The 106,971-nt window shown below is 37.6% G+C and overlaps 1 protein-coding gene across 1 annotated transcript; it reads right to left on the bottom strand.

Annotated features, from left to right (window-relative positions):
• Nucleotides 1-14,503: 14,503 nt before the first annotated feature.
• On the bottom strand, nt 14,504-76,590 carry C7 (complement C7). Its single transcript, XM_047556595.1, has 18 exons — nt 76,380-76,590; nt 71,198-71,253; nt 69,449-69,524; nt 66,768-66,909; nt 64,801-64,948; nt 63,564-63,702; nt 50,024-50,194; nt 48,533-48,776; nt 46,007-46,117; nt 42,850-43,016; nt 39,683-39,911; nt 37,620-37,791; nt 35,299-35,386; nt 32,341-32,473; nt 29,506-29,697; nt 19,256-19,346; nt 16,981-17,165; nt 14,504-15,589 (listed from the first exon to the last, which is right to left on the bottom strand). The coding sequence occupies exons 1-18, from the start codon at nt 76,383-76,385 to the stop codon at nt 15,408-15,410; spliced, it is 2,532 nt and encodes an 843-aa protein (XP_047412551.1). The 5' UTR covers nt 76,386-76,590; the 3' UTR covers nt 14,504-15,407.
• Nucleotides 76,591-106,971: the final 30,381 nt, after the last annotated feature.

Below are 106,971 nucleotides of genomic sequence, written 5' to 3'. Positions count from 1 at the left end.
GTGATTCTGGAGGAATAGAACTTTAAGAATGAGTGCTGTGAGCTTTTTCTGAGTTTTCTGGAATTGACTCTAATCCGGTTACACTAAAGGAGAGCAAAGGAGAGTGCTCGAAGTTCATGACCTGAACTGGTAATAAAGATTCACAAAATATCTGCATTGGGTATTCCCAATAGACACCTTGAAGGAGCCAGGAGTTATGTGACTGGTTTTATGATACTTCTTTTTTAGACCTTTATTTTATTTATTTATTTTTATGTAACACTGAGGATGGAACCCATTGCCTCTCACATGCTAGGCAAGCGCTGTACCACTGAGTTACCACCCCAAACTGGCTTATGATACTTTTGAACATTTTTAGAAAGCTGACAAATGGAGTGAGATTGATTACTTGTGGCTTGACAAAATGATTTAAAAATAGAGTCAGGGATTAGATTGAGAAAGAATAGGACCCTGTGTTAAGATTGTGACATGGGGTGAGACCCTGATGAAGTTGGGGACATTGAGCACCTAAATTCTGATGAAACTTTTGCTAATAGAAGAGGTATCCTGTATCCCCATAGAACAAGCACCCCCACCCCTGGCGGCATTGACCTATACGCCGATACTGAGGGGGTTCCTTCTGCAACCAGTGAGGAATCTGCTGGCCTTCCCTGAGGCAGTGGTCATGCTGACTCCCCCAGGACCTACCCCCATCCCCCTCTTTGCTCCTAGACCTGACTAGACTCAAATCTTGACTCAGTCCTAAAGGTGAAGTTCAAGTTATGACCCACGAAGAGGTGTGTTATACTCCAAAGGAACTACTTGAGTGTTCTAATTACAGAGAATAAAATCTGGAGACCTATGTAAGAATAGATGCTGTGTGCTTGGAATTGGGATAATATTGAAACATAAAGTTGAATCAGGCCAAATTTGTCGATATGAACTCACTAAGCAGGATTCTGCATTTGATAGTGCATCTTAGGGAGTTAGAAAGAGCTCTACTAGTTTTGTTGGTTGTTTGGTTAAAACATAGACTAAAAAGTTAGTCCACAGTGTGTGAGCTGTAAATATCAAACTACCTTGGTCTCATGTATAGGAAGGGATCCAAAACCTTAGCAAGATTGGAATGTTAGAGTGGATTTATCATCTAAAATCTATTTACTCAATCTGTGCGGGTCCTGAAAACACATCTTTCACCAATATTGAAAGAAATAAATTTGCAAGGAGAGATCCCAGTACCCTTGATGAGTTTCATAATCACTTTTCTATATATTACAGAAATGAGAATTGTAATTGTCATGAGTATTTCCTCTTTATTTGGTTGTGAATATGTGTCTGTGTGTGTAGCAAATATCTTTTTTTCTTCTTATGAAATGTAAGATGTATTGACTTTATTTCATCATATTAAAGTATTGTTGATTTTATATTATATGAAGGAGAGGGACAAAGGATTTTTACCTCCTCTTCCAAAGAAGAGGTTAGTGTATTTACAGTTGTACACAGCATATTTCTATCATGTTAGGTTGAATAATGACCTTGTCATTGTCATTAAGAGATTAAGTATGCTTTATGGAGATACATGTGGGTGCCAAGTTGATAAGAAATGACAACGAACTTGACATCTATGGAACATTCCAACACACAACACAATGCAAATTGTCTTCAAAAGTAAATGGTCCCAGAAAAAAAAAAAAGTAAATGGAACTGGGGCTGGGGGTATAGATCAGTAGGCAAGTAGAGTGCCTGCCTTACAAGCACAAGGTCCTGGGTTCAATCCCCAGCACTACAAAAAAAAAAAAAAAAAGAAAAGAAAAGAAAAGTAAATGGAACATTCACCACATGTAATGGTTCATTTGAATTGTCAACTCGATTGGCTTAAGAGATGCCAATGATTAAGAGGCTTCTGGGTGTATAATGAGGGCATGTCTAGGAATGATTGGAATGTGGGATAGAAACTGAAGTGCAGCCCCTCCCTAAACATGGGAAGAACTACCCAATGCGATGGATAAAAGCTGGAAGACCTAGGAAGTAGATGCAGCTGCAAACTCTTCTCTGAGGATATGGAACTCTCACTTCTTCAGTCTTCCACTGGACTCTGCCAGTGATTCTCCAGGTAGTTTCCAGAAGCCTTGGTCTTGGACTAGGGCAGCACTGTTGATCTTTCTTGTTTTGGGGCTTCTGCCTCTTGAACTGCACAGCTGCTGGTTCTTCCAGCTCTCCAACTGCAGACGGCCACTGTGGACTATCCAGCTTCTGGTCGTGTGAGCCAATCTAATAAATCCCCTTTTTAAAATCATACTTCCTCTAGAAATCATTCTGTTCCTCTAGAAAACCCTGACTAATACATCAAGTTTGGTCAAATTCTGGGCCATAAGATAAATATCAATAAACTTGAAAGGATTAAAATCCTATAATGTATTTTGTCTAACCAAAGTTGGAATTGAAATAGAAATCAATAATAGAAAAAATATCTAGAACTCTCCAAAATATTAGGTAAATTGAATGTTATTTAATAAAACAGTTCAGTGTTTCACTAAAGCTCCTTAACCTCATGATCAAACTTTAAGAATCTCATTTCCAGGTGGGAATATCCCTGCCTACACACACACACACACACACACACACACACACACACACACACCACACACTCAGAGTCATGGAATAATAGAACTCTAAAAATTTGTTTCCATCTATTTGATATCAGTTGGAAAAATCATTTTATGTGCTGAATCTTTTTGAAAATAGCTACAGAAATTAGATGCTGCATGTTTTTATTTCAGAAACCTGCTCTTATCCTGAATGTTGGCTTCTACCAAATAGTACTACAGGTCCTATGTCAATGAGAAGTGCCATTACCATCTATAATACATAAGAATAGTGGTTAAAAGCATAAGCTACTAAACCAAAGCCTTGGATTTGAGTACTGGTTCCTCCATTTGATATCCTTGTGAACTTGGACAAATTTCTTATCCTCTCTATGCCTCAGTCTCTTCATTTATAAAATGATACTAATTACATTACTTACTCAGAGCATCACTGTGCTATTTAAATGAGTTAATATATGTAAAATACAACAGTTACTAGCATGTGATTAGCATCATATAATTTTTAGCTTTAAATATTAATATCGCTCATTTCTAACATTCTGGTCTTTGTGTTCCACATCCCTGACTGAATTCCAGTGTTCCTTCTCAGAAGAGATGGTACTTCTAGCCTTAATTGCTTGGAATCTTATTAGGTTATTGAGGCACTGCCATTATAAAGTAAGAGAAAAATGTCTCTCCAGGATCTTCACAGACAATATACCATGCATCATAAAGTTACTTTGGTTTATTTGCCTTATTGTCTATGCTGTCAAAGGACAAGCTAGTGAGGTAAGACTCACAAACAACAGGTCTGACTAATAAATCACCACAGTTCATGATTTTTACTATGAACTGAATATTTATGTCCTCCCAAATTCATAAGCTGAAGCACTAATCACCAATGTGATAGTATTTAGAGACAGAGGATTAAGTTAAGATGAGGTTATGAATGTGGGACCCTCATGGCAGGATTAGTGTCCTTATAAGAAGGGGGAAAAAACAGAGATTCCTCTCTTTCCAGCATGTGAGGACACAGAAGGTAGCCTTCTGCAAACCAGGAAGCAGACTTTCGACACACACCAAATCTTCCAGCAGCTGGATCTTGGATTTTCCAGTCTTCGAAACTTAGAGTATTTGCAGTTCAAGTTGCCCAGTCTGTGGTATTTATTGTAGCCACCTGAATGGACTAAGATAGTCTCCTTTCTCCCACCAAAATGGGAAACAGCATTCATTGCAGGATCATAATTCCCATCTACATTCAAAGGAACTGATAACTATGGATACCTCAGCATTTGAAGCAGGAGCATGAATCTTCGGATAAACTGGCATCCTAAGATCAACTTCCCTAGGACTTGGGCTTATTTGTCAATGTTGTTTAGATCTCAGAAAGCTTCTCCCTTAAGCCTTTTGCCTACCAGTTCTTCTCTACCAGTTCTCAATAGTGAGCTTCCTCACCCTCAATCAACCCCTACAGAAGCAAAAGAGGAAATTCCCTACCTATATTCAAAAGAAGGAAGGGAGAGTATTTGGAGGGACTTGTTTCCCATAGCAGAAAAAGAAAATCTCAAGCTAGCAGTTCAGAATATGAGCCCTATAGGTAGCAAGAGACCACCCCACACAAGCCCTTATGCAAGACATAACAGAAAAAATCCACAGGCTTACTGGACAGCAAAGGGGTTAGCTCTGTGGTGAAACAAGATGAATGCTACCTGGGAGACCAAAGAGCAATTTCCAGACTAGACCTTTTGCTATCTAGCCATATAACTAGGGGAAAGTGGCTACAAAATGGACATTTTTTTGAGCACACAGAGGCAGTGCACTGAGAACTGGGGACACAGAAAGATAACATAGTATCTCTGCCATTACCATGTTAGAGATTTGGGGACTAGACCTCCTCAAATGTGCATTTCTCTGTCACATTAATGTATTTGTATTCTGTGTTCATGCTAAGGAGGAATCGTTAAGTATCTTAGGAGACTTAAGATCATTTGGAAGGTTTGTTATCATCATCCAAAGCTCTTGACCCTCTAGGGCTACAAGAGTTCGCTAGTGGGTCTGTCTGCAGGGTTATATCATGCCTACCTTCAGGAGCTGCTCTTGATGCTATCTTTGCAGAGATGAGTTTCTGCACATGGAACACAATGGTGTTCACTTACTAAATATTATCATAATGCAGGCTTGGGTTGTGTGTAATTTAATGATACACTAACCCTGAGCCTTTCATGTGAATTACTTTCTTTTGAGGATGTCAGGCAAAACTGCCCTTTGATGGGAAAATTCCATTCACTCTTGCTGAAAATTCCTTTGACCTTTCTGTGTTCCCGGCTCACTTGTCTGCTGATTATCATGCAATGGGCCTTCAGGTCAGCATTGCATATGCTTAATTTTTCCAGGCCATGTTCCTCTTTCTTGGGCATCACTGATTTGGCATGTATCTAAGGCCCCTCCCATGGAATTCAGTACAAGTCTCCTCTCCTAGGGACGCATGGAAGTAACAGATAACAGAGCTAAGCAGTTCTGTTTATCCTTTCACAGGAAATTATCCTCAGACTGTGAATCAAAAAGAACATTTTAATGTTCTTTCTTCTCCTGCCCACCTTCTCACCTCCAGCCCACCCCTTCTGAAACAACGAACAGTCTTTCCATATGGTCTTATTAACCCTTGGCTGAAAAAGCAAATTTTTCTAGGAGACTGATGCTTTGAGTATAAATTTGGAGGTCTGCCTTCAGAGCCTGACAGGAATAAATAAAAAGACAAATTGTAGGGCTTTGGTTTTCACAGCAGGGACTCCTATCATGCCATCAGTTTTCTTGTCCTCAAATGTGCGAACTGCCTGAAAGACCAAGGTAATTGAAAAGCAGACATAAACCTCTCTGGTTTCTCTGATATTGACGGAAATTGCCTCCTACTGAGGTTGCTTTGTGGCTTAATGCTCTGAAAAAGAAACGGGCCTTTCTGTTTCAAACGCAAGCATTGCACACACTTTAACCAGTCCATCAGGGAAGAAAAATCTCAGTGGATTAGTAGGTAGCAGGACCGTGTGATTGCTCAGTTCTTCCAATCCATGCTAAGCATGGCTCAAATTCTCACTCTACTGTCATGTTTATCTAACAAGAATAAATAAAACAAAATTTTAAAAAATAAAATAAAATGAGATTTTAAAAAGATCTAATTATAAAAAAGAATGGCCCAAATTCTCATTCCTCTCTCTCTCCTCTCCACTCTCCTCTACTTTCTTCTTTTTTCTCTCTCTTCTCTCCACTTTCCTCTCTCCTCTACTCTCCTCCTTTTTCTCCTTTCTTTGTCCTCCCCCTCCTAGCTAAAAGAAAGAAGGAGAAGTAGTAGGTACAACTGAACATCCACTTCATCTTGTAACAAAGAATGCAGCATCTTAGTTCATTTTCAAGTTTATGGTGACTACACTAATTATACTGGTCTCACAAATAATACAAATACCTATGGTGGTGCTCTAGTGTGACAGCCTCCCATTGGTCCATGTGCCCCAGGCTTGGTTCTCAGGGTGGCACTATGGATAAGAGCTGTGAACCTTTAGGCAGTGAGGCCAAGTTGGAGGCCCTTAGGTCATTGGGGCATCCCCTCAAAGTAGAATGCAGGACCCTGGCCTATTCCTCTTTTCTCTTTGTTTCTTGGCTCTTAAAGCAAGTGGTTTTGCTCTTTCACACACTCTTACCACGATGTGCCACTCTCATGGAAGTCCCAATTCCATGGACTCACTCGATTTTAGGTTGAAACCTCCAGAATTATGAGCCAAAATAAAACTTTCCTCTTTATAAGTTGATTGCCTCAGGTATATCATTATAGTAATGGGAACTGACTAATACAGTAGCTTAGTATAAAGGTGAATATGTGAGCATAAGAAATGTTGGTTGAAATAGAAAGAAAATATAGAACAAATGATAATTCATGGGGTCCAAATATATTATTAATACACATTTTAGCCAAAAGGAATAGTGATTAATGATTTATGTGTGGACACATAATAAGCTGTTTCAGTAACTACTTGGGCAAAGCAGCTACCCAGCAACTCTAAGCATGTACTCAACCACTGGATGGGCTCACAAGTCTCATGTGAAGCTGAGATTAGCCACGATCTGCCCAGTCAAGAGAGAAGCCCTCAATCGAATTAACCCATTACCTGGGTAGTAACTAGATAACTCAAGAGTTCCAGGGTCATTTTTAAGATATTCCTGCTTGCCACTCTGTACCCCATTTGAATATCAAGAGCCCTCCCTCTGTTTCAAGGTAATTACAAGTACCTGCACTGATAGCAACGGGGAGGGAAGTTAGCCGGAGAGCAGTTCGGATGGGTTCATGAAACCTCAGGGCTTTGATAAGCAGCACTTCTGTTGCTAATCAGTTGTTAGGAAATATGTGAGATATCTCAGGAAGGCACTTTCCAGTGCCACCAGGAGTCTATCTGTCCAGGTAACTTGCAGTGCCCACATAAATGGTGATAAAGGCATCTGTAGGATGTGCCTTGGCTCCCATGAAGAACCCTAAAACTAGTGATGGTGAAGGCACCAATACCCTCCTCTCCCTCTGTTCTTCCCTAGCTCAAAACTGCTTTCAGCCTTCTCAACTACTTCCCGTCCTCGCTCAAGTGACCTCACCTGGTCTAAGGCAGAGGAGTTTCTCACACACCTTCTGTTCTCTTTGCAATGAACTTTGATGGCATAAATAATCACCCAGGATTTCCTCGTTTCCTTCTCTTTAGGTGTTCAAGAACTTACGAAACTTCAAAACATTTTTATTAAGTCAGTGTTGAAAATAAGTTCTCCTTTCAGATCTGCAGCAATTATCCTAATTCTCGGATGGCAGACTAGAGGGTGACTGCATCTCCCATTGCTCCAGAACCCAGGATTCAAGAAGGGGAGGCATTGAGAGACTCGGACTAACATAGAGCTGCAGGGTGAGTCTCTCCCACCGGGTGAAGCTCGGCCCAGGTGGCAGGCCCGGGCAGGGGCGGCTTCTCGGAGCATGATAGGGCAGCTGGAGTCTTCCCCAGGCAGCCCTGCTCCCTCCGGCGGCAGGCTCATTCCACAGACAGTTTCTTGGAGCAGGCCGTCCAGTGAGAGCCTTTCTGCACAGAGCCAGCTCCAAGCTCCGGACCCAGCGGCAGGCCCCGGCACACAGGCGGCTTCTGGGACCAGGGCAGGGCAGCCAGAGACTTCTCCAAGCAGCCCTGCTCCCTCCAGCGGCAGGCGCGATCTACAGCCAGCTCCATGGAGCAGACCCGCCCAGCAACAGCTTTTCCACACAGAGCAGGCCCCCAGCTGTGGAACCAATAGCAGGCCAGGGGCAGCTTTCTTCGGAAGCACTGCATTATCAAGTTCCTCCAAGACTTCAGGCTACTGAAGGCTGGGAGGTGATATACTGGAAATCTACAGGGACACTATAAGCCAATAGAGGAAATCTGCAATATCTCAGAGTCCCACTGACATCTGACCAATATGAGAAAACAAGGGAAGAAAATGTCCCAAACAAACCTAGAAACTATATCAATAAAACCCAATGACAGCACAGCAGAAGAAATGTAGGAAAGGGAGTTCAGAATGTACACAATTAAAACAATCAGGGAAGCAAAGAGGAGATGAAAGAGCAAATGCAGGCCTTGAAGGAGGAGATGAAAGAGCAAATGCAGGCATTAAATGATCCCACCAATCAACAGTTAAAAAAGCTAATACAGGAAGCAAAAGATCATTTCAATAAAGAGTTAGAGATACTGAAAAAAAAAAAAAAAAACAAATCCTTGAAATGAAGGAAACAATAAACCAAGTTAAAAACTCCAGAAAAAGCATAACCAATAGGATAGAACACCTGGAAGATAGAACCTCAGACATTGAAGACAAAATATTTAATCTTGAAAACAAAGCTAACCAAACAGAGAAGATGGTAGGAAATCATGAACAGAATCTACAAGAATTATGAGATATCATGAAAAGGCCAAAATTAAGAATTATTGGGATTGAGAAAGGTTTAGAGAAACAAACCAAAGGAATGAGCAATCATTCAATGAAATAATATCAGAAAATTTCTCAAATCTAAAAAATGAAATGGAAAACCAAGTACAAGAGGCTTATAGGATTACAAATATACAAAATTACAACAGACCCACACCAAGGCACATTATTATGAAAATACCTAACATACAAAATAAAGACAGAATTTTAAAGGCTGCAAGAGAAAAGAATCAAATTACATTCAAAGGGAAACCAATAAGAATATCAGAAGATTTTTCAGTCCAGACACTAAAAGCTAAAAGGACCTGGAACAACATTTACCAAGCCCTGAAAGAAAACGGATGCCAACCAAGAATCTAACACCCAGCAAAACTTACTTTCAGATTTGATGATGAAATAAAATCCTTCCATGATAAACAAAAGCTAAAAGAATTTACAAAAAGAAACCAGCATTACACAACATTCTCAACAAAATATTCCATGAGGAAGAGATGAAAAACAACGATGCAAATCAGCAACGGGAGGAACTAGCCTAAAGGAATAGCCAAATAAAAGAGAAACCAAATCATGTCAAAAAACAAAAATGAGTCAAATGACTGGGAATACAAATCATATCTCAATAATAACCCTGAATGTTAATCACCTGAACTCATCAATCAAAAGACATAGACTGGCAGATTGGATTAAAAAGAAAAATCCAACAATATGCTGCCTGCAAGAGACTCATCTCATAGAAAGAGATACCCATAGACTAAAGGTGAAAGGATGGGAAAAAACATACCATGCACATGGACACAGCAAAAAAGCTGGAGTATCCATCCTCATTTCAGGTAATGTGGACTTCAAGCCAAAACTAGTCAGAAGGGATAAAGAAGGACATTACATACTGCTTAAGGGAAGCATAAATCAGCAAGACATAACAATCATAAATATCTATGCCCCGAACATTGGCTCATCCATGTACATCAAACAAATTCTTCTCAATTCCAGAAATCAAATAGACCACAACACAATAATACTAGGCGATTTTAACACACCTGTCTCACCACTGGATAGATCTTCCAAACAAAAACTGAATAAAGAAAACATAGATCTCAATAACACAATCAATAATTTAGACTTAATGGACATATAAAGAATATACCATCCAACAAAGAACGAATACACTTTCTTCTCAGCAGCACATGGATCCTTCTCTAAAATAGACCATATTTTATGCCACAAAGCTACTGTTAGCAAATACAAGAAGATAGAGATACTACCTTGTACTCTATCAGATCATAATGGATTGAAATTAGAAATAAATGACAGAAAAAAAAAAAACAGAGAGTACTCCAACACCTGGAGATTAAATAATATGCTATTATATGATGAATGGATAACAGAAGACATCAGGAAGGAAATAAAAAAGTTCTTGGAAGTAAACGAGAACAAAGATACATCATATCAAAATCTCTGAGACACTATGAAAGCAGTACTTAGAGGAAGATTTATTTCATGGGGCGCATTCAACAAAAGGAGTAGAAATCAACAAATAAACGACTTAACACTACAGCTCAAAGCCCTAGAAAAAGAAGAGCAGACCAACACCAAAAGTAGTAGAAGACAGGAAATAGTTAAAATCAGAGCTGAAATCAATGAAATTGAAACAAAAGAAACAATCAGAAAAATTAACAAAGTAAATTGTTGGTTCTTTGAAAAAATAAACAAACTTGATAAACCCTTAGCCACACTAACAAAGAGAAAGAGGGAGAAAACTCAAATTACTAAAATTCGGAATGAACAAGGGAATATCACAACAGACACAAGTGAAATACAAAACATAATTAGAAGCTATTTTGAAAATCTATATTCCAACAAAACAGAAAACCTCGAAGACATCAACAAGTTTCTAGAGACATATGAATTACTTAAACTGAAGGAGGAGGACATACACAATTTAAATAAATCAATTTCAAGCAATGAAATAGAAGAGGTCATCAAAAGTCTACCAACAAAGAAAAGTCCATGACCAGATGGGTTCTCAGCCGAGTTCTACAAAACCTTTAAAGAAGAGCTCATTCCAATACTCCTCAAAGTATTCCATGAAATAGAAGAGGAGGGAACCCTCCCAAACTCATTCTATGAAGCCAATATCACCCTGATACCTAAACCAGACAGAGACACATCGAGGAAAGAAAATTTCAGACCAATATCCTTAATGAACACAGACACAAAAATTCTCAACAAAATCTTAGCAAATTGCATACAAAAATATATTAAAAAGATAGTGCACCACGATTCTTGGGTTTTATCCCAGGGATGCAAGGTTGGTTCAACATCCAGAAATCAATAAATGTCATTCACCAGATCAACAGACTTAAAGTTAAGAATCACATGATTATTTTGATAGATGCAGAAAAAGCATTTGATAAAATATAGCATACCTTCATGCTCAAAACACTACAAAAAATTGGGATAGTGGGAACATTCCTTATTATTTTAAAGGTCATCTATGCTAAGCCGATGGCCAATATCATTCTAAATGGTGAAAAACTGAAAACATTCCCCCGAAAAACTAGAACAAGGCAGGGATGCCCTCTTTCACCACTTCTATTCAGTATCATCCTTGAAACTCTAGCCAGAGCAATTAGACAACCAAAGAAATTAAAGGGATATGAATACGAAAAGAAGAACTCAAACTATCCCTGTTCGCTGATGACATGATTATATATTTAGAGGAACCTGGGAACTCCCCCAGAAAACTTTTAGAACTCATAAGTGAATTCAGTAAAGTAGCAGGCTACAAGATCAATGCTCATAAATTCAATGCATTTTTATACATAAGTGATGAATCTTCAGAAAGAGAAATTAGGAAAACTACCTCATTCACAATAGTCTCGAAAAAAATAAAATATTGGGAATCAATCTCACAAAAGAGGTGAAAGAACTCTACAATGAGAACTACAGAACACTAAAGAAAGAAATAAATGAAAACCTTAGAAGATGGAAAGATCTCCCATGTTCTTGGATAGGCAGAATTAATATTGTCAAAATGGCCATACTACCTAAAGTGCTATACAGATTCAATGCAATTCCAATTAGAATCCCAATGATGTACCTTACAGAAATAGAGCAAGCAATTATGAAATTCATCCGGAAGAATAAGAAACCCAGAATAGCTAAAGCAATCCTTAGCAGAAAGAGCGAAGCAGGGGGTATCGCAATACCAGATCTTCAACTCTACTACAAAGCAATAGTAACAAAAACGGCATGGTATTGGTACCAAAATAGACAGGTAGATCAATGGTACAGAATAGAGGACATGGACAAAAACCCAAATAAATACAATTTTCTCATACTAGACAAAGGTGCCAAAAATATGCAATGGAGAAAAGATAGCCTCTTCAAAAAATGGTGCTGGGAAAACTGGAAAACCATATGCAACAGAATGAAATTCAACCCCTATCTCTCACCCTGCACAAAACTCAACTCAAAATGGATCAAGGACCTCAGAATCAGACCAGAGACCCTGCATCTTATAGAAGAAAAAGTAGGTCGAAATCTTCAACATGTTGGCTTAGGATCAGACTTCCTTAACAGGACTCCCATAGCACAAGAAATAAAAGCAAGAATCAACAACTGGGATAGATTCAAACTAAAAAGCTTTCTCTCAACAAAGGAAACTATCAGTAATGTGAAGAGAGAGCCTACAGAGTGGAGAAAATCTTTGCCACTCATACTTCAGATAGAGCACTAATCTCCAGAATATATAAAGAACTCAAAAAACTCTGCACCAAGAATGCAAATGATCCAATCGACAAATGGGCTAAGGAAATGAGCAGACACTTCACAGAAGAAGATCTACAAGCAATCAACAGATATATGAAAAAATGTTCACCATCTCTAGTAATAAGAGAAATGCAAATCAAAACTACCCTAAGATTCCATCTCACCCCATTAGAATGGCGATTATCAAGAACACAAGCAACAATAGTTGTTGGCAAGAATGTGGGGAAAAAGGTACACTCATACATTGCTAGTGGGGTTGCAAATTAGTGCAACCACTCTGGAAAGCATTATGGAGATTCCTCAGAAAGCTTGGAATGGAACCACCATTTGACCCAGCTATCCCACTCCTTGGTCTATACCCAAAGGACTTAAAATCAGCATACTACAGAGATACAGCCACATCAATGTTCACAGCTGCTCAATTCACCATAGCCAGATTGTGGAACCAACCTAGATGTCCTTCAATTGATGAATGGATAAAGAAACTGTGGCATATATATACAATGGAATATTACTCCACCATAAAGAATGATAAAATTATGACATTTGCAGGCAAATGGATGAAATTGGAGAATATCATGCTGAGTGAGATAAGCCAATCTCAAAAAACCAAAGGACAAATGATCTCTCTGATAAGCGGATGATGACATATAATGGGGGGTGGAGGGGTTAGCATTAGGGTTAGGGTTAGGTTTAGGGTTAGGGTTAAGAGGGGGGCAAGAATGGAGGAAGGAAGGACTGTGTAGAGGGATAAGAGGTTTGGGAGTTGTTGAGGGTGAAGGAAAAAATAACAGAATGAATCAAACAACATTATCCTATGTAAATTTATGATTACACAAATGGTATGCCTTTACTCCATGTACAAACAGAGAAATAGCATGTATCCCATTTGTTTACAATAAAAGAAAATAAAAAAAAAATGAAAAAAATTTAAAAAATTAAAAAATCCTAATTCTCTTTAGGAAATCATGACTGAACCTGCTCGATTTGAGGAAAGGTCAGCAGGTGTAATACAAGAATGTTCAGAAGAGAAAGAGGCACAAGATTTACTATTTCAAAATAATATCTCTTTACAACTACATTTACTGATTTCCTCCTTCTCTGGTGTTTTTTCAATACTTTAGTTCTCCTTCAGAAATTCTGCTGAAGCTTCTTTCTCAAATCTCAAATCTCAAATCTTACAATTGTTAAATCTGCTACCAGTTGAGTATCCTTTATTCAAACTGCTAGGGCCCAGAATAATTTCCAATTTCAATTTTTTGTCTTTGGGGATTTTAGAATATTTGCATATTATAGTGAGATATTTTGGGGATAAGGTTCGGTTCTAAATACAAAATTTATTTATGATTCACATACAACTTATGCACATAACCTGAAATTTTTGTGTACCCGCATTGTGACTATGACCTAGCACTTGAGATCAGATGTGAAATTTTCCACTTGTAGCATCATTTCAGAAAATTTCAGATTTGGGAGCATTTCAGATTTTGGATTTTCAGATTAGGGATGCTCAATTGGGAATTACTTTATTTCTACCCCAATCTCTGATAGTATTTGATCAATGCGGACCATATCTTCCATATTAATTAGGAATTGGAGGTGGTGACACATAATCAGTAGAAATCTAACTCTATCCTGGCCTAAGTTGAGAGGAGAAATTATTGGAAGGATACTGCAATAGCACCTCCCAAATGAATTCCTTGTGCAGTCCTTGATGGTGGAGTTTACATCCAGACCTGACACTTTCAAATCTATCCCCTACTCAGGATAGAAATTTACCTCCATAGTAATCTATAACAAATGCAGTACACCTGTCTAAATATTATTGATTTCAATCAATTGAAACTTATCTCCTTATAATGACCACCTATTACATCTGCATCTTCCCTCAAGAGATGCGTTGATCTAAAAAGTTACGTCTGGATCAGACATAAAACTTCAACCGAGAACAAAAAAAATATTGCCATTCCTCATGGAAATAGTCTCTAAAATCAAACAATAGACACATCAAAAAATTCTTCTTTAATGAGTTTCTTATTCATTATAATCTTCACTAAAGTTTTTTGAAATGTATTTATTGGCATTAGAAAAACATGGAGATAGTATTTGTATATAAAAGCATATTTTAAATTCTACTTCTTCCCACTCATTTCAACTCCCACAGCTTCTTTTTTGTTTTGATTTTAAAAAATGAATAAGTAATAAATAGAAGGTCAATGCTTCAAATTGTAGACCTTTGGTAAAATCTAGGAGTGTATCTACATTAGCAAAGACTATTCTCATTTACGCATCACTCAATAGCTCAGACATGAACTGATACTTCCTTCAAAAACAGGGTGGGAATGGATTGCAGGTCTTGGTTTTCACACATACTAAAGAAAAGTCCCCAGGAAAAGACTGAATCATATTTGTTCTCAGACAATAAGGCAGAAGGCGCCCTGTGACCACAGCATGATGAATTCTGCTCTGACATTTAAATGGTTCAATCTCCTGACAAGAATAAGGATCCCCACATGTGGTGGTTGACTCAACAGGGTGAAGCGTGACATTACAACTCAGGATGGAAATAATTGTATCTGTCTTTTTTCATTCAAGGTCCTTTATGTATTTGATTTCATTGAGGAAAGCCAACCTCTCTAATCAGGAAATTGTGTTCTGTTTTCCTAATCAATTCATAGAATGTGTTCTGACCCACTGACTGGGTCAGTCATACTTAATAGAATCATAGGGATGGATGGAACATGCAAGTGTCTCTCGTCTAACCCTCTAATTTTACAGACAAAAAAAGTACAGAGAATTTTTCCAAGAACCTACAGCTAGCTCCTACACTGACTCATGAATATTCTTCATTCTGTCATTTTAAAAAGAAATAGGGATAGGGGTCAGTATCTGGACTCAGGTCTGGGACACAAAGCGTTTGTTTACACAGGTGGCTGAGAGTTGTAGTGAAAAATGTACACTGGAAAGAAAGGAGAAAGAAAGAATATGTCCCCATGCTGGAAAAGTTGTCTAAGTGCCCAGGTGTGCAGATGTTTTCACTCGGCACTGAGCAAGCTGGATTCCACGCAAGCCGACGATGTCTCCAGGAGACTACTGGGTTTCTGCAGCACAGGGCTTCATGCTGGTGACAGAGATACTCTGCCCTGTGCATCTCAGGATGCCTGCCTCACACTCAGACATCGTCTGCTTCTTGCTGCTCACTTCCACACAAACACTAAACCCTTCCTCCTGGCATTCCGATGCTTCTCGGCAGACACATTTGCTGCTGCTGGCTGGAAAGATAAAAGAGAGAAGCTTAATGGCAGGCACACTGTGGAGGTGGGAGAGTCAAAGCACATTCCTCCAAAGCAGAGGTGATTAGAGAGCTCCTGCCTTGAGGAGTACAATAAATTATCCCCTGGAAGAGCAGCAGGATCAGGAAATTGAGGCATTTTGCTCCACTCCGAATAAATGGGTTTTGAAGATGATGCCAGACTTTTTATTGGTTGGACCCACATGAGGCAGCTCTATCCAAGTCGAGAGCTCTCTAGCTCTCTCCTCACACATGTCGCCATCCATGTGACCCAGTGGACAAGTGCAATCCTTCATCCCCCAAGACCAAATGGAAAGACCTCAGCAAAGAGCAGAGAGTAGAGGCTCAGAGACAAGAGAAAAGAATTAAATGACCTGGCACACAAAAGGCTATATATCCTATAAAATACAGAAAGAGAGAGAGAGAGTTGAGTTAGGAGGAAAGGAGTTGATGTGGCAAAGGGGTATGATGGAATACCCTAGTCACGTGTCTCCAGAAGGAGAGTAGCAAGGTCAGCCAGGGGATGGTGGTGAGAGTCAAACCCAAAGTGACCTCGTCATGGCTACAGTTACGTAAGTCATCGTTTGTGATGCAAACTGTAAGGGAGTGAGGGGAGAGGTGTCCAGTGGGTGCAGTCCAGGACTAGGAGGGAGCAAAAAGCCGGCAGAGACTTTATGCAGCATACAGTTCAGCTGTCAAATTTACAGCTCTTAGTGGTTCAGGATCCATTGGAAGTGCTACATGGACATAACCTCAGCAAATATTGCATCATAATGCAAGAAAGTAATTTCTTTTTCTATTCTCTTCAAATCCTTCTGATTACTTCTAGAAGAAAGTACCAACTTGGTGCCAGTATGTTTCTAACACCCCTCTAACACTTTAGCTAGACTCCCTTATCACAAAAGAGAGAACATTGTCAATATCAGAGCAGAATGTAGCCAGAATCTACAACTTCATTTTGGTCAACTATTTGTATTTTTATAGTTACCAAATACTTAAGGTAAGTGATACTTCCTCTTAAAGATGTAATTGATAAAATATCCAATTTTAAAAAGCAATTTTAATGTGAGCCCTTTTAAAAATAAAGACATGATATGAATAATACAAGGACAGAGAAAAAGTCAAAAAGTGGAATGGGAATCACCAAAGTTGGGAGAAAGAACTGGAATGGATTCTTGTCCTCCTAAGTAGCTGATCCACACCCCTCTCCAGAGAGAGAAGTCAGGTGGAAGTTCAAGGTCAAACCAGTCTGAATCCTTGACATCCTCTGGTATCTACTTTGATCAACTGCTAAACTAGAAACCACGTTGTTTAAAAGCATGGTACTATTACTTTAGCCTTCTTATGTTACAAATACAAAATGCTCCTTACCATCACATTTTCCCCACAATGGACACGCACCACAAGCTTTCTCAGCTGAGGCGGGCAGCGTACAACTGTCCCTACCAGTAAGAGTGTAATTTCTACCCTGACAGTGAAGAACATGCAGCTTGCAAACTGTCAGAGGCAGTACCCTTTGGCTTCTCTCATCTCGAGCACATACGTCCAAGGAAGATCTGAAAAGAATTTTTTTGATTACATTATTTACAAGATTTTTTTCTTAAAAACTGAGGAAAAGAAGTAAAAAGTAAAACTTTGAGCTCATTGCCCCACAGATGATCATGTACAGCGAAAGATGGAACATCAACTCAAATCCTTTTCATTCCTAGGGCCCAACCCCCTCAGAGCTTCAAAATGAATGTGTGTTTTCTCTACGTGTTCAGTTTTTCCAAGCGTAGATACCATGGGTTGATTTGTTTTCATCTAGGACAGATCAGATACAGCAAATTAGATGAGAAGGTGAGCTATACCAGCAACTTACAATGAATTGATAACCAAGGAGACAGAAAATCAGCAAAGATCACTCAGAGAGATCATAGCCAAATGAAACCATTGACTGCAAGAGACATTAGCTCCTCCCAGCCCAGGAACCCTTGAGAGTTCATGTTCATAATACAGCATGATCCAATAACTAACAACCCTGAATCATCAAGGAAAGGTAAAACTGTATTTTTTGCTATTTTCTAAAGTGTTCATGTTTACGAAGTGCTTTAGAAATATTTCATAAAGTGTGCTACCTTTTTTCTTAAGCATTGGTGCTAAAATGGTAAGATACAGCTATTTAGAAAAGTCACCAATGAAAACAACTACATTCTAAGTGCCGGCAGTTAAGAAAAACATTATTTTGTGAAAACTTAGATAACAAAGCATTTTTCATATATCATATGGGGTTAGAAATACTCTACATTCACATATTTTATTTAGTTCTGATATTTTCATTTTTTGATCCAAAGTTCAATTTATTTGGAGTTGCTTATATAACAAGACATTTTTCTGTTTTGTATATATCTTTTTCTCTGTTTATTTAAACTTTAAATAGAACTACTCAGAACATCTAAAAGGGCAAAGACCTTGTTATCAGTATCTGATACTGTGAAATGATACAAAAACTCATATCGAGTCTATAAATGGCTGGGTGCTGATTAACTAAAGGAATTGGTAAAGTTGGAAAGAGAAGGAAAGTGACTCATTGTAAACAGTGACTAACAGCAACAGCAAGAGTCAGAATGTATCCGGGCTGACCACCATTTCCATTTTTACATTTGTTTATATTCTTCTGCACACCAGAGGTTACTACATACAAGCACTATATGAATCACCCACTGTAGGTTCAGGAAGTTCTATATGGTTGCTGATGATCATAGTAATTGAAAGCCAAGTAATTAGTTGGTAAATTAGTGTTTCAATTGTCAACCTTAAAGATGGCCCATGAGCTCAGGGGCTAGATATCTCGTTTCCTCCTAGACCCTCCACTCCTCCCCATCTGCTAAGAGGCTGGCATGTAATGGTTACATCAGGGACTTGTTTGTCCTGTAGCTTCAAGTGGGTTTAATCAATGGACAGTCCTGGTAGAGGCAGGGAAGAAAGTGCAGTTGGGGTATTTATTCCTCTGGCTCACTCCTGTAAGATCTCTGAGATCCCTAAAAAGAGAGTCAGCTTTTACCAATCCAGGAGCACTGCCCTGTGGCTTGTAGTTTCCTTTACTCTGCCCACAACTTTGTAAATCAACCTGCTAATAAACCTCTTCTTGTCCTAATCTAATTGTGCTTCCGTATCCTACTGGGACCATGACACAGGCATCCACTAGCAGACGCCTTCCTACAATGGCAAGATTTCAAGCTGGCAGCATTCTTATAATGCAAATCTAGAGACGAAGCTTCAAGAATCAGAAAAGTAGCTGCTCTTTCTCCACCAGTACTCCTTTAAGAGTTCATATCCCTAGGGAATTTTAGCCTAATCCTCTAAAGCTCTAAATCCTCAGGTGACCGTTTCATCTTTTGCTCCATTCTATGTATAAAGCAAGCCGTGCTCAAGAAGTCCTGCAGCCTTTCTCAACTAGACAGATTAGAACACTGCTTAACACCACAGCTGTCAGTCGGGTGACCCTGGTGAGGACCAGGCAGCAGACAACCAGATTAAAATGCAAACAAAGACCCTTAACCCTTGGTAAGCTGCACCTTCAATCCAACAGACACTAGCATCTAAGAAATCACCCTATTTATCTTGGATGAAATAAAACAGAAATGTGAGCAGGGACAGAGCTTACCCACATTCATAGGGCATTTTACAAACACATCTTGAATTCTGCAGTTTCTCCCAGCGCTGACATTTAGGCATCACCTGTGTTAAAGGGGTGTCTGAAAGAAAAACATAAGGGAGATGCAATTATCAAGGGAGAAAAACTTCTTGACAGTAAGCAAGGTTATTTTAATTGTTGTCGTTGAACAAGAGTCTGTACTATTCTCAACTGCAAAGGGGTTCTACAGTATACATTAATAATAAAACTGTAGAGCCTTTTATAAGGAGAATGCTTTACAAATAATTGCATTGGTGATAATCACTACCATTTTTTTTTTTTTTTTGGTATTTTATCCCTTAGTTCTGTCTGTATACACCATATAGATATATATTAAATCAACCATCTGTTATATATGTATGCAAAATTGATGGACTAATGTTTTGCTTCTGTTTCCAGTATTCATTCATTCATTCTCTCATTCACTCATTCACTTATTCATTTATTCTGCATGCATTTGTTTCACGGAAAGTTTTCCAGGTGGAAGGAAGACAGGAGACAAGACAGCCAGACATGTACTGGGTAACAGTGAGGAGTCTGGGTGACTGGAGCACAACACTGGAGCACAGTGGGTAGCAGTGGAGAGGATGATAAATACAGGTTGCAAAGCACCTCACATGCTAGTTTTTTTTTTTTTTTCATTCCTAATTTTTTTTACTTTATTTTTTATTTTTTTTATTGTACACAAATGGGATAAATATTGTTTCTCTGTTTGTACATAGACTCAAGGCATACCATTTGTGTAATCATAAATTTACATATAGTAATGTTGTTTGATTCATTCTGTTATTTTTTTTCTTTCCCACCACCCCTCCCACCACTCTCTTCCCTCTATACAGTCCTTCCTTCCTCCATTCTTGCCTCCCTCTTAACCCTAACCCTAAACCTAACCCTAACCCTAATGCTAACCCCTCCCACCCCCCATTATGTGTCATCATCCGCTTATCAGCGAGATCATTCGTCCTTTAGTTTTTTGAGATTGGTTTATCTCACTCAGCATGGTATTCTCCAATTTCATCCATTTGCCTGCAAATGCCATAATTTTATCATTCTTTATGGTGGAGTAATATTCCATTGTATATATATGCCACAGTTTTTTTATCCATTCATCAATTGAAGGACATCTAGGTTGGTTCCACAATCTGGCTAAGGTGATTTGAGCAGCTATGAACATTGATGTGGCTGTATCTCTGTAGTATGCTGATTTTAAGTCCTTTGGGTATAGACCAAGGAGTGGGATAGCTGGGTCAAATGGTGGTTCCATTCCAAGCTTTCTGAGGAATCTCCATACGCTTTCCAGAGTGCACTAATTTGCAACCCCACCAGAAATGTATGGGTGTACCTTTTTCCCCACATCCTCGCCAACACCTATCGTTGCTTGTGTTCTTGATAATCGCCATTCTAATTGGGGGGAGATGAAATCTTCGGGTAGTTTTGATTTGCATTTCTCTTATTACTAGAGATGTTGAACATTTTTTCATATATCTGTTGATTGCTTGTACATCATCTTCTGTGAAGTGTCTGTTCATTTCCTTAGACCATTTGTTGAACGGGTTATTTGTATTCTTGGTGTAGAGTTTTTTGAGTTCTTTATATATTCTGGAAATTAGCGCTCTATCTCAAGTATGAGTGGCAAGATTTTCTCCCACTCTGTAGGCTCTCTCTTCACATTACTGATAGTTTCCTTTGCTGAGAGAAAGCGTTTTAGTTTGAATCTATCCCAGTTGTTGATTCTTGCTTTTATTTCTTGTGCTATGGGAGTCCTGTTGACGAAGTCTGATCCTAAGCCAACAAGTTGAAGGTTTGGACCTACTTTTTCTTCTATAAGATGAAGGGTCTCTGGTCTGATTCTGAGGTCCTTGATCCATTTTGAGTTGAGTTTGTGCAGGGTGAGAGATAGGGGTTTAATTTCATTCTGTTGCATATGGTTTTCCAGTTTTCCCAGCACCATTTGTTGAAGAGGCTATCTTTTCTCCATTGCATATTTTTGGCCCCTTTGTCTAGTATGAGAAAATTGTTTTTATTTGGGTTTGTGTCCATGTCTTCTATTCTGTACCGTTGATCTACCTTTCTATTTTGGAACCAATACCATGCCATTTTTCTTACTGCTGCTTTGTAATAGAGTTGAAGATCTGGTATTGCGATACCCCCTGCTTCGCTCTTTCTACTGAGGATTGCTTTAGCTATTCTGGTTTTTTTATTCTTCCAGATGAATTTCATAATTGCTTGCTCTATTTATGTAAAGTACATCATTGGGATTCTAATTGGAATTGCATTGAATCTGTATAGCACTTTAGGTAGTATGGCCATTTTGACAATATTAATTCTGCCTATCCAAGAACATGGGAGATCTTTCCATCTTCTAAGGTTTTCTTTAATTACTTTTATTAGTGTTCTGTAGTTCTCATTGTAGAGGTCTTTCACCTCGTTTGTGAGATTGATTCCCAAGTATTTATTTTTTTTGATGCTATTGTGAATGGGGTAGTTTTCCTAATTTCTCTTTCTGAAGATTCATCACTTATGTATAAAAATGCACTGGAATTATAAGCATTGATCTTGTAACCTGCTACTTTATTGAATTCACTTATGAGTTCTAAAAGTTTTCTGGTGGAATTTCCACGTTCCTCTAAATATATAATCATGTCATCAGCAAACAGGGATAGTTTGAGTTCTTCTTTTCCTATTCGTATCCCTTTAATATCTTTGGTTGTCTAATTGCTCTAGCTAGAGTCTCAAGGACGATGTTGAATAGAAGTGGTGAAAGAGGGCATCCCTGCCTTGTTCTAGTTTTTAGGGGGAAAGCTTTCAGTTTTTCACCATTTAGAAAGATATTGGCCATGGGCTTAGTGTAGATGGCCTTTACAATGTTAAAGAATGTACCCACTACCCCAATTTTTTCTAGTGTTTTGAGCATGAAGGGATGCTGTATTTTATCGAATGCTTTTTCTGCATCTATCAAAATAATCATGTGATTCTTAACTTTAAGTCTGTTGATATGGTGAATGACATTTATTGATTTCTGGATGTTGAACCAACCTTGCATCCCTGGGATAAAACCCACTTGATCATGGTGCACTATCTTTTTAATATATTTTTGTATGCAATTAGCTAAGATTTTGTTGAGAATTTTTGCGCCTGTGTTCATTAAGGATATTGGTCTGAAATTTTCTTTCCTCGATGTGTCTCTGTCTGGTTTAGGTATCAGGGTGATATTGGCTTTATAGAACGAGTTTGGGAGGGTTCCCTCCTCTTCTATTTCATGGAATACTTTGAGGAGTATTGGAATGAGCTCTTCTTTAAAGGTTCTGTAGAACTGGGCTGAGAACCCATCTGGTCCCGGACTTTTTTTGTTGGTAGGTTTTTGATGACCTCTTCTATTTCATTGCTTGAAATTGATTCATTTAAGTTGTGTATATCCTCATCGTTCAGTTTAGGTAATTCATATGACTCTAGAAACTTGTTGATTTCTTTGAGGTTTTCTGTTTTCTTGGAGTATAGATTTTCAAAATAGCTTCTAATTATGTTTTGTATTTACTCGTGTCTGTTGTGATATTTCCTTGTTCATTCCGAATTTTAGTAATTTGAGTTTTCTCCCTCTTTCTCTTTGTTAGTGTGGCTAAGGGTTTATCAAGTTTGTTTATTTTTTCAAAGAACCAACAATTTACTTTGTTAATTTTTCTGATTGTTTCTTTTGTTTCAATTTTGTTTATTTCGGCTCTGATTTTAACTATTTCCTGTCTTCTGCTACTTTTGGTGTTGGTCTGCTCTTCTTTTTCTAGGGCTTTAAGCTGTAGTGTTAAGTCGTTTATTTGTTGATTTTTACTTCTTTTGTTGAATGCGCCCCATGAAATAAATCTTTCTCTAAGTACTGCTTTCATAGTGTCTCAGAGATTTTGATATGATGTGTCTTTGTTCTCGTTTACTTCTAAGAATTTTTTTATTTCCGTCCTGATGTCTTCTGTTATCCATTCATCATATAATAGTGTATTATTTAATCTCCAGGTATTGGAGAAATTTCTGTTTTTTATTCTGTCATTATTTCTAATTTCAATCCATTATGATCTGATAGAATACAAGGTAGTATCTCTATCTTCTTGTATTTGCTAACAGTAGCTTTGTGGCATAAAATATGGTCTATTTAAGAGAAGGATCCATGTGCTGCTGAGAAGAAAGTGTTTTCGTTCTTTGTTGGATGGTATATTCTATATATGTCGGTTAAGTCTAAATTGTTGATTGTGTTGTTGAGATCCATGGTTTCTTTATTCAGTTTTTGTTTGGAAGATCTATCCACTGGTGATAGAGGTGTGTTAAAATTGCCTAGTGTTTTGTGTTGTGGTCTATTTGATTTCTGGAATTGAGAAGGATTTGTTTGACGTACATGGATGAGCCACTGTTTGGGGCATAGATATTTATGATTGTTATGTCTTGCTGATTTATGCTTCCCTTAAGCAGTATGTAATGTCCTTCTTTATCCCTTCTGACTAGTTTTGGCTTGAAGTCCACATTACCTGAAATGAGGATGGATACTCCAGCTTTTTTGCTGTGTCCATGTGCATGGTATGTTTTTTCCCATCCTTTCACCTTTAGTCTATGGATTTCTCTTTCTATGAGATGAGTCTCTTGCAGGCAGCATATTTTGGATTTTTCTTTTTAATCCAATCTGCCAGTCTGTGTCTTTTGATTGATGAGTTCAGGCCATTAACATTCAGGGTTATTATTGTGATATGATTTGTATTCCCAGTCATTTGACTCATATTTGTTTTTTGACATGATTTGGTTTCTCCTTTATTTGGCTATTCCTTTAGACTAGTTCCTCCCATTACTGATTTGCATCATTGTTTTTCATCTCTTCCTCATGGAATATTTTGCTGAGAATGTTCTGTAATGTCAGCTTTCTTTTTGTAAATTCTTTTAACTTTTGTTTATCATGGAAGGATCTTATTTCGTCGTCAAATCTGAAAGTAAGTTTTGCTGGGTATAAGATTCTTGGTTGGCATCCGTTTTCTTTCAGGGCTTGGTAAATGTTGTTCCAAGACCTTCTAGCTTTTAGGGTCTCGGTTGAAAATCTGCTGATATTCTTATTGGTTTCCCCCTGAATGTAATTTGATTCTTTTCTCTCGCGGCCTTTAAAATTCTGTCTCTATTTTGTATGTTAGGTATTTTCATAATAATGTGCCTTGGTGTGGGTCTATTGTAATTTTGTATATTTGGAGTCCTATAAGCCTCTTGTACCTGGTTTTCCATATCATTCTTCAGATTTGGGAAATTTTCTGATATTATTTCATTGAAATAATCGTTCATTCCTTTGGTTTGTTTCTCTAAGCCTTCCTCAATCCCAATAATTCTTAAATTTGGCCTTTTCAGGATATCCCATAATTCTTGTAGATTCTGTTCATGATTTCTTACCATCTTCTCTGTTTGGTCAACTTTGTTTTCAAGATTAAATATTTTGTCTTTAATGTCTGAGGTTCTGTCTTCCAGGTGTTCTATCCTATTTGTTATGCTTTCTATGGAGTTTTTAACTTGGTTTATTGTTTCCTTCATTTCAAGGATTTCTGTTTGTTTTTTTTTTTTTTTTCAGTATCTCTCTTTATTGAAATGTTCTCTTGCTTCCTGTATTTGCTCTTATAACTGTTGATTGGTGGGATCATTTAATGCCTGCATTTGCTCTTTCATCTCCTCCTTCAAGGCCTGCATTTGCTCTTTCATCTCCTCGTTTGCTTCCCTGATTGCTTTAATTATGTACATTTTGAACTCCCTTTTCTACATTTCTTCTGCTGTGCTGTTATTGGGTTTTATTGATATAGTATCTAGGTTTGTTTGGGACATTTTTTTCCCTTGTTTTCTCATATTGGTCAGATATCAGTGGGACTCTGAAATATTACATATTTCCTCTATTGGCTTATAGTGTCCCTGTAGATTTCCAGTATATCACCTCCCAGCCTTCAGTAGCCTGAAGTCTTGGAGGAACTTGATAATGCAGTGCTTCCGAAGAAAGCTGCCCCTAGCCCACTACTGGTTCCAGGGCTTGGAGCTGGCTCTGTGCAGAAAGGCTCTCACTGGGCTGTTTGCTCCGAGAAGCTGGCCGTGAAAGGAGCCTGCCGCTGAAGGGAGCAGGGCTGTTTGGAGAAGTCTCTGGCTGCCCTGCCCTGGTCCCAGAGGCTGCGTGTGGGCTGGAACTCACCGCTGGCTCCAGGACTTGGAGCTGACTCTGTGCAGAAAGGCTCTCACTGGGCGGCCTGCTCCGAGAAGCTGGCCATGAAAGGAGCCTGCCGCCGGAGTGAGTAGGGCTCCCTGGGGAAGACTCTAGCTGCCCTGCCCTGCTCTGAGAAGCTTCCCCTAACCGGGCCTGCCGCCCGTGCCGAGCTTCACCCGGTGGGGGAGACTCACCCCGTGACTCTATTTTAGTCCAGTCTCTCAGTGCCTCCCCTTCTTGAATTCTGGGTTCTGGAGCAACAGGAGATGCAGTCAACCTCTAGTCTGCCATCTTGGATCACCCCCCACTACCATTTCTTGAGCATTTATACTTTTTCATGCACTTTTTATATATTGTGATATTTAGTCCTACCTAACAAAAACCCTTTTAGCTGATAGAAGACTAAGGATCAGAAAAGTTAAGAAATTAGTGTTATTTTACACAGTTACCAAATCAACCAATTCAGGGGTTAAGTATACATTTGTCTTGATCCAAGACTAATAAAGCGGCTGCCTTTGAAGTAGTTGGTGTTTACAGTTAGTTGGATTGTATTTTCCCCAGTGAGCCTATAAAGAGGCAGAAAGCTGCATCATGATGTATCCATGGCAAATTCCCTGGTATCCAAAAGAGACCCACAATAACCTCTCACATATAAACATCCAGGGAGTATCTGCTCAACAGTGAGTAAATGTTTGGAGGTGCTTACATTAATAAGATTCTCTCCATAATTTTGTATCTTCTAGAAACTGATAGTCAACTATCATTCTGATTTTGACAGAAAAATACCTTGGTCCGGTTTACAAGAGCCTAAGTTGACTGCCATCACCTTGGCTATAGCCAATGGCAATGTGAATAATCCAAAACAACCTGATTTTCCCACTTACTACCAGTTTCATTGCAATGGAAGTCACTAGTATGTACTTTTGATCATAAAACTAGATACTCATTTTATATATCTTAAAGGAAGTTTATCAGAAAAATCATGCCTTTATGAATACAAAAACTATGGAATATTTCCTTTTGAAAATTTAAGAGATTTAGACATGACAATACAATCTTGTGTGAATAATTCATAAATTTGGAAAAATTGCAGTAATAGGAAGCAACCCCCCATGGCCAGAAATCTCAATTATAAGTACTCATTCTTTAAACACATCAATTCTAAATGGTATTATCCTAAATACAATATAGTATCCTGCATTGGATCCTAGAACATAAAAAGGACATTAGGGGAAAATTGGTTATTTCTAAGTAATGTGTGTAGTTTATCAAATGGTACTGTACAAATATTAACTTTTAGTCAGCTGTTATGTCAAGTTATAAAGAAGGGAAGATAAGCAAAGGGTATGTAGAAATTGCCCTTGCAACTTTTTTTGAAATCTGAAATTATACCCCCCAAAAAATGTTTTTAAAAATGATATTTTCTAGATCTATGTCTCTCAAGCAGGGAAGTTTCTGGCCCAAAGGCACATTGACAATGTCTAGAGACACTTCCCATTGTCACACTGAGGAGGAGACGCTACTTGCATCTGGGGGATAGAGACAGGGATGCAGGACACAGGATAGGCTCCCAAAACAGAGAATCACCAGACCCCAAAGCACAATAGGACTGAGGCTGAAAAATCTCACCAGACATGTACCAGAACTAAAGTTCATGATAAAGCCATAGGAATTAACTCTGCATTTTGACCAGAAATTTATTTTATAATAAATTTTGAAATTTAAGTATCACATGTTTGCTAAAAGATTTTATGATTTCTTTGTGAAAAAAATATCACTGATAGAATCACCTAGACCAAAGGTTTTTTGCATTTAAGAAGAACCTAACTTTTTCTTCATAGCTTGGCTAACGAAATAAATACTCTTAAAGCCTACCTGGAACATGTGCCTTTGCTCACATCGAGTTGCCCTCAGTGAGGGATGGGGAAATGGGGAGTTATTATTTCATGCTCACAGAGTTTCAGCTGAGGAAGATGTAAAGATACTGGAGGTGGACAGTGGTGATGATTACTGAACAGAAGAAGTGTATTTAATGCCTCTGGTCTACACCTTTAAAAAATGCTTTAAATAGTTAAGACTTACGCATGTTTTACCACAATAAAAAGACTATTAAAACAGCTGATATTTTGTTTATTTATTTTTAGTTGATATTTTAAAATACCAACTTTGGAGGATGACAAACATGGGATTTTTTTGTTTGTTTGTTATAGGCTTATTTTAAGGGTAGTTATTATTGCTATCCACATTTTCAGAAAAACACACAGGCCTGAAAAACATCCTTAATTAAAACCAACTTTAATAGAACTTTCTCCTGATGGGAAAAAATTCATACTAAATGGTGCTATGAAATGTCTGAAGCATACACTTCAGAAAGGCAACTATATAATCTCCTTTGAAACAAAAGTGCAACCTCATCAACTGTATATTGTTCTCTTTCATTTTAGAATCATGGTTACAGGTGCATTGCTTTACATATCCCAAATGAACTCATATTTATGCTTCAGCATATGTAGAAAACAAAGCAACTGTCCTCTGATGTGAGACTCTGACAGCTAATGAGCATGTCAGACTGGCTTGGAGGGCACTGCATTGGACCTGCTCTGCTCCCATCCTCCTGTCTGCCGTCTGTCTGTCACCACAGCCCATTTCTACCGCCCACCTCCTCGTGGAGCAAAGTGCTCCCTGCAGCCTGTGCTCTTTTTAGTTGCAAACATCCAATTCATCCTACAGTATCACTATGGCATCTAATACTCTTCCTCACTAAAAAACACAAATTGCAAAAAATAAGGGGAAAAAAAGAGAGGGTGGAAATCCTTGCAAATAGAAGAGATCAGTGGAGTAGAAAGAGAACTAAGGGAGAGGGAGGAGGGACAGGAAAAGGGAGGAAAAGGGACAGGAATGAATGTGACCAAACTTGCCTACGTACACATACGAATATGCCACAGTGAATCTCACTGTTCCCTATACCCACAAAGCACTAATTTTAAAATGCTATAAATAAATAGAAAAAAGACTAGAAGGGAAAAGGAAACAGGGAAGGGAGGAGGGAAAGGACAGGGAAGTACTAAGAACTGAATAGGAGAGATATTCCATGCTTGTAGAATTATGTCAAAATGAACCCCAATATTTTGTAGAATGAAAGTGAACTATTAGAAAATAAAAACCAAAAAAATGGACCCCTCCAAAAAAGACAAATTTCAGCATTGAATTAAAAATCATACACTCAAGAAATGATGTCTCATAAAATAGCATGCAAATGAGTTGTCCCTCTTTCCTGTTTTGAACTGTTAAAAATATTTCTTTTTATTAAAATGTAAACAAAGGAGAGGAAATTATTTTAAAATAAATCCATTTCATCTTAAATATCTCTGAAAAAATAGTTTGCTTCTAAATCCTTTTCTACCTTAGGTTCTCAAAAGAACATTTTAATTTGGCTAGTGTTCAAAAATACTGGATTTTTTAAATTTCCACTAGTAAGAACAACTTTGCAAATCACAAAATTTTTTCTTCAATAATGTTTGCCTTACAGAGTTAAACGTAAATGTATAACCAATTAGAACAAATAAAAAATAATTAAAAATAAATAAATAAATTTTCAATTTTGATAATATCAAGATGCTCTCTGAGTGCCCAGAAATAAAATGTACAGAATTTTATGTTAGTATTTTAAATCTGTACTTAATAAAAGTACAGGACAAAAATCAGAAGGAAACCAAATATTAGCATTTTAAAAATATTTCATTTTCTTCACACCCTAACAGATATAAAGTTAAACCTTCATATGGAGGATTTAAGTTAAATGCTTAGGATCTCCTGGACTATCCTTGCCTGTCCCTGCATTTCCCAAGTCTGTGTGTACCATCTGAATAACCACTACACAGTCTGCAAACTGACCCCCTTCTCCTAGTGGGCAGGAGAAAGGGAACAATTCACTGGGATGGAGGTACAGAGCCATGAAGGTCACCACAAAGACCCCCACTCGCCTGAGAGCAGGAGTCCTTGAGTAGACACAGAAACCACATACCTTTTTGTACACACTGGACATTCTTCATCTCAGGACTCCACTTAAGGCTGGAACCACAGAGAAATGATGAAGGACCTTCTAAGGACATGCCACCTGAACAGGAGAGGGTCACCTTCTCACCAACTGAGTAGAACGGTTTGTGAGGTTGACTCTGTATGCCATTCGCCAGTTCCGGTAGGACACAGGCAATCCCTAAAGATAAAAGAGAGCAGCTTACAGGGGTCATTGCTTTCCTAAGCTACCATTTTAAAAATGATCTTAAATGGTGCTACTGTTCTGCTTTTTCATATAAGAGGACAAAGAGGAAGAAGTGAGCTGTTACTGTGCTCTGAAAGATTTGCCCCATGGTGCCTGCCATGTAACTGACCAGTGAATGACAGAAAACCAAAACATCTATCATCTCTCCACCTTGCCCTCAAAGCAATGTAATAACTTGAAATGAATTAGTCTACAAATACAGTCTTCAAGCACAGCCTGCTGCAAAAACTAGTCTTTTTATAGCTGGCACCTACCTCTCTTGTGTGGTGATGTTCCACTAGAATCTTTCCCAAAAGTCATATTCTTTTGAATATCATCAGTTCCAATTAGACATACTACTATCTGAAATTTTTAAAGCACCACCTTTAACCCTATGACCATAAAAGAATTCAGTGCTCTTTGGTTTCCCATCTGTTTTCTCTTACTCAATTACATGCACTGGCTCAAATCTTCTACTTTTAAAAAGAGCAAAGAATAATGAGAAATATGCATAGTTACAGAAAGCAGATCAGAAATAATGATTTTTTAAAAATTTTGCAATCTCCCTAAGGGATTTTAGACAATATTCTATAAAATAGTGCTCTGCTTCTGCACCGTTTTCATCAGAAAACCCATTCATTTATTCAAAACTGGCATTTACTGAGTACCTGAATTTTGTCAAATATGTTGAATATTTATGAAAGACAGGAAGGTGTAAGTCATATATTGGATTTTCAAGAAGTTAATAATCTCACATTAGATTTATCTCTGGCATGATAGATTTGCTGGTTTCACAATCCTTCTTCTATCAAGACAAATAGGAAGGCTATATAAAATTAAAAGAATAAATACTTCTGAGAGAATCAGAGAGCTATCAAAGCAATGCAAGTTTGAAAGTTTAAGATTCCAGAGAAAAGAGAAGTCTAAGATGGTGATTACAGCATTTGGTAATAGTTTTCTCCTTGAGGAGTTTGTAACTTGAGGGAGAGGTGTACACACACACACACACACACTAAGAGGCAGCTAAGTTGAGGAGAAGGCTGTAGCTCAGAGGATGAAAAGCTGGTAGAGTTTTAAGCAGTGTCACTGTGCTAGGGAACCAAAATTTGGTATACTCTCCCATCAAAAAGGAGAGGTCCAGCAAGGCAAAGTGTCACATACCCAGCAGTTCAGGAAGTTGAAACAGGAGGATTAAGAGTTCAAAGCCAGCCTCAGCAAAAGTGAGGCACTAAGCAACTCAGTGAGACCCTGTCTCTAAATAAAATACAAAATAGGGCTGGGAATGTGACTCAGTGGTCGAGTGCCCCTGAGTTCAATCTGCAGTACATCCCTCCCCCCAAAAAAAGGAGAGGTCCAGGTAAAAAATTCATACTTTAGATTGATATCTCTTAATGACTCTACCCTTGGATAAAGGTAAGCCAGACATACACTAGACTCACTGGTTCACCAGCCAGAAACAAAATTAATCTTTTCTAAAGGAAGATAACATCCTTCAGATCCTCAAATTATTTCTCTAATTTCTTGTGTGTAAAGTCTGATATTTAATCAAAGCTAACATAACATTTGAAACAACAAAACTTGACCAAACTCCAACAACAATAACAACAAAAAGACAATAGAAACAAACCCACAGGAAGTCTAGATAATAAAATTAGCAGATAGGAGTCTTTAAGCAAGTGAAACTAATATGTTGAAAAAAGTAAATGGCAAAATAGAGAACTTCAGCAAAGAACTAAAAAGTTTAAAAACTAGACAAATATTAAATCAGAATTGAAAAATGAAAATAATCCAACAGTATTTAAAAGTGAATCATACACAATTATACAGAGAATTCATAAGTTGAAAAATAAGTCAATAGAAAATATTTATAATAAAGCAGAGAAAAAGATGAAAAACAAAAAAAAGAATAGATACAATTCCTCAGACTCTGGTAGGAATGTACACGGGTATAAGTGCTTGAAAGACTGATAGCATCGACTAAATCTCAGTACACTTTTACCCTGTGTATTCTTATCCATTGACTCCGAAATGCCACTAATAGGTACACTTCTAAGTAGAAAATGTGCATGTGTGCACTAGGGTTTTCTTCATATAGAATACCACTAACATTTAGGAAAATATGACCCTACAGCTCTGTCTGTCTATCTGCTGAAGAAACACCTCCCCTTTGGCTCCAACCAAGATGGGAGCCCAGGGGCAGACGTTGGGGGGGGGGTGGGTATACAATATGCAAATGCTCTTATTCACATGCCTGTATCTAAACCAAATAGGATCCAAAGCGTGTAAAGAAATAGATTGACAGCAATTGAACGCTAAAGCTTGTGCTGATGATCTTAGCCTGAAAGCTCCCAAATACTAATTTACACCAGAAATTTCAAAATTGTAATAAAATTGACCTCACTGAACAGGAACATTTCCAGCTGGAGAAGACTGAGGGCTTAGTCAAGTTACTTACGAAAATTGAACAGAATCATATCAGCCTTTCAGGAAAAAGAGGTCAAGACATGGGGCGTATGTTGAGTAATTATTTATCTTGATTCATTTTCTCCCACATTATTCTCTCATCTTGAGTTATGTACTACAATCCAGGTCACTCACTCTGACAATACATTTCCCCAACAAGCCACTGTAAATTTTCTCCACATCTGGCAACAGGGTCTCCAATAAGTGAATATCCTTCATTGCAAGTGTAGACTATGTTTTTCCCAACAGGAAACACGGTACCTTCACCCTAAACAAAAATAAAAGATTGAGAGAGGTAGAATTTTTCTATTTTGCATTAACAAAATGTTTCTGTTGTTTATTTGTCCTATAAATAACAGCCCCTTTTAATCATCAGAACCTACATTCAAATAATTGATTTAGAAAATTGTCCATAAAGCATTTCCCCCAGAATCAACTAAAATAGGACCACCATTAATTGAAATAAAACCATAAAGGTCAATGTTCTATAATGTATTGATTGCTCCCAAAATACCAAGTGCTGATCTAAGCATTTCACTAAAATCACTTGAGAGGACACTGTTCCAGTAACTTCTTTCCCTTACGTGCTTAGGAAAAGATAGTTTGTCACTGAATTTGGGAAGTGTCTTTGTCCATCAGCTCTTCTTGTTAAGATATTACAGGTTATTTCTTGACCATCCTACCTAATAAATGCCAGCCTAAGTCTATTTTCTTTTTATTGTTGCAAGTGATTCTGATATAAAGCCAAGTTTTAACAATGTTGACTTAGACTTTCTCATATGTAAGTCCTGATTATAAGGCAAAAGAAGGCCTGGGGGCTAGACTCTCAGGCTCTACCCTATGAAATCAAAAAAGGTAGGGGAGTGGGGCAAGCGGCAAACCCCATCTTTAATCCTTTCTTCACGAAGGATTCTGTTTCTTAAATGTTCAAATCCTAGCAGCATCTTCACGAAGGTTTATGTTTCTCACTGATGACTTTTAAGCAAAGCATAATGGTGTTCTTCTCCCCGCCCACCTATTCTATTACTTCACCCATAAGTACAGAAATGCCTCTATGGCTGGGTCAGATTCACGCATGTTTTGCAAGCCTAAATGCCAGAAAGTGAGTTTTTTTTTCATGGTGAAGTGAAGCATTTAAAATCTGAACCTTGAGGGAATAATTATTCTCATTCGGGGTTCCTCTTTGTTCCTTCCCTTACCCTCTCACGTTCGGCTACCCAGGAGAACCATGGAGAAACTGAGATCTAGGGGACGGCTTGGAGTTGGTACTAGACCAGCTCTGCCCTAGGGATCAGAACAAAATGTCCTGGGTCTCCTCCTCCTCATCGTCAGCTTTTCTCTTCCTGGCCCAAGCCAGCTCCATCATGGAAGTTGGTAGCTAAAGAGAGGGCCTAGGATGATACTGAGGTTGAGGAAAAGAGGCAAGGTCACATGCTCACGTTTTATTCTAGCCCCCAGGCCTTCTTTTGCCTTATAAACAGGACTTATATATGAGAAAGTCTAAGTCAACACTGTTAAAACCTGGCTTTATATCAGAATCACTTGCAACAATAAAAAGAAAAAATAGACTCTCAGGCTCTACCCTATGAAATCAAAAAAGGTAGGGGACTGGGGCAAGCGGCAAACCCCATCTTTAAGTTCCCTGAAGGATTCTTCATGGCCAGACTATAGATCAGTGTTTGGACACCATGGCTCTTCTGTGTTCCACGCACTGGCGTGTGGGATGCTGCCTTCATGGTCCTAGAGCATATGACTTTGCTCCTCTGAGAGGGCGTCATTCAGGAACTCCGTGGATGTGGTGGCCATAGGGAGACAAAAGGGGCATTAGAGATGCTACATAAATATTCTCTCTCACTCTCTCTCTTCTCAACAGTACCTAAATTTGAGCAAACTTCAGTAAACTCTCGACTCAAGGGCTTCAAATTTGAGGAACAGAATCCTTCATGAAGAAAGCAAAGTTGATGTGGCATTGACAGTATCCTAGTGAACTCAGCTCCTGCATGAAGAGTCATGAAGAGACACTGCTGGTATTCGGGCCAAGGTCTCACCATAAGAAAGACTGGGGCTGGGTGTGGTGGCGCATGCCTGTAATCCCAGCAGCTTGGGAGGCTGAGACAGGAGGATCACAAGTTCAAAGCCAGCCTCAGCAAAAGTGAGGTGCTAAGCAACTCAGTGAGACCCTGTCTCTAAATAAAATGCAAAATAGGGCTGGGGATGTGGCTCAATGGTTGAGTGACCCTGAGTTCCATCCCCGGTACCCAAAAAGAAAAAAAAAAAAGAAAGAAAGTAAAGAAAGACTGAGAACAGCACCAGTCAATGTGGTTCCAAATCCAAGTAAAGTCCCTAGGCAGACAAATGCAAGATGACTAGTGTTCCTTTCTGAAAAAGAAAACTGCTCAAAGTAAAATGATAAATATCTCACCAGACACTAGCTAAATGTCTTACTGACTCCTGGAATAAATCTAATACTTTGTGGACTGAAAAGGTAGCTCAGAGGCAGAATGTATGCCTGGCATACACAAAGTCCTGGGTTTGATCCCCAGCACCACAAAAAAATATATAATTTTTTTAAAGAAAAAAACTAGTATTTCATCCAGGTCCCACATTTTTTAAAAATTTTCCCAGTGGCAAGAATATTAAAAGTTCTATAAGTTGAAGAACTGTCTTGTAGATTCTTAATGTTCAGAGTGGCAATATGTAGTAGCCCTCTGGCATGACTGATTGTGTTTCAAATTCAGTGGGTGGCCCTGTTGATTTCCCACACCACAGCAAGTGCACTGCCTTATGCAGTCTGAATCATCTTGGTCCAGAGAAGAAAAGTCATAAACTAAAACCTTCACCACTAAAACTAAAACACATATAAAGACACTTGCAAAATTCAGTAACAAACTATCTTTTCCTAAATATGTAAGGGAAAGAAGTTACTTGAACAGTGTCTTCTCAAGGGATTTCAGTGAAATGCTTGGAACAGCACTTGGTACTTTGGGAGCAATCAATACATTATTTTACCGTGGAAGAAAGAAAAATTTATGGCCCAAAGAAAGATAGAACTTGGAATATTATAAAGGAAAAAAAGTGTCTTTCATAACCAACTTGAACAAATCCATCTTTTAAGGCAGGAGGTGATGGACAGAATTCATTAGGAACCAAAGACAAAGGAAAGCAATGTGGTTCAAGCAATCTGAAAGAAAAAAAAAAAAAAGAAACAAAAAGTCATTTATGTGATTGATTCCCAGAGATTAATGAATATTTTTAATTACATTGAATTTGTCCTTTATATCTGAAGGTCTGTAAGAAGAAAGTACAAGTATATTCATGTGATATTTTTATCATTCTCAGAACCAAACATCTGATCACAACCTACGGTGGAAAATTCAAACATTAACTCAGTCTAACAAAAGACAGTGATTTAAATAGCTACAAGATGAGCAGTATGAAAAAAAAAAAAAAAGCAGTAAGGAAGACAAGTCCTTGGACAATACACCTACTTTACAGGATTTCTAGAGGTCACCTGTGAAATCACCTATTTTTTCTCCTAGTTTTGGGTTCTGAGATTCCTTTAACATAGAATTGATACTGTATTGGAAAAAGGTAATTAGAGTTAGTGATCCCAAGGGAAAGGTAACACAGAACTATAATAGCTTCTCTTATTGACCATTTATGATGTGGCAGACACAATGGCAGTTGCTTTAACATCTGTATTAGCTCGACTCATACACGTGGAAAAAAACAAAGGCACAGAACATTTGAATAACTCGTCTAAGGTTATGAACTAATAAATGCCAGGGTCCAGTTCCTTCATGTCCAGTCAGTGGGACTACTGCCATCATGCTCCCTCTTCCTCTTAATAAAAGAACATGAATAAAGGACAATGGGGAGTCACGGTGTTCACATTTTTTTTATGAACCATATGTAACTCAGGACATTCTTTGGCAAAAGTAAGTTTTGTTAAGATTTGAGGCAGGAATTCTAAGCCTAAAAGGAAGATGGAGGAACAAAAGTCCTACTGTGTTCTCACCAAGGCCCGTCCTGACAATTTACCATCACCAGGATCATCTCTAAGGGAAGGGTGTAATAGGAATAATGATGACATCCATCATTAAACAGTGGTTTTCAGCAGTGCCTATGAGGTCAACAGACCACTGCAGAGACATGGAATCTGTGCACTGCAGACAGCCCGTGGACACTACCTTCTTCTCAGCTCAATGCCTATCCTTTAGTAGCACTCTGAAGAAACCCAGAAATGAGAAGTATTGATCAAAGCTTTCCTGTTTGGTCTGAGGAGGAGGATACTTCCCTGACCACAAAGACAAGTGACCATTCCTTCAGTGCCTCCCTTAGGATATTCCCTTCCCTCCAGCTTTATGTCGAAAGGCAGGAGAAACAGGTCTACTCAGGCAGAGACCTCCTCTCAGACCTTCATCCTCCCAGAGGATGAAGCCAGCATTCTCTTCCCACCATAACCATATTATGCTTCCCAGCTTCCCCAGCCAAGAGATACTGGTGATTGTTGGATTACGAGGCATGGAAGACCTAGGAATAAGATATCCTTCCACAAGCACCTTGCCTCTTTAATTCACATGACCTTCAAATTATCTTACTAGAACTTTCTTCCAACTTCCTAATCAGAAGAGTTTACTCAAGATGGCAATAAAACAGTGGGATATGGCATAAAGAATTCTGACCCAGGTGCACAATTGGGTCAACTAAGCTTTTTTTTTTTTTTTTTTTTTTTTTTTTTGCGGTACTGGGGATCGAACTCATGGCCTTATGCTTGCAAGGCAAGCACTCTACCAGCTGAGCTATCTCCCCAGCTCTCAACTAAGCATTTTTGAGATGGCATGTACAATGATCTTACAAATGCAGACTAGTGTCAGATGACCACTGGGCTAATCAGTCAAAATATACATCTCAGACATCTGGGTTTATGTTTAACCCAAAGAATAGGAAAACAAGAAGGAGTAGTAGATTTTTAAAGTGAAACAATATTTATTGAATGTTTATTATGTTCCAGGCATACTAATTGCTTTACATGCTTAATCTCCTTCAATTCTGACAACATCCTATTATAGATTTATCTACTACTATTATTCTAATTTTAGAGGTGTGTAAGTAACTTGCCAAGGTCACATAGCAAGTATAGTGTGTAGATGGGCAAATTTGCATGATGCCAAGAATGCTGCTCATATCCGCTCAGCTGGGCTGCTCCCAGCCCTCTGCTAACCCTGATGTCAAGAAAACCTGAAGCATACAAGCACAAGTTGGCCATTTCTCTCTTTCACTAACTCCAGGGCCAAGAGGCTAAGTAATCACTGATAAGACTCACCACCTAATATGCAAATCTTTTGCTGGCAGCCATCATATACTTCATACTTACTGTTCTACACAACTCCCAGAGATCTGACCTCCATTACCGTAAATGCTCCAGCTCCTCATCTTCACATTGCCTGCTCTCAGAAGTTTCTCCAACACAGGACTTCCCACCCCTGCTGGGAGGTGGGTTATTGCATTCCCGGCTCCTTGTTTTCTTCCCTTGAACACAGGGGCCCCAAGAGGACCAGCAACTCCAACCTCCATCAACCCCTCCTGTATGATAAGGGAAAAGTTCTTCATTAAGTTCTTGGAGAGGAGGACTTCAGAGATTAATGCTATGCTCCTTGCCATATTTGCCTGGGGTATGGTCAGTTCTGGTCATTGATTACTTCTGCTCTGTTCAGTAAAGTTTTTCTACAGTGGCCAGAATGACCCTACACAGACTCAGAATGTCCATATTAAGGCTGCATTAGTGAGATTTTTGTAATTATATTTTAAATCTATTGATTATATTACAACTGTTCTAGAGTACTTTCATGGATGATGTATCATTTATATACTTCTCACAAAAACAAATGAAGGCAGGCAGGAGGTCTGTTATTATTCCGTTATACTGACATGGAATCTAAGGCAAAGTGGTTATATGCCATGCTCAGTGTTGTAATGGCTGTCAAGAGCCACATCCAGACTGTACCCTGGTCTTCTGAGTGTAGGATTCTTCCTCACCCCCACAGTCTCTCCATAAGGCAACTATGTTCCTACAGTTAAAGTTTTGGCTTGGAATGAAGAGAACACAACCTATTGGTCCTCCCAGTCTGCCAACCCCAGGGTTGACACTGTACAAGATGAGGAAATGTATCAAACAGAAGAAATGCTTTTAAATCTCAAGTTATGCTTCCCATCAGCATTCTTCTCCAATCTACAGGCACTTCCTCAACCACCCTGGCCACCTGCTGCCTCAGAGCCCACTTAAGAATCAGAGTTTTTCTAGCGCTTTCCCCTAGAGTATCCTCTAGGACAGGCAAGAGGTAACTTGCACCATATTCTAAGAGCCCTGATTTCCTACTTAGACATGGCCTCAGAAATCACTCCCCTAAATACTGGATCCTGACAATATGTGTGTGTGTTTGCTACTCTTAAGCTACTTCTCTGTGTGACCACATTCCTCTTGCCCCCACTCCATATCTACTCCTCAGTATCACATGCACACCAAAACTAAACCAATTTGCATGACATTTTCCAGTGACTTTTCTTGCATTGTCCTAATTAGAATTTATTAAATAAAGCAGCCCCCTGAGTATGTCAATAGAGGGTAACAATTGCTCAAAATGTTGTGATTGCTACCCCAGTCCTTACCAGCAGGGGGTGCTCCCATTTCAACAGACACTGGAAATCAAAGCCACAGAGGAAATCATCACAATGGTGGGATTTTAATATACCAGGACAGGCTCTTGGAAAGCCATTTGGGGACAAGGATGCCTTCCTGATGCTTTTCTATAAGTAACCATTGCTTAGTCATGTATTTATTTGCTTATTAGACATCTATTTAGTGACTTCTAGGAATCAAGCCTTATGTCAGGAATAAGGAAAGGAATCAAACAGCCCTAGGAATGAGTTTTCTAGAGGAGAAAGACATACAAATACACAGAATAAAAATAAGCATATATAAATTGTAGTCATACTTTGACTACTCATTAAGTCAACTTCACATAACCCTGTTCTAAGTACTTGAAGCACCATGCTACTGAGTACACAGCAGATTTTCAACAGAATTTGTGAGCAATTGATTGACGGAACATAATACAAAATAGAAGTACAGATGTTTCAAAGAACTTACTGTCAGAAAGGTTAGGCAATGCAAACTCAGGCTCCACAGACCTATGTTACAACAAAACCTTATTGAGATAATTATGGGAAGATGGGAGGTATTTTATCCATAATTTTATTCTAGTAGAGAATGGAGAGTAGAAGGCATAGTGGCATTGTTAATTCAGATGGGCAAAAAGAGAGATAGCAGAAGGTCTTAACTGCCGAAAGGAGTTTGTAGATTCAAATGTGACTTCCCTTTTTTATAGGCAAAGAAACACATCTCAGAAGCCAGAGAGAAAGAGTAATTCCATTTTCAATGTGTCCATCCTAACTAGAGAAAATTCAGCACACTGACCTGCTTGGTTCCCCACGAGGACTCCTTGTTCACAAGCCACACCAAATGTATATGGTTTGCAATGGCACTGACACTGGGTATCCCCAACAGTAGCCAAGCCGCCATTTTGGCAAGGCCGGCAATGGCAGGGGTCGAATTCATCCAGATACTCCTCAAGAGCCCGTTTCAGGTACAGTCTTTTCACAGAGGCACAAGGAACCTCCTTTACCAGCTCGTATAAAGGTGTCAGCTATACAAATAAAGACATCCTAATCAGTGCTCAGAATTTTAGGTGAGAATGTTTTCCTTTTAACATGCAGGCACAATCACCACTGAAACAAAATAAAAAGTCACCCTTATGTCCATTACTGTAGTTCCCCTTATCCACAGGGGCTGTGTCACTCCCCCTCCCCCGGGGGGATGCCAGAAATCACATATAGTATCAAATACCATATATACCCATTTTTTCCTATATGTACACACCTATTTATTTTAATTTAATTTATAAATTCATTTTATCTTATTTAACTTAATTTATAAATTAGGCATAGTAAAAGATTGACAACAATAATTAATAAGAAAATAGAGCAATTATAATACTATATTGTAGTCAAAGTTACTTAAAATTTGTGAATTGTTTATTTCTGAAATTTTTCATCTAATATTTTCAAACCAACATTGCTCTGAAGCTAAAGCCAAGGAGAGTGAAACTGCAGACAAGGGGGACTACAGCACACTATTTTCTTGTTCAAATAAGAAAAGAAAGCCATTCACTCTCTTTGCAACTAAATCAAGATAAACCTAGGGAAAATTAGAATAAGATAGGGAAGGGATATTTTATATCTTTTATGAATTCATAAAATTAAAAAACAAAACAAAACAAAAAAAAAAACAGAACATGCATTTTCTAGCTAATGGAAGATGATTTTGAAGACAATACATCACCATTCCCTTAGGGGACAAAAGAAAAGGAAATGCACTTAAATTACAGCAACGAAGCAAGTACAATTAAGTTTAGAATTAAGTTTCTTAACTCTGAGAAATTTAACAAGTCTCTTTAGTGGAGACCATGAACTCCTGGAGAAATTTAAAACAGGTAGACATTATTACTCTGTGCAGCATATTTCAGAAGAAAAGCAACTTCAAAATTACAGATATGCTGGCTAAACTTTAACAGTCTGCTCTCTCAGGAGCAAAAAGGCTCTGCTTTTTAACTCTTGCCAATTTTTCAGAGTACTCTCACCATAGCCAATTTCAGACTAACATCATGATGTCACTAACCACAGAACTGGAAAGAGATATGCACCATAGGCTTTGGGGCCAGGCTTTTATGAGCAGGTTGGCCTTGTATGGTCATATATTATCTTTTTTCATTACTCCATTCCTATCCTGCTAATAAGTTAGCACATCTATGACAGTTTACAGTCTTTTGTGGGAAAGCACATAGTTGAGTCTGTGAATGAATGTTTGTTTTTCCCTAATCAACAATTTAGGATTTCTAAAGAATGTTTGGGACACAGATAATGAATATTGGTTGTTTTGAATATTAACAAATGGCACTTTAAGAGTTTCCAGGAAAAATTCTCAGGTCCTCAGTTTATTTAGAAGCAACTGGGTATAATATGGTGTTAGGAGAATACTTGAAGAGCGATTAATATAAAATATGTCCAAGTCTCTTAATCTCTCAGAATGAGGCTTTGTCTGGGACATTGACTTCTATGGTGGGGAATAAATTATAAAATCAGTTCTGCTATTAGGTTGTTTTGAAAATGTTGATTTGGTCCATTAAGATTGATAAATTAGGGGTTGGGACTGTAGCTCAGTGCCAGAGCACTTGCTTATCACGTGTGAGGCACTGGGTTCTATCCTCAGAAGCACCACATACAAAATAAATAAAGTGAAAGTTTAAAAAAGATTGATATATTAGGGAACAACATGAGCATATGGCAAATTTTGCATTTTCCTATGTATAATTTTATCCACAAGAAACACAGGGTGTACACAGAAAATCGCATGTAGCACAAACAACCCTGATAGACATACCTGAAATGTCCATGCACACAAACACCTCAAACAATTCACTGCCTGTATTAGAAACTACACCTGTCCATCCAGCATTTACAACTGTCAGATTCCTTATAGTTTTCTTTCTACCACTCCTTAGCTATCAACCTTCCTGCACCCATCCAGCTTCAGATCTTTTTACAGGAAATATGCCACATTTATTGCAGCACATATGCATTTCTTAATTATATAAGCCAATCCCAAAAAAAACAAAAGCTGAATATTTTCTCTGATAAGCAGATGCTAATTTACAATGGGTGTGGGTAAGGAAACAATAGAGTTACTTTAGATTAGGTACAGGGGAGTGAAGGGAGGGGAGGGGATATGGAGGTAGGAAGGATAGTGAGATTCCACATCATGTATAACCAGAGGAATGAGAAATTATATTCCATTATATATGATGTATCAAAGTGCATTCTACTGTCATATATAACTAATTAAAACAAATTTTTAAAAAATTTAAAAAATAACATAGCACGTATAAAAATGTTCTACTATTTTTATAAGTACCTTTTTATTTTTTTAATGAGAGTCACAAATGATGTGTATGGTGTTGCTGTGTCCCTCACCTCATTTTCCCATAGCCCTTTGGTCTTTTTGGTGCTATATAATATAGCTCTGTGATTTTTTAGGAAAACATATATTATAAAAGAACTGACCATATCAAGAAAACACCCTAAATTTTTCAGTCAATTTAGTGCTATCCTAATTTACAGGATTTCAATAGGCCATGAACCATGGTCACAGAAAGAAGACAATCTGACAGACGTAATAGGTGGCAAGTCTACATGCCTTCCTCTTGTAAGAATCTGTAACTCTTCTGAATTAGGAATCAAAAAAGAGATAATCTGATTCAGGTCAAAAGTTAAAAATGCAACTTTCATCATTAATTTCTCTTGGGATTTACAAGACATTTAACCTTTACAACTGAAATGTGAACATACCAGGTAACATACCTTCTGTTTCTTGTTACTATGTATGCATTGATTTTGCTGCATAAAACGTAATTGGAATACAGAAAAATGCTAATTACCACCAGCTGTTTAATCACCTTGATTTAATCTCATTTTCCCAGTGCAAATAAACATGAGTACTTCCTAGGCTTTAAAGAGAGCCTCACATACCTTCTGTTTTATGACTTGGGGAAGACGACTCACAGACTGTGCCCAGGCAGAGTACCGCCTTCTGTTTCCGGCAGGATTGTCCAGCTGTAGGAAACTAAGGCCAGCTATGAAGCCTGAACCGCCCCCTCGGACAAATGGGACTCCTCGCAACACATTTTTCTCATTTCCTACACAGGAGAAATCAAGTGAAGTAAGTCTGAGTGCACAAAGAAAATGAAAATAAGAATATTAAAGTGAAAAATCCATCCAATATTTTTCAAAATCGATCCAGCTGTATATCATTCTGAGGAAAAACATCATGAAGACAGTTAAAAAACAAGTGGTATCCTGGAGTGAAGGAGTGAAGATCAGACAGAGAACAGGCTTTTAGGGCAATGAAACTATCCTACACGATACTACAACAGTAATACGTGCATTGTGCCTTTGTCCAAACCCTTACAATGTACAACACCAAGAGCAAAATCCTAGCATTAACCAGGGTTGAGTGGTAATGCGGTGTCGATGCAGATTCATCAGTTTTAACAAATGCTCCACCTGGGGATGCGAATGGTGGAGGAGACTGCGTGTGTAGGTGGGCAGGGAGCATATGGCAAATCTGTACTTTTCTCTCAGTTGTGCTGTGAACACAAAACTGTTCTAAAAAATGAGATATTTTAAAGAAAAAAAATGATAAAAATTCCATTGCCCTAAGTAGATGAAATTAGAAAATTATTAACTTTTTCAACGTTCTTAGCGTAATAGGAGTATATCATGTTTTGCAGGAGAAGGTCCTTCTTAGAAGACACACGTATGTATTTAAGGATTTAAGTATAATGGTTTCTGAAACTTACCTTCATATGGTTCATCAAATATTAGAAACATTTCAAATATATGACATTTATATACTGCCAAATAATCAGTCAAGATTATAATAATATACAGGTATATATATATACACATAAGATACATATATATAGGAAATGTCAAAATAATAATTGTTCAGTATAGGAGATGTATATAGATATTAATTACTATGTTATTCGAACTTTCCTATATGTTTGAAAATTTGTGTAATAAAATGTAAGGGGCAAAATAGTCCTTGCATCTCATATGTTAACAATGAAACAAAAAAAAAAAACATTTTATTTAACAGGAATACATTACCTAACACATGAAAAGTGTTCTGAAAAGTTTGAATGCTAATTAAAGGTTTTCCATTTATGTGCTTCATAATTTCAAAAATATTTTTATCAGTTTGTAATTGATTTTTATACAGGTTATCACCAGAAATTCTTAATCTTACAAATCGGATTTTGAGTGGTTTCCACTTCCTCTCTTGTAGCTGTTCAAATTTTGCAATTTCATGAAATAAGTATATTGTACCTTTAAAATGAGAAATTATTAAAACCTGATATTTTTAATAAATTACCAGAGTGCTTCCTCAGCTTCATTGTTAGTTATGTTTTTGATATGTAAATAGGCACCCTTTTTATGCAATATATCACAAAGTTCAGACCCGGAGTTACTGAGTCAAAACCACTAAGGTAACTAGAAATTTCCAAGCCCCAACCAAGACCTATGAAAGAATGTCTGAGAGAATAAGACCTGGAATCAGCATTTCAGCAGGCTTCCCCTGGTGGTCCTCATGCATACTAAAGTTTGAGAATCATTGCCTTAATAGGCACACGTATTAAAAACTACAGATCCTAAGAATACAATTTTTATGGTCACCTTCTTCACACCCCAGGGAGCCCTAAACTCTGGCTCTTTTCCCCTAGAAAAGGCAGCAGAGTGCAACTGATTCTTCTTAGCTGTGATCTTGAGCAACTTTTCTAAGTCACAGTGTCTCTGACTATAAAATGCAAATATTATTAACACTTACCTCTTAGGACAATTATTTTGGTTACTATGTGAAGATTATTTAAAATTGTGCTGAGCTTACTGTAAGTGCTATTTGTTTGTTAAATAAAAAATAATAAAGTGAAATCAATTGTCACCCAGCTGATAACCAATGTCAACATCTTTCCAAAGCTTCAACTTTCACTTTTTCTATGCCCATAACATTATTTTTCCATCTTGTTCAAAAATGTCCCCTTGTGTCACGTCAGCTCCCTAAAGATAAGCACTTCCTCTGGTGAGTTCACTACTGTATCCCCAGTGCCTAGAACAATTTCTGGCACATCCTAGAGACTCCATAAATAGCTGGGGAATGAAGTAAGTGTGTACATAAACCTGGTTTTACTACTGTCTTCCCCTTCCTTCTTCTTGCAGTCATTACCTTGCTTCCTTGTGACAATCATGGTACTTGGGTCAGTCTTCACTTTCCCCCCAATTTCCGTCATCACCCAAGAAGCATTTAAGACCTAATGCTGCTGGGTCCATGGCTTCACACAATGCACTGCTGTCTCACTTTTATTCCTACAACACTACAGAATCACTTCCTTTTATAGCAACAAAGTATTCATCTCCAAATCCAATGGTCAAGCTTGGGTTCTTACCTTACTTGACTTCTCTTAGAAGCACTTCATTCTCTCTCTCTCTCTCTCTCTCTCTCTCTCTCTCTCTCTCTCTCTCTCTCTCTCTCTCTCTCTCCCTTCACTTTTCACTTTCCATCTCTTCTATTTCTTTTCCTAATAGATTATTTATTTCTCTCTCCCTCTTCTTTCTCAACTTTTCCTATGTAATCCTTCACTTACTCCCTGTATTAAATCTTTTAATAGTACCCAATAGCCAGTAGGATAAAATCCATACACCTTTAACATGGTACCTAAGCAGTCTTCATCAATTTGCCTTCCCAGTTCCTTCTGCAATCACCCAAAGATTGGCACACCACTTTCTTCACCCTTTCCACCACCACCAGTGCACACCAAAACCTTAACTGTACTGCACATCCTTATCATAAAGTAGAAATGAATCTTCCCCTGGTTACTATCACTTTTCTAGACTTGTTTGCCAGTCATTGTAGGGAAACAAAGTAATGTACACTGGGAACAATTACAATTCAAAGTAGATCCCCACCTTGCATGACATCTCACTTTCATGACATATGAAAGGGAGAGCAGAAGCAAAAATAACCAAATAGATGAAAAACAAAAAGTAGAACAGGTGTGACCAAGAATTAACAGAGAGAAGACAGCGACAGCAAGCCTACAATGCAAATTGCTCCCTTCTCATTTACCTGAAGCCAATTTTACAGCCTCTTCCAGTTCCTTGCATTTTTGCTCTGATGATTTATAAAGAAAATGGAAATCTGAGGAAGTACATGTCTTCTCATCTACTGACTCAGAATCTGGGCAGGAGGAATGCAGAAAAAAAAAAAAAAAAGGATGTTTAGATGTTTAGTTTGTGCCCTCACTGAAGACCTCCTTTGTGGGTCAAGGTATGGGTTGTTTCCTGCTACTGTACTCATTTAATCAAGAGTGACATGACGTGTACATTTTCAATTACTCTAGGGGCCGGAGTTGTGGCTCAGTGGTAGAGCACTTGCCCAGCCATGTGTGAGACACTGGGTTCAATTCTCAGCACCACATATAAATAAATGAATAAAATAAAGGTCCATTAACATCTAAAAAAATTTTTTTAAAGTTACTCTAAAAGGTCAAAGTTCAGAAAAGGGAATACTTATGTTTTGTTATTTTCCTTCTATGAGCTTTGGCCAGAGAGAGGAGGAAGTGGGAAGTAATCTCCACAATAAGCAGTGGAGGCAACAGAAATGGAACACCCCAAAGGAATGATATCTTCTGCCCTTTCACAATCAGCTTCTTAGGCATAAAACAAATTGATAAACACAGGAGTATAGTGGCTTCCAGTCCACCTACTGGAGACTTCAAAGTCTGGATTATGGTTCTGCACTAATTAATTTCTAGTACCTTATTTCTACTGACTCAGCTTCTTCATCTTTATCCTTTGTGGTTCCTAACTTCTTTCTATAGCCCAAAACCTTAGAATGTGATAATTTCAACTCATTATCAAGTAGATCAAATAGGTTTGTGTTTATTAATTTTTTAAAGTAGGACAGAAAATTATAAAGTTTGGAAATATGCTTTCCTCATATAATCTTGATATAATTTTAATAACTATATTAGACAAGCCTCAATATTTTTCTTCTTTTCTTTATTTCTGTCTTTTTTATTTCTGCTTGCAAGGCAAATGCTGTACCACTGAGCTACAGCCCCAGCCAAACCTTAATTTTTTATTTATTTTATTTTATTTTTTATTTGTTTATTAGTGGTATTAGGGATTAAACTCAGGGGCACTCTACCACTTAACTACATCTCCAGCCCGTATTTTATTTTGAGACAGGGTCTCACTAAATTTCCCAGGTTGGTTTCAAATTTGCCATACTCCTGCCTTAGCCTCCTAAATGGTTGGAGTTATAGGCATAAATGTTTCTTAAAGAACAATTAGGAGCATGAATTATATCCCACAAGTTTTATCATATTTAAATTAGAACTTTAAGAAGAAAATAAACTGCTTTGGAAAAAATTTTTTTCAAAAAACTTGACCAATTTGGAAGGTTCTTATTTAAAAATATTCATGTCTTTTAAGCATTATAAAACCAAAATAGGGAAACAGTTTAGGTCAAGCCCTTGCTGGACTGATTCTCCAAAGAAATGATACTTCTGTCTTTGCTATGAAACCCATGGTTGTGCATTCACTTTCAACCTGTGAAGTCAGAAAAGTACAAATTCTAGTTAAATTTTATCAGACAGAGAAGCACAAAAAATCCAATGTAAACAGAAAAATTATATTATGCTTCATTCATAAGAAAAAAGCTACAAAACTTCCTTTGAGTCTCAAGTAAGAAGCCTTATTCTTCTCCAAGGTTGTAACAGAATCTTTATTAGAGAAAGAACCTGAAGAAGCATTCTGGAATCAAGAAGGAAGTGTGGACATCAGCTAAAGGACAAAGTCTGCAAGGAGGTTTGACTTGGAACATTAGTAAGCCAAGATCACAAGGTCTTTGGAGAGGAATGGCAGATGTGAAGACACAAATCCCACATCTGGGCAGGTGGTAGGGATTGTCCTATCAATGTGAGTCCATAAAGCATGAATTCAGTGGTAGGTCCTGCTTCTAACAAAATCAGGCAATGTGGTAGCAACACAACTAGGAAGAAAGCTAAGCTGACTGGATTTAAATACCCTTCTTATTCATACCCTTGGATGAGTCACATCATAGCACTAAATCTCTATGGAACAAGCATCATAGTACCCATCTCATTGAATAGTAGTGATTATTGGTAACCAGTAACTCAACTATGCTGAGAAGGCAACCAATAAATTTAAGATACTGTTATAAGTATTATATAAAGAACAGAGGTAGGTAAAAATTCTTCTTTAAATAACTCTGATTTCTGGAATATCAGTGAATTCCTCATTTATTTTTCCTCAAGAAATATGATTTAATCTGAGAAACAGGAAAGGTTATAAAGTATTCTAAACTTACACTCTCTGGAGACAATCTATAATGATAACTGTTGGCTCAGGGTATTACTTAAAAGATATAGGTAGGCATTTCTTAAACCATGTTAGATTTTGAATAGAAGATAATGGAACACCTCTCTCTCTCTCTCTCTCTCTCTCTCTCTCTCTCTCTCTCTCTCTCGCAATTAAATTTTAAAGCTCAAAAGTTTAGGTTTACTGCATGTTATTTCTCCATTAAAATCCCTGAAATGCTTTTAGATAACATTTTTTAATAACATACCACTCTGTTTGACTTTTCCTGAGTCCACATAAAATAGAACTCTGTATTCTCCTCCTAAGGATCCAGACTGTAGATAATGTGTCCCATACCGGTCAATTAATCTTCGGTAGGCACTGTAGTCATAGAGAGAGGGAAGGTGGGAGAGTTCCTTCCAGAATGGCTCAGCAAGTTGTAAAAATTCTGGATTGTTATTAATGAACTGAGCCACTTCAACAGTGTTCTGAACAACCAATAATTGATAACTCTATAAGGAGAGGAAAGAGTAAAAGGAGTTTTAGGTGGAAGATAAAAAAAAAAATCATTCCCTATCCAATGCCTCTATCAACTGCAACTTCCAATCAACCGAGAACATGAATTTTTCTACATGATACATGATGAGGTCTCTTTTGGGTCCACCCTCATGAAGCATGTAAGTAATTTTGGAGTCCCAAATAAGAATAATATCTGGTTGACACCATGATAACTCATTTTTCACGTGATCTCCAAAACCCCAAGACCAGGTTGCTATGCCCTCTTCGACTAGGAAAAAAGGATCAAGTTCATCAACTGCTAAACAATCTAATAAATAAGTATTAAAATAATGTGTTCCTAGGGTCCACAACTTGACCATGACTTCTGACTTACAGGTAAGATGACTATATAATTTATCTCCCAAAGTATTCACAAGTAAAATTACTTTACAAGAGCTTTCAAATACTTCCTAAGCGTTTTTTAACAATATCCAAGATGTTGGATACCTTATATCAAAGTCCCACTATGTGAACAAAATAATTTGGAGATGGTAAATATTTTTAAAGGTTCATATTCCCACAGCTTCTTAATTATAAAACAAATAAAATCACTATCCCTATTACCTTCCTTGCATGATTTATTAACCAAACTACTGGCCCTAAGTGTAAGATGAAATATGTGGATTGTGAAAGTGAACAACCTGATACATTCTTCTTCTACAGTAAGTATTTATCAGTGCAGTTCATCTCAACTGCTCAGGTTTACCAATATGAAAGATTTTGTATCTCAAAACAATGAAGTATTTAAAAGTAAATTCCTCACATAAGAATTTTGGTATCTCAAATGTAATGAAGTATTTTAAGAATCTTTTAGCTTCACATACCTTCTAAAAAATCTCCATCAATAGCATAAGCATTTATTGGATTTTTTACACTGTATGTAACACTTGAAATAATAACATCAATAACCATGAATGAGAAATTTAGGGTAGTTTAAAATAGAAGATTTTGAGATAAACTTTATAAGATTTTCAAATAAGAACAAATAATGAGCAAACAAAAATACAAATGCATATATTGTCAAAGAGAATTAATAAGACAGTATTATACCTTTAAAGAAATTTGTTGTACTGTCTCTTAAAGAGATGCTATTACCTTAATTAAATAGGAAAACTGATCATTTCATAAATGCACTTTGCTAATGTCAGCAATACCTAAAACCAGAAAAATATGGAAAAGTTAGATGATGTTTTGTACTAACCTTTTTCTTATAGATTTCATTGAAACTTGAGGTATAACTGTGTGAAGAAGATGATGAAGAACTGAAAAAGGAGCTTCTCTTTCTAGATGATGTATGTTCTGTCGATGTATGTTTTATATAAGACCAACTGCTATTGTAAAATTCATAATTAAAATCATTATCTACTTTTACCTACAAAGAAAATGAAGAAAAAAATGCTATAACCAAAGTAAGGTCTTAGATATACCCATGATACTTTTGTCATGGATCCTTTAACACGAATGCTTTCTTCATACAGTCTTCTGAAAAGAACAAGCCCTGCATTGATCCAAACCGTGATTCTCACTAAGATCAGGTCTGTATGAGTAAAAAAGCAAGAGATCATTCTACAGTTACACTTTGTGAAGAACGAGTTATGGCATCAATGGTGGCAAACCCAGGCAATTCACAAAACACATTTGTGTACACACATATTTCATTTTCCATGAATGTCAGCATTCCCAGAAGTAAGCAAATTACCTCAACTACCCTAGCAGAGAATCACAGGCATTTGGCTCTTGATTTTCCATCTAATAGGAACAGAGATGCAAATAGGTGAAATAAACAATTAGATCATAGAGACTTTGTTTTGGAATGTTCTATGTGAAATCATAGTGGATTTAACTTTCTATTTGACTTGAAAGAATTCTAAAATTCAATTATTTTTCCTGTGCTAAATGATGTAAGAAAAGGATATCACCAAACAATTTTAAGCAGATCAATCATAGCTTAATCATACTCGACTGATAAATGACAGTTTCATCTTTCATAGAGGTGACAATCATTCATTCATCCTGTATCTCACTTTATATCTAGTGTAAAAATGAAATGTCAGGCTGGGGAGATAGCTCAGTTGGTAGAGTGCTTGCCTCGCAAGCACAAGGCCCTGGGTTCAATCCCCAGCACTGCAAAAAAAAAAAAAAAAAAAAAAAAAAAAACACGAAATGTCTACAAGGGCTGACAAGTATTATAATTACTGGACACTTCCAGGTGGAGGGTTTGGTGGTGAAAAAATTGAGCACATATCCTGCCTAAAAGGGACACCCAGCAATTGAACCCGGATGATCATACCATGTGACAACTAGCTCTAGTACTGACAGAGTAGCTCTTGTTTTTTTAAATTATAAGCAACAAATTTGCTAAAAATGTCAACCTCCATGGGAATAAAACAAAACATGCAAGGTGACTCCCTCTCACAATGTCTATTCTTTACTAATATTCAGATTAGGAACAGTCCTTCCACACCCATTTGCATTTTTATTATATGTCCCCACATATCTTTGTTTGAGATCAAACCATAAGTAAGCACAGAGAAAATAGAAAAGATGGAAATGATACCATTTTCAAAAACAACTAAAAGGAAAGAAAATTACAGAATAGTATACAGTCATCCTAAATAATACATGTGATTACAAAATACTCCTATTGTTGCATTAAATGAGACAGGAAATGTAAATGTGAAAACCCTGTTAACTCTAACCATGCAAGTACATTCCCAGCCAAAATATAGACCAAAAGAAAAAAGACCAAAATGCAATAAAATATTATATGACTTTTACTGCATATAGAAAATCAGACACATATACCAAAATGCTGAAAAATAGATGGATCTAATCAGAATTTTTATAGCATTATTTTCATTACCATATGAAACTGGTTTGTTTAAAAGTTGCAAAAATTCTACTCAGGCTGAAATGGAGACTTTTTACAGTCTATTTTTATTGATAAAAAGAAAGCATTATTCAAAGTTTTATTAGAGATATTTACACTCCCTAGATAGTATCTCAGTACTATTTGGTTCTGAGAGTCATAAAACTTAACTTTTTATAGCTTTTGAGAGAGACATATCATCTACATCCCTTCTGAAGGAAAAAAAAAAAAGAAGAAGAAGAAGCCTATTTCCCCCTATCTTTAGACCCAAAATTCAAATATTTGATTCCTGTCAACTGGGTACAACTCAGTGGATGTGCACTTGCCTAGCTTGTGTAAGGCCCTAGGTTCAATCCCCAACACTCTAATGCAAAGCAAAAAAAGATTTGATTTCTGATTTATTCAAATAAGCCTCTTGGCTACTTTAGTGCAGCATCTTCTGACTCCCATCTACCCTGTGCATAGCATCGGGGACCATTTTTTCAAGGTAGTGTGATCTTACTAAGTTTTCTTTAATTAACACTCTTCTTCCAGCTTAGATCCTCTCTTCTCCCAGACTGATCTGTTCTCTGCAATCACCAGTTCAAGCGTCCAGTACTCTGACCTTCCTCCTGGAGGCGCCCGTGTCCGTTATTCACTCCATCCACTGCGCTGGACACAGCCGACAATACGTTCCTTAGTCTTTTCACTCTCATTTTATTATTGCCACATCTACTAATTCAACTTCTTAGAGACATGTTCTTCTACTCCTTCTCCCTTCTCTCTGTTGGTATTTTCTATTTTTTACTCTCTTCCTGTTTCAGCTTAGTCTTCATGGTTCTTTCCCCATCGTGGTCTTCTCCCTCCAAACCTGCCCTGATCCATCTCATTGAATTGTGTACTTCCTTAGCCACCGGTTCATGTGGAACACCCATTTATATCCCTGGCTGGTGGCTCTCCATCATCCTCGGTCATTCACAGACTTCCACAGGTCCCTATTGTTTCCCTTCAGGGTTAGCACTACAGTTTAATGACCAGGTTTCTTTCTTCAGGTCTGCCACCTTCCAATCCATTCTATACTCTTCTTAAGAGTGGCATCATAGAATTCCCTTCTTAAACTCTCCAATGGCTATTTTGTAATCCAAAATGCTTACCTGACCTGAAAAAAAAAAAAAAAGGCTTTTTTTTTTTTTTTACTTTCCTTTTGTTTTTTACTCATAACCTCATTTCTGACAACTTCACTCTGCAATGTCGCCAGTTTGAACTTCTTTATTTCTTTCAGTTACTCAGAAGTGCTCTTCCTGCTCTCTTGTTCTTTCATTTTTCTTTCTTTCTCCTTCTTTCTAAATAGAGATAATACACAGACATGTAGGTACACCATAGGAATTTATAGTATATGTATGTACATAGAGATACAGAGATAGATACATAGAGATATATGTTCTATAAATGTAGTATTGGAACCAGACTTGTAGAATTCAACTCTGATGTTTATCATCGACTATTCCTAAGATCATGGATAAATTATTTAACATTGATTTGCCTCAATTTCTTCATCTGTGAAATGAGAAATAGCAATACAACCTTCTTGAGTTATTACCGACTGAGAACCTTTATCCAAAATGTTTGGGACTCAATGTGTTTTGGATTTCAATTTTTTTTTTTTTTTGAATTTTGGAATGTTGGCATATACATAATGAGATACTTGGGGACGGGACAAGTCTGAACACAAAGTTCTTTTATGCTTACATGTACCTTGTACATGTGCCCTGAAGGTAAATTTATATAATATTTTTAATAATTTCAAGCATGAAACAAAGTTCTTTGGTGTAGAATTTTCCATTTGTGGTTTCATGTCATTGCTCAAAAAGTTTCAGATTTTAGAGCATTTCAAATCTGAATTTTCAGATTAGGGATGCTCAATCTGAATAAGAAGAAAAGATGTGAAGCTCTTGGAACAGGGCTAAGTGTGCAAAGGTTCTTAAATATGAGCTATTTTTATCATCACCCAAAGTATTCCCAGTCAAAAGGTAGATTTATAAATCTCAGATATGTAGACCGCATACCTATAGAAGCAGAAACTCCAATAATTTAAGCATTAATTAAAATTGCCTTTATAATATGTTTTTGTTATTCATTTTCTATGCAACTGGGATCTCTTTTCAAAAAATATCACAAAGTACATTCATGACCAAATACGGGAGAATCCATGAAGAATGTTCAGCTTGTTCTTTAATGCACTTCCACCTGCAATGAACACCATAACTTTTCACCTGTCTCCCAGACTAACTGAGCAGAGTGGCACCTTCCCAAGCAACCATGGAGCTTAGGTTTCAAAGTTCTGCCTTGTTGCATGGAAAGTGTGAATAAGCAGAGAATGTGCATGACATCAAACTCTGTGGCTTACTCAAGAAGAAACCAGGTATGCTGTAAGGGTACTACAATGCTAATCACCCAGAGATTATAAGAGAGATCAACTTGTTCTGCTTTACGTTTATCCACCAACATTTATGTTGCAATAAGTCAAAAGTCAACTCTACCTTACAGAGAGCTGAACAGGCAATGAGCTTAGGTCAGCTTACATGAGCTATGGAGGATATTCACACCTCCTTGACCACATTGGGGTTTAGTACTCGAATAACTGGCTCACATCCTGTTGCTTCTACCTCACTTCCCTCAGGCTGGATCCTCAAAACATTGTTATTCCTCACTCAATAACAGGCTATAATTTTGTCTACTTCTGACAAACACCTTCACATTCAGTGACTAGAAAGGCATTTCAGATGTCAATCCAAAAATCAAGCCCTGCTGAGGAAAATGAATGTCAAGATCAGGCTGTTATTAAATTATTCATCTTCTTCAGAAGCTGCAGACTCCTAGCCTATCTACCTCACAACTAAGAAATGCTCCTGCTCCTCATTTCCTCTGCTTTGTAACTTTCTAAATTTGACCCTTGAGAAAATGTTCATGCAATTTTTCTCCCTTTATAATTATGAAAGAATTAGCAGCACATGCCCCCAAGAATAGAGGAAGAAAAAATTACCAGCACATATGTATCTCACATTCTCTCTTCTGGTCAAAGATGAAATTACAATACATATTGTTCCCCAAATAGAATTTAGAATAGAAAAAGAAATTAAATGCAATACATGAAGAGAGTGAAATGTAATCAGAAAATAAAGGTTTGTGAAACATCACAGATCCAAGTTTTACTACTTATTAATTTGATGATGTGTAGAAAATTGGCTGAAGTTCTCTGTACCCCAATTTCTACTTAGGTAAATAATAAAATATTACTTCTCTTCAAGGATATTGCAAAGATTAAAATCTATACCAACCGCCTAAAATAGATCAGATGCCACAGCAGATATTCAAAAGTAGTAGATACAGTTATTTTCTGATCAGTTTTATTTCATTTTCATGATTCAACAACTCAAGTGTAACTCACTCATTGTACAGGTAAGTTGGGGGGTGGGGAGTGTGTCATTTATAATCAAAGCTGCTTTCTAGAGAAGGCTGACCTGTGTAAACATAGGGCACTTCTGTCTGAACATCCTAGTGTGTTGGGGTCCTCTCTGCCACATCCCACGTGGAGAAGGAAAGGATTAACTGCCAGAGGAGGATGTTGGCGGATTTTCTATTTACTACCCAAAAAAACTTATCTACTCAATAAACACATGAAGTGATCCAAGATGGCAGACTAGAGGGTGACTGCATCCCCAGTCGCTCCAGAACCCAGGAGTCAAGAAGGGGAGGCATTGAGAGACTCGAACTAAAATAGAGCCACGGGTGAGTCTGCCCACTGGATAAAGATCGGCCCGGGTGGCAGGCCCAGATAGAGGTGGCTTATCAGAGCAGGGCAGGGCAGCTAGAGTCTTCCACAGGCAGCCCTGCGCACTCCGGCGGTGGGTCCTTCCCACACAGCCAGCTTCTCCAGGTTCTCAGAGCAGGCCCCCTAGTGAGAGCCTTTCTGACCAGAACAAGCTCCGAGTCCCGGAGCCAGCGCGGCATGCTCCGGCCCACAAGCGGCTTCAGGGACCAGGACAGGGCAGCCAGAGACTTCCCCAAGGAGCCCGGCCCCCTGCAGTGGGAGGCGCCTTTCAAGGCTAGCCTCTTGGAGCAGACTGCCCAGTGAGAGCCTTTCTACACAGAGCCAGCCACAAGTCCTCGAGCCAACGGAGAGCTTCGATCCGCAAGCAGCCTCTGGGATCAGGGCAGGGCAACCAGAGACTTCTCCAGGCGGCTCTGCCCACTCTGGCCGCAGGCTCTTTCCACGTGGCGATCCAAGATGGCAGCCTAGAGGGTGACTGCATCTCCAGTCGCTCCAGAACCCAGGAGTCAAGAAGGGGAGGCATTGAGAGACTTGGACAAAAATAGAGTCACTGGGTGAGTCTCTCCCACTGGGCAAAACTTGGCCTGGGCAGCAGGCACAGATAGGGGTGGCTTATTAGAGCAGGGCAGGGCAGCTAGAGTCTTCCCCAGGTAGCCTTCCACACTCTGGCGGTGAGCTCCTCCCACATGGCCAGCTGCATGGTGCAGGCCCCCAGTGAGAGCCTTTCCGTACAGAGCCAGCTCCAAGCCCTGGAACCAGTAGGGTCTAGGGGTAGCTTTCTTCGGAAGCACTGCATTATCAAGTTCCTCCAAGACTTCAAGCTACTGAAGGCTGGGAGGTGATACACTGGAAATCTACCGGGACACTATAAGCCAATAGAGGAAATCTGCAATATCTCAGGGTCCCACTGACAGCTGACCAATATGAGAAAACAAGGGAAGAAAATGTCCCAAACAAACTGAGATACTATATCAATAAACCCAATAACAGCACAGCAGAAGAAATGTCAGAAAGGGAGTTCAGAATGTACATAATTAAAACAATCGGGGAAGCAAATGAGGAGATGAAAGAGCAAATGCAGGCATTAAAGGAGGAGATGAAAGAGCAAATGCAGGCATTAAATGATCGCACCAATCAACAGTTAAAAGAGCAAATACGGGAAGCAAGAGATCATTTCAATAAAGAGTTAGATATACCGAAAAAGAAACAAACTGAAATCCTTGAAATGAAGGAAACAATAAACCAAGTTAAAAACTCCATAGAAAGCATAACCAATAGGATAGAACACTTGGAAGACAGAACCTCAGACATTGAAGAAAAAAATATTTAATCTTGAAAACAAAGTTGACCAAACAGAGAAGATGGTAGGAAATCATGAACAGAATCTACAAGAATTATGGGATATCATGAAAAGGCCAAATTTAAGAATTATTGGGATTGAGGAAGGCTTAGAGAAACAAACCAAAGGAATGAACAATCTATTCAATGAAATAATATCAGAAAATTTCCCAAATCTGAAGAATGAAATGGAAAACCAAGTACAAGAGGCTTATAGGACTCCAAACATACAAAATTACAACAGACCCACACCAAGGCACATTATTATGAAAATACCTAACATACAAAATAAAGACAGAATTTTAAAGGCTGCAAGAGAAAAGAATCAAATTACATTCAGAGGGAAACCAATAAGAATATCAGCAGATTTTTCAACCCAGACCCTAAAAGCTAGAAGGGCCTGGAACAACATTTACCAAGTCCTGAAAGAAAACGGATGCCAACCAAGAATCTTATACCCAGCAAAACTTACCTTCAAATTTGACGATGAAATAAGATCCTTCCATGATAAACAAAAGCTAAAAGAATTTACAAAAAGAAAGCCGGCATTACAGAACATTCTCAGCAAAATATTCCATGAGGAAGAGATGAAAAACAATGAAGCAAATCAGCAACAGGAGTCGCTAGCCTAAAGGAATAGGCAAATAAAGGAGAAACCAAATCACGTCAAAAAACAAATGTGAGTCAAATGACTGGGAATACAAATCATATCACAATAATAACCCTGAATGTTAATGGCCTGAACTCATCAATCAAAAGACATAGACTGGCAGATTGGATTAAAAAGAAAAATCCAACAATATGCTGCCTGCAAGAGACTCATCTCATAGAAAGAGATACCCATAGACTAAAGGTGAAAGGATAGGGAAAAACATACCATGCACATGGACACAGCAAAAAAGCTGGAGTATCCATCCTCATTTCAGATAATGTGGACTTCAAGCCAAAACTAGTCAGAAGGGATAAAGAAGGACATTACATGCTGCTTAAGGGAAGCATAAATCAGCAAGACATAACAATCATAAATATCTATGCCCCGAACATTGGCTCATCCACGTACGTCAAACAAATCCTTCTCAATTCCAGAAATCAAATAGACCACAACACAATGATACTAGGCGATTTTAACACACCTGTCTCACCACTGGATAGATCTTCCAAACAAAAATTGAATGAAGAAACCATAGATCTCAATAACACAATCAACAATTTAGACTTCATGGACATATATAGAATATATACCATTCAACAAAGAACATATAAACTTTCTTCTCAGCAGCACATGGATTCTTCTCTAAAATAGACCATATTTTATGCCACAAAGCTACTGTTAGCAAATACAAGAAGATAGAGATACTACCTTGTACTCTATCAGATCATAATGGATTGAAATTAGAAATAATGACAGAATAAAAAACAGAAATTTCTCCAATACCTGGAGATTAAATAATACACTATTATATGATGAATGGATAACAGAAGACATCAGGAGGGAAATTAAAAAATTCTTAGAAGTAACCGAGAACAAAGACACATCATATCAAAATCTCTGAGACACTATGAAAGCAGTACTTAGAGGAAGATTTATTTCATGGGGCGCATTCAACAAAAGAAGTAGAAATCAACAAATAAACGAGTTAACACTACAGCTCAAAGCCCTAGAAAAGAAGAGCAGACCAACACCAAAAGTAGTAGAAGACAGGAAATAGTTAAAATCAGAGCTGAAGTCAACGAAATTGAAACAAAAGAAACAATCAGAAAAATTAACAAAGTAAATTGTTAGTTCTTTGAAAAAATAAACAAAATTGATAAACCCTTAGCCACACTAACAAAGAGAAAGAGGGAGAAAACTCAAATTACTAAAATTCAGAAGGAACAAGGAAATATCACAACAGACACAAGTGAAATACAAAACATAATTAGAAGCTATTTTGAAAATCTATATTCCAACAAAACAGAAAACCTCGAAGACATCAACAAGTTTCTAGAGATATATGAATTACTTAAACTGAAGGAGGAGGACATACACAATTTAAATAAATCAATTACAAGCAATGAAATAGAAGAGGTCATCAAAAGTCTACCAACAAAGAAAAGTCTGGGACCAGATGGGTTCTCAGCCCAGTTCTACAAAACCTTTAAAGAAGAGCTCATTCCAATACTCCTCAAAGTATTCCATGAAATAGAAGAGGAGGGAACCCTCCCAAACTCATTCTATGAAGCCAATATCACCCTGATACCTAAACCAGACAGAAACACATCGAGGAAAGAAAATTTCAGACCAATATCCTTAATGAACATCGACGCAAAAATTCTCAACAAAATTTTAGCAAATCGCATACAAATATATATTAAAAAGATAGTGCACCACGATCAAGTGGGTTTTATCCCAGGGATGCAAGGTTGGTTCAACATCCGGAAATCAATAAATGTCATTCACCATATAAACAGACTTAAAGTTAAGAATCACATGATTATTTCAATAGATGCAGAAAAAGCATTCGATAAAATATAGCATCCCTTCATGCTCAAAACACTAGAAAAAATTGGGATAGTGGGACCATTCCTTAACATTATAAAGGCCATCTACGCTAAGCCCATGGCCAATATCATTCTCAATGGTGAAAAACTGAAAGCATTCCCCCTAAAAACTGGAACAAGGCAGGGATGCCCTCTTTCACCACTTCTATTCAACATTGTCCTTGAGACTCTAGCCAGAGCAATTAGACAAACCAAAGAAATTAAAGGGATACGAATTGGAAAAGAACTCAAACTATCCCTGTTTGCTGATGACATGATTATATATTTAGAGGAACCTGGAAATTCCACCAGAAAACTTTTAGAACTCATAAGTGAATTCAGTAAAGTAGCAGGTTACAAGATCAATGCTCATAAATCCAATGCATTTTTATACATAAGTGATGAATCTTCAGAAAGAGAAGTTAGGAAAACTACCCCATTCACAATAGCATCAAAAAAAATAAAATACTTGGGAATCAATTTCACAAAAGAGGTGAAAGACCTCTACAATGAGAACTACAGAACACTAAAGAAAGAAATTCAAGAAAACCTTAGAAGATGGAAAGATCTCCCATGTTCCTGGATAGGCAGAATTAATATTGTCAAAATGGCGATACTACCTAAAGTGCTATACAGATTCAATGCAATTCCAATTAAAATCCCAATGATGTACCTTACAGAAATAGAGCAAGCAATTATGAAATTCATCTGGAAGAATGAAAAACCTAGAATAGCTAAAGCAATCCTCAGTAGAAAGAGCGAAGCAGGGGGTATCGCAATACCAGATCTTCAACTCTACTACAAAGAAATAGTAACAAAACGGCATGGTATTGGTACCAAAATAGATAGGCAGATCAATGGTACAGAATAGAGGACATGGACACAAAACCAAATAAGTACAATTTTCTCATACTAGATAAAGGTGCCAAAAATATGCAATGGAGAAAAGATAGCCTCTTCAACAAATGGTGCTGGGAAAACTGGAAAACCATATGCAACAGAATGAAATTAAACCCCTATCTCTCACCCTACACAAAACTCAACTCAAAATGGATCAAGGACCTCGGAATCAGACCAGAGACCCTGCATCTTATAGAAGAAAAAGTAGGTCCAAATCTTCAATATGTCTGCTTAGGATCAGACTTCCTTAACAGGACTCCCATAGCACAAGAAATAAAAGCAAGAATCAACAACTGGGATAGATTCAAACTAAAAAGCTTTCTCTCAGCAAAGGAAACTATCAGTAATGTGAAGAGAGAGCCTACAGAGTGGGAGAATATCTTTGCCACTCATACTTCAGATAGAGCGCTAATCTCCAGAATCTATAAAGAACTCAAAAAACTCTACATCAAGAATACAAATAATCCAATCAACAAATGGTCTAAGGAAATGAACAGACACTTCACAGAAGAAGATGTACAAGCAATCAACAGATATATGAAAAAATGTTCACCATCTCTAGTAATAAGAGAAATGCAAATCAAAACTACCCGAAGATTTCATCTCACCCCAATTAGAATGGCGATTATCAAGAACACAAGCAACAATAGGTGTTGGCGAGGATGTGGTGAAAAAGGAACACTCATACATTGCTGGTGGGGTTGCAAATTAGTGCAACCACTCTGGAAAGCAGTATGGAGATTCCTCAGAAAGCTTGGAATGGAACCACCATTTGACCCAGCTATCCCACTCCGTGGTCTATACCCAAAGGACTTAAAATCAGCATACTACAGAGATACAGCCACATCAATGTTCATTGCTGCTCAATTCACCATAGCCAGATTGTGGAACCAACCTAGATGCCCTTCAGTTGATGAATGGATAAAGAAACTGTGGCATATATATATAATGGAATATTACTCCACAATGAAGAATGATAAAATTATGGCATTTGCAGGCAAATGGATGAAATTGTAGAATATCATGCTAAGTGAGATAAGCCAATCTCAAAAAACTAAAGGACGAATGATCTCGCTGATAAGCTGATGAGGACATATAATGGGGGGTGGGATGGGTTAGCATTAGGGTTAGGGTTAGGTTTAGGGTTAGGGATAAGGAGTGTGGTAAGAATGAAGGAAAGAAGAACTGTATAGAGGGAAAAGAGGGGTGGGAGGGGTGGGAGGGGTGGGGGGAAGGGAAAAAAAATAATGAATCAAGCATCATTGCCCCATGTAAACATATGATTACACAAATGGTATGCCTTGACTCCAAATAGAGAAACAACATGTATCCCATTTGTATACAATAATAATAAAAAAATAAAAATAAATAAATAAATAAACACAGAGAGTCAATGCTCTTTTTATGACAGAAGGGGTGTGACGGGTCTGGTCATACCAGCTCTCTCCTGTTTTCAACATTCAAACTGGAGTAACCCAGCGTTCTTTTATTTATAGACACACGGGTAAAGGGGGCAAGGACCCGGAGGAGCTTCTTCTGTGATGGACAGGATAGGGTAGAGTTAGGGGAGCCATTCTCTTAAGGGAAAATTCCAGAAGGGGACAGGGAGCCACTCCCACACAGCACCACATGCTTCCTAGCAGTTTGTAGAACCCAGGCCTCTGCATCCCATGGCTCAACCTAGTCTGATTCTGCTAAATAAGGATGGTTTCCAACCCCAGTGGTTTTGTTTTACAAATTTGAGAGTAATAGATAAGAAGGGCTGAGTTGGAAATTTTGTGAGTTCTCCAAAAAAGGGAATAAAGGAACAAGGGAGGGGATCTTGGAAGAGGAGAGCAAGAGGCAAAAACAGAATAAACCAGAAACTTCTCTGCACTCAGTCTGTAGAAGGATGTCTTGAGATGGAAGGTGCCAACTGAGATAGCCTGAATGCATTTGCACGACTACACCAGAAAATCTCTCCTCCATCTTCCCCCCAAATCTTCAGGAAAGTTCCCTAAAGCCAAACTGTTTTGAGTGAGTAGATTTTTTGTTGATATAAAAGAACACAAAGAGTCTAGGTGCACATAACAGAAAAAGCATTCAAAAAAGCAGAAGTGTGGAACCAAAAAAGACCTCTAGATCTTAAGCAGAGTTTAAAAAGTCAGGCAACACCAACATTGTCAAGAACATAGAGCTGAGGTCAGTCTTCCATACGGGGGAGGAGGGTACAAACTGATACAGTCATTTGGGAAACGTTACCCAGTAAAGCTAGTTATAAAGCAGCAATTTGAGTTCCAGGTGTGGGTCCTAAAGAAAATTGTGTTCATTGGTGTGGGACTCATGCACAAGAGTGTTCAATGCATTTCATGAGAGAAAATTAAGGATTAAAAAAAAAAGCCATCTGCATTAGCATAAAGATATCTCAAAATCATGATTTTGAGCAAAAAGAAGTCATAGAAAAATATATAATTCTACTTATATAAATGGCAAAAACAGGCAAAACTAAATTTTATTTAGGGACAAAGACATATATAGAATTAACATTAACAGAAAAATAAAGAAGATATTAATACAATTATATGATAATGGTTGGGAGTTGGGAGAAATGTGCTCAGAGAGGGATACATAAGAGTTTTTAAGTCACTGGCTATCCTATTTCTTATGATGGATTATGGATACATATGGGTATTTGCAATTTGTTCTTCAACTTGCACATTTTGCACATATAAAATATCTCACAATTTAAAAATGAAAACTTTTTAAAATGAGCTGTCACTGTGGCAGTAGAAGGAGATTATCATACCACTTGTGCTGAGGCCTTCAGTATTAACACTCACACAGGGACAGGCAACCAGGACCCCTAGCCCCCACAGGATGAGGAGTTGAAATGATGTGTAAGGGGATGTCAGCTTCTTGCCTAGCACATGCAAGGCCCTGGGTTTGATTTCCAGCATCACAAAATCAACAACAACAACAAAAAGAATACATCAGCATGAATGACACAATTTAGAAATATTACTGCCCTGTACCCAAGAGTTAAACAATATGGATTCTTTTTAAGCCCACATAAAACATTTATAAAAATTGACCACAGTATGAATATGTAACCACAAATCCTACCATTATATATAACTATAATGCACCAATATAAATATGAAAAAGAAAAAAACCTAAATTGTTTTGCAAAGGAAAAAAATTGCCCACATAATGGACCATAAGTAAACCCTCAACAAATACTAAAAAGCTAGTTTCACATATAAAACAATCTCTGACAATTCACAGATTAGAAATCAATAAAAGTGACATAATTTTTTTAAGTACCTGGAATGTATAGGAGAGGATGTTTCCACTCAGCCTGTAGAAATCTTTTCCATCCCCACTGAACACTTTTCTGCATTGACCACCGAAACTCTTAGTGTTAATGACTCTATTCCTAAACTGCCCAGTGAGTGCATTGTAACTGTCAAAAGAAAAAAAAAAAAAAAAAAAAAAGAAGAAGAAGAAAGAAAAAGGAAGAGGGAAAGGAGGTGGAGGAGTTAGAAAAGAAGGAGGCAAGAAAAGGCACTTAAACAGAAATAGTATTTGCTGGAAAAAAACATCATTAGAGAACTCTACAAATTTTTATAATACTTTATGATTAAGCACTTCTTTGAGAGGTGCAAATAAAGAGAACAGTATCTTAATGCACACCATGCATTATCCAACTTCCTCTGCTTACTATAATAGCCAATGCTAATAGCTGGGAAAACCCAACTTTTTTAAATCTAATAACATATTTGGGAAATACACAAGTCTGTTGTATCTATGGCAACAGCTAGTTTTGAATTGGATCTATAGATAAAACCAATGCAATTAAGTTTATTCTGGAGAAGAAAGAGCTTTATTCAATGAATTTTCAACTGATTGCCTCTTAGTATGCTGAATAGTATCTGTCTTAAACTCACTTTACCCTATTACTCTGTTAATAAATTTTAAAATATTATAGGAAAATCATATCTATATTCTAAAATAGATTAAAGCCTGAAAATCTTAACTCAGGTAAGATGACTTCTAAAAGTTCCACAGAATTCTTTTTTAAAAGGTAAACACAGGATTTTGCTAGCCTCTCATGGAAAGCTAAGTTCCCAGCTAATTTAGACATATCTTTTCAGTCTGGGTATTTATTGTAACATACCTCTCTTCTCTCCCTGCTCTCATTCTGAAGGCTATCCATTCTCGAGTATTGACCCTACATTACCAAATGAGTTCTCTCTCTCTTCCTCCTCCACCTCCCACAAGGTGACCAAATGCCTAGATTTCCCTAGGACTGAGAGGTTTCCCTGGTTTCAGGAGTTGTATTTGGGACTAAGACAGTCCCAAAACAATGGGTCACTCTGCATCTTACTACAAATATCTATAGATATATAGGTATGATTTTTAAATTGTTTCAGGATGTGGCAAAGAGCTTTGAGTCAATGAAAAGACTTGGTTATTTAGTGCTTTGTGATTAGACTCACCATACCACGAAATTAAAAGCTACAACCCATTGATATACTCCAGAGGCGTCTCAGCACCTTACCCATTGCCAGTAAGTTCTATGTTGGGAGGAGGTTTATCGATGTCACAAGAAGTTCTGCTTTCTGAGTCCTCACATCTGTCTTCATCAGCACCATCCTCTTCACAGTCAGAATCCCCATTGCAAACCAACGATTTGCTGATACACTGACCTGAGCAAAAGAAAAGGTCCCGTGCAAATACAAAAGAGGGAAAAGAGGCAACACTACCTGGATCAAAATTGTTTTGTCCCTCGCCTCCAACACTGTACTAATGCGAATTTCAGAAAAATCCTTAGGGTGGCTAGTGAAGGACTAGCCACAGTTTTGGTCTCCATGTTGCAGAACACTGAATTACCTCTCATGCTGGCCAGACACAAAATTAAAAATAGGACCTGAGCTCAAAATCCCAAGCTCTCACATGTAATCAGTAAGCAGTTTTGTCTACATCCTACAAATCTAATGACTTAGAATATAGATTGACACTCAGCCCTTCAACTTTTGATTTCTTTTCTGAAACCATTAACCGAGATGCCAAATTTGTGTTCTTCTTGGTGATTTTGAATTACAATCTTTAGCATTTACCCTGGGCAAAACCCCCTTTCTGGTGTTGGGGTACAAATGTTAATAAAAATGGCCTTTGTCAGACTGTTCAGATGCTTTAAAATCCAATAGGGAAGGCTATGAAGACATGAATCGCTGTAATTCAGTGGCATTAATTGTAATGATAGCCATAAGCCCCAGATACTAGGGAAGCAAAATAGGGTACCAGATGATAGAGTCCCTGCATCATTTCTACCTCTTCTCTTAATACTTTCCTGTATCCTAGTCATACTGAGCCATTTGTGTGAATAAAAGGCCAGGTTTCCTCTCATCTCCAATAATCCTACATTTACCTTTCTCTCTGCCTGGGAGGATATTTTTTGTCCTTTAAGAATCAAGTAAAATGCGTTTTCCTTCTGAACACCATCCCTACACCACAAATTATGATGGATGGTCTTCCTGTGTCCTCATAGGGTGCTTTGTGCACAAGTGTCCTCAGAGTGTAGCATGCATCCCACTTTTCTGCCACTCAATGCAATGCAGCAGACATTCATTGAGAGTCTGCTATGTGCCAGGCACTCCAGATACCAAAATAAAAGAAATACCATCTGTGTCTTTAAGGAGTTCAGAGTCTACCAAGAGAAATACCCAGGTCAACAAATACCCAGATTACACATTGTATGAGATGCATAGGAAACACAGAAGTGATTTGCTTATTACTTCCATCAGTTGAGGGTTTAGGGAATACATCCCAAAGCAGCTATCATTGGTTTGAATTTTGAAACCAAAATAGGAGTTTGACAGGTATTGCTAAAGAATACATTCTGACACAGAGATTCTTTATATACTATCCTGCCCATAAAACTTTAACACTTTTGAGAAGAGGTTATGTTTCATTTCTATATCCACACCCATCACCATAGGAACATAAAAACAGTAATACATTTTTACTAAAAGTTATAGAATTAATCTAATTACATGAATGCAACAGAGACAATAAGTTAAATAATATTCAATGCCAAACTATGTTTCTAACAAACCATGCATGGTGTGAGCTATATACTCCTTGATTAGCTCCTTGGAGTCACTTTTCTTGTAAACATAATAATTTTGGCAGGAACATTGCTTTTGCCCAATCTCATGTATATACCACACTCCCTCTGCCTCTTAACAAAAATGCAATGTCAAGAACTGTTTGGGTCTATTGATAGGTGTACTTCTCTTCAAATAATATTCCTACCTTTATAACCAAATGCCTCCCTTGTCTTTGGAGGAATGATAGTTGACTATGTGATTAATATATCAATAATATCTTTCCAATATTTGGGGAAAATTAATTTGTCAACCAACATAAACACAGTAAAAAAAACAACAAAAACATATTAAGCAAAGAAAATGAATAGCATTTCAACTTATGGTCTACATGATGAGCCTATGGAAAACGAATTACCTGAAAAACACCTGAAACGTTCTCCACAGCCCTCTTCTGTTGGACACCCCTGTGTAGGCTCACACGACTGTGTTTCAAAAGCACTTCCGACACAAGGTTGACCCCCATACTGCCCATAAACAGCGATTGAGCGCCTGCGAGTCTAAACACAAAACAGGGAGTGTCTTTTTTAGTTATCTCTAATTTCCTTTTTCTGAGTACTAAAATCTGAGAGGAGAGCTAAGTAAGTGGCTTAGTGGTATAGTGCTTGCCTAGCATTCATGAGACCTTGGGTTCAATGTCCATCACTGCAAAACTATGCACATCTATTTTTATATATCTGGGAAGAATTAACACAATTTGCAAAACAATGTCCAGGAAATTGTCCTGGTGTTCTACGGAAGTAAAACCTACAAAAATTAATGAATGCATAGACCTTATTGTCCTTGAGCTCAGTGACACTTGGATTACTATTTATAGAGTGCTCCCAGCCTTATATTTTCAGGGTTGAGTAAAGAACAAAATTTTTAATGAATCTTTGAGAAAGTAAACCTGAAAGAGTGAAGTTTAACTGGGTAGACACATAGGTAAATAGACTACAATGTAAAATAATTAATGTTTTGATCAAGCTATCTAACAAGAGCTAATTAAATTAGAAATGGGGAAGTAAATTTTACTGGAGGGAAGGTAAGGGTTCCTGGAAAGGGAAATTAAGGTGGAGTTAGGTTCGCCCCTCAGAAAATGGTGGCAGGTGATTTAAGCTGAAACTTAGGCCTTCTTAATGAAGGCTAGGCAAGGAAAAAAACTCAGAGAGAAATATACTAATGTGGAGGCCTAGTTTACAAGACAGTTTAAGTGGTCCAAAGTATTACAATGGAATTTTACTAGACAATCAAAATCATTAACTATAAAATGGGAAATATGTGGGAAATGCACCTCTAAATGTAAACCGAGGGAATGATCAAGCTAAATGAAAAACTTACAACTAATTTGTCCTAAAATTCACTACTACTTATTCATATGAAGACATGTATCTAATGTTAAACAAAAACTAAGATCTACAAAATCATTTCCCTTCCACCAGCAGAGGTGCATCTTTTGGACTTCCTCTCTTCTTTACCCTTCTTCCATTAATAAAAACAAGCAAAATATCACTTCCAGAATACTTACACCTTGAGCAAAGACCAACAGGGAATAGTGGATCTACAAACCAACTTTGAATTTATCCATCCTCCCAAATTAGGCTAGAAGTGGGGATTCCTTGGTACAAGCATCATAGAACTTTAATTTGAGTTCTGAATAAGTTTGCATTAGTTGGAACTGATTCTGGCTCCTTTCAGTGAACTAAGCAGAGGAACCATTAGAGAGGAATGTAACCTAGTAAAGCATCTGAATACATTTTTTAGGTCCCCTTTTTAATTGATGAAGAAAAGACTCATATATGATTTTTCAAAGGGTCCTTTTCTGAGTTTCCAAAGCATGGATCACATTGTTTGTGAAAGGAATGTTGACCCTCTCCACGTCATGAGGGTGCCCCAAAGGCCGCCCACTCTGAACAAGCTCATTCTCACCTGCCAAGTTCTGATCTTAAGACCCCTTTTTCATTTTCACTTGTCTCTTTATGAATTTAAAAAAACGTTGCTTTATAATCTAGGGATGTATTCATTGCATGATGAGCTTCACTCAAAGAAAAAGTACTCTCTGTCTCCTTAGAGTTCTTTCTTGTTTTTAAATTATAAATACATTTTATGTTCTTGGTGTTTCCTTGACTTTTGCCCCATTATTCTTGTACTTTGTTGACAGTATGTTAGGTTAAAATGGTATAATACAAAACTCTGATGAACTAATCCTATTTTTTTAAATTATAAACACATGGAAATTAAACCAAAGAATAAATACCCAAACGCTGATATATGTTTCTCCTAAATAGTACAATTATGAGTATCATTTTCTTTCTTCTTACTTCTCTGTATTTTTTAAATATATTGTGTAGTTGTAGGCAGACACAATACCTTTATTTTATACTTATGTGGTGCTGAAGATCGAACCCAGGGCCTCATGCATTAAGCGAGCATTCCACCACTGAGTCACAACCCCAGCCCTGTATTTTCTTCAATGAATATTTTATAAAAAAAGAAAAGAAAAGAAAAGAGAAAGAAAAAACATATCTTCAGAGTGATTATATAATTTCCAGGTCAATTCTAGTATTTTATTTGTATTCCTTAGGAATTAAACTTTAAAACATTGCAAAATATTTTGATTTGTTTATAGTTGGTCATTATTTATGAAGTAAAACAAAGCAACCATTTTGCTATTTGCTAGTGTTTGTTTGAAAAGAGAAGAAAAGTTGAAATGAGGGAAATGAAACAGATTTTGAATTATCTACCAATTTCATTTCATGCTATTTCTATTTCCCTAATGGAGTTAGTGAGTTGCTTTTAACTTTTAGCCTATTTACTTTCTAGTCAAAGACAAGATTTAGAAAATTTCTTCATGAAAAATGAATGTAGAAATCACTTTATTATAATGTTGTTAAACAAATCATACTTTTTTTCCCTTCAAAATTACTAAAATAATTATCAAAAACAAAAAAAAAAACATTAGTACTAATTTATGAAGGTTCAAAAGTTCATGCCATTTTGGTCATACTTCAGCTGCTTCTGCATGTAAGTGACCAAATACAAAGTCTGGTGCTGTCCTACCTGAGTCTTGGTACAGCCACTGCATTCTGACCAAGGGCCATAGGAATCCCACTGGCAGTTGACTGGAGAAGAGGCACTGTGGTAATTTCAAAATGTCCATGACAAAACATAAGAAGATAAACAGGGGACAAAAAGAAGAGGCAAGGATAGTCAAAAACAGGCAATAATGCTTCAAAAACTTTTTTCCTAAGGGATATTAGAAGTATTCTAAAGCATATAAAATAGGTAGAGAGGAATTTGTTTGTTAGAGACTGACATTTATTGAACATCTACTATGTATGAGGCACTATTAAGACCCCAGAGTTGTACAAATAATAAAAGGAGCTCATTATTGATAGAGGGATGGATAGAGACACAAATGTGCAAACAATCACAGGACAACATATCTAATCTAGTAGATATTATAGCAGAGATGTTATAATAACATGTTACAGAAATATAGATAGAAGAATGCTCAGAATTGAGAGGGTAGGTTAGAACATACAGGAGCAAGTGATTATGCTTTTGAGAGGATTCTGCATAATGAGTTGAAGAGTTATCCAGAAACTTCACTTGGAGACAAGGTCTAATAAGACCCTTTGAGAAACAATCCCATAAAAGTTAGCAGAGGTTAAAGTGACAGTGATTTATATTTAAACATTACCCATGCTCATTTAGGCTACTTCTCAAGCACATACACAAGTGCAGCAATTTGAGCTTAAACAATTGCACTCAAATAAAATACATGTAGAAAATGGAGAGTTGATTCTCAACTCTATGGAGGAAGGATGCTGAATTAGTGCTAAAAAATTAAGACTTGCCAGAAGATAAAGGGACCCAGATTTCTGACTTCTGAATTCCTAGCACATTTCCAGACTGGGAAACATCTTGAATCAAGTTGATGCTTACATATCTTAAGACTGTTAGATTACCCTGAAAATAATGAACCCCATTCTCTACTGTGTACTCTCAGGTTCTTTTATGGAACCAACCTTGATAAGTTTTCATATGGCACTAATACTTGAATGTTTTTGACCTTAAGCAATCCGAACTTACTTTTGTATATTTTATGTTCCAGTGAAAAGCAGAGACTTCCCCCAAATACAGAGACTTAGGACCGGAAGCTGCCTAGGACTTCCCTACATCATCCTGTGCAGGGCCCTTTGTACACTCACATTGCAAAGAACTGTCACAGGATCTGAGTCATCCAGCAGACACTTGATGCCTTCTCACCTCTCTGTATCCCCAGGTCTTTGTACAACCCTGACATATATTCTAATAGTTCCATAAATGACCTGACCTGTTCCCATCACCCTGACAGTAAAAAAATAAATAAAAATAAGAAGTCAGAGGTGAATGATGTTTACTTTTTTCCAGGTCCTAAGAGCTGATAAAACTGTTTTCTTAGAAAACTCTCAACCTTTAAAACACATAGAATGTTTTGCAAGGATTGAACGTAAAGATCAAGGAGTGTTCTAGGATGCATGAATCTTCTGTGATTCCCTGAAGCACAGGTAAAATGGTACCAGGACAAAACTTTTGATGTGTTTTAGTCTTTCAGTTTCTTCCTTACAAGGAAAAAAATAAAGTAAAAGAAGAATAAAATGCACGGTTGTTATCATCAATTTTTCTAAAAATATAGAGAGAAAAAAAAAAAACATGTTGTAGGAATAGACACTCTCAAGCTGCAAGGAAAGAATTAGACCACACTAAAAAATTGCCTAAATATTTTTTTAATGATTTTTCACACATGGTCCAAAAAATTCTTACCTTGAAGAAATTTGGAGCTCTCCTATAAATCCCACAAAAATGAATAAGATTATTGCCTGGAGAAGAAAAAGAATAAAGCATTACTTTAACTTTCATTTTATTAATGAGTTTAAAACCAAGATTTCATACAAGGCCAGATCTCTGGGTTTAGAGTACAAAGAGTGAAAGAAACATGTAAAAAGCTTAATAACTACTTTTGCTTTTTTTTCCCTTCTTATATTTTATTTTATTTTATTTTTATTTTTATTCATTGTACACAAACGGGGTACAACTTTTCAGTTTCTCTGGTTGTACACAAAGTAGAGTCACACCATTTATGTAAACATACATGTACATAAGGTAATGATGATTGTCTCATTCTTTTATCCTTCCTTCCCCTCACCCTCTCCCCACCCCTCTGCTTTTCCTTTAAGGTTCCATTTTAAATAGAAATTTGTAATTTCTTCAAAAAAGTTAAAAACAGAACTACCATATGATCCAGTAATCTCATTGTTGGATATATAAGGAAAGAAAATGAAATCAGTATGCCAAAGAGATACCTGTACTCCCATGTTCACTGCAGCATTATTCACAATAGGCAAGAGATGAAAGCAACCTAAGGTCCATCATTGGATGAATGGATAAAGAAAATGTGATATGAGGGGATGGGAGTATAGCTCGGTGGTAGAGTGCTTACCTCATAGTGTGAGCCCTGGGTTCCGTGCCCAGCACTACAGAGAGAAAGAAAGAGAGAGAAGGAAGGAAAGAAGGAAGGGAGGAAGGGAGAGAAAGGAAAGGAAGCCTGGCTGGGTGGTGCACACCTGTAATCGCAGGGGCTGGGGAAGCTGAGGCAGGAGGTTCGAGAATTCAAAGCCAATCTCAGCAAAAACAAGGCACTAAGCACCTCAGTGAGACCCTGTCTCTAAATAAAATACAAAATAGGGCTGGGGATGTGGCTCAGTGGCTAAGTGCCCCTGAGTTCAATCCCTGGCACCCAAAGAAAAAAGAGAGAGAGAGAAAAAAGAGAGAAAAAGGAAAAAAATGTAGCATATATACATACATGATGCTCTCAAACAATGCTCAATGGACTACTATTAAGCCTTAAAAAAAAAAAAAAAAGAAGGAAAACCTGCCATTTGCAATAACCAATGATCCTAAGAGCATTATGTTAAATGAAATAAGCCAAGCACAATAAGGCAAATGCCACACTTAGCACCTAAAATATTGAACTCATGGAAATAGAATCATCGGGGTTGAGAATGTGGGAGTGGGAAGAGTTCTTGGGGAGACTGTGGTAAAAGGATATGAAATTTTGGTTAGATAGGAAAAGTTCAAGAGATCTAGTGTACAACACGGTGACTATAGTTAATAGTAATGTGTTGCATTCTTGATAATTGCTTAGAGAGTAGATTTCAAGTGTTCTCACCAAAATGTTAAGCATGTGAGATAATACGAAGATGTTCATTAACTCAACTGAGCCATTCCACAATGTGTACATATTTTAAAAGATGATGAGCACAGATAGATACAATTGTTAGTTAATTTTAAAAATACATAAATCATTTTAGGGTAAAAATTGATGTCATTCTCAGGGCCACACCTCCCACTGTTGGGCCATTACCACAGGAAAATAAACTGAAAAGTTACAGGGCCTCCAGCATTGCCATAGGCCCAGCCTCTTCTAATTCCTTTCTCCACTTCCACATGTCTAACTTCAGCACCCCTGAGGACACCGAGGGGAGAAAATTTGGAAGAAGTGTCAGTGAAGATGGCTGTGGAGTTAAAAGGGAAATGAGCTCTGGGAATGAGTAATCAAAAGTTGAGGTGCAGCCTCAGGCAGGGGGCGGTGACTCTCATGTCACTCCTTAGTTCTGTGGGTGGCTCCCTCTGTGTTTAAAATACCCTTGAGGCCTGTTATCATCATCTTCATGTGATATTACAAACCTAAATATTGAGGCTCTGACAGTTACAAAAATGTATGTAAAATGGGATTACATTTCATTTGAAAAATCAAGCACGTTAAAAAAAAAACTAATCTAGAAAGAAATAGAACAAATGACAAAAGTTTATTTCTGGTTGTAAAATTACAGATAATTTCCATTATCTTATTTTCACTTGTATGTGTTTTCCTCCATTTACTGGGGTGGTAAGTGTAATTCAATTTTTTTTTTTTTTTTTACTAATGATTCCCTAAGAATATCAAATACATTCACCTCATAACTCAGTGTAAAAGTTTAAAATTATCCCACATTTCAAGAGGCCAAGATCCTTTGTGTTCTTCCTGAGAACCTCTTTTTCATCACTGTATCTATAGAGTGTCTTCCCAAGATATTTTCCAGAATCTTCCACCGGTCTTCCTAGATCTTCCATCCTCTAATTAGCTATCTTCGTTTCAGATGTAAAAATCCTACTTGCCTATTTGTAGCTTTTATAGCTTTACAAATCTTTCAGCCTATTATCCCAGTTAGCACCTTCGGGAAGGTGGAAAGGTACCAAGGAGCTGTGGGTAACCTGGGAAAGAGTGAGCAATGATGGGGGAGGTCATGAATACTTTTCTGATTTTTCAATAAATATGTGAGGCATATAATTGTTTACAGTTTTTAGAAATTTATGACCTACATGTGGTTTTGTTTTCTTTTTCAACAATGTGCCTTTTCTCTGTGCTGTCAACTTATACTTTCCTGTCCCCGGGAAAGCAGATCTGGTATTTTACTCATCACTCTTAGGCATTAACAAATAGTCATATTTTCAGAAATTAAAAATTCTAACTTCAATTTATCATTAGTTTAAAACTTATCACTCCTTCCCGTTTCCTAGGTGCACATATGGAGAAGCAGTGGGGTGCACTTCAAAATTCCTACCTCTTCCTCCCCTCCCCCACTTGCCAAGCTGCCCCTGTCTTCTGCAAGGCCAGAGCGGCAGGAGGGAAAGGGACAAGAGTCAGAAAGGATCTTGTTCAACTGATCCAGTTAGAGTCCAGGATGGTAAATCATCAGGTGTCAGATGTTTAAATGTTGTTTCTTCCTCTTCACTTTGGACTCCCTGCCAGGCATCTAATAACCACTTCCCTGGCTGATACTCCCTTTGTTCCTGGTTTCTGACTCTCACCACAGCCTGCCTCCTAGAGTCCTTTCCACACCAAGCCATTGTTGGGGTTGCTTCACCCTGCAGGTGGTCAAACTCTCAAGCTGAGTCCCTAACAATCCACACTTGACTCCCTTCCCAAGATCACCTCTGATCCAGGGGATACCTGCTCACATCCTTGTCTGGCCAAACTCTGAATACCCAACCCAGGCTGCAACCTCTACGGCTGCAGTGATAGACTGCTAAACACAGACCTTAGTCCTTAAATTTCCCAAATGTGTATAGAATAGCATTCCTATATCTGCCACACTTCAAGGAACACAATGCTGCATGCTATTGAGGACGGAGATGGCCTGAGGGTCGCCAGACAGATTTGGGGTTACTCCTTTTACAGTACTGCATAGAATGTTCAACATCCCATTTTAAAATGTGGGAGCCCTGAATACTTATTGTTCTTGGCTTTTGACTCTCAGCCACAACAGGCTTAATTTTAAAAAAATTAATATCCCGTTAGATGGGTTTTAAAAGGATTTCAACCAAGTTTCAGGGAATATCCTTTTCATCAAGGGTGCCAGCTTAGAGAGAAGCCCTTTTGGCTCTAAAGACCTCAAACATCTCAGACAGACCCAGTTATCTCCATCCAAAAGACACCAAGAGAACAAAAGGGGATTCTGGGACCATCTCTCTGAATTTAGTTCACGTAAATGGGGAAGGAAATAAAAGATTACTCTTTATCAAAAGATCAGACATGGAAACCATTTCTAATGTCTTAATAGTTTAGACTTTCCCAAGTTTCCCTTCAGGTTTACTGTAAAAATAGGAATATTTGCTTTCAAATACAGATAGAAACTTTGCATGCAACTTGGAGTAAAACCATTGCATTAATTGTTGATATTCTATCAACCAATTAAAAAATAAAATGTTTATTATCACAACATTAAAATGCTGGAATAATCAATGACTGTGAAATGCATTTTTAGCATAAAACAATTATTAAGATGTCTCTTGATTGATAGTTAATACAAATATTAGGAAAAAACTTTAGCAAAAGATGACTTTATTTTTTTGAGCTAACAGATGCTCTAATTTTAAATAAAAATACAAGACAGAGTAATAGAGATTAAATTATATCACAATTCTAAGTTTGTTAGATTACTTGGTGTTGTAGCATCATAACATTAAACAAATCACTTTGTGATTTGTGTTTAATTTTTAATTATTTAATTGTACATGAGTCAAAGGTTATAAAAGACCTGTAGGTTTCAGTGAGCATGGATTCAGTACAGAGGACAGCATAGTTATCACAGAAGCAAGCCAGGGATGCAGAAGTACTTCTCCAGTGTGATAAGGCAACAACTTTAAAGTTTAAATGCCAAAATTTGCACTAATCAAATTGAACTAGCTGGACTGGTGTTGTAGCTCAGTGGTAGAGTGCTTGCCTTACATGTGTAAGGAACTGGGTTCAATTCTCATATAAATAAATAAATAAATATCCATTGACAACTAAAAAATATTTTTTTAAAAAAATGAACTAACAATTTCAACTTATTTTGCATCACAGAAATTCAGTCTATAATAGACATTTCTATCTTTGGTCTATTCCACAGTGGTCCAACATGTGTATTTGACAAACCTTAAGTTTCATTCCATCTTCCATTTATGTCTTCTAATCTCACAATCCTGACCCTTTCATCCAGGATTCCAAATTCTAATGTTCCAAATATGCAAATTCACTTTTCTATAAAACTCTTAGATAAGTCAAATCAGGTCCTCATTACATGACTCCAAATTAAAACAGGCAGATAAACTGCAGAAAAAATTTCCCTGAGGCAACAATAGTACTATTGTATTACATGTTGACTTTTGCAGGACTTTCATAAACAGTGTCTCCAATTCCCTCTTATCAGCCCTCTGAACCCATGATTAACTGCAAAAGAAGGAAATTAATTCATTTTAGCAAACTATTAAAAACATATTTAAATGAGGATTTTAAGTCACTCTCAGATCTTTTTCTTCTGTATTTTTCCATGTCTTTCTCTAACTTTGGTTTCTTTCAGTTAAGGATTACCTTTCTTTTGAGATAGCTTCATTTGTAAAAGTAATGAAGTTATTATCTTACCTTCATGTTTGGGAAAACATTCAAAGCAGAAGAGAGTAGGAAGTTTTCCTCTCTAAGGGTCGAATGAGTTTTCAACAGCAGGAAGAGCCCAGCAGACAGTCCTCCCTCTGCTTCTCCCTGCTCTGGATCATCTCGGCACTTATTTATAAACCAAGTGCTTCTTAGACATAGTTCCTACTCCAGCTGGATTCTCCAGGGACATGAAGAGCCTGCTTCTGTACTTAATCTGTGACTTGAAGCCGGATTCATCAGTTTCATGACCTTAGCTACAGCCAGCTGGGACTATTTGGAAGTTAGAGATAAGTTTCTGAGAAACATATCTGTAAATCAGGAAAGATAGCAAATGTTCTCAGTTAAATATTTAAATGACTTCCAACCAAGGGAGATTCTAAATAAGGCAAGGGATAAGCCTCCTTTCTGTTTCAATCTATCGAACTGAGCAGATGTTTTCATGATCCTCTCAAAGGGTGTTATAAATCAGACTTTGAGATTAAACACTTTGTAAGAGAAAATATCAGGTCTTAGTCCATTTTCTGTTGCTATAACACAATACCTGAGATTGGGTCATTTGTGAAAAATAGAAGTTTATTTGGCCTACAGTTCTGGAGGCTGAGAAGACCAAGAGCACGGCACCAGTATGATAACTTGAGAGAGGGCATCACACAGTAAAACAAAACAATCTTGCTAGCTAGAGTCTTTCTTCCTCATCTCATAAAACCGTGAATGCTATCATGAGGGCCTCACCCTCAAGACCTCATCTAATCCTAATTACCTCCCCAAGGCCTCACCTCCAAATATCATTGACATATACTTTTGGGAATTGAGTATCCAACATATGAACTTCTGGGAACACATGCAAACTACAGTACATTTAGATGTATTCCTGTCACTCAAAATGTAAGTGAGGGCTGGAGAGATAGCTCAGTTGGTAGAGTGCTCACCTTGCAAGCACAAGGCCCTGGGTTCAATCCCCAGCACTGCAAAAAAAAAAAAAAAAAAAAAGTAAATGAAATGCTCTGGAATAATATTTTTCCCAAAATACAATGTAGCTTAACATTGCACAATATCCATCCTTTCATGTTTAACGTTCATGGAATAATCACAAAGAGGATAAGTTTTTGTAAACATATTTGAAGTTGTCACTTCTCAAAGAACTACTCTCAATTTTTTGGCATTCAGATCCCTCTGTGTGAAGGTTCTTAACAAGGTCGTCATCCTTGGCCATTTTCTCCTGTTTGGTTGGTGCCTGGTCTTCTTGCAAGATCTTCATTTCTTCATGAAGATCTTCTTCATCTTGTTGTTGCATTGATTCTAGCTTTCTCCAAGTTTCCTTTCGTAAATTTTATGAAAGACTTTTTGCAAGATTTCAGATTTCTTATTTCAGATTTTTATTAAACTGTAACTTTGTATTGCTTAGCCAAATACATGTGGCCAAATATGCAAACCACTTGAGCATTATGGGTAAGATAGACTTAAGTAGAAAAGAAAATTTGAGTTGAGCAATATCATAAGTATTAAAATATTCACTAAAATGTTATATCATAATAACATTCCATTAATGAATATTTTTCAGTTTTAATGACTTTTTCATCTTGTATGGAATAATCTCAAGTTAATGACTGGTGTGGAGGAAATTTTGCCACAGAGAAGATAGTCCCTGACTTCTGAAAGAAATATCTTTTATTCAACTGCAAGTTTTATTCCACTATGTCAAAAGCTATAGACTCCTCAGTGTCCAATTCCACATTCAGTGACTGTTTTAGTTTAGGTTTCACCAAAAGTAAATTCAGAGACAAGAAGTCAATAGCCAGTGGGTTTTTTGTTTTCGTTTTAAAAGGTGATCCTAGAAGATCCTAGAAAGCACTGCTGGGATTGGGGAAGTGAGACTGGGAAAGAAAGGAAGTCAATAAAGTGTACTTCCTCAAGCAAGAGACCAGTGAGGTCAACTGGAGCTCAGTCCCAATGAGGAGTTCTGGGAGACATTGCAGAGTATGTCACAGAGTTAGACTAATTAAAGGATAAGGAACCTGGGATATTTGTCCACCAATGTCTTGTCTATTATTGGTGAAGGTGGTTTCTCTACTTCTCATCTTATAGGCTCTCTGGCACTTCCAGCTTGACCCAGGGCCAAGTCTAGCGCACAACTCAAAACAAACCAAAAAAAGACTCTAAAGTAGAGAGCTGCAAGGATTTGCATTTTGCCTTTGTCATGTAGAAGTGAGTGCTGAGGGATAGGCAGGACACTACCAGCATCTGCTACAGTTGCTTTTCTTTCATCCATGCACTTATACATTAATTTGTTCATTCTCAGTTCAACAAGTGTTTACTGAAGTTGTGAGATAGGCTATGAGCTTTGATCAATCAAAGCCTTGGGCTATATCCTTCTTTACTTTCATTCTTTATATGCTATAAAGGATCATATCCTCCCATTTATAGATTATGCTTAATCTAGAGAATGATTCAGATATATCTGTGATAATTTAGGACTTCAATTATTCACCTCTGGTAGATCAGAGATTATTTAATTCTAAAAGGTTTGTAAAAACTTCCTTTCTTCCTGTACCTTGTGCATTCCATTCTCTACAGCTTTAACCTTACGTGAGCAATTCTCCTGTCTGGAACTCCAACCAAGGAGCCATTAGAACAGGGGTTTTAAATCTAGGTGGGGGCCACACTGTGGGAAATTAAACTGAAATGTTCTGGATTGATTTTCAGCATAAGAGATACGGATTTTATTCAGTGGTCAATGGGAACTCGCCCACTGTACATTTTTAAAAAAGAATCAAAGCTGTGTTTTAGAATGATTGAAACAGTGGTAATGTGCAGATGCAAGGGAGGAGTCAAGAGGGGCAACAGGACACGTGGCTTGGAATTCATTTCAATAATTCAGAGAAGGAGCAATCAAAGCCCACTTAAGAATAGATAAACAAAAAGACCAGAAGGGGCCAGGCATGGTGGTGTACCCCTGTAATCCCAGTGGATCTGGGAGACAGGAGGATCACAAGTTCAGAGACAGCCTTAGCAACTTATCGAGGCCCTAAATAACTTAGTGAGATTCTGTCTCAAAAAAAAAAAAAAAAGGCAGGGGGGTGTTGCTCAGTGGTTAAGTGTCCCTGGATTCAACCTCTGACACCAAAAAAATTTTTTAAAAAGTCAGAAGAATTCACAAGGCTTAGTGATTAAACATGGTTTCAAGTCTGATTTTCAGATCTCAGTAACTAATAAAATTGGAAAAATTTAAGAACAAGTCAAAGGAGAAAGAAAACTGAAGGTCAAGGAGGAAAAGAAAGTTTTGGAGTAGGAACATTTTTTTCCCTTGGGGAAATCATCCAACATATAATTGAAAATGTAGACCTCTTTGGAAAGATGTAGGTTCCACAGGATGTAGATGGAGTCACTGGCACGGATTCACATAACAGAAATCATGGAACTAGATGAGTCTTCCAGAGATGGATCACAATGAAGCATGAAACTACAAGAAACACCCCATTCAGGGAATAAGAAGAAAAGTCAAAAAAAGAGAAAAAGAGATTACAAAAGAAACCATGCAGCATCAAGCCAATTCAGGAGAATTTCAAAGAGACACCAGGTAACAATGACAAGTGGAGGTCAAAGAAAATCAGTATTGAAAGAAGAAGACCACACCACTCTGCAATTAGACCTTTGTGAGTAAGCTTAGGACAGAGTTTTCCAATTTATTTTCCACAGGATTCTAGTGCTGCAAGACAGTGCGAAAAAAAAAAAAAAAAGTGTGTGGTTAATTAAGGGAATGTGCGTAAAACAGAGTAGGGTTTTTCAACTTCTAAACAGCTGACCTTTAGAGTCTGATGATTCTTTTTTTGGGTAGAGGGGCCATCCTATGCTTTGGAGGACGCTCAGAATCATTGGTCTCACCAGGCATGGTGGCACACACCTGTAATCCCAGCAACTCAGGAGACTGAGGAAAGAGAATTTGCAAGTTCAAAGCCAACCTCAACAACTTAGCAAGGCCTTAAGCAACTCAATAAGGCCCTAAGCAACTCGGCGAGACCCTGTGTGTAATTAAACATCTGACAAAGGGCTGGAGATGTAGCTCAGTGGTTAAGCACCGCTGGGTTCAATCCTCCTTGGTTTCTACCCACAAGATGCCAATAGGAAAATCAAAACTGTCTCCAGACTTTGCCAAATGGAGGCAAATCACCCCACTCTCAATGGACAGTCACTGTTAATAGGGTCTACCCTAGTGAATGCCCAGCCTAAATTCACAGTGCAAAAAGTAAAAAGTAAAAAGTAAATGTTCCGAATGTTTCACACCAAGTAGCTCTTTTTAACTTTTCCAACCCAGAATTTTCCAAGTTCATACAACCCCAGAACTTGCATATCTGACAAAATGCGTACGCTCACATGCCTTGGCAAATGGTGTCTGAGTCAAAACTGAATCAGCAAGGGGGCAAAGCAGACCTCTGCCAGACTGGGGAAGGGTCAGTGTGGGCACAAACTTCTCCTCATCTCTATAACCCATCGACTTTTCCCCACTTGAACTCGCTTCCCTCAGGCGCACCTCAAAAACTGCTAACATCCACAGCCCCTAATGAAACTTTTATGCTATCAGGATGCTGTTCTGGTCCACCACAAGAAGATATTTGAAAACATTTTTACAAGACTATTTCATTTCCTAGTTATTTCATTTTGTTCTGAATTATTCCAACAGATTCAGCTGACCCTGGAGGTTTAAGAGAAACAAACTCACTTAGGAAGGGTAAAGCCTCTTTTCTCTCTTGCTTGAGATGGATGTGGTCAGAATTGAAGCTGTCAGGGATTGGAGCAAAGAAGCAACAGCATCCCCTAGTGGCAGGCTACTCCAGGCCCTCAAGAAAAAGAACGGCATTAGGCTCTGGAGTTAAACCACGCAGGACCCCATGAAACACAGTGACTCTTCATAGGCTCCCAGACCAGTGCTTTTAAACTAATAAGTACTCCAGGTGGTATCTTTTTTCCATTAAAGTGTCACAGTCTGAATAGTTTGAGAATGAAAAATGGCTGCCAGCTAATGCTTTATCCAAAGGAAGATTTCAGTAAAATGATGGTTGTAAAATGCTTTATCATTATGCCTAATAAGATGCTGTCCATTGCTGCTGGTAGCACTGCACTAAACACTGTGATCTGTGCAATAATTTAAATTGAGGTCACTGGATGAATACTTCCTGTTTTTTATAAAAATATTGTTTAAGGTTTAAATGTTTTAAGAAATATTCACAGGGTTTCACATTTGCCTTTTTGACAGATGTCATTCCCCTTTACAACACTAGACCAACCTTTACCCTGGTTGCCCTGATGGCTGCAGATGGAACAGATCAAATTACAATCAGTAGGTGATAATGTTTTGTCATTAGGATTTTTCACAGTGGCAGGCACTTGCTAAATTTAGGAGAAGGTCTGGATTTGTTTGGGTTTCTGACTATCATTTGGGTTTTTCAGTTATCTGCACTCTACATTGTGGCAGTAGCCTGCAAGTCCAAGATACATTTCATTTGGTTTAAATTTGAATTTCCAAGCAGCTCTGAGAAGGAAGATGTAAAATGCAAAGATTTCAGTAGCTCTGTCACTGTACTATATAAAGTCCTGTAAAAGGAAGGGTGAAGATCAAAGGACAAGGTCATTTATTTGATCTACACTTCAAACTTGTGCTGCTTAAGAGAAGCTTTTGCTTTTTTTTCCCAACCAAAAGTTCAGCATGCAATGTCCATAAAATAAAAATCATCCACTTTCAGAAAATGTCAGACTGCCCCAAAATATTAAGGTATATATCTTTAAACTGTCTTCAAACAAGCATGTTTTAATGTGAGATTCACCATTATATTATTCCACATTATATTATATATTCCACAGGCCAAGAAAGAATAAAGAATGAACATAGCTGGACATGGTGGCACACGCCTGTCATTCCAGCATCTGGAGATGCTGAGGCAGGACTGTACATTTGAGGCCAGCCTCAGCAACTTAGTGAGATGCTGTCTCAAAATAAAATTGTAAAGGACTGGAATGTAGTTCAGTGGTAAAGCACCTAGTACCATAAGAAAAGAAAGAAAGAAAATAGTAGAAAGAAGTGAAATACTGAATTAGGCAATGTCTTTAAATGTTTGTTAAAAAAAAAAACTGTAAAACCAGTGAAGAACAATAATAAACACATACCTAGAAATTTCTCCTTAACAATAGGAATTTTCCTGAAAGCAAAAAAAAAAAAAAAAAAAGTGGAGGTGGGGGCTAAATAATTTGTATTTCATTACTACAAGTGTGTGCTCTGAAGACAAACACCGAAGTATTTAAATCTTGGGCAAGTTGCTGAGCCTTTCTGGTCCTATTTCCTTTTCTGAAAAGTGGTAATAATATAATGTAATTCACAGGGTTGTTATATTAAGTGAAATAATCAAAGTAAAGCAATAATCATCTTTCCTGGAATATAGCAAATTTTATCCAAAAAAATGTGAACTAGTATGCAAAAGAGGGACACAATCCAAATATTCATTGATAGTGAATTACTTAAATTGTACAGACATTAAATGGAATGTTATGGAGCTAAAAAAAGTTCTCTGCACACTGATATGAAAAGTTCTATAAAAATACTGTTAAGGGAGAAAAAAGAAAGATACATATAGTGTACCATTTGGGGGTTAAAAGGAGGGAGAAATATACATATATGTATATATATTGTATTTTCATGAAGAAATTCTGGAAGGATGCATAAGGAACAAATTGAAATTATTAACTGGGAGTACACATGGGACTGGAACTAAGTGAAAAAACAGGAACAGGATGAATAGAAAAAGCAATAATACTAAGACTTTTTACTTTGTACAATTTTGTATTTTTAACATATTAATGTACTGCCCAAAAAATTTTAAAATTCTTTAGTTTTATTTTGTTAGCTGTTATTTATGTTATTCATAGTGTAATAGAACAGGCATCCTGATAGATTTTTCCTTTTATCATTTGCTTGTTCCCCCCACCCCCCATTGTTTGGAGAGACTGTGGTACCCTGTAAGGACACACATAGTGCTAACAGAAACCAAAAACTTATTGAAATGCTTTAGGAGTGCCAGAGCCAAAATGGTTTGGAAGGTAGATCTAGGAATCCATATAGGTCTTTAGTGCATGTAAGATATATTCCCTTGATTTTATTTCCAAAGCTGTGCTCTTTCACAGTGTATGAGCAAATGTCACCGTAACTATAGATTTAAACGTACATGGAGTTGCAATACTTTAACCAGATTCATAAGGGATTAGTTTCAATCTTGCTCTTTCTTCAGCTTCTTCTGGTATGGGCTTGTTTTTTGGAAGAAAACAAGAAAGAGGATCAGACAAATCTTGTCTCAAATTTAGGCTTTATTATTTCTATCTATATTATCCTCTTAAGCATCAATTTTCTTACATAAAAAGGATAAAACCTTATGTATAGAAATGATGAGATTCAAGATATATAATATGTATATTGCTGTGTCCTAAGCACATAGTAACTACATCTATTAAAAATACAAGCATTTTTTTTAAATATGCATAAGCAAATGTGAGCCAAAGAAAAATTTTTAAGAAAGTAATTTATCTGAAGATATTCCTTCCATGACTAATGAAACTCCACAACATGTACAACTACAAGAATAGAATACTAATTAAAGTTGTACTCCATGTATGTATATGTCAAAATACACTCTACTGTCATGTATATCTAAAAATAACAAATAAAAAACAATAAAATTGTTGAAAAATGAAATTTGGAATTGAAAAAAATAGAGATATTCCTTCAGTGGTACACAGTTTGAGTTCCAGACTCCCTGAGAACAATCAAATCAACTTGCAAACCCTCAATCCAGAAGTCCAGAGGGAATCTGTTTACTAGTTAACAAAATGACCACCAATTATGTGAAATTTGATTCTTGTGGGTATAGAAAGAGAGTCATTGGGTACCTAGGGCTACCTCAAAATTTGAATGATCTACTCATTAAAGTATGAAGATCCTAGCTGAGTACGCTGGTTCATGAGTGTAATCACAGCTACTTGGGAAGCTGAGGTAGAAGGACCACCAGTTCAGGACTAGCCTGATGTCATCTTTTAAAAAGGAGAAAAAGAAACAAGGGAAGAAAAGGAAAAAGTCAAGATTATTTTCTTTATATTGAAATTCTATCAACTATCATTGTGGGGCTAATCTGAAGGTCCAGGGACAATTGCATATATTATTAATTTTGATTAAGCAACAAGTGAGACTAATTATATTAATAAGTACATTAATCATCAAATAAATCTGTGAAACATATAGTCAAATGCAAGGCGAAGAGAAGAGTACCAGATTTATTAAAAAAAAAAGTCGCGAAGAACTCTACAAACATTTAATACTTCACAGAGAGTCAATATGGATTAATGGCTTCCTCTTCTCTCATCAGGTCTAAAATGCGGAAACATCAAAATGGGGAGTTGTTACAGTTTGGATTTGTAATGTCCTCCCAAAAGCTCATGTGTTGAAATCATGGCCCCCAAAGTAACAGTATTCAAAAGTGGGGTTTGGGGGCAATGATTATATCATGAGGGCTCTGACCTTGTCAGTAGATTAATTCACTGATAGCTGAATGGACTACTGTGAGGTGGAACCTACCTTCAGTATGTTATGTATATTTTTCATAGGTTTATAGATGTCCTTCATCCTTCTATTTCTCTTTTGTTGTGTGTTCATGCCATGAAAGGCAGTTGTTGTTTTTTTTTTTAATTATTGTAAACAAATGGGATACATGTTGTTTCTCTATTTGGAGTCAAGGCATACCATTTGTGTAATCATAAATTTACATAGGGTAATGTTGTTTGATTCATACTGTTATTTATTTTCCCTTCCCTCCAAACCATCCCACTCGTCTTTTCCCTCTATACAGTCTTTCCTTCCTCCATTCTTACCACCCTCTTTATCCCTAACCCTAAACCTAACCCTAACCCTAACACTAACCCCTCCCACCCCCCATTATATGTCCTCATCAGCTTATCAGCGAGATCATTCGTCTTTTAGTTTTTTGAGATTGGTTTATCTCACTTAGCATGATATTCTCCAATTTCATCCATTTGCCTGCAAATGCCATAATTTTATCATTCTTCATTGCGGAGTAATATTCCATTGTATATATATGCCACAGTTTCTTTATCCATTCATCAATTGAAGGACATCTAGGTTGGTTCCACAATCTGGCTATGGTGAATTGAGCAGCTATGAACATTGATGTGGCTGTATCTCTGTAGTATGCTGATTTTAAGTCCTTTGGGTATAGGCCAAGGAGTGGGATAACTGGGTCAAATGGTGGTTCCATTCCAAGCTTTCTGAGGAATCTCCATACTGCTTTCCAGAGTGGCTGCACTAATTTGCAACCCCACCAGCAATGTATGAGTGTTCCTTTTTTCCCACATCTTTGCCAACACCTATTGTTGCTTCTATTCTTGAAAATCGCCATTCTAATTGGGGTGAGATGAAATCTTAGGGTAGTTTTGATTTACATTTCTCTTATTACTAGAGATGGTGAACATTTTTTCATATATCTGTTGATTGCTTGTACATCTTCTTCTGTGAAGTGTCTGTTCATTTCCTTAGCCCATTTGTTGATTGGATTATTTGTATTCATGGTGTAGAGTTTTTTGAGTTCTTTATAGATTCTGATAATTAGTGCTGTATCTGAAGTATGAGTGGCAAAGATTTTCTCCCACTCTGTAGGCTCTCTCTTCACATTACTGATAGTTTCCTTTGCTGAGAGAAAGCTTTTTAGTTTGAATCTATCCCAGTTATTGATTCTTGCTTTTATTTCTTTTGCTATGGGAGTCCTGTTAAGGAAGTCTGATCCTAAGCCGACAGGTTGAAGGTTTGGACCTACTTTTTCTTCTATAAGATGCAGGGTCTCTGGTCTGATTCCGAGGTCCTTGATCCATTTTGAGTTGAGTTTTGTGCAGGGTGAGAGATAGGGGTTTAATTTCATTCTGTTATATATGGTTTTCCAGTTTTCCCAGCAGCATTTGTTGAAGAGGTTATCTTTTCTCCATTGCATATTTTTGGCACCTTTGTCTAGTATGAGAAAATTGTATTTATTTGGTTTTGTGTCCATGTCCTCTATTCTGTACCATTGATCTACCTGTCTATTTTGGTACCAATACCATGCCGTTTTTGTTACTATTGCTTTGTAATAGAGTTGAAGATCTGGTATTGCGATACACGCTGCTTCGCTCTTTCTACTGAGGATTGCTTTAGCTATTCTGGGTTTCTTATTCTTCCAGATGAATTTCATAATTGCTTGCTCTATTTCTGTAAGGTACATCATTGGGATTTTAATTGGAATTGCATTGAATCTGTATAGCACTTTTGATAGTATGGCCATTTTGACAATATTAATTCTGCCTATCCAAGAACATGGGAGATCTTTCCATCTTCTAAGGTTTTCTTTTAATTTCTTTCTTTAGTGTTCTGTAGTTCTCATTGTAGAGTTCTTTCACCTCTTTTGTGAGATTGATTCCCAAGTATTTTATTTTTTTCGATGCTATTGTGAATGGGGTAGTTTTCCTAACTTCTCTTTCTGAAGATTCATCACTTATGTATAAAAATGCATTGGATTTATGAGCATTGATCTTGTAACCTGCTACTTTACTGAATTCACTTATGAGTTCTAAAAGTTTTCTGGTGGAATTTCCAGGTTCCTCTAAATATATAATCATGTCATCAGCGAACAGGGATAGTTTGAGTTCTTTTCCAATTCGTATCCCTTTAATTTCTTTGGTTTGTCTAATTGCTCTGGCTAGAGTTTCAAGGACGATGTTGAACAGAAGTGGTAAAAGAGGGCATCCCTGCCTTGTTCCAGTTTTTAGGGGGAATGCTTTCAGTCTTTCACCATTTAGAATGATATTGGCCATGGGCTTAGCATAGATGACCTTTACAATGTTAAAGAATGTTCCCACTACCCCAATTTTTTCTAGTGTTTTGAGCATGAAGGGATGCTGTATTTTATCGAATGCTTTTCTGCATCTATTGAAATAATCATGTGATTCTTAACTTTAAGTCTGTTGATATGGTGAATGACATTTATTCATTTCCAGATGTTGAACCAACTTTGCAACCGTGGGATAAAACCCACTTGATCATGGTGCACTATCTTTTTAATATATATTTGTATGCGATTTGCTAAAATTTTGTTGAGAATTTTTGCATCGATGTTCATTAAGGATATTGGTCTGAAATTTTCTTTCCTCGATGTGTCTCTGTCTGGTTTAGGTATCAGGGTGATATTGGCTTCAAATAATGAGTTTGGGAAGGTTTCCTCCTCTTCTATTTCATGGAATACTTTGAGGAGTATTGGAATGAACTCTTCTTTAAAGGTTTTGTAGAACTCGACTGAGAACCCATCTGGTCCCGGACTTTTCTTTGTTGGTAAGCTTTTGATGACCTCTTCTATTTCATTGCTTGAAATTGATTTAATTAAGTTGTGTATGTCCTCCTCTTTCAGTATAGGTAATTCATAAGTCTCTAGAAACTTGTTGATGTCTTCGAAGTTTTCTGTTTTGTTGGAATATAGATTTTCAAAATAGCTTCTAATTATGTTTTGTATTTCACTCGTGTCTGTTGTGATATTTCCTTGTTCATTCCGAATTTTAGTAATTTGAGTTTTCTCCCTCTTTCTCTTTGTTAGTGTAGCTAAGGGCTTATCAATTTTGTTTATTTTTTCAAAGAACCAACTATTTATTTTGTTAATTTTTCCGATTGTTTCTTTTGTTTCAATTTCATTGATTTCGGCTCTGATTTTAACTATTTCCTGTCTTCTGCTACTTTTGGTGTTGGTCTGCTCTTCTTTTTCTAGGGCTTTGAGCTGTAGTGTTAAGTCGTTTATTTGTTGTTTCTACTTCTTTTGTAGAATGCATCCCATGAAATAAATCTTCCTCTAAGTACTGCTTTCATAGCGTCTCAGAGATTTTGATATGATGTGTCTTTGTTCTCGTTTACTTCTAAGAATTTTTTTATTTCCCTCCTGATGTCTTCTGTTATCCATTCATCATATAATAGAGTATTATTTAATCTCCAGGTATTGGAGAAGATTCTGTTTTTTACTCTGTCATTTATTTCTAATTTCAATCCATTATGATCTGATAGAGTAAAAGGTAGTATCTCTATCTTCTTGTATTTGCTAACAGTAGCTTTGTGGCATAAAATATGGTCTATTTTAGAGAAGGATCCATGTGCTGCTGAGAAGAAAGTGTATTCGTTCTTTGTTGGATGATATAATCTATATATGTCCATGAAGTCTAAATTGTTGATTGTGTTATTGAGATCTATGGTTTCTTTATTCAATTTTTGTTTGGAAGAACTATCCAGAGGTGAGAGAGGTGTGTTAAAATCGCCTAGTATTATTGTGTTGTGGTCTATTTGATTTCTGGAATTGAGAAGGATTTGTTTGACATACATGGATGAGCCAATGTTCGGGGCATAGATATTTATGATTGTTATGTCTTGCTGATTTATGCTTCCCTTAAGCAGTATGTAATGTCCTTCTTTATCCCTTCTGACTAGTTTTGGCTTGAAGTCCACATTATCTGAAACGAGGATGGATACTCCAGCTTTTTTGCTGTGTCCATGTGCATGGTGTTTTTCCCCATCCTTTCACCTTTAGTCTATGGGTGTCTCTTTCTATGAGATGAGTCTCTTGTAGGCAGTATATTGTTGGATTTTTCTTTTTAATCCAATCTGCCAGTCTATGTCTTTTGATTGATGAGTTCAGGTCATTAACATTCAGGGTTATTATTGAGATATGATTTGTATTCCCAGTCATCTGACTCATTTTTGTTTTTTGACATGATTTGGTTTCTCCTTTATTTGGCTATTCCTTTAGGCTAGTTCCTCCTGTTGCTGATTTGCATCGTTGTTTTTCATCTCTTCCTCATGGAATATTTTGCTGAGAATGTTCTGTAATGCCGGCTTTCTTTTTGTAAATTCCCATAGCTTTTGTTTATCATGGAAGGATCTTATTTCATCGTCAAATCTGAAAGTAAGTTTTGCTGGGTATAAGATTCTTGGTTGGCATCCGTTTTCTTTCAGGGCTTGGTAAATGTTGTTCCAGGCCCTTCTAGCTTTTAGGGTCTGGGTTGAAAAATCTGCTGATATTCTTATTGGTTTCCCCCTGAATGTAATTTGATTCTTTTCTCTCACAGCCTTTAAAATTCTGTCTTCATTTTGTATTTTAGGTATTTTCATAATAATGTGCCTTGGTGTGGGTCTGTTGTAATTTTGTATATTTGGAGTCCTATAAGCCTCTTGTACTTGGTTTTCCATTTCATTCTTCAGATTTGGGAAATTTTCTGATATTATTTCATTGAATAGATTGTTCATTCCTTTGGTTTGTTTCTCTAAGCCTTCCTCAATCCCAATTATTCTTAAATTTGGCCTTTTCATGATATCCCATAATTCTTGTAGATTCTGTTCATGATTTCTTACCATCTTTTCTTTTTGGTCAACTTTGTTTTCAAGATTAAATATTTTGTCTTCAATGTCTGAGGTTCTGTCTTCCAGGTGTTCTATCCTCTTGGTTATGCTTTCTATGGAGTTTTTAACTTGGTTTATTGTTTCCTTCATTTCACGGATTTCTGTTTGTTTGGTTTTTTTTTTTTCAGTATCTCTAACTCTTTATTGAAATGATCTCTTGCTTCCCATATTTGCTCTTTTAACTGTTGATTGGTGGGATCATTTAATGCCTGCATTTGCTCTTTCATCTCCTCCTTCAATGCCTGCATTTGCTCTTTCATCTCCTCATTTGCTTCCCTGATTGTTTTAATTATGTACATTCTGAACTCCCTTTCTGACATTTCTTCTGCTGTGCTGTCATTGGGTTTTATTGATATAGTATCTAGGTTTGTTTGGAACATTTTCTTCCCTTGTTTTCTCATATTGGTCAGATGTCAATGGGACTCTGAGATATTGCAGATTTCCTCTATTGGCTTATAGTGTCCCTGTAGATTTCCAGTGTATCACCTCCCAGCCTTCAGTAGCCTGAAGTCTTGGAGGAACTTGAAAATGCAGTGCTTCCGAACAAAGCTGCCCCTAGCCCGCTACTGGTTCCAGGGCTTGGACCTGGCTCTGTGCGGAAAGGCTCTCACTGGGGGGCCTGCTCCAAGATGCTGGCCCTGTGGGAGGAGCCCACCGCCCGGATGAGCAGGGCTACCTGGGGCAGACTCTAGCTGCCCTGCCCTGCTCTGATAAGCCGCTCCTATCCGTGCCTGCCACCCAGGCCGAGCTTCACCCAGTGGGGGAGACTCACCCCGTGGCTCTATTTTAGTCCGAGTCTCTCAATGCCTCCTCTTCTTGAATCCTGGGTTCTGGAGCGACAGGAGATGCAGTCACCCTCTAGTCTGCCATCTTGGATCGCCCCGTGGAAAGAGCCTGGCAGTTGGTTTTTATCCAAACTTTTTCTTTATCTATGAAGATAAAGGACATGCTTTTTGTCCTTTATTCTTCTATCATGGTGCATGACATTGATTGATGTTCATGTTGAAAAAGCCTTGCATTCCTAGGATAAGTGCTCATTTGGCAATGCTATTAGATTCAATTTTCTAAAATGGTCTTGAGGAATTTTGTGTTTATACTAACAGGGGATATTAGTCTATATATTTCTTGTGACATTTGTCTCTAGTTTTACTATCAAGATAATACTACCTCACATGATGAGTTGGAATATGTCTCCTCCCTTTCTCTGTTTGTTTGTTTTGAAGATTTTGAATAATCAGAAGGACTCCATCTCTGTCTACTTCTCCCCAAACTCCAGTTATAACCATTTGTGTTAGTTTTGTGCTACCATTTAAACATTTCTTTTCTGAAAATGTAATAAAACACAAATACATGTTCTTATCTTTCCTCTTACACACAATTTATATATGCAAACTTTCTGGGGGGGGGGACCTGAGAGGAGAGAGATTGGAGGTATGAGAAGAGAAGTATTAAATAATATCCACAAGTATTTTGACTTAAGAATTATTGGATTCTTTCCATCCTTGATAATTATCCTCATCCCACCCCTTATCTCTAGCATGCATGTTAAACCCAACCCACCTATTCTCTACCTGTACGCTGTAACTGGTCTTACTTGAAACTCATGACCATGACCCTCAAGTGGGCCTTTAAGTGACAATCACACTGCATTGCCTAATCCATGCAGTCATCGACTATGACTATTTCACACTTCCTTTTCTCACTCTCTTCCCACAACTTCTCTCTCTGATAATAACCTTTCCCCTCCATTCACTAGGCAAACCAAACTGAGAACTTCCACACGCTGCCCCTGAACTCCTGCACTTCCCTTTCCCTCCTGTGACAGTGGATTACTGTTTTGTACTCCTAACTCGGTCACTAGAACTTCTACCTCACATTTCTTGGCTAGAGGTCCAGGAAGATAACTCTGGATGCAGTGAGGGTTTTTTTTTTTTTATTTCCACTATCCCTGGGATACCTATCAAAGCAAATTTGTTCAGAACACTCTCGGGCAGGCATTTCAGACAGGGCAGGAGCCTCTCTGCCCTACACCTACCCCCTACAAAAATCCAGGCACTGGAATGGACGTGAAGATGGGTGAGCTGATGCTTCCAAGACTTTAAGTGAAGGAGCAGAGCCCTCTTTCAGCCCCGTGGGACATAGTAGAGTCAGTACTGGGCATCTGCCCCGGTGACACTTCTCTCATTCATCTTGCCATGAACCTTTCTTCACTGGTTTCTCTTTAATATTGATAATTGTGATGCTGAGGATGGTAACAGTGTAACAGGGAAAAGTTAGTGAGTGTAACTTAGACTGAAAGAATCTAAGAATTCTTACACTGAAAGACAGTGGATAACTATTACATAGTTTGCTTTTCCACTCATATACCTAGTATCTTCTGTCTCATATTTTTCTCTACCAGTGACCTCATTTCATCAATGAAATGGAACCCACTGCATTTGTGTGCACTCCTATCCCCCACCCACCCTCCAGGATCTGCATCCAGATACTTGGCCTTAACTTTTGTTACCACGGGGACATGCTGCATGTGCCTAGGTGGTGCAAATTCCTCCCTTCATCTACTAAATCCCATCTTGTCCACACACAGTTGTAGCCTGGGAAGCCCACCCTCATTCTCCTTTAAAAAGTCTGCTTACAAGGAACCCTGCACTCACTGAAATCACATCCTGACTTGTTTTGCAATTACACTTTGTCTGATAAAAGATTATGTGGCCCTTGTTCTAGCACATATACGTAAATGTTTCTCTAAACAGGCTGCATTTCCAACACTTAATGCTGCTCTGCATTTGGGCCCATAGTAGATGCTCAGAGCATTTTTGTAGAATGACTAACATCTGTAGACACAATCCCACATCTCAGGGCTAAAACTCCAACTAGAGAGTTTCTAACTCAGAAAAATCTTCCCTAGTGTTCAATCCATTACTGATGAATGCTCCCAGTAAAAAAAATAAATATATACATATAAAGTATATTGATGAGGCCCATTCCAAGAAAAGCACTTAGTATACTTTCTAATCCAATAGGTTTCCCATACCTTCTTACGGGGAAGTTTTTTTCACTCTCATAACCAGTAAATACTCCAGTGAGCAATTGCCTATGTGCCTTTCTAATACAAAAAAATAAAATTGACCCTCTCTTCACCCTAAATCCTTTCAGCAAGAATATAAAAAATTATGCTACCCATAACTAAAATTGGGGCTCTAAAATATTTTATGTTCCATCTGAGAGAAGCTTTCAAAAAATATGTATGAACAAAATGCCACAGATGAATTAAGCTGCCAGGTACTGAAAGGTGCTATTGAGCCTGCTTCTTTCAGGATACATTGAAGCAGTCCTCATGAGTTGGTGGCAACACTAATTTATTGTTAAGAGTTTTTCATGTGCCCCAGCCTCTGTCTTCTGCCTTTTCTTTTTTCAATTCTTTTTCAAAACAAACAAAAATTCTCCCATACCAATTTTCATGCAATTTTCCAGATACTCCTAACCCAGCTATTTCTCTCATGAGACTTGAAATTGTAGCCTTAAAAATTTATTCTTTGCTTCAAACAATCCGTCTCCAAGCTAGGAAACATAAAGGTATTTCACTTGAAAAGAGTATTTATTATGTGTAATAAAAGAGAAAAGAGAGGTAAGGGATAAGTATAAGAAAGAAATTAAGCAGTATATTAGCCTTTCCGTGTGAGCCATGGCAGGGCCAAACTAGTGATGCCGACACTCCTGCTCAAAACTCCCATTCTGGCCTCCCCTCTCCTGCAGGCCACTCTGCTGCCATCACTGAACAGATCATCTAACTTTACAGAGGGGCTCTTGGCTACAACATCACCACTACTATCTCCAAGATCGCAGTGGCTCAGGCACGTGGGTTAAGCTGCAGTGGCAGATACAACATAGGAGCAAACAGATTGCTGCTTGCCCCTTGTCCAAAGGCATACAGTCTGTTTTCCCAAGACACTAGGGATGTTCTCCTCCTGGAGGAACACTGTGACATGTGTCAAGAGAAATTTCCCTGCTTCAGCCCTTCACTTTGCCTTCAGGGATAAGAAACTGTTCTTAAGAGGACTAGGCAAGCATACGCAGTTCCAGAATCATCTTGCTCGCAATCTGTTCTGTGGAGCTGCAGTAGCAACTTTTCTCTCCTCATCTACCAATCAGGTTTTCCCACAACCTATTGGACATCTGATGTTGACAAATCTGCCAAATAAATAGAACTTAAAGGCCTAGAAGACTGTTTGGTGAAAGATCACCAGAAGTGGCAGTACTTGAGTCCCAGATATTATTATTGGTAAGTTACCTACTGTAAGAAACAGAAAATAAGTTCTCAGACTAAGAGGACTAGATGAACTCCCACAGAGTTATGACCATGACCAAGGACATGACTGGAGTGGTCCCCCTGAAACTGTGAGCAAGTGGTCTATGTTACGATATGGACACAAAGGAGCTTATGCTGTGTACACTAGAACTCTTAAATAAGGAAGGAAAAAATTTTAAATTGTCTTATTCCATTTTCTGAGGTCAAAATAGAACACCTGAGACTGGGTGATTTATTTAAAGAGAGAGAGAGAGAGAGAGAGAGAGAGAGAGAGAGAGAGAGAGAGAGAGAGAGAGAGAGATGTATTTATCTCACAATTCTGGAAGTCCAAGATCATTGTGTTACTACTATCTGTTCAACTTCCAGTGAGGACTGTATGCTGCTCCATACATGGTAGAAAAGCAGAAAGAAGCAGAAGGAGCACATGGAAGAAAAAGGGACTGAATTCCTTTGATAAATAACCTGATCCCATAAAAAAAAGCCTTAATGAGGATGGATCCCTCTCGTGACCTAATTACCTCTTAAAGATCACACCACCTCTAACACCATTTCACTGAGGAATTTAACTTCAAGATGAGGTGACCTTTTTGTTTGTTTTTTGTTTGTGTGTGGATGTGTGTTTCTGCATTACTGGGGATTGAACCCAGGGTCTTGTGTGTGCTAGGCAAGCCCTCTACTAGAAAGCTTCATCCCTATCACTTTTGTTTTAAGAGAGGGTCTTGCTAAGTTGCCCAAGCTGGTTTCAAACTTACTATCCTCCTGTCTCAGCCCCCCAAGTATCTGGGATTACATGTGCGTACCAGCACACCCAGCTCGACATGAGTTTTGATGGGAACAGACCATATTCATACCATAGCAAAGATGCAGGTAGAAAAACTTTTTTCTGGGTGTGTGATCCAAAATTGTCAGAGATTAAGTGGAGTCTTTGTTTTGTTTTGTTTGTGAGTGAGACATTGAAGAAAATCATCTAGATATGGTCTATCTAGAAATGGGAAACAAGAGAATCATGTAGAATACTTACCATCCTTCATATAAGAACCAGTGGCCTTTGAGTAATTTCTGGTGACTTTTTTATTCAAAGCAGGTTTTTGTTGTAGGATACTAAGGATGAACTCTAAAAAAAGGAATCAATTGTAATCACGCTTGACTTTTGGCCTATATATTGACTATTTACTTGTCTTTAAGTCTTACATCTCCTTTACATCCTGAATATTTGCAGGTTGTGTTTTATGTTGGACATTCCCATGTAAAACAATAAATACATGTAACACTTTAGAAAAGACCAATTGAAATGAAAAATCAGAAGTTACAAACAAAAATCCACCTTCTTTCCCCTCTGGTCTTTGCTTGACCTTGTTTAAGAGAACTCTTATCTCTCTTGCCTCTTGCAAATGAGGAAATATAAGTGAAACATAGCCAGAAATAAGTGTGAGCTTTCTTTTCTTTCCCATTAAGCTTCACCTCCCTGTGCCCCCTACGGTGCTATGGAACATATGAAGACTCATAAATGAATTATAAAATTAGCAATCTTTGGAAAATTGGACTAGAAATTATAAGAATAATAAACCATACACAAATGACCTGAACTAATTGACATTATTCTATCCAATTACTATTTAATAACTTTATCAGAGACTATTTTATATGTTCTAATGTTCATTTTCCCCTGTTATATAGTCACAGAACTCCCCTACTAAGCTGGGCACAAGAAGACTTGAAATAAAAACAATATTTTATACCTTCCTTGGATTTAGGTGTGGCCATAATGCTAACTTCTTGTTCAAGGAACTTTAGCAAAAGTGGTGCGTTAAGCTTTCTGGAAGGGATTTCACCCCAGTCATACCCCTAAACCACAAGTCGGTCTCTTTTTCTGCTCTCTCAAGCTGTTTTTGAACCATCTGGGAAGCATGTTCAAAGGGTATTCCACCCCCAGAAAGCTTCATTATGTACTTTAATACCCTTTGATGAGTGTGTGGCATCTCCAGTCTTGCCCAAATCAAATTTTGGGTGAGGGTCCATGCAAGCGGCTATAGGAATACATGATGAAACTTTCAAGGTATCTATTTTTCTTCTGGAATCTACATATTTAACAAGTATCCAGGAGGCTTGTACCACTGAAACTTGAGAGGCAGTAATCAAAGCAAACAAATCATACAGCAATAGTGGAACAACATCATGATCAAAAAGGAAAAAAAAAAAAGGAGCAAGAAAATCTTCTGGTTTCTCAATCTAGCTGCTAAATATTTGCTGAGTACCTGATATGAGCAAGGTCCCTCAGGAATACAGCGGTGAACTGAACAAAGCTTTGCCCTCATAGGGATTAGGCTTCATATTAGTGTGAAAGCATGAAAATGCACTTCAGAGTTTTCAGTGGAAGAGTTGAAACATAAGGTACTTGTCAGTGTCAATCAGGAAAAAAAAGAAGAAATGAACCAATCCTTATTCACTCTCAATAATAACAAGAGTTACGGTCAGCATTTAATGAGTGCTAGAGGCATGCCAAGCACTTTCATAAACATTACATGATATTCTAATATAGGCATTCGCACCAGGATTTTTTCCCTTTTAACTCATTTGGGTACATCAGAATGAATGTTGTGTATGAATTTAGAATATTTGGGCTTAAGTCCTGACATGACCATTTGCTGGCTGTGCAATTCAAGGAATTTCTCTCACTTTCAATTCTGTTAACTAAAAATACCCTCTCAGCATGGTTTTCCGGAATCACATACAGGATCAACCAACTTACTACGAGTTAAGCACATAGGACAATGCTTGGCAAATGGAAAAGACTCGTGAAATAACAGTCATCATTATTATAACTATTGCTTAAAATTAAATATTAGATGTAAGCAAAAAGACATTGCACTATAAATTTAGTCAAATGGTGTGGATTTCGCAGAGCATTAAGTATTTATTTCTGATAGTTGACATTATTCTTGAGTAGAAATTACTCAACCACTTGTAATCAAATTATTTTAAAATCATTCACTATATCATAGATTATAAAGCTAAGGTTATATTCTATTCCCTCATTTTTTAAAATCTGAGTGTATCACTCTTTTACTGGCAGAAACTCAAATGCTGATTTTTGCTGCATAAATATCTGCTATGAAAAAATATTGTGAGGCTGAGGGTGTGGCTCAGGGATAGAGTACTTGTCTGGTATGTGCAAGTTCCTGAGTTTGATGCCCAGTAACACCACACACACACACACACACACAATGTATATATTTTTTCACACATATATGTATTTTAATAAGTAGTTTTAGCACTTGCTTTGCATAATAATTCAATAATAATTCAAGTTATAGGTGAAAATATTTTAAACATATTACAAACATCTTAAAATCAAAGTTATTATTACTAGCATATTTTTTAACTAATTGTGTAGAATTATATTGCATAGGTGGTAATATCATTTACTTAAGTATTCTGGGTTTTTCTAGTATTTTATAAAAAATGTAAGAATGTACATCCTTTACCTATGTAAACATTAATAATAATATATGTAAGACAAATTCATAGAATAAATTTGCTAGGCCAAAAGTTACATGCATTTTATTTTTAATTTTTTAATAGATACAATCAATGGCCTTACAAAAGAGCTATAATAGTTTATAGCCTTACCAGCAGTACAAGTGCATTTTTACCCAAAACCTTCATTATTAATCTTAAAAATGAATTGCAAGAGGTTGAAATTAAGACTATTGAATAACTTATAAAGCTTAACACCATGTTTTTCTCCACCCTCTACAAACAAAAACAACCGACTGCCAAATACACTTACTTTTAGCCTCCATGTCTGATATATTGAAAAGAACTTTTCCAGTTGACTAATGAAATATTTTTACTGTATTTTCCCTTTAAAGAAAAACATTAAGCACAGAGTTGAATATGTCCACCCCAGGTTAGAAAGAGATCTGGTGTGCAGAATCTAGATGGATGTTAAACGTGTAAGCATTCGAAAGATCCAGAAGATGGCAGTAGACGTTTTTCTAAATGGTGATGGAGGGGCGCTTAAACAGGAAACCGAAAATATGTAAATTGCTGCTATTTTTATCTTCTTCTTTTTTAAAGTGATGAAAGACCACTAAAGGCAAGGAAATAAGGAACTGAGGAACTGGGAGGAAGACACCTCCTCACAAGGTGAATGACCTGCGAAGAGAAGGAACACACACACACACACACACACACACACACACACACACACAGTGCAGGGAATCAGAGGACCAGAAGTCCTTTACTCTCTCAGCCTACTTTTGTTCCTAAGTGAAATCATCTGACAATACCCATCCCACAAGACCACTGTGAAGACCAAAAGAGAAAATAGGTAAATATAAATATGTGCAGCAGACTGGAGCACTAAGAATGCAGCCGGTAGTCAATCAATGTTATGGGACGTGGTTCTATACAGAACTACACGGAGAAAATGAAATTCTCATTTAGGAAACTATGTAGTAAAAGTCATCTGTGAGGAAGATCCAGCACAAGCTCCTGGAAGAGATTAGAAGAGACGGGGAAAGAACTGCCCAAACAGAAAGTTAACAGTGCAAGGGAGTGAAGAGAAAAAGAGGTCTCTGCCAGGCACCGTGGTCTTGTGGGTTCCTAAAATAAGATTCTAGTATCTAATCTAAAGGAGAGCAGAAAGGGCATTTCAGATTTGCAGGTGGTAATGCTCCATGTTATGTCTGGAAGAATGTCAATGAATTTGACTTACAATTGTTAGTAAGATAAATTGGAGTTGCACATGGAGAAGTTAAGATTGGGGCTAAATAGAAAACCTCGAATGGATCCACCTTTTGACCAGCTATCCCATTCCTCAGTTTATACCCAAAGACTTAAAATCAGCATACTACAGTGATATGGCCACATCAATATTTATAGTAACTCAATTCACAATAGCTAATTGTGGAACCAACCAAGATGCCCTTCAATAGATGATGTATAAAGAAACTGTGGTATATAGACACAATGGAATATTACTCAGCCATAAAGAAGAATAAAATTATGGCATTTGCAGGTAAATGGACGGAGCTGGAGAATACCATGCTAAGTGAGATAAGCCAATTCCAAAAAAACAAAGGCCGGATGTTTTCTCTGATAAGTGGATGCTGACACATAATGGGAGGTGGAGGGTGAGGGAAGAATGGAGGAACGTTGGATTGTGCAAAGGGAAATGAGGGGAGGGGAGGAGGCAGGAGAAGGAAAGATGGTGGAATGAGACAAACATCATTACCCTATGTATGTGTATGATTACACGAATGATGTGACTCTACATCATGTACAATCAGAGAAATGAAAATTGTACTCCATTTGTGTACAATGAATAAAAATGCATTCTGCTGTCATATATAACTAAATAGAACAAACAGTAAAAAAATAAATAAAGTCCTATAAAAAAAGATTGGGGCTAATAATTATTAAGTATATGCCAATGCTTCTCAAGTTTTAATGTATATACAAGTAACCTGGAGGTAGTCAAACGGAGAAGATGATTTAGTTGATCGTGGGCTGTGAACTGAGATTCTGTACCCCCAAAAAGCTCTGTAATTATGTTCAAGTTGCTAGTTTGAGGACTACATTTTGAGTAGCATAGCTGTAAGCGAAAAGACCCTGAAATTTTTGAACAAGTTATAAAAGAATCTGAATTTGGAGGCAATTGACCTATAAGAAAAATCCAGACTGTACTGAAATAAGGACAATGGAGTCAAATTAGATATAAAGTTTTTATGTTTTGTTCTATTTCAGGACCCTGAAAACTATATCCAAATCTGAGAAGAGGAAACTACAAGCATATAAATAAACAAGAAACATGTCCATGGTAGACAGATCTATGTGGAAAATTAATAGTGATGTAATACAGAATAACAGATGGATACTCTACAGAGTGGTAAGGGAACTATAAATGACAAGAAATATGAATCTGAAATGTGCTGTCTGAATATGAATGACAAGGAAGTCAATCATGCTGAGACAGGAATGTGGAAAGCATTTTACATGGAAGCATATTTCAGGAAGGGGATGACAGCTAGGTGGCTGGTTTTATGGGCAGGAGACAAATAGAATGAGATGTGCTTGAAGATACAAACAGTCCAGCTCGTGTATCTACAAGCGAAATTGAAGAATTTGAATTTTATTCTAAGTACAATAAGTTGCCACTGACTATTTCTTACAAGGGAATTATATGACTTAAAGCTTTTAGAAATCAAACTGACTACTAAAAAGTGAAGATGCTAATAAGTTGTAATGTGACTTAAACTTCCTGATGTCATGCAATAGAAAGAACTTAGAATCACCTATGAAATATCCTTGCCAAAAGATTGAATATGACTCTAATTAGGCCTCCTGAGCCAAACTACAGTTTAAAGAACACTTGGAGGTTTGAGTTTAAAGGAATACACAATAAGGAAGCAATCAGCTAAATACAGAATGTGAAATATTCTATAGACTGAATAACTGGGATCTTTTTCCAAAAAATAAACAGACAAAATGGAAACACTGGAATTGCTTTACAAAATAAAACAACAACCACCATTTGACCCAGCTATCCCACTCCTTGGCCTATACCCAAAGGACTTAAAATCAGCATATTACAGAGATACAGCCACATCAATGTTCATAGCTGCTCAGTTCACAATAGCCAGATTGTGGAACCAACCTAGATGTCCTTCAATTGATGAATGGATAAAGAAACTGTGGTATATATATATATATATATATATATATATATATATATATATATATATACAATGGAATATTACTCAGCCATAAAGAATGATAAAATTATGGCATTTGCAGGCAAATGAATGAAATTGGAGAATATCATGCTAAGTGAGATAAGCCAATCTCAAAAAAAACAAAGGACGAATGATATCGCTAATAAGTGGATGATGACACATAATGGAGGGTGGGAGGGGTTAGTGTTAGGGTTAGAGTTAGGGTTAGGGAGGGGGGCAAGAATGGAGGAAGGAAGGACTGTATAGAGGGAAAAGAGGGGTGGGAGGGGTGGGGGGGAAGGGAAAAAATAACTAAATGAATCAAACAGCATTACTCTATGTAAATTTATGATTACACAAATGGTATGCCTTTATGCCATGTACAAACAGAGAAACAACATATATCCCATTTGTTTACAATAAAATTAAAAAATAAAAATAAAAAAAATAAAACAACAAAAAATCTTAAGGGGCATATCAACCAAATGTGATATGTTTGGATCCCAGTAGAAATAAACCAACAGCAAATATATTTTGAGACGATTGGAAAACAAAATTTGATGATAAGTAAATAATTAAACATATTAGATGACAGTGAGGAATAATCATTTACTTCTAGGTAGCATTGCAAAAATCTGGTTACACTCTAAAAATTTTTATCTATTAGAGGTATCAACTGAAATGTTTATGGTTGAAATAATATGTAAACTTGGATCGGACAAATTGTGTTGCTATAGTGTGTGCATGTACAAATATGTAACAACAAATCCCATTTATATGTACAATTAAAATGCACCAATAAAAATGTGAAAAAAAAGAAATGCACATTTCAAATGCACAATAAAAAACTCTAAAATTAAAATTGTACAACAAAATATACATGAAGACCAATGTACAGAATAGAAGACATGGAAACAAACCCACATAAATACAGTTATCTCATATAGGCTAAGGCACCAAAAACAAACATTGGAAGAAAGATAGGCTCTTCAACAAACGGTGCTGGAAAACTGGAAATCCATATGCACCCTGCACAAAACTCAACTCAAATTGGATCAAGGACCTAGGAATTAGAACAGAGACCTTGCACCAAATAGAAGAAAAATAGGCACAAATCTTCATCATGTCACCTTAGGAATCAAATTCCTCAAAAACACTCCTAAAGCGCAAGAAATAAAATCAATCATTAATAAATGGGATGGATTCAAACTAAAAAGCTTCTTCACAGCAAAGGAAACAATCAAGAACGTGAAGAGAGAGCCTATAGAATGGGAAAAAATCTTTGCCAACTGCATCTCAGATAGATCATCAATTTCCAGGATATATAAAGAACTCAAAAACCTTAACACCAGAAAAACAAGTAACCCAATCAATAAATGGGCTAAGGAACTAAACCAATACTTCACAGAAGAAGAAATATGATCAGTCAACAAATACATGAAAAAATGTTCAACATCTCTAGCAATCAAAGAAATGCAAATCAAAACTACACTGAGATTTTATCTCACTCCAGTGAGAAGGACAGTTATCAAGGATACAGGCAACAGGGCTGGGGGTGTGACTCAGTGGTAGAGCACTTACCTAGCACTTACCTAATACATGTGAGGCCCTGGGTTCATTCCTCAGTATCACATAAAAAATAAATAAATAAATAATGTGAAGGTACTGTGTCCATCTACAACAACAACAACAACAAAATTAAAAAAGAATATAAGCAATAATGAATGTTGGCAAGGAAAAAGGTACATTCACACACTGCTGATGGGACTGCAAATTGTTGCAACCACTCTGGAAAGCAGTATGGAACCACAATTTGACCCAGTTATCCCACTCCTAGCCTTATACCCAAAGGACTTAAAATCAGCATACTACAGTGATACAGCCACATCTATGATTATAGAAGCTCATTCACAATAGCTAAACTATGGAACCAACCTAGGTGCCCTTCAACAGATGAATGGAAAAAGAAATTGTGGTACATATATATAATGGAATATTACTCATAAAGAAGGATGAAATTATGGCATTTGCAGGCAAATGGATGGAACTAGAGATATCATGCTAAGTAAAATAAGCCAATCCCAAAAAAACCAAAGGCCAAATGTTCTCTCTGATATGCTGATGCTGACTCACAATGCAGGGAGGGGAGAAGGGGAGGCTCACCAGATTTGACAGGGTGAAGTGGGGGGAAAGGAGAGGAGATGGAAATGGGAAAGACAGTAGAATGAATCGACGTAACTTTCCTTTGTTCATATATGAATACACGACCAGTTTAACTCCACATCATGTGCAACCCCAGGAATGGGAAATCATACTCCATGTATATATGACATGTCAAAATACATTCTATTGGCATGTATACCTAAAAAGAATAAATTAAAAAATGAAAATTGTCAAAGCAGAGAGATGGAATTAACAAGATGAATTCTGATGTCTTAGATATGTGATATGGGCTTGGTATAGAAATGATTTTTAAAAATTCTCCCTGTAATGTAATACAAAGCTGCTCCCCTGCCCTTTATGTTGCATCACAACCTAGCTGTCAGTCTGAAAGCTGCTCTCCCCGCCCTTTCCACTGCAGCCATTTTCCCGCCTCCCAACTACTTGTCAGTCTGTGAACATCCTAGCTAGCTATTGGTTCATCAGTCAGCTTGCAAGTATCCTTCTCTGTTATTGGTCCCCTGTTAGCCTGGCAGAATTCAACTGCTTAAGGGTAGCTTCCCCATCTTTTCTCTTGCTTTCTCCTACTCACTTTCTTTCTCTCTCCTCCTCACTTTTCCACTCTCTCTAGCACGCGCCCTTTCTCTTTTCCTCTCATTTTCTCTCTTACCCTACAGGGAGACTTTGTTTGCTTAATAAACTCCCTTATGTGATTTCCCGTGTCCAGCGTGGTTTTCGTGGCTTTCTTACACTCCCCAGGTTATTTTAATGTGCACCCGGTATTGGTTACTCCAGCTGAAGCCAGAATTGGGGACAGGCAGTTAGTGTAGAACTAGGGGATCAGGTCAAATTGAGGAAATGGAGGCCATGAAAGACATCTGCCTCTAGAAGTTGGAGACTACCCCTGGGAGAATGGAATGTCAAATGTCTCACCATTGATTACCAAATTTACCTACCCTTATCAGAACTGCTAATTAATGCCCCCTGGGCCCTTGCCTGGCTGAACTACTCTGGCCCTCCCCCTGCCTATCCACTTCTCAATTTATACATCTCATCTGTAAAACCAGGCCTAGTCATGTAGGCAGGAAGGAGAGATGAGCAGGGAGAGAGCTGGAGAACAAAAGAGACCTGAACTTATAAAAGATGTAGGGCGTGCTTAGTTCTTGGGATTCTAGAACATCAGCCATGGCCCCCTTCTCCCTGCTGGGAGAAGTCTGTATTATTACCTTTAAATAAGCCTGCTTAATATGCTTGCCTTGGCGTGCTTCTCTAGTGTTCAGACGTCAACACCTGAGGAAGCAGAACTCGTCACCAGTAAACAGCGGTATCACTGCTAGTTACAGTGACTTCCTACATCATATATACCTACAGTGTTTATATAACACTATAATCCAAGAACTATGTCATCTTGGATTTTTTTTTAAAATGATAAATCAGAAGAATAAGAAGAAAAAGGAAGGAGAGGAGGCAGGAGGATAGAGGAAAAAGAGAGGAAGAAAAATATTTTTTTTGACCTTGTAGGTAGAACACTTTCCTTTTCAATTACTTCCCGTTCCTATCTCAACTCTCCTCAGCCTTGTTTCTCTGTCCTTTTCTCCCTTAAATGTAGTGAAAATGATCACATAATGCAAAGTCAGTTCTTTTCTACCAATTTTTCAAAGTTATTTGACAGAGTTGGCTGTTTTAAGAAAGAGGGGCTAAAGCAATGTCCGGACGCTTACTGTATTATTGATTTTTCTCTCCACATGAAAATAGTCAGTTGTGAATTATTTTGTGTTGTCATTAAGCAAAGAACAGTGGTTAATGGAACATGGTAACCGATGCAATGTGCAATGCATGCAAAGCTCTTTTTGAAAAAAAAAAATCCTCTCCATGTACAAAATTGTATTTTTACTGTTTACTATTGTTGCCATTGTTGCCAAAGGAACTTTCCTGTTCACCCACCCAAAATGAATAAATCAATTCAAAAGTTTTAGATTGAATTTAATTATTTCTACCAATGATTTCCACCTTAAGAAAGAGAACTGAAAAGATTCAAATCAAGCCAGGTATAGTGGCGCACATCTGTAATCCTGGTGGCTCAGGAGGCTGAGGCAGGAGGATCCAGAGTTTAAAGCCAACCTCAGCAAAAACAAGATCCTAAGCAATTCACTGAGATCCTGTCTCTAAATAAAATGCAAAATCAGACTGGAGGTGTGGCTTAGTGGTTGAGTGCTCCTGAGTTTAATCCCCAGTACCCGCCCCCCAAAAAAGAGTTAAATCATTCTGTTACAGAGCTGGGGGTCTACCAGGTTGAGTTGGGACAGCCACCACAGTCCTCAAGTACTGGTCCTTGTGACTTCACCAGAAAGAATTTGAGTGAAACACAAGTAGTAAACAAAAGTTTCATAGAGTGAAAGTAGAGGGTTACGTACAGCATAGGGACCGCAGGAACAGCCTCGAAGAGAGGACAGTGTGGTGCTCACAGAACTGGAGTTTTAAAGGAAATGGTCCTTTGTTCTTGCTTTGATTTCCTTGTCTCCCCTAAATTGGTTTGTTACCCTGTGGATAGTCCCCAGCAACTTCCTCTGTGCAGGCCTGCATAGTTGGTTGCAAAAGATAATCTTGGCAATTATCTGAAAACCATAGTGCCCCTTGAGGGGTTATAGTGAGCTGTAGCTGGGGGTCTTGATGTACCAGACCCCACTTTTCTGATACTTATCTATTTTAGTTAGGGTCCCAGGATTTTAAGTAATAATTTCCTCAAGGGATTATAGTTCTCTGCAGCCTGGGGAAGGTTAGGCATTCCGGATCTCATTTCCAATGCTTACCTGTTCCCATAAGTTTCCCTACAGCTTCAGTTTTCTGGCTCCTGGATTCTTCTTGGTGCAGAGACCTAATGCCTGTCTTTGATTATTCTTTCCCTCTAGCCACTTATTCATAGCTAACTAACCTACTTAACAATTCCTCCCTCATTTAAGTAGACGCTCATATTTATAGAGAAAAATTCCTGGGTTTGCTTTCTAACAAAACGTGAAGTTGGGGTGGGGGGTTGCAAGATTGCTTAGATGTTTGAAAAAGAAAGAAACATTTTTCACAGAGAGCTTAAGTCTGTTGAGGTCCTCTGGGAAGAAGGTGCTAAGATGGAATTAGAAGTACAAGAAAACTCTGGTAAGTATAAAGGGAGGAGGGAAGAGGGAACAAGCAGAGCTGATACCCATGGAGGGAAGAGAAAGAAGGACTGAGAGAGAGTCTTAGATCAAGGCAAGATCAAACAGAAAACCTCAACTAGGCCAACATAGAGCCCCAAAGCAGAAACTGCCGGCTGGAGGAGTCCCAGGTGGGAAAGACTTAGGGGGCTCCTCTACCCACCATGCTCAGAGTAGTTTGTAGAGAGTGTGGTTTCAGGATTTCCAAGATTGTGGATCCCCAGGGTAGCACAGCTGGTAAACTACTCTTCTCATGGATAGAGCCATCATGAAGGGAGAAGGAAGCAGCACTCGGCCATGACTGACCCTAGCTAAAACCGTGTGAGTAATATTTGAATAAATTTAAATGGGCTTTAGGAGAAAAGAGGTTGCAGAATATTCCTTTGATGGGAATATCTCTTAGTTTCTGAAATTTCTGCCTGAATCCTTATCTGAAAAGCATCATAAGTAATTTCAGTTAAAAATAAAGGATATCGACCCTGACTTGATAAAATACCTGAGAAAGTCTCCACTGTCTTTAAATGCACTGCACCCAGGCCTTCTACAGAATGCTGTTGGTTCTTCTCCATCCAGAAAGATTCATTGTACCTCAGTGATCTGCCTGTTCCTTAAACTTCCCTTCCTTAGGCTGCTCTTGCTGCTGTGTCCCCACTACAAGGGCTACTGTTGTGTTGGGATATTTGAAGTAGTAGTTACA

Source organism: Sciurus carolinensis, chromosome 6 (genome assembly GCF_902686445.1).
Source record: "Sciurus carolinensis chromosome 6, mSciCar1.2, whole genome shotgun sequence".
NCBI lineage: Eukaryota > Metazoa > Chordata > Mammalia > Rodentia > Sciuridae > Sciurus > Sciurus carolinensis.
This window is presented reverse-complemented; position numbering and strand designations above follow the sequence as displayed.

Excerpts from the sequence above, each read along its gene's own strand:
- C7 (XM_047556595.1), bottom strand. Across the intron at positions 64,949-66,767 it reads ACGTTTCAGGTGTTTTTCAG|GTCAGTGTATCAGCAAATCG; the intron begins GTAATTCGTTTT and ends TCTTTTGCTCAG. Across the intron at positions 19,347-29,505 it reads TGTCCAGTGTGTACAAAAAG|ACACCCCTTTAACACAGGTG; the intron begins GTATGTGGTTTC and ends TTTTTCTTTCAG.